Below are 137242 nucleotides of genomic sequence, written 5' to 3'. Positions count from 1 at the left end.
TAGATAGCAACATCTACAGTACGCACCTCTTCACACACATCGTGTATGAGTAGGAAGCTTCCTAGTTCCTTCGCTACTTCTATTGACGCATCTTTCTATCCTCAAGTTACTTAAATAAACCAATATATAGAAGATAGCAGATTAGCGTTTCTACTGTATATTACATAATTATTCAGAATACCATTTGTGCTACTCCCTCTTGTATTATTATATTATATGCAAGCATTTTAAAAGTGTATCCAAATACAAGGTATTTAATTTAGGGATAGAAGAATAGTTTGCACTAGATAAATAGTTGCATATAGTCGATTATTACTTGCCGTTTATCAACTAATTTCTATTAATCACACTGATGATAATGTTTGATCAGAAAATAAAGGGTGCATACGTCTTTTATATTATCTACTATTAATATATTTTAAAATCTCTAGGTATATTATTAAATAGGACCCAGGGAGTAACTAGTAGTAGTAGTAATAAATAATGAGTTTGTATACTTAGTGAGGAATAAACCACGTAGATACATCAGAAAGCTAAGGGGTTGGTATGTGTGCTTAAACAGTTTTAGAAAACAATAGAGAAAACCAAGCCATGGCTCTCGAAAAAAAAAAGAAAAAGGAAACAAAAGGAAAAGCAATCCGTGCGCGGCGATCAGGCGGCGTAGCCGTATAAGCACTCTCTTTCAAGCTTGACGCATTTTACTTTCGGTTCTGTTCACGTATCACGAACACAAGACACGCAAGTCACGCTAACGAAGCACGTACTCATCCACTTGTCATGGTCCTTAGCCATGTCACATTTTTTCTCGGTATAAAAAAGAAAAACAGAACATGGCTTATATCCTTAAGCTCATGTCTATGTCGATAAAGACAGTGGTCACGCCTCCTCGTTGCAGAAAATGATAAAAATGCAAAAACTAAATTTGGAAGAAAAATGCCCCCAAAAAAGCCACTTCATCAATATCTCCAACTGACATGGCCAAAGCAAGGAAACCAATGGGTAAAGGGCATAAAGTTGGCAGGTAATTAAGAGCTAGCACATCCTTGGAGTGGGAGGGATACCACAATTCGCTTGGAAAACATTTATGGCATTCCCAAAAATGCTCCTTCGCCCCTGAAAAAAACCACATCTTCGTTTGGCCTCTCCGCTCTCCTTTGAAGTCTGCAGATGCAAAAAGTTGGACCAGAGGCACTGTAGTCGGGGGCACGAATAGAGAGAGTGAGAGATGGCGAGCTCCAGCAGTGCGAGCGCCCATGGGGAAGCTGCTGCTGTTGACGGGGCGACAGGGACCCACTCCAATCTGAGGTCTTTTCTTGACAGTGTTACACCGGTCGTAAAGGCGCACACGGTCCCTATGGCATCCTACCTTCCACTGGTAAGCACATCTTGAACTAGCTTCTAAAATTTTGCTTTGCAAATCTATGTTTCTTCACATCTTGTGAGATCGATTGTGGTTTTGCTGGATTTCGGATTCCCTTTTCTCTCTACTTTCTGTGATTTGGTCCGGATATACTGCCTCTTTTGTTTGATCTTGGGACTGGCTTGTAAGGACTGTGGATAAAATTAGATTTTTGTGCTTATGGACTTGTAAGGACCAAAACTATTCCCCATGGCAAGACTATGTGATCTTATTTATGCTATATATGCTGGTTTTTGTTTATTTACATCGTGGGCTTGCTAGTGTCGCTTGTGATTTGTATCTAAAGTTTAGGTTCAAAAATTTTAGGCGCGAAGTATATTTGCGGGGCGGTTACTATACATTATGTCGTTACGGGGTATCATGTTGTGGACCGTTTGCAAACGGTTAGTTGCGCAATCATTCGAATTAACGGTTATGATTAGAGCCATAGCTTGTGTAAATCCTAAAATTTTTCTTCCAAATTTAGCGCTTTTGTTTTCTTTTTCTAGCTAAAATTTTCCCCTTTCTCACAAAAAAACTCATACCAAAATTAACACTTAGTTAGACCATACTGCACGTAGATCTCAACATAAAAGACCACATACCTCACAATCTCTTTTGTTCAATAGGGGAACAAAAGTGACAATAAGTAATAATCAGAATCTCTTCTAGATTATCTATACAGGACAATTTAATGTTTCCAACCACCACTTCCTACCTACCCCACAACCCCACCAAAAAAAGAACCACCCACCCAACAAATAAAAAAAACATGTTTCTTGCTTACATAATTAATAGAAACTTCCAAAATAGAGATCGACTACAATTGATTCACCCATCCCCAACCCACACACATTCTCAAACTATCATGGGTGTTAGCGAGGATATTTGCTTACTTTTGTGTTCACATAGCCTCATGTACAACGACTCACTAGAGCTACCAAATCCAACGATTTTCCTTTTTTATGAAGGTCAAAATGCACTTGGGATATGATGCATCTTTTTTAATCTAAAGACATGATAGCTAAACTAATCAAACTCTCTTATTTTTAATTGCAGCCAAACGGCTGTTATGAAAAGATTGCAGATGGAGTCAAATGTTTCTACCTTGGAGATCTTTGGAATAGGTTCTATGAGTGGAGCGCCTGTGGTGTTGGTACTTCAGTGTGCATCGCTCCGGGTGAGACAGTGGTCCAATACTTCGTGCCATATCTTTCGGCAATTCAATTGTACACCAACATGACAAATGTTCCTACTTCACAAAGGTACACACGGGTATACATGTACTAGTATCTACATAAAAGTTTTGTACATAATTGGAAAAAATGAAAGCTTATGGTACTAGTGTTGCTTACATTTATCATTGATGGCATAATGGTTGTAGCATGTTATATGATGGAAGATTCAATCAGGATAACCATTATGGTGCAATAAATTGGATGGACACTCATGGATATCAAGCACCATCACACATGTCCGCTATTGGAGTTGAAAGCAAGGGGGAGTTGTTCTTCAAGTATTTTGAACCTGACTCCCCTTATGAAAGGATACCTTTTGTAGACAAGGTATGCAGCCCCATTATTATCTTCAAATCTGACTTCTAGCATTCATGTTCTCCAAAATTTACACACTTTATGACATGCACCCCACCTAAATACCTTGTCTGGCGTCCATTCATAAGTTGAGCCAGGTTCTAAATACTTGAAAGATGCCCTCTTGCAGTGTATGTAGCTCTAATAACTTTATATCTAGCGACTTCTATGTCCTCCACATGTTTCAAACTTTTATACATGCACAAATCCCCTACAGATATCAGATGGAAAGAGAAATTTGTTAGCATACACAATTTATTGAAATTAAGATGTTCCTATTTCTCTACCGCAAGATTTATTTTCCAAATAAGGAAGATATGGCGTTTCTAGCTTTGATCTGGTGGAGTACACAGAAATTAAAGGACTATGGGAAAACAATAGATCAGATCTAGATGTGCTTGGACCAGTGGTGAAGGCTCCAAGGGAGGAGTCACTTGGTGGGGGTTCGATCCCACGTCCCGCACCTAGCCTCCTATGAAGGCCACACCAAACGGCGCTTTCCAAAAAAAATATTGATTCTAGAGGCGGAAGACTCACCATAGCAAGTGAAGAAGACGATAGTAATCGTGGAAGACGATAGTAATCGTGGGAGACGATGACGAGCGACACCATCATCTATCTCTTAGATAGCGCCATAGGTGTAGCAGATGATGGTTGGTTGATCAATCCTGCCTGTATTGGGGAAATTTTGGGTAGATAACATGTGGGGTAGGCTGGATGCGGCGGAAGAGTGGGTAGGGTTAAGGTGGAGACGATGGAAGGGGAGGGTCGTATATATAGAGAACAACACAAGGATGAGCCCGTTTGATCTTGATCCTACGGTCACTAGATACACCATTCTTAGAAGGAAAAGTCACGAGATTGATGGGGGTGTTTGGTACAGATGGGCCGGCCCATATACTACGTCTGCTTGGGTTGTAAAGGGTGAGGAAATAGTTACTGTTGAGTGAATGCTACAGTAGCAGTCAAAAAACAAACATGCTTGTTGTTTGTTTATGCAAAGCCACGTGCAGAACTCTAAATCATTAGATGGAGTTAGGATTAAATGTGAATTTTCTAGTGGTCCATAAAATCATCTATTTTTTATGGTCTTCTTATTTGCATTTCTTCTCTTATGTTTAGGTGTATGATCTGTGCTATGATTGTCCTTCCCTATCATCTTTGAGCAGTGCAGAGCTCTCACCATCAAGTTGGATGTCGGTTTTTTGGTAAGTTTACATAATCATTTACTTTTCATCTTGAAATTGAAATATTTATACATATTTGGCATTCACAAATTAAATAATGACCATGATTTTACTTCTTTTCTATTATCCTCTAGGTATCCAACAAGTCATGTCCCTGCGAAGAATCAAAAAGATCTAAATACTTGCTTTTTGACCTACCATAGCCTTTCAACATGCAAAGGTATGCAACACTTATAAAAAGGTAGTAATAAGAAATATTTATTTACTCTCTTTCTATAATTTTTTTATAAAAAGTCAATGGTTGATTATGTGTTTGTATGTTTATAATCACAAGCATTCTTTATTGCCAATCTATTAAAACCTAAAGTTCCTCCAACATGTGTTTTTTGTTTCTATTACCTTTTCTCTAAATCAACATATACACTATCTATACATCTTCATTTCAACAATAATATATCATATAGCAGTAAAACTTTTGTTTCTCAGTGTTATATGGAAGATGAAATGTGTAATATTTTTGTTTTAATAAATATCTTTTTGGATGAAAAAGCATGACATTGTCACACATTCTTGTAGATCTTGTTGCTTTAGATTGTGTGCAAACCTTCAATCATATGGCACTTTCCCCATTTGGCCTTGCAACATACAAGTTAGATGCTGAAGTGTGGGCTACTCCAAACTCTGGTGACCAAGAACGTATTTCCTCTCTCTTCGATGTGGCACAGTCATGGCTAAAGGAGCACAACATCCACCACCACGACTTCAACTACTTTTCCCATAGATACTCCTTCAAATGAATAACATGAACATGACTGATCAACAAGTTCATAGTCATTGATGACTAAGTGTGTCATGTGTTGTTTTTAACATCTCTCTCCATGCCATTGTAGTAGTTGTTCCTATTTTTCTTTTATTAATACTTACTTGTGATGCTTTTAGTGTGTATCGTTGGAGATTAATCACTAGGATATCATACTTGATACATTCTTATGTAACTCTTCAAAATTCTAGATGAGTTTACTGTTATCTAGTTGTGTTTATGCATCTAGGTACTATGCGACAATGCGTTACTTTCGTTCAGTATTAATTTGTATCAAAATATTATGTCAATTTAGTTTAAATTGAGCAATGACTTCAAATATTTGTCAAGCAACACATTGCCAGGCATAATAACACTCGAGGAACCAAAATACATTACAAACTTGAGTTAAAATTGGATCCCTACTACACTTATTTATAAACAATGATGTCCATGTTCACATATTGATGTTATGTTACTACTCCTATGTGAGTATCATTTGTAAATTTAGATAATTAGAAAGAACACTATATCTATAACACAATCAATACAAACAAAAATATCTAATATATGACCAGTATTTTATTTTTTCTATAAGCTATAATTATACTCAAATTTGGGATGAACTCAAAATGACTTTATTTATGGTGCATTCAATAGCATCCTAATATGGTTAACTACAAACAAAAAACATCTAGATGAATTTATAAAAAAAAATTTCCATGGGAAACTATTCTCTTTTCTCATGTAATCTATTATTCCTTTTCTCTATGACACAAAATATGGACTCCAAATGTATGGACAACAATCAAATGAACCATGGATCTAAATACATCACTTAAAGAAATACAAAAATTTTCTTTACTATATTAGCAACATTTATTTCCAATAGTCTGGACCTTCACTTTGTGGTGGACCCTATGGTACACAATATGGTACATATTTTCATGCATAGAGCACGTTGAGCGCATTTTTATTTGATAAAAATGGTATAACTATTGATAAATTAGATAGCTAATTATATTAACTATTGAATTGTAATCACCACAAAGTTGGCATGACTTTGTATCATTTGTTGTGACCCAACTATGAAAAATTCCTAAAGATATGGCCAACAATCAATTAGTTCAAATTGGCATATGTTTGTATTGCTCTATTTATGTTGCTGTTGTAGTCAACAACAAGTTTAGAACACCAAAATATTTTTTTCTAAAAATCATGTGAAACTATCCTTTTGACTAGCGTAACAATAAATTTAGAATGCATAAATGATTTGCCTATAAATCATGCAAAAACTGCTCTTTTTGACTAATGTGAGTTATCATTCCTCGGCAGTAATAAAAACTTTCCAAACATCTAAAGTAAAACTTTAAATACATACCAATAAAAGGCCAAGCAAATAGGACCTTACTAGATTATCATTGACATCAGTTTTTGAATATTTGAAATAACTTATAATATTTTATGATGTTGTATTCTTTTAGATGAAGAATATTAATCATAGGCTTCCAATTATAAAGCACATTCATATTTCAGTTTTGAATGGGATCCAACACAAGCTTTTGTGTTCTTGCAGAAAAACTGATAATATCCTTCCAATTGTACATACTCCGAACATCTTAGTGGTAGGCAACATCCACATCAACGGTGAAACGCCTATAATAACTTCGTGAATTTTAAAATCGATCAACTCAGTCCTTTAGAGGTGCTTATAAAGTATGAGATTTGTGTATGTATGTTCTTAAAAATAAGTGTGCATACGTCATGAGTGTATGTATTGTACCGTGTAATTCGAAAAAAAAGAGCAGATGCCAAACTCAGTCCAAGATAAACATAAGTGAATATACAAACTATAGGAGTACAGTACATCTCATCACATGATCACATCAGTAGTCCTCCGAGGCAAGAGGCATCCGAGGAGGTGCAGCTGCTGGCGCCGCCTCAGGCTCCTGCTCAACCATGACAGACTCGTACAACGCGCCGGCCAGCCCGGCGCCGATCAGTGGCCCGACCCAGTAGACCCAGTGGTGGCGCCAGCTCCAGCCGACGAGCGCGGGCCCGAACGCCCGCGCCGGGTTCATCGCGGCGCCGTCGAACGGGCCGCCGGCGAGGATGTTCGCGCCCAGGACGAAGCCGATGGCGAGGGGCGCGATCGCGATCGTCGTCGTCGCGCCGCTCCGGCCCCGGTGGTCCACCGCGGTGGCGTACACGGCGTACATGAGCCCGAACGTCATGACGGCCTCCAGCAGGAGCGCGTGCCGCTCGTGGATGCCGCGGACGAGCCCGACGCCCACGGGACGCTGCAGGAGAGGACAACAAAGGCATGCCAACACGTACACGCACGCAAAGAGTGAGACGTGGCGGGCATGATATCGCGTGCGTACGCGGCGGCCATATAGCAAACACGCAGGATGAAGAAAAAAGACAACGGATAGTGTGACTGTGACCTCAAGATTTGACGTGATGCTCTGGTGTTTCGGCGTTTTGGCAGCAACCGCTTTAAAATATTTTATGACATACCCATTGATTTGAGGATGTTTCCGTGTTTCGGAGTATTTTACCAGATTTGAAGGACATTTTAATCAATTGTAAAACAGTAGTAGTGTTTGACATGGGGCAGGCACATCACATGGCCAAAAGCGAATTACCGTGCCTCCGGAGACGAGCGTGAGCAGCAACGACGCGACGACGGCGCCGAGCAGCTGCGCGAGCCAGTAGACCGCGGCACGCCCGAAGGAGATGCGTCGGCCCACGAGCAGGCCGAACGTGACCGCCGGGTTGACGTGCCCACCCGACGCGTTGCTCGCCACCGCCACCGCGGCTACCAGCGCCAGCGCGTGCGCGATGGCCACCGCGAGCAAGCCGCCCGGCGTCGCCGTGTCCTTGTACAGCTTCCCTGCAAATCAGACGAACGAAAAAAAAACGTCAAGCACCACACACTTCAGAAACAGCACAGAATGCATGCGCTGCCGCGGCGTGCGTGCGTGCATGTAAGTGTCCTAAAAGTTGCTTGTTTGCATGTGTGATGAGGGTCGCGTACAGAGGCCGTAGACGGAGCCTTCAGCGGCGAACACGAACATGGCCGTGGCGACGAACTCCGCCACCGCCGCGCGGGTGGCGTCCGGCAGGAGCGGCCTCGTCCCGGCGGTGTCGGAACGGCGCGGCGGGTGGCGACCTGGCAGCATGGTCGATGCTTGACGAGACGATACTGCCTGCCTTTTTTCCGGAAGCTCTGAATCTGATTTCTGCAGTGTTCGAATGTCACTCTGCTTTCCGGTGCCGGAAATGTTAGCTGGGGTGCTCTTTGCAGTGCGAGTCTGCGAGACGCAGCTCCGGAGGGGACAGGTGGACAGGGGCAAGGGACACGTGGGGGGAGAGAGAGAGATCCACGTCTGGCCGTTTGGGCGATCCACGGTGTTGAGTGCTGACTGCTGACAAGCTCCCAGATCAGCGAGCGACTCGTTCTCCTGGGCCCAGAAAGAGCTACACAGGCCCACATGAAATCAGGTCCAAGTCCAAACAACCCTGTCGAAAGGGGAAAATCAACACCGCCTATTGCAATCCTAAATCGGCATTGATTAACTACAGCAATATCACTGCCGGTTGGCCCTAAGAACCGGCAGTGTTTAACACGAACCGACAGTGAAGGTTGCTACCGCTGCCGGATTTTTAGAACCGCAGCCTGCTTGGTACTGCCGATTCAAATTTCGGCAATGAATGAGGGGTTTGAACCAGTAGTGATGCCTTGATCTAAGGTAGTGATTATGCTCACAGCAAACATCACCGAACAAACACGGCACATACAACATATTTATGGTCCTCTAATATAGTAGTAGTCTTGCAACTCATGATACAGACAGACAGATCGTTTTTGAGGGAGTACTATTTACAGTTGACAGTTGCATGCGATCAGTGCGGGAGCACCCCACCGATGCTTCAAGGCATAGAGTCTTCCTCATCAGGGGACTTGGTGGAAATCCGTGGATCATGTCGGTACTTGTACCTATTGGCCCAGTAGAGGTAATTGAGCCAGCCAAGAAATGACACGGCCGTGACAACCCAGTAGAACAGATCAAGGTGGCTGCTGTTGAGGTCCTTCCCCTCCAGCCACCCAGGGGCGCTGCTGCTGTGGGTGACCCTGTTCACCAGCCTCACCAGCAGCGTGCCCAGCAGCGAGGCCATCCCGGCCTGGCACCAGAAGAACGCCACGCCGATGGACTTCATGCCGTCGGGCGCCTCGGCGGTGAAGAACTCGAGCAGCCCCGCGAAGGCGGTGGTGTCCTCCACGCCGATCAGGAAGAACTGCGGCGCCAGCCAGAAGAGGGAGATGTGGCCGCCGGCCGCCGCCACCGTGTCCTTCCTCTTCCTCTCGACGACCGCCGCGACGGCCGGGGCGACGGACGCGGCCAGGAAGCCCACGGCGACGCGCTGCAGCTGCGTGATGCCTCCCGTGTAGCCCGTGCGCCGCCGCAGCAGCGGCACGAGGAGCCGGTCGTAGGCCACCAGCATCAGCGTCTGGAAGATGGAGGGGATGATGAAGAGCATCGCGGGGTACACGTGCACCTTCCCCAGCTTCGTGTTCGTCGTCGCGCCCTGCTGGACGGTGAACGCGATTAGCAGAGAGCTCGATACGTGGGCCACCGTTGCGCTGAAGACGAGGGGCAGCATGCGTAGAACGATCTTGGTCTCCTCTACTTTTGCCGCGCTGCAGACCGACCAAGGTCCATCTCCTTCTCCTTCTCCTCCTCCGGTGTTGGTCTCCACACAGGCTTTGTCCAGAAATCTGGTACACCACGCATGGAATAAAACTTTAGCTGCGCATGCATGCGTAGACCATGTGGACCATAGAAAAACTGAACTCTCTGCAGTATTATGCAGGCTTTCATTTCAATATATCATCAAAGAATTCAGATCGATAGCTATTTTACTAAACTCTGCAATATTAAGGATAGCTGGTGTACGTAGTTTTCTTGTTGAAATAAGTTGAAACTTCCAACTAAGAAAAGAACTTACTTTAGGCTGTTATTAGTAGTAGGAGTATGACATGGCACTTGTTGAGAATCCGCTCCATAGCTATTTTGCTGTGTTTCCTCCATCTTCTTCTCAGGAATCTGAAGCTTCCTGTTTTTGAACGCCACAACAAAAACCTGGGAGGAAGTAGACAGTATCGATGATGAGTCTGAATGTCTGACATATATTTGCAAACCAGTTACTACACGGTCTTGAATCAAACGAGAGATAGCATGTCCAATCCAAGTATCCAACCAACCTGCAGGACTCTGGTTAGGGCGCTGCCTTGAGGCACACGGTTGCGGTACAAAGGGAGGCCAGCGGCAGAAACTAGCAACGCAACGAGGATCAAGAGGGCGCTCAAGCCAAACCCAATGTCCCATCCTCTGGTGTCCTCGAGCCACACGACGAGGATCAGGCCGGCGACGGACCCGATGGACAGGCAGAAGGTGAACCAGTTGAAGAAGCTCGACTGCTGCCGAGCCTCCGAGGGGTTGTCGCCGTCGAACTGATCGGAGCCCAGGGCAGGTATGCAGGCGCGCATGACGCCTTCGCCGAGAGCGATGGTGTACAGGGATGTGTACAGCATCGCGGACCTCCAGCCGTCGACCTGCCTGCAGCTGCTGCTTCCGCTTGTTGCGTCTGCTGCTGCTTCGGAGGGGTTGCAGGGTGCCGGATGGAGCCAAGGGAAGTGGGATTGCAGAGTGAGCAATCCGTAGCCCTTCGTTCAGAAATGCATTCATGGATCGATGTTTAGTTAGTTAACATCAGAACAGGAATAACGTAGTCATTATTAATCTCCAAAACTGGAAACAATTGGCGAGAAAGGACGCCTAATCACTAGTGGTACATGTAGTAGTAAAAATAAAAGTGGATGGTGGAAAATACCAAAATCACTAGTGGCACAGAGAGTAGCATAGTTCTGGCACAAGTGATATAGGAGTCCGAGAGGAAACCTCCCAATAGAGCAAATCCGCACATGGCACCAATAAAGTTGGTTAACGTGGTTGAAGCATCAGACACTCCCATATGCATTACTTCACGGAGATACGTTGTCATATTTTGAAGGTTCGGCACGTGCACCAAAAAATTCACTACAATGAGAACTGTAGAAAAAAGAAAACAAAACGTAGGCACGACCATGAATATGTATTACATTATTATCTAATAATACGCTGAGAATAATCGATCAGACAGACGCACACACAAAAACCAATCAAACTAGATCGACTCCATTTAATTTGACGCCGGAGGCGCATGCAGGCAAAAAGAAAGAAAAACTTACAATAAAGATACCATGCAGCTCGGACTCCACCATGAACCTTTGTGTTGATGGGTTTCCCCTTCCAGTCCACTAAGCCCTCACACGCCATGGCAGTCGCTAGGTTAGCTCGCTATACTGTGTACACTCACGGCTTGTGTTCTGCTAGTGCGGGCTCACGCTCTATCGTCCGGCCAAAACACGTACAGGATTTATATAGAAGATGCAAAACCAAAATAAATATGGGATGGGCCTCACATGTCGGCGTAAACGAAACGCAGCAATGCTTTGGCAGCAGAACGTACGGCGGAAGTGCACAAGATACTAAATCAATGGTTCTGCTTATCTGCTAAATTTATCAATCATTTATTAATGTTTTCGTCTCACGTGGCCATTCAACAGCACGCACCACTACTCCTGCTCTCCACTGTTCCCACCTCCTCCATAACCATAATCGCAGCCCATAGATCCACTACATAAAAAAGAACAAATGCTCTCAGCCACCGTGTTTGGTGCTCCCTCATCCGTCGTCATCGCTCGTCTGTGTGACAGCGTTGACAGGAGGGAGTGAGGGGACACGATGGGGAGTAGGTTGTTGCCTTGTTGGGCTATCGAGTGTTGCTTGCGTACTTCCGTATTGGGCTTGGGCTTTGGGCCATATCCTTTTGTCCACGAAATCCAGCAACCGCCGAGGCTCTAGGCTAGTCTTAATGGTAAGTTTTATAGTGTTGTTCGTAAAACTATCATGTTATATAAAATAAAATAAAATTTGGACGAAATACCTAGTTTCAATGGTGAGTTTTATTTTATAATTTTAGAAAACATTTAATTTCATGATTTATAGATAGTTGGTATCTGTGCCAAAAGAGTTTTATCTAAGTAAAACTCATTTTTTCCCTCTCTTTATAAATACATTGTCATATCATAAAAAATGTATATATGATACTCTATTTAATGTAAATAAAACTCATTTAAAACTCTTATTGAGAGTGGCCTTAGAGCCTTCTTCTTCGTCGAATCGTCGCGCTGGAGGATAGGTCGGGAGGAAGAAGCTTGGAGTCCTCGCTTGCAGTAGGTGGGGCAGCTGCCTCACACCCTACCTTTTTTGCTTAGGCTGATATCTGTCAGTCATTCAGCAGTATTTTTCTCTCATAATAAATCAGTCAATAGTACTTTTTGTTATGACTTATGAGCCAAACGGAGAAAGAGTTTAAAAATGCTTACGGTAGTACCCATGCATGCTTATCATTGTTCAGAACCAGCCCAATAAAACTTGGCTATAAGCCAAAACAAGTCATACAATAACTAGTCTTCTCTTTTAGTCTAAATAGTATTCTATATTTATACTGGGACCACTTGCTAGTATCATATAGTATCTCTCATAGTCTGCAAAAGTGAAAGAAGAGCATTGGTTTCAATGATGAGCTCGGCGATGGAAGGAGCGCCAAGCTGCACACACTGTCTCCTCCATCATATGCATGGTGCTAACGTGGTGGTCGTTTACCTGGTTATGATACCTGGCCTTATGCTAGCGACTCTGGCCTATCCCCAATGTTAGCCATAATAACCCCATTTTCAATCCAAAACCTAGTCTTAAGATCCACTATGCACGGACGAAGAGAAAGAGTATAGCTGATCTTCGTCCAAGAGAAAGTTTAAGTAAGAACACTTGCATGATTTAGATCAAATTCCTCATTGTCCCTAATAACGTACTCTACTTATTTGAAATCTCGTACGTGCAATCCTATAACACTGTTGTGACGAGATAGTACTATAATCAAGTTATTTTATACAAAACAGATGGTTTTGGGAGGGAATTTGGTCCCCCGCATAGCAAATAATAGATATAATAATCATATCAAAGTGTAGTACACACTGTATTCCTTTGAGTCTGTCCCCGCCATCAGTTGACATCCCATTGAGATTGAGCACCTCTGCCTTCGACAGCCTGCGCGTGGAGCACTGCCGCCATGACAGAAATGGACACAGCTTGCACGCGTGGACATGAAACGTGAGTGGAGCAGCAGCTCGGAATTGGGAGCACCGAATGAGGTAGCCAGATAGGGGCGAAGACGACGTATCGTCATTCCGCATATATTGGCCAACTTGGTGGCAGTGCCGCGGGGCCGCCCGTCGTCGTGAATAGCTGCCGCCGATACACTCGACAGCTGATCAGAGGCAAGCATGGCATAATATGAAATCCAAAGTCCAAACAGCATCGGGTGTGGGTAGGCTAGGGCCTAGCCCATACGAGATTTAGATGGGTGATAAGCCACTGTTGACTGATTCGGAGAAAATAACATTATTGAATAATTGATAGATTCAGTAGATAAGCTCAAGTAAACAGGTTAACTAGTGCCTACAATACCTTATTGTAATCCAGTTCATGGCTAATATATAAAGCTCTGGCTTTTCCAAGAAAAAAATACAGGATCTAGATGAAAATTAATTAATTAAGTGGAGCTTTGTATTAAGACTCATACTATTTTCTAAAAGAGGCGCACAGGAGCAGTTCTCATAAATCCTTCAACTTTCAAAACCGTTCAAGTTAACTCCATGCTCCGGTTAGAAGTGACTTCCAAGATGGTTTTGTTATTTTTAATTAAAAAAAGAAGTGACTTCCAAGATGATTTTGTCATTTTTAATTAAAAAATCCTAGTATATACTACTTAATAAGGTTTTTAGACAACAAAAGATATCTCTAAACTTCTAAATGTTCAAGAAAAATCCTATAGATAGATTGCGACAAAAGAATCTAAATAAAATATATAGTCATGCTAAAATCATATCTAGAAGCTTCTAGAAATTAGAGTTATCTCTAAGAAAATACCCAAGAAAATCTGAAAAAATAATAAAACAATCAATATCCAAACGCATTTTGGACACCCCCACAAAACAAAAATGTGAGACAGAACCAACATGAATCCAAATACATTAATGTTGAATGCATTCATTGTAGTTGCATCTCATTTTTTGTTTTTATTGTGGGAAGATTTCAAAACATAGTTAGACACTGATTTGAATGCCTTTCAAATTTTTTCTAATTTTTATGGATATTCTATTATTTTTTAGATTCTAAAACTAATTTCTTCAAGATTTTAGTTATATTTTTCATGAGATGTAGAGATTTGATTTGGATCTATCATGTCCTAATCTGTTTCTAGATTTTTTTTTTCCACAGAATTTTAAGCATAGAGCTTTTTTGTGGTTTAGAAAAGTTATCAGACATCTTTTTTAAGATTTTTTTTAAAAATGACAAAACAACCTTAAAACCACTTGTAACTACAATTAAAAAAAAGTTTAAACAATTTTAAGAATAGAAGGAATCAGTTTGTCTAGTTTTAGAGTTTGAGGAGAAAATTTAGAGTACCCATTGCACTCAAGTTTAGAGCATCTCAAGTAACAACTTAATTATAGGAGGTAGGATTGGACTTTTGGTTTTGGAGATGCACCGAGGGCTTCTTTGGTCCACACACTAGCGGCTAACAGGCAACTCGGAGCATGTCAAATAGTTCAAAGAAAAAGCAATTGGTATATATCAATTAGTCTTTGAAGTAACTACAAAAAAATTAAAAGCATTTTTATTGGCTCCTCCAACCATTTTCAAGAACTCACTATTTATTCTTTCTCACATCCTTCCAACTATAGATTAGCCAATCAATACTTGCGTATATATTTCTACACGATTGGGTAGATTTTTACAAGTGCAGAAAGATTGGGAGTTGAAATAGGGAGTTTTCAGATAACAGTTTTTTTTCAATCTTGCCAAAAAATAATAATTCGGAGTGGGTTTTTGGAAAGACAAAAATCTGAAACCGAGCTCAAACAGGCCCATAAGCGTAGTGAAACAAGAATCGCTTTAACCATAATATGAGCAAGAGCAAACGACAACACGGTGGCTATACATACCTTGGAATGCCACGAGCATAAATGTTGAATCTTCATCCTTTAATTAGTAGAGAATTTCACACAAACGCATTTTGTAGAAGTACATCGTTAAATGAATCATGAGAAAACAGAGTAGATATAAATATTATTCCCGTGTTCTATAAACTCACTGCTGCCAGACGTTACTAGCCTAATAGAGAGGCAATTTACAAAACCTCCAGGCTCGAGCCGGAGTATCCTGTGCTCATGAAAAACTAAACGAAAAGGTTGGAGAAACTCACATCAAGCTAAAATTGCAACACTATCAACGAAGATGTTTAGCATTATTTCATCACCATAACTCAAGACGATGATGAGGGACCTTGTTCTATGTCTAGATCGTCAACCATCTTCTGTATAGATTCGATATCACCTGTTGCTGAGAGGGTGTGAATCCGCAGGCTGTCTGCATCCTCACTGCTCACAAGTCACAAGAAAACAGAAAACAATGAAATGGACATGACCAAAAAAAATGTTGAGGTACAAAGAAAACAAGGATTCCACATATCTTAAAAATATAGACATACTCTGTAACTCCAAAGATTTCTTTGACTACAAGTGAGCTGTCCCGTGAACAGAACTCCGGAAGCTGGATAGAGATTCACAAACAATTTACATTAAGATCTGATTACTCATGGTAAATTTTATGCAGGCTAATAATCAGTATCAAACCATATAATAAAACGACCAATCAGAATAAGATGGTTCATCTAACCAAGCACTCTTTAATGACTTCCACATAAAGTGAACCATCAAACCTTTTCTATTTTTGGTTACAGCCCAAGCAGTTCATTTCAAAGTACAGGATCAAGATCTGGGCTTAAGGCCAACAGATTTAGAATCACGAAATCCGTAATAAAATGGAGAATCAACAACTTACTTCTGATAAGTATAGGATTTTTCCAAACAGTGCTTGTACAGCAAGCTTCCGCTTAAAACCTTGTTCTGTAAAACCAGATAAGTCCATAACTACTGGCCCTGCAATATTTTAAATACAAGAATATCTGGAGTAAATGTGACATACAGACACAATAAATTCAAAGATCCAGTAAATTCAAAATAATAGGAAATAAATAAAATTACAATTTAGAGGCCACCACTCGTCTCACATCACAATTAGTGTATGGTACATCCCATAACAGAGAGTGGGTTTGAAGGGGACCAGTTGGCAGAGGATAGGAAATAATTACAGGGTTTGAAGGGGACCAGTTTGCAGAGGATAGAAAATAACTACGAATTTGTAGAAATAACATGCATCCAGAGGTGTTTTATGGTCACCCCAACAACTATGCACTTTTGATTGATTCTTTGGACACACTTTGCAGGACTTAAAATCAGAACATTGCATCTGATAACGACAGAGCATAACAACGTTATCAATTTTCCATCAGTGCATAACAAAGAACGTTAGTTGATAATAATATGGAGAACAGCTATGCACATATTCTAAAAACAAAATGAGGGTCCAATCTAAAAATTTGTTGATTAAGTGGAATGGAAGATGAAAAATGGTTGGTATTACTAAGTTTCACAAAGAAAGATCAGCATAAAGGCCCACAAACTTCATTTGAAGGGGAGCAACAAAAAGAAATAGTTGATTTGCACAAGAAAGCAGCCAGAGCTGAGATTCTGGAAATATCTTGTGCTCACTCTAATATTTGAATAAGCAGCACTAGTTATACCTTTTTCCCGGACAATTCGTCTTGAAATCTCATTCAAAATTTCAGCAACTTCCGCATCTTCCAGCATTGATGCCTTCCTAAGATGTATGAGATCCACGACCACATCAGGATTGAACTGTTTTTCATTCAGTGTGTAACGGATGTACTTCCTTACTACATCATCCATGTCAAATCCTGTCTGGGCACACATAAAGTATTTATGAGTCTGTTGTTATTTGCGATGGAAAGAATTTCCAGTAGCAAGACAACCATTAAATAATTCGTCCTTAGCAATACATATAGACATGTCAGTGTAATGAAATACCAGTTTGCAAACAACATTATTGTTCTGGCCTATGCAGAATAATGTCTAATAGGTTTCGACACCAGTTAACAATAGCATCAACTCACTAACTCTACTGATAGCTAGTAACATTTTGATTTGAGCAGAACCAACACTGAAATAAGCAAGTATATCCAACCTACCATTAGTTCAATATCATTTCCCTAAACAAGTTTTTCAAATAAAAAAAATAAAATCAATGGATGAATAGGCAACACACCTTTTGCATTAGGTCCTGAAGAGCAGGATAATCTATTGCCTCCCTGCCTTTCTGAAACAGTTCATCTAGTGACTTCAATAAGAATATATTCTTACCCACCTGCAGAGGAATACTTCTTTACTATTAAGTGCCAACAAAACTTAGACACCAAATAGTTCTAGATTGCAATCCATTTGCAAGAAAATGGCATGCAAAGGAAAAACAATGGGCAAACTTAGGATAACATCAAGCTTGCATCCATTTTCGAAAAACATCAGGCTTGCAATAAAAAAAGGGCAAGCTCAAATTTTCTTTAGCACCTCTACATGTTTAAAAAGGTATCTAGTTGATGATCTATGTAGTAGTAAATTTATAAAATGTTGTAAAACTGAAATTGCAGGCTATTTTTAGTTTAGTTTAAGAAAGGCTGTAAAATGGTTTGTTTAACATGATTCCAATATGCTATACAGTAATATACGCAGATAGATAAATTCGCAAACACAAATTAGCTGCTGAAGGAAGGGATGTAATTTATCATTTCCCATCACCCTGACAAAGCAAACCCCTCTAAACAGCAAATCCAGTGGAGCTAGACCCTGCAAATCTATGTTCCAAAATATATCTAGTAATTCGCAGGGCTAATACAGTTATGACGGAAAACAAATGTATTCAAATACCGCGGAACGCGAATATGCGATGAGATTCCGCTCACAGAACCACTGCAAATTTTTCATGATGCCAACACCTACCCTTCGCTTCTTCTTAGTGCGCGGGGAGGTGAACCTGCGCACGGTGCGGACGACCGCGAGCACAAAGGAAACCCCGACGTAGGCGAGCGGAACCGCGAGAAGCCACGGAACAGGGCTAGAGCCGACGCGGGGCCCAGGGATGGCCTGTGTGACGGTGCCGGTGAACTCCACGAGGTCCAGCGCCTTGTCCTGGATCCACGGCATCTCCTCCTCGACCTCCTCCACCTCTTCCTCCACTTCCCGCTTCGGGACCGCGCTGGGATTCGCGGGCTGATGCGAGGCGGCGGCAACAGGGGCCCGGCTGCCGGCGCGCTTGGCGCAGACGACGAGAAGCGGCACCGGTCGCCGGGGCGCTGTACGGGCGGGGGTGGTTAGGCTGAACGGGCAGCGATGGAGGCGAACGCCGCCGCTGGCCATCGAGGCGGCGAGCGGATGGAAGAAAGAGGTGGTCGCCATGGAGGTGGCGCTGGGATTAGGGCTTATCGTGGTACGCGGTTCAGGTGGAAGAAGTTCACCGGCACCGGAAAGGTTCGGAGGAAGAGGACGACTGAACGAGCAGGGAATATGGGCCGAGCGGCCCAGTAAGGAACAGCTGCTCTGTTTTTTTTTTCCCTTTTAGTCTTAGAACTCTTTTTCCTTTTTGTCGAACGGTCTGCCGTGTAAGGCTCGATATGGAGCCAGAAAGCCGGCTCGGCTGGCTCGGCTCCTTATTAAGCTCACGTCAGGTAAAAAAAGTATATAAACTATAATATTTATAATTATTGAAAGCTTAATAACAATAATAATAATAATAATAATAATAATAATAATAATATAAAAATAATATATCCAACAATATAAGTTGAATAAAATATTCTTATGAGCTAACGTATTAACCATTTGTAAAGTATAATATATAAAATAATACAAAACTGATATAAGTTATGATGACTTTTTTCTAAAACTGCAGCTCGTTTAGCTTGCGAGCTGGCTCAAGTTGGCTCGTCATAGCTAACAAGTTAAAATCTTAGGACGAGCTGAGCCAAGCCAGCCACAAGCCGAATGAGCTAACGAGCTTCGAATTTTTCGTCGAGCCTTACTGTCGTGCTATGCCACTAGCTATATCCTTTCATTTTCATCGAAAAAACCCTTCCATTTTGAAAGAAAAAAAAGAAGACATTAGCACCTCCAATAGTCTTTAAAATTAACTATTTAAATTATTACTATGAGGATTCCCCGCGCGTTGCTGCTAATATGAAAGAGGAATTAATATGATATAATATATGTATAGATTTACTAGCATAATCGTGAAGATTATATCTATAGTTGATGGTGTGTCTCGCTGACATGAATATCATAATTCTTGTACTATTGTACTTTAATTATAAATTACAGTGGACTGCTGATATAGACAGCTTGCATGTCAAGAGAAATTACTAGTGACAAATAATAGTGGACTGCTGAGTATTTACCACCTTGGAACTACTTTTTGGTAATTATGAGTATTTACCACTTGAACCAAGAATAATCCACCACAATAATCTAGGAATTCAAAAACTCTAATTAATTATTATAGTTCATAATCTAGATTATGATAATCCTATGTATATTTCATATTCATATTTATAATAATACAGCGATGATCAAACTTTCCCTGTATGGCTATGAATCAAATTACAAGTTCGTCGGTTCTCGAATGATACTTGAAATGACGTGTACATTCTCAAAGTGAATACCGAGAGGCATTTCTACCACACAAAATATGGGTATTTCTGCCAATAATATGATGCCTCTGTGCTCTCTGGAATCAGTCTACTACTGGCGAACTTATAGTTGAATGAGGTGAACCTGCAGACTGGATGAATATCACTCCGTATCAGTCAATACCAAGCAATCTCAAACCTTAGGCTTGGATTCTCTGGACCATGATGGAGCTCTGACTTTCAGGTTGGACTTATCTGCCTCCTCATCATTCTCCTCTTCCTCCAGAATCTCCTTAGAGAACGCCTCTGGATTTGCTTTGATGCAGTCCTGCAATGCGATGAAGGGTTTCACGCAATCTGATCCCTGGAAAGGCACAAGCAGCAAAATTTGGTGCTAGTTAATTCATCTATACAAGAAAAAGACATGGATCAAAAAGTTAATGGTGGTGCATGGTCCAATAATAAGTTGTGCATGATCCTGAATTTTCTGAAGGATCCAAAGTTTTGTGAGACAACGTGGCGACATGTAAACAGCCAGAAATTTTTAAGGGAAAAAAAACTAAGCTCAGTCAAATTAGCACTTCAATATTTTAAAAGTTTTCCAGATATGAAGAACAAGCATACGCATGAAATTTATTGATGTAAAAGTACATAGATATCCACAAGACAACAAGTGCTTTTCACCAATAGAATTACCTTACAATGGCTTACATTAGCATTGTTGTCTTGTCTAAGTTAATTGGCAATGGTACCAGTAGTTTTATATCTACTGAATCATAAGAAAGTCCAGCAACACATTTCCATTGTATGGCCATCTAGCAACACCTCGAATTTTCTTAAGCTCGATCAGGTCATCTAGCAACACCTTTCCAGTTTATGGCCAACAAATTTCATATTGGGTCAGCTCCAGGCTCCACCAAACAACTCAAGAAACTGGAGACTCTTTTTTACCCAGAATGGAAAGAAACCAGCTCAACCAAACAACTCAGGCCTTGTTTGGATGTTGTCGGATTCACCTCAATCCACATGTGTTGGAGTGGATTGAGGTGGAATTTAGTTCAAGTTCCACTCCAATCCACCCCCACACATGTGGATTGATACGAATCCGACTACATCCAAACAAGGCCTCAGGTGTATTGTAACCCACGGCCACAGCTTACCACATCCAAATATGAATTTCTCAGAACTGGAGCCCTGCCATACAGGGCCACATATGCTATGATCCTGAGTTAAGTTCGGTAAATAACATCATGCCACAACTATTAATATGCATAAACATGTAACATAACTTGCATTAGGCACATTTAAGTAAAGAAAAGAAATGCAACCTTCTCTTCTTCTGTGCTCCTGAGAAAGCAGGAAAATGCATCGACGAATTGACCTCCACAAGGACCATTTTTCAAATCAGCAACACACGGACAGTCCAGAGCTTTCTGTACCTTCACATCGATTGACTGTACAAGCAAAATGTTATTTGACTGACCAGTGCCATTCGGAGTACCAAGATTGAGTGAAGCAAATAGGTGACTGATGTATAAGCATCTATCTATAAGAAAATGAAAGGGTTTTACCTCCTCAGTGCCATCCTCATCAAATGACATTGCCTCTGCACATTTTATAAAATGCAAAATTAGAACAGTGTAAACACACGACTAAGAAAGCGCCCAAATAAAGAAACTTATGTTACAGGCTGCATGGAGAACTTGAGTTTGCAGCAAAAATTTTGAGCTAACCTACTGTTTTGCCCCTGAACTGACCCTAGGACCCTTGAGCCAATAGATTAGCCCCTGAACTACATGCAGTTGCTAACTTTACTTAGAAAGCAGCATTGATTGGCTTCAGATGTGTGTCAAACCTCTTGAGCCTTGGTGATGGTGATGGGCAAAGTATAGAGCCTTGGTGAATGGTGAATGGTGATTGGTCATGCTAGTCATTCTGGACAGACATTGATCTACTACCAGACTAACCTAAGGTTCGCTTTCTCCTCATAAGTATGGACCATGCCCCTGCTTATTTAACATAGAACATCACTGAGGCGAAATTAACCGTAAATACTATCGCAATTTCAGCAACACACTAACAGCCTAAGACATCGAGTTCTGCGTCATCTTGTCAGATGAGCGATCTCATCAGCCTACTTTCGCATCTGAGTCTTATTTATGGTCACTAGCTAGTAGCTACAAACAAAATCTTCAAATCCGAATGTAACCAGCTCAAGAGTTGTTTCACCCTTCAACCAATGCTCCACCGAATCCAAGCAAACGGGAAGACCCAGCGCAACTGCAACTCAACTAGTTCGGAGTAAAGTGGAGTAAAGTGGAGGAAACCACACTTCGGAGCTTCGCATGTAAACATACCTGCGGCAAGCGCCTCAAGGGAGGAGGGAGGCGGGGCAGGAGACGGCGGCGACGGCTCCACGGCGGCTGGAGAAGGCTCCTCCGCCGGAGGAGTGGCCTGGCTCTCGACCTGGCCCATGGAGAGAGGCAGAGCGGGAGCGGGAGAAGGCGGCGGCCACCCTCGTCGTCTCTTCCGGTAATGGTAGGCAGAGGTGAGAACGACAGGGCGGCGGAGTTCGGCTGCAATTGCAACGCTGGTCTACTCGAGGCAGCGACCATCATCATCGCAAGGAAACTTCGACCCGAGTTCGACAAGCGCCGGCGCGTCCCACTCCCAGCCGTCCGATCGCGGGAGAGGCGGCGAGTCGCGCGACGAGAAAGGCCAGGACCTTCACTGGGCCACGGAACTCTGTAGGCCGGACGGCAATGCCCGAGGTGGGCAGGTTTCTGTTAATGGGCCCCCAAATTCCCCCAAGGCTTCTCTCTCTCCGTCTTCCCCCAAATTCCTCGCTCGCCGCTTTTCGCCATTTTGGGGTGAGGGTGTGTTGCAGCCTTGCAGGCCGCCGCGATGGTGGGAGGCGGCAAGCCGCTGGGGGACAGCGTGTTCGCGGGCCACGCGGCCGCCGGTGCGGCGGCGATAAGCGCCTCCGCCGTCGCCGTGCACCCGCTCGACACGGTCAAGACACTCCTCCAGGCGAGCGCACTCACACACATCTCCTCCTTGTGTTGCTGTACTGTTTGTTGCTTTCTCAAGGTCTGATTTTGGGATCTGCGCGGTGTTTTCTTGCCTCTGCAGCTGGGGGCGGCGGGGCAGAAGGAGAAGATGGGGCTCCGGCAGGTGGTGGACCGGCTCTTGGCCGCTTCTGGCCCTGCAGGTTTGGTCGGTTGCTGAGTTGATAGATGATAGGTTATCTTTGATATTTGGAGTTGGGACTGAGTATTACCATTGTAGTATTTGTGCTTCACCCTGATTTGCATTGCTACTGAGACGTGTGAACTGTTGGAGTTGGCAGAGCTGACTAGTTTTAGTTGCCATGTCAGAATTGTCTGATGATTTAATTGTTGATTGTTGAGCCTACCTGACAGACCTACTAATTCTAAATAAAGAATTTGCAAATTTAGTTATGCTGTTCTTTTTGTGAAACTACAAATCCACATTTGTTGCCATGCTGTGCTAGGTCAGAATTATCTGATGATTTGATTGTTGATTGTTGAGCCTAACTGACAGACCTACCAATTCTAAATAAAGAATTTGCAAATTTAGTTATGCTGTGTTTTTTGTGAAACTACTAATCCGCAATTGTTATAACATCTGGAATCCTGATATTTATTAGGTCAGCACCGTAGTTGTCCTTAAGTTTACAGATGTACAATTCTCCAAGTTTCTTTAGATGCCTGTTCCATTAAAAACTTTCTTAAGTGAAAAATGTAGTAGTAGGAAAGCCATATGAATCCTGAGTTTTGTATAAAATTTTCTAGTTCATGTCTAATGGTTTTGGATCTAGTTATGTGTTACTTCATATATGAAATTACCATATTCTAAATCATTGTATGTCTTTTAGGTTTTTACAGTGGCATCGGATGGTCCATAATGGGTAAACTTCCTGGGTTGGGAGCACGTTTTGGGACCTATGAACTTTTAACAGCCTTCTATAAAGGTAAAGACATGTTTTCCCACAATTACATTGTTTAGGGCTGCTTGCCCTATGTCATTTTTAACCCCCATTGCATGTCTAATTCTTACCTCTGAAGTTGTGTCGTGTTGTCTTTTATTTTGCTTCATTACTACAAAAGGCACTTCATTTTGAATGGCATTCATTTCCTGATAGTTGAATTTACATTCTGATGGTTTAATGTGCCTTTGGTAACATAAGTTTGTTCTTGGATGTTATATAAATTCTAGTATTATTGGCGACACTTAACCAATTTAGTTTTCCTCCGTCCTACTCATGGAGAAATATATGGTAAATGACAGTTGTCTTGACTCTTGTACATGTCTTGGCAGACGGAAGGGAGGACAATTATGTCTATTATTCTGAGGCTATGTTGGCTGGCATAGCTGCTGGTGCTGGAGAGGCTGTTTTCTGCACACCATTTGAACTTTTCAAACTTCGAAACCAAGTTAGTTCAGTGATTCCTTCAAAAGTTATGGGCCCTGCAAATGTTGCTCAAGAATCATTTCCACTGCTTTCCAAACTGTTGCCTGGCTATGTTCCTGATCTAAGGGTGTGGAACAACACAGTGAGCCTTTTATCTGATCTTTCTCCCAAGCATCCTGACATGTTGGGTGCTCTGAAACAGCACCCATGGATGCTTACTGGCTGTGGGAAACCCCCATTACCATCTGATGTGCATCTACCTTCTAGAGTGATATTGCTTGAAGGATGGGGTGCTCTTTGGAGAGGTCTCAGATCAGGGATAGCTCGAGATTGTGTATATGGTGGTATTTTCTTTTCTACTTGGCAATTCCTGCACTCAGCGATGCTCACCTGGAAGGCAGTTAATATGAGCCCTGAACCTAGGTATGGAATGATGCTAGCGAAATTAATTTGAAGTAATGATAGGGACAGCGCGGTAACATTTTAGTTTCCCTAATCTTTTGCCACTTTTCAGGAATCTAGAAGAAGCGGGTCCTGTACCCCCTTTTGCCTCTAGTGTTGCTGCAGGCTTCGCAGGAGTCGTAGCGGCTGCCGCTTCACATACATTTGATACTGCCAAAAGTCGTTCAGAATGTACTGTGGTGCCTAAGGTTTGGGCCTGTCTGTACTTTAACTAGTTTTTTTTTTCTTTTTGATATTCTTTTTTTGTCTTCAAACTTGAAATTCCTTCTTTTTTTGGCTATATGTGATACACCCTGTTCCTGTTCTCCCTTTTTGGCAGTATATCGCAATGGAGAGGAAGTTTCTTAAGTGGAAACCACCAGGAACATGGATAGAGAGGAAGACAGGAATATCCCCTGCTGATAGGAATGTATTGTTCCGTGGCATTGGCCTACGAATGGCCCGTAGTGGAATTGCATCGTTTGTGTTAGTCGGGTCATACTATCTCGCTGTGAATCACCTCTTGTAGTTGATCAAGAGCGATCATATGTTTTTTTTTCTTTTTTTGTATTCTAAAATTAGAACTGAAATTTTATGACTGTTTATGCATGCACTGATTGGTTGGAAGGTGGTAACTTTTTGGCCACACTGATTATTTGGAAATCATGTTCATCTAATATAAACTGCTCCGGTGAAACTGATTGTTCCAGGGTATGTTTTAAGGTGGCAATGTAAATGTTTATGACTAAAAAAATTGAAGGTTGCCACTTTCGACCAGAGGCTGGTTCCAGTTCCATATGAAATGCTGAAAATCCGTTGTTGACAAAATGCAAGCATCAGGAATCAGGATCGAAAATGATCAATGAACCCTTTGACATAGCATTTCCCATGTCAGAAGAAGAATCGCCTGTACAAAGCTCTTCAGATTATCTTCAGGCCTTGCTTAATTTTGTTGACATGTAATTTTGTTTGAAAATATTTTGTACACTTCATTTGTTACCATGTTCGACTTTGACATGGTGGATCTTGGTCCTTCCTTTCTCTCCAGAGCCAATTTCTTGCCAGAAGCAACCATTCTGCTGCATATACACTTAATGGTGCGTGTCTTCTTTGTTCCAAAGTGGATCTAGTGGAGGAAGGTCATAGTCTTCAGGTGTTAGCGCCAATGCAAAATCTGGTAATGGGGGTGGTGCTCCAATGACCCTGCGAATTTCCCAAAATAGTTACACATCAGTTCATGAGGTTCACGATTCCAGTATGTTTGTTATGAGGAATTCTTTTCTGAAGGTTCTTACTTTTCTTGAGTATACAGGTCCTGGTTGATTCGGACCTTGCTGGAAGCATCTCTTGGGATCTTGTCAAACAGATATTTTGCTGTTCCAAATGGATTGGGACTCCTGCAAAGTTACAGGTATGGAATTCAGTCTCCCTGACTATTGTTACAACTCACAGCTACAGAACTTCCTCAAGAAGATTATTAAGCACCAATAATATGTGGTGAATAGTTAAGTATGAGGGAAAAATCTTGCCTCGATGTTGGAGGAGTTGCATGGAAGGCTTCCGAAACCCTTTTGCTTTCTTTCAGAAATTCCTCTGAAGCTTGGAGTGCAGCTATTGCCATTCCATGGGATTTCTCGGTATTTCCCTCGTCAAGAATCAAACCATGGAAATAGTATGCTGCAGCCTGAGTTAAACATGTAAAATAGATGTCATACAGTAGAAATGCTTCAAAGATTACACATTAGAGATATGTAATCTGAAGAAAATTTAGCCTGTTTGATTTATACAAGATTTTGCAGCTTAAAAAGAATGACAGTAGTAGCATAGATTATACACCTTCGCTTCCACATATTTCCACTTTACAAACAGCCGGTGCTTTTTCCCCCATCCATCAGAGACAGGAAGCTCTGGAATGCTCTCTTGAACTTGTTGCCAATATTTGACCATCTCACAGGCCAAGCGCCGTTTTACTGCTAAAGTGGCCTTTGGACTATCAATAGCCAAACCGAGCTGCATGTCAACCCCCTACAGGAAGAAGAATACCAATGTTCAGAATAAAAGTGAAATGTCTAACATCAAATGTAGTGGCTAGAAAAAACAGAGGTAATAGGACTAATGTAACAGATATGACAAAGTGTTGATAGAATGCTGATAATAGGTTTCTTATCTTTTCAAAGCAAAATTGCAACTCAAGTAGTACAAAATTGTGCTGTTCAAAATTGAAACCTACCTGTGTTGCTTCAGCAGTATAGGTTTGTTCAAAAGTATTGTTCAAAAATGAGTTACATGCAAGCACAGTGTCTTCTGTATTCTCTTAGGAAAAAAATCATCAAATCAAATGAACTGTCGATTTAAATTGTGGCACCATTCCAGAAGTTTCAAAAATTAGGTAATTCAATTTGCAGAGTTGAGAAGACACTACCTGACCCAAGGCTTGCAGGCATAGAGCTTTGAGATTTCCTTCAGCCAGGTCTACTGGAAGTTGTCTCCTGTAATTCACATGTCAAAGTGGAATGTTTCAGTAGATGTCTTCAAATTTAAGTTGAAGCCTAACAATGCTAGGAAGTTTCTCAAGAGTACAGAACCTTAGTTCCAGCGGCATCTTCGGAAGTACATGCCGAATTGCGCAGTCTAGGTACCCAGCTGCCTTCAAGAAGACATCAACAGTGGCCCGTCTACTCTCTGTACCACATTGGAAATATGTCGCCTTATCAGCACATGAGCGCTATAGAGTATACACAGAAGTACTTCAATGCACGACAAATCATTAGCGTATTTCAATGGCCTCATATAAATGCAGGAAATTTGGAACAGCAGTCTCCAAGACAACACTACTTTGGATTTACAGTTAACAGTTGCAGTACCTTCAGAAACTCTTGGGGCGTAGCCATCGCCGTATGACCTGGGGAGAAGCAGGGTGTTGGCCTGCAGCAAGCAGACCATGGCCATCAAATGCAGCACGGACAGCACCTCGTACCAGGCATCTGAAATGGCCGTCTCCTGAGATTGAAAATAACAGAGAGAGCTGAAATTTACCTAGCTGATTTGGAGCAACAAAACAGCAGCACGAAATTCAGGGCTGGACATACATACCTCGGCACTATCCTCTTGGTTACTCCAGGTGAACTGCACTTTGTGCCTCAAGATGCTACCTGCACGTTTTTGCAGACCGGGTGAATCAGAATTCAGAACAACAAGATTGTGAACAAAAACAAGAACAACCAAACCACCACATTATTATTGCAGCTGTTCCTCACCATCTTTTACTAGTCCTAGAAGAACTGGCAAGTAGTCTTCAAGGGTCTGTAGAAGATTGGCTGTACTGGACCCTGCACAGACAGAAGCAAGCCGGCAAGGCCAGGTCAGCAGTGAAGCAAACCTTCAGCTTGCAGACAAAACTAGGTACCAAACTACCAATCCACACCGTGCCGTGCCGCCGTCCTCCGCCTGGGCTTGAGCGCCGCCGCCGACTCTTGCATTGCCATCTCGACGACCCGCGACCTGAGAGCCGACAGCCGGTCCACGACGCTCCTGGCCACGCCGCAGCCGGCGAGCGCGTGGGCGAAGTCGACGGTCCTCGGCGCCCGGAGGCCCGGCAGGAAGACGACCACGTCGCCGACGCTCCCCAGCCGTCTCCGGGGCGGCCCGGCGTCCTTCTGGCTCGACGCCCCGCACCCCATGCCTGTCCAGTGGCCTGCCTATTAGTTATCTGCAAGCATGATGAATTCACCACGACATCAGGAACACAACAAAAAAAAAACACTATACGACGACGAAGAAGGAAGAAATTCACGGCAGAACCAGAAGATTTTGGAATTCTCTTTCGGTAAAATGGATGGATTTTGAGTGAGCAATGTTCCGGCAAAAAGATAGCACGAGAGAGAGAGAGAGAGATTGTATGTAACTTGTACGCAAGCACGACCAATCAGAGAGGACGCCAATCGAACAAGAACCGAAAGAAATCAATAAAAGGCCTCTCACCTTTGCGCCCGCCCGCTGCCTTTCCGGCGGCCTTTCCGGGATTCTTGAGACCACAAGCCACCCCGCCCGCGCCCGGAATCGAAGCCTCCACCACCAACAGCAGAGACCGTCCGCCACTATCCCTGCTCCCCCGTCTCTGCAGTAGTCTGCACGCGGACGCGCACGACACAAAGCACGACGAACGAACAACACAAGTGAGCGGTAGCGAAACGGAGCGTCAAGCAACTACTGGTCTTATCCTTCAAAACGTTGGCAGTGGGGGACCAATAATCAACATCGAAAACCGTAGCGCAACTTGGCGTAATGTACGGCCAACCGGCATACTTTTCGCCCAGGAAAAGGCGTTATTTTTAGGTGGATCGGGGGCAAGTTGTGCCGCCGTCGGAAAAACTAAAGAAAATGCCTGGTGCTATTGCTACTAGCAGGTAGCAGCAGCAGCAGCAGCAGTAGGCGAGCAAGAGCAATGCATCACCGGCGGGGGATATGCCTCCACTCCACCGCCATATATTGAAATGTTAAAGGACATTGAATTGAAAAAAAGGGGGGAAAAAAAGGCTGATTCAAAGATCGTGGAATCGAGCTTAAAAATCCGGGGGAAAACGAGGAGCCACCTAATCCCCTCGACGACGTCGTACGGTGAGAACGTCACGCCGCCCCGCCCGCTATCTGCTGCTCCTTTTCTTGCTGCCCGAGCGCATTCAGATTTTTTTTTCTTCTAAAGAAACTCGCATTCAGATTCAGGCACATACTACGGTTCTAGCTAGAACGCGAGGAGGGAGATAAAGCGACAACTGGGGTTGGGGAGAGGAGGAGGAACTCAACTGTTCGAGTGTGGATGCGGATTCGGCGAAGAGGGCTAGTATGCAGCTTCTTCTTCTTCTTCTTCCTCCTGGTCCTGGTGATGAGCTGGACTTGCGCGGCCGGAGGAGGAAGCCTGGAGAGGGAGAGGAGAAGAAGAGGCCTACAAGGCTACAGGGTTGAGATGACCTGTGTCTATTTAAAGGGACAGAGTTCAGCGGCGATGCAGCAAGCAGCGCAATGAAGCGCGCGCACAGCTGGTCAGCGGCACGGAAACCCGCGCGGAAAAGATCTCGCGCGGAGTCATGGCTGCGGCGTACCGTCCTACTACGCGTACTTGAGCCTGCGGCCTGCCTGCGAGACGTACGAAACCTGTGATCTCCCTCGCTCCCGGCCTGCACGAGGAACCGGCTCTATCACGTGAACTACTTCCGGGGCCGTTCCGTGTCCTTGCCCTCAAATAATGTAGCGAGACACCTGTATGGCTGGCTGTGTCGATTTTGATCGGAAATTCGGAGTAGAATAACCAGATGTCGGCCACCCGACTGCTCGATCGATCTCTGCTGCGAATATTATTGTTCTGATTGTAGTACATGTTGAAACTCGCGCGCCAAGCTAAGGGACGCGAGAGAGAAAAGTCTTGACCGGAGTGTAAGGAAGGCAGGCAGGCGGGCATTTCTTCTACGTCTTCTTTGGACCTTCGTTGCGTTGGCTCTGAGAATTATTGCGGATCGGAGCAGCTAAATTCGCTCTGAAAATCCCCTTTAATTTGCGTTGGGGACGGAGGGAGGATTCGTTATGCGTTTGTTTGTTTGTTTGGAATCGAGAGGTGGTGACGTGCTCTAACCTGTGTGGTTTTTCCAAGTTTGATTTGAACGAACATAGATAACGACAGCATATAGGGAGGAGGGAGCTAAGCAAGTGCTGTAGTATATGTAGTTTAGTATACATGTTGCAGGCCTACCGGACGTCACGACACAACTAACTCCAGCAGCTGGATCACGGCATGACATAAACACACACACACTTGTTTAACCCCTCCGGATCAGATTAAATAACCGGGGCTAGCTGCCACCCTAGCTAGTTAGGTCCAGATCGCTACGCCTTTGGAGCGTTTCACGGTCTTACTAAATATCAAAGCATAATAAGAGCCCTGATCGATGGATCGAGCTACTGATCGATCAAGCCGTACCACTTCGTCACGCACAGCTGATTACACTAATTAACAGCGAGTGGGCTCTTACTTATCCCCTTCAGCCCTGAGCTAGCTAATATGCACGCTGCCACAGACGATTCTGCAGGCCAGACGGTATGCATGGTCTCAGCAAATCTGCACACATGCGGATGCGGTGCTGATGTGCTCTCGATCCTGTGCGTATCTGCGGGCATATGCTGCTGCGTCTGCGTTTACTATACACTTAAGGCATTGTTTGAAGTTGTTGGATTCACTTCAATCCATGTGTGTTGGTGTGGATTGGGGTAGAATTTAGTTCAAATTTCACTCCAATTCACCTCCGAGTACATCCAAACAAGACCTAAGTTTGTGTCCAAGCAAGGCCTTGTTTACTTCCTTCCCAAAACCCAATATTTTTCAAGATTACTCGTCACATCGAATCTTTAGACGCATGCATGCAATATTAAATATAGACAAAATTTAAAACTAATTGCATAGTTTATCTATAATTTGGAAGATGAATCTTTTGAGCCTAGTTTAGTCTATGATTAAACAGTATTTATCAAATACAAACGAAAATGTTGTATTGTTTCGAAAAAATTTTGTTGAGGAACTAAACACGGCCCAATATGTGTCTCATAGATAGATGTTTTTTTTTTTGTTGCAATGCGCAAGGAGCATTATTATTAGGAATCTGAACATGGCTGGGCACCCACCCTTCTGCCGCTCATAAGTCGCTATAATTGTCGTCGGCAATTGACATCAACATGCACGTGTGTCATTTTCGTGCCGAAAGGGGAAAGGCGCCGGTGCCGCTTGAGTGCTCAGGCAACCTTCCCCCGCCCCGTTTCTGGATAAGCATCGCCTGCTGCTGCCTGCACCCTTAGCTTGAAAACAAAGTTTAGGCTACGGGATATCTAGACTGATAGATAGACTCTCGAGAGTAAGCACAAGCACGTACTGCAGAGGGGAGCAACGCTGTGCGCACATTTCTCACAAGGTGTTGACACGTACGTGAGCTTGCTGTGCATCAATCATATCATGTCACCTTGAACTGTCTTTCTAGCTAAGCGCATGCACGTATACGTACCAAAAATGGTTAAGGCCCGGGAAAGCTGGATCTGCTCTGTGGATTAATTACGCTGAAGTTTTTGCTGAGATTATTGACATGACAGGCCAGTGTGAGCAGTGCTAGCAACATACTTTTGTAGGATTAAGTACGTAACAATGTCTCCTACAAAAGCACTTACAGGGCCTTGTTTAGTTCCCAAAAAATTTTACAAAATTTTTTAGATTCTTCGTCACATCGAATCTTTAGACACATGCATGAAGTATTAAATATAGACAAAAATAAAAACTAATTACACAGTTTGGTCGAAATTGACGAGACGAATCTTTTGAGCCCATGATTGGACAATATTTGTCAAATACAAACGAAAAAGCTAAGTGTCGATTTTGCAAAATATTTTGGAACTAATCAAGGCCCAGGACCAACAGATCGGCCGACCTCATGTTGCTTGCCAAAAACCCACGCTAAAAGCGCCCAAAAAAAAAGAAAAAAGAGGAGAGAGATCCGCGCGTGCTGCAAGTGCTCATTTTCATGGCTTTTTCGCTGGAAGTTGGACGGATGATCGACAAAGCCGCCGTCTCCTCTCCATCCAAAAAAGCGAACAAAAGATTGCGGATGGCATCGCTCCTTTCCTCTTCGCTTCATCAGCTCATACTTTTTGCTCGTCGATCGGGCGTCAGCACGGCACCATGCATAGCTTCCAAAAAGCACACAGCGCGGGCCTAGAATTTCCACTGCCCCAATAATTGCGACCCAACAGTGCGTCCGTCAGGTAGGAACAGCTGCATAATTGCACGCATCGCCGTCGGCGAGAGCCTTTGCCTGCCTGCTCTGCTTACGAACTGCAGTCGATCGACAGGTGGCGTGACCCCAGGATCGATCGAGAGTTTCCATTTTCCGCCGGTGCCCGGTGGTGTGCGTGCGCTTTCATGTGAGAAGATGGTGCATAAACAATGCGGAGCCGTGTGGTTGTGGCCGGACAAGTGTCGCCGACGGAACGGCCGCCGGCAGGGCCGGGGCCGGGGGCCGTATGTTGACTTGCAAGCTACACCCACGACGGTCCCAAGTGGCGAGCGGTGATATGGCCACCGCACCGGCCGGGGAAATATCTCGGCGCAGATGTGGATGCCAGGACGTCCACGTACGCCAGCTGCCAGCTGCTTGCAGCACTAGTAGCTAGTACAGTAGGGGTAGTAGCTGCTAGTCAAAGAGTAACGTGATCGTCGTGGTCATTGGTAGGTCGGTCTGCTTAATTCGGGGTCTTTTCTCAGGCGTGCCTCTAGCCTACACCTGACGATCAGCTCTCGTTTTCAGCAGTAAACCGAGTTTGAGAACTCCTAAACCAACTGGAGTACCTCATCGATCGATCGGTCTTCGTGGCAGCAGCTCAGCTAGCCTCCCCGGCCGCCCTGAGGAACAGTGAAGGCTGAAGAGACGACGACGAGCCGAGACTTGCTGTGATGTTGGGCATATGGCAAACGGATCTTTTCTCGGCAAACCTCACTCTATGGCCGATGCCTGGCGTCGTACGTCGAGTGCCACAAGTTTGTCCAAGGACCCATGGAATTTCACTTCCGCAATGCCGCGCCCAGGTATCACTATCACGTACATACGCACGGAACCTCGCGAACGCGAAGATTCTAGAAATTTCAGTGAGAACAACAGCGTAAGGTCAAATAAGCAGCGGTCAAAGAGCTTCCAAGACGGCCGCCGCCGGAGGAACCACAGCGCGCCGCGTAGCAGTGCTACCTCCCTACGCCAGCAGCCAGCAGTCAAAACCCCAAACCGAGCTTTCGGTCGGATGGAGGACCATCTCCATCCTGAGGCAGAGTGCCAGCAGAGAGCTGATGAGAACCACGCCAAATCTGTAAAAATATCAGCAAAAAGCCATGGTTTGTTCGCTAGCCGAGGTTGTTGTTGGTCCCGACGCAGACGCGGCACTACGTGTGAGAGCGGCGCGGCTCGCCGTCGTTCCCTCGGCGGCAGGGCAGCGCCGTGGCTGGCCAGCGGGTCGTTACCGCCCAAAAGCAGGGCCGTAGCTGTCGTGGCGCCGGCCGGGGTACTGCCGGCGCGCCGCGGGCCACGTAGCCGCGCGGCGGCCCTGGGCCGGGGGCGCCGCGCCGTGGCATGGCGCATTCATTGCCGCGCGCGTGCGGGCCAGTGCCGCGCCGTGGCGGGACGCCGGCCGTCCGCGCGCTCGCTCGTGCGCCCTAGGGCGGCTGACATGCCATGGACCGCTCCGTGCCTCCGTCCTCTTCCTCTATCGGCTGTACGTGCCGCCTGTGGCCGCGACGTGCGACAAGGGCTGGCCGCTGGCGTGCGCGTGCCCAAGGCGCGTGCACTGGCCGAACAGATGCTTGATGGGGTTTGGCGCGCCGCCGTGGACCTCGTGTCTGGCCCTGGCGGTGCGGCGTTGGTAGTACGATCTTTTTTTTTCCGCGAGTAGGAGTACATCAGTACGACACTTCGCCACCGCCGCGTGGCTAGGGTTTTGAGAAAGACTCTGGCCAGGAATCCAGGTCCAGGATGCAATGCACGAGCGGGCTTGCCGGCTGTGCATATCCCATCACCACGCTGGCCGCCTCGCCTGGGCGGCTGGACGGATGTGAAAGCTTGGACAACGAGGTGACGCCGGCGGCTGGCCTCAGCCTCAAGGAGATGGCAGCGTCCTTGGGGCGTCTTCGTCCTGCGCAGGGGGTACCACGGACACATCACACATGACATGAGAGTTACGGCTTGGCTGCATGCTGTTGGAAAATTACTAGCGGTCTACGACATTTTCATGTTACAAATCGATATTTGACAGTGTGACGTAATTTTTATAGTCATATACATGGTAGGCAAGCTAGGTTTTTTTTTGTTTCTATTTTTGTATCCTCTCGATGGAGTAGACAAACTAGGTGAGAACCGTATATTTAAATTTGCATGCACTTGAGGCACAAGCTCGTCTTTCATTACCCGGGTACATGCAAGGCCCCAAGGTGCAAGGGCACTTCGAAAAGTAAAAAAACAAAGGTAAGAATTAAAAATGAGCGTTCGGACCGCCTCGCACGGCATGGCCTGCCGGTCCGAGATAGGCAAGGCACGGCGTACCGCCAGGCCATGCTCCGCTAGGCTTCGTGCCTAGCCGATGGCCTAGGCACGACACTATGGGCCATTGTCCATGCTTGGTCGATCTATGAGCACGACCAATCTAGCAGGTCGGGCCACCCTAAGGCCCGCACCGTCGCGGCTTCCATGGCCATGGCCTTGCCGGCGTCGAGGGACGAGGCCAACATGTTGCGTCCATAGTGCTCCAACGATGGGGCAGCAGGGAAGAAAGGTTTGGAGCGGCAACGATTCACTCTGCTAGTGGATCGTAATCTAATCTATACCCACACCAGACCAAGACTTGGCAAGCAGCTTTTGTCAGCCACACTAAATCAATCTAAATATTGTGGGAACCAAATTGCTATAGTCTATGATCTCATGTCTAATAAAACAAACCTAATCCATTTGCCAACCCGTGGATTCGATCCATTTTATATATCAATTTCCAAACCATAGGTACTCGCTGCTGGGGCCACTGCCATCATGGCCACTCGTCCATAGGTGCGCATGCTTGGACGCTGATCGTACCTCATCCTCGTGGATATGCTCGGGCTGCGGCTCGCAGCTTGCCATCACATGGCTGCTAGGGTCGGTGCTCGCAGCTCGTCTCACGCCTCCTCCAAGCTCGTCCTCGCCGATAGGTTGCCCTCTAAGCTCGAAGTGCCGCAGTTGTGTGTGTGCGAAGCGGCCGTTGGGACCATGTGGTGAAGAGCTAGGCTAGGCTCCCATGGATTGGGCACCTAATGAAACCTAAAAACTTGTTACTCCCACCAAACCAGCCCAATCCATCAGCCCCGTAGCCCACACACGATCCAGCCCAAGATGCACATGAAAACCACTGCTCCCAACCTTGAGTCGTCAGACGCACAATCCAAATTGTTTAAACCATTCTAGCCCAATCCATTATAGGGTGAGCGGCGATGGAGCCGGCAAAGAGGAAGCGGCATTAGAGGCGTGTGTCGCGATCTGTGGCTGCGAGAAGGAGACGAAAAGGGTGTGCAGGAGGTGATGGCGGCGGCATCCACAAGATGAGGAGAAGGGCAATAGCTGCGAGGGGTGGGGAGTAGAAGAGCGTGGCTCCACAGGGAAAAAAAGTTGCGACTCGCGACTGCACGAGGAGCGAGGAGGAGAAAGGGCGCAAGCGCGGTTGGGTGGCGCGGATGGAGGGGAACAAGCAAACAAACAAAACAGGAATTAGGAACTAGGGTTTTATCTTTGTGTATACATATAACGGGTCTTTACCGGGCCTTATGTTGTTGGGAGGGGGGGCATGCCTAGGGTGCGGCCCAAGCATGGCTCGAAGAGTCGGGTTCTACCGATCTGGACCCACACAACATCAGGTCATGCCGTGCTTCGGTCGGACCAAAAAAAAACCGTGCTTCGGGCTGTGCCACAGGGCTGGTGCTGCATGCACAACTTCAAGGAGAACGTGTGAATAGACGTGGTTGGAAGAGAAAACGTTTTTGAAAATCTATTAGTTTGTATTTGCTAGGTTGTCCAACTAATAAGATTTTGGGTAAGTTTGGTTCATTTATTAAGCTTCAGATAGCAAGTAAAAAAATCTCACCAGCACAAAAAATGGGAACGTTTGCCAAAGACTCAAACACATAAACACATTTGATTTTCCTTGCACGGCAAGGTGAGATAAGATTTGGCTGGAATCCAAACATACCGTTGTACCCTTAATCGTTAGGTGAACATGGGGTCAAATCATTTTTCCCCTTGGAAAAAAAAAAGATGAGATAGCGCAACAGTGTGGATGTAGAAACTTCGAAATAAATTGGAGAAAAAACTTACCGATTTTGATACGTTGGATTTAAAGGGCATGGATACAAAACTAAATGTAGTTTGACAAATATTGAACTCGACCCTCCACAACAGCACATTACTGTTCCATACTGAACTAGTATGGCGCATATGAAAAGTCGTTTCTTGGGCTCTTCCTCGTGTATCACCGTCAGTCGGCGTCTGTCAGCTGTGAGCCAACCTTTTGTTACCCTGTCCATCGTTGTCGCTGGCCCCTGGGGCACAAAACCCGATACCCGAACCCCGAACCCGAAATACCTAGACCTGGACCCGCTGTACCCGAACCCGTTGTACCTGAACTCTAGTTCGGATAGTGAATGTTAAAACCTGAATTTATTTTGGGTAAATCGGATAACATATCCCGGTACCCGAAGTACCTGGAGGCCTGGATTATTTTGTTCTTGTGTGAAGCAAGCACTGTTGTGATGGCAAGTAGCAAACTTGATCTTTGCTCTTGTATCTTGTCAGTAGTAAGTAGTCAGTATCTCAGTACTTATCGTGGTTTGCACCTCGGTTAAAAACTTGATTGCGTCATAGTTTGAACTTGTTCCTTTATCTCTTACAGAATGAGTTATCATCTATTCTGTGCAAAATTCTATGATGTTATCACTTCTGCTATGATTTTATATGTTTTGGGTATACCCGAACCCGAACCCGAATTTGTGGGTACCCGAACCTACGGGTAGTAGTTTTTTGGGGCTGTTTTTGGGTAACAATTCTCATTACCCGAACTTTTGAAAACCCGAACTATCCGACCCGAACTTTGCGGGTTACCCGTACGCCCAGGGCTAGTTGTCGCCCGTGATGTACAGCCCCGTGGATTCTTGGTTCTTGAGGAGAAGCAATACAGCCACCGAGAAGAACCCAGGACTCAAAGAGTTAGAGGTCGGTAGCAATTCGGAAGGACGCTCTCGTTTCAGTTTCATGGATCCAGTGTTGTGTGCCCCACGGATCCAACCGATAGACGCGGGGACGAAGACCCCGGCCTCTTGGGCCGTGCGAACGGGAGGTTTGGGCATCCTAGTTGTTCAAAGTAGCTAAGCAGGCCCAATTTGACCAAACCTGTTGGGCTTCCAGCAAAGCCTTATATGGTATCCGCGGCTCGACCAGACGTGTGTTAGTGTGAGTGTGTGACCCATCGATTGGAGGGAGATTTAGTGCTACTAACATTGTTCAAGTAGTAATAAGTTTAAAAAAAACATTGTTCAAGTAAGTCACGCCATGCCTTTCCCATGCACATCTCGACCACCCAACAAAGCTCCAAGAGCTCACAAAGGGTTACAAGCCATCGTAGGACTAGGGATCAATTTTGCACTGTGGTACACAGGCGGATGCCTCCATAATGTTCGCTCGCGAAGTGCGAACTAGCTTCATCCCTCCTGGGAATAAGGAGGGGGATGGATCGAGCTCGTGCACCTTGAGAAGACGAAGGTTCACGCCGAGCGCATGGAGGATCTCTCCAGAAGTCGATATTTTTTGTTTGATATTAGACGTACCTTGGTTGACTTGGTATATTAGCTGGAGGATAAACCCAATACATCTACTAGTGTGTAACTAATCTAACGAATCCTAACGGAATGGATAGAAGAGTACTGAAGAAGAAAGTGTGTTGATAAACAAGGGGGAATTCAGAGTTTAGGAGAGATTGGGAAGTTTCAGAAATCAGTTCTATTCATTCAAACCTGAACTACACAGCGTTGCATTACACGGCCACCGGTCCAATCTTGGCACGCAGGCCCAACACGCTCGTGCTCTAAACACGCTACACAGCTCATAACGGCCCAAAGTGAATATCCATTCCAGCCCATCAGCCACTCATAAAGTCGCCACTCGTCTTCTCTGTTGCCGGATCCTTTCTTCTGCTTGTACTCAACATAGTGTTGTGAACGAAAACCCATGTGATGGGCAAGAAAATGTTAACCCAAAATTTGTTGTAAGAGATGACTTCCATAGCGCTGCATATAGCGAAAAGAAAAAGGAGGGTCAGTAAAAAAATAAAGGAGACAATATAACTTGGTTAGATAAGTTACTTAAGGTAAAGAGCAAGCCAATGCTAGCAAAAGAGACACGAAAGGTTCCTTGGTATTGCAATATGAACACTTTTATGTGGTGTTTGTCACTGCGATCTAGAGCAGAGTAATTAGTGAATACTCCTTCTGTAACTATAAAGGAAATCGTTTAGGACAACGACACGATATCTAAAGTCTAACTTTAACTCTGTGATTTTAGAAAAATATCTACCAAACAGTAGTATATGTATATTTTTATAAAAATATTTTTTAACACAAATTTATTTATATGGTTTTCACATTTCCAAATTCAACAACTTAGAAGTTATTCATGATTTATATTTCCAATGTTTGATTCAAATCTTATGCAAAACAACTTTCTTTATGGATATGGAGAAAGTATTTCTTTATGTTGTTGCTCATCTCCATGTAGAGATGTGGGACATAATGCCAGAAGCAAAGGATATGTATTTTTTTTTTTTTCAAAAGTGCACGCACACACCTGTTCGCCTGGCTGATTTTCGGCTGGTGTTGATTTTTTTGCGATAAAAACAATCCATCGCTGAAAAGTAGTGCCAATAAATTTAAGTGAATAAGATTTAGACTCTGTTTGGTTTGGGATAATTTTTTTATCACCCATCACATCGAATATTTAGACACATACATAAAGTACTAAATATAGACTATTTACAAAATAAAAAACACAGCTAAAGGATAATTTGTGAGATGAATCTTTTAAACCTAATTAATCTATTATTGAATACTAAATTTCAAATCAAACAAAATGCTACAATTACATATTAAATTTTATTACCCTCAACCAAACATGTCCTTATATAGTACAGTGTTTTACAGAAGTACACCATTTTTTGAGTCCTGAAGTACAGTGTTAGAGAAGGACTGTACCGTACGTGTTGTCAAGTTCAGAGCCGACGTCGCGCCAGTGTTTAGGCTTCCAAATTTTTTTTCAAAATATAAACTATATCATTTTCGTTTGTATTTGACAAATATTGTCTAATTATAAACTAATTAAGCTGAAAAATTCGTCTTACAAATTATAGATAAATTATAAAATTAGTTATTATTTTTTATCTATATTTAATATTTTATGTATGTGTCGTAAGATTTAATGTGACGAGAAATTTAAAACATTTTGCAAAAATTTTTTTGAACAAAACAGTGCCTTACTGTGTTTTTTCCCGTACTGCCTGTGCCATGTAACGATATCGACGGCAGCGGCTGAGCAGCCGTCCTGCAAATATGGCCGTGCACCGCGTACTCGTACTGGACAGGAGGCTAGGCGACGGGGGGCGATCTATGTGATGCGACTTAGCATCGCAGAGGCAGAGCTGGGTGTCGAACAATCAAAAAAGTTGAGATACCCGAATCCGAAAGGCTACAACGTGAGCTGACATGTGCCACGATTGAGGACTGGAGCAAGGACTAGTACTTTCTGCTGAGACACACGCATGTGATCTCGTTCCCAGCTGCCTTGAGATCTCGCTGAGTCAATCACACGACTTTAAAGTTTAATTAGTTTTATAGCAAACAATACTCCTATACACACTTGTATCTTTGATTGGATAATCTATTAAAAAAATTTATATTCTACGAGTAATTTAGGCTTTGTTTGGTTCGTAAAAAATTTTAAGTTTGGTTAGCGTAGCACGTTCGTTTATATTTGACAATTGTTGTTTAATTATAGATTAATTAGATTTAAAAAAAATTATTTCAAAAATTATAGACAAACTATATAATTAGTTATTTTTTTATTTATATTTAATACTCTATGTATATATCAAAAATTCGATACTACAGAAAATTTTGAAAAATTTTAGAACTAAACAAGGCCTTAGAACTTGCATTTTTCACAATGGGAAGGGCGAGCACCCTGCACCCCTCAGGCCTTCCGCACTGTTGGCTGATTATATATCCAGAGGACCAAATATTTTTGCAGGAAGGAAGTGATCGCCGTTAATTTTTCGACCTCGTGCAATCTTTCCCACTAGCAACGCAAAATGCAACATTTGCACACTACATTAGCAAACCAAATGAGCAGAACGCAATGCACGTTCTTAATTTGCTCGTCCAAGACCCGCAAGCCGGCTCATGGCTTTCCAGCGGTCTGTTCCCCCGAAGGGCGGTCCGCTATAGCTGCGGCACGGGTCCTTGCCGTCTTCGTAACCCAACATTCAGCACCCCCGACCGGCCGGCCGACCGAACCCCAAGCAAGCAGAGCTGCCAAATTCCCAGCCTGCCCATATGACGAAGAGATACGACACTGCATGCATGTCACACCGGGCATGTGACCCGTGACGGGCCGTGCTGTGACCCATGCATGTCTCGGTCTGTCTGCAAGGCGTCCACCACCTCGCTCCGTTGATCGGGGCGGATGGATCCATTCGACCATTCATTCCCCTTCGCCTCCGCGCCACTCTAGAGCGGTAAAACACTTCGGCGGAGTGGGTGCTCGTGAGCGCAAAACGCATGCAACGCTGTTAAAACCCTAAGCCCCTGGGTCCAGATCGACGGGGGAAAAGGTCCGCCGAGACAAGTTTATATACTCCAGTCCCACCGCCCTCTTTGCAATTTGCCGGCGTCACAGTTTGCAGACCCGCACAAACCAACGCTGCGGGTCTTTCACCACCAAGCAAAAAGATTGTCCAGGCCTCCAGGGGCAGGCAGGGCGCGCAGAGCAAGCTCTAGCTCCTCTGGCTGCGCACCGTTTGTTCTCGGCACCGTCTCCTGCCCTTTGCGGCGCCCTCCGCGGCGTCGTCCGGCCGGTCCGGGAACCAGGATGGCTGCGGTGGTGGTGGCCGTCGAGGCCGCGGCGGTGCCGAGCGGCGCCTGCAGGAGCAAGTCGTCGTCGTCGTACCTGGTGAGGAGCCTCTACTGGAGGCTGCGCGCGGGCCTCCGGAGGCTGCAGTCGGAGCGGGCGGCGGCGGGCAGGTGGCGCAGGGGCACCGCCGGCGGCAGGTTCAGCTTCCACTACGACGCCCTCAGCTACGCGCTCAACTTCGACGACGGCCGCGCCTCCGCCGACTTCCTACGGTGACCGACTCACCGACGACCAACCCAATCTATGTACCGGCGATTGCGTGCTTCAGTTCAGTTGTATTTCTAGGAGTACTAGCTACGTACGTACTACTCCCGCGACCGGTCTACTAGCGATGCAGGAGTGGCGCTGTAGTGTGTCGATCGATGTGTTCGAGGTGCGCGGCAGTGTTACATGATGCTTGCATCGATCTGTTGTTGTGTTCTTGTAGATTCTGCTGCGCCGCCGTGCTGTAGAGCATGCGGTTATGCCTCGTCTCGTCGTCTCTGGTGGTCTTGTGTGTCACTGGACTGTTTCATGGCAAGAGAACCAGCTAGCTAGAGAAACACGTTGAGCTCCATGTTGTGATTTACCCATTTCCCGGCTGCCGATTGCACCGAGCAAGTGGAGAGGATTTTAGTACATGTGTAATCGTACGTTAATCGAGAGCAGCAAGCAAGTACAGTACTGCTGCATCGGCGGTCTTGACTCGTGAACAGTGCAAGTACTCCTATGGTCTGTCACTTTGTCTGATGACCGAAAGTCCACGTTTGCCGGCGAAATGTTTCAGAGTGCAGATAGCATAGCAGCCAGCAGCCAGAAGGGCGTAGCGAATTCGCCCATCTTCGGATGAGCTCATGCGTTCGCACCGGAGTCAAAGGTGACGACCGCGACGCGAATCGCTTGATCCCTTCGGGGTGCGGGCAAAGGTGACTGCCGCCTCTGGTGTGAATCTCAAAAAGGAGTAAAAAGTGAAAAGGCCCTCCTCCTCTCACTGTCCCTGTCCCCCATTCCTCTGTAATTTTTTTACTCCTTTCATTTCCATCTTTTGTTTCTTTCTCCTTTGGCAACATATTCTCGCCGGAAAGTGAAAGGGAGAAGAAGAAAAGCTCTGTTATTCCAGGATAAACAAGTTTCACTTCTGTTACTGCTCGATGAACGCAACAATGTATGAAAACTTTGGCGTCGTTTTCTTCCAAAAGTCTCGCTCGCGTCTGAAAAGTCTGCAGAGCATGCAGACAACTCGACAAGGTAACATGATGCACGATAGTGTTTCTTTAAGATAACCTTCCGATTTCAGTGAACCGTCCTGTTCAATCACTGGCGTCGGTATTTTGCTCGCTGGGCGCTGCATGCACGAAAGAGGAACAGATTACTGTACTTAAGAGCATCTCCAAAAATTATGTATTTTTAGTTTATATATATATATTATACACACACAATATATAGAATAACATATAGTAATGATATGTATATAATAGATTTATTTTTAAGAAAATTCCACGACAATACGGGGAGTATACTCCTAGTTGAATTGAATGTTGAATCCTAGTCCGTCCTACTCTCCTAGGACAGGAAACGCAGCATTTGGGGTGTCTTCATGGATTCTTAAATAGCTAATTTAGAAAAAAATCTATTAGTTATTAAGGAAAAAAGTCAAATAGATAGCGACTCTAAAATAGCTAGTTGATCTTCGTCAAAGCTCATATAACACTCCACTAAAGTGTTCATTTTTATTATCTTCTATGTTTTTTCTAGTTAGCTATTTATAAATTATCATCACGAACATTCTCGGGGTCTTCTATAATCTATACAATCGCCTGTGCTTTTTGTGAGACAAGCAAGATAGTCTCTAGCACACTTCTGGCATAGAGACGGACAGAAAGGACCAAAAACATTAAAAAGTTCAAAAACAATTGGAGATGCGGGGGATCGAACCCCGTGCCTCTCGCATGCAAAGCGAGCGCTCTACCATTTGAGCTACATCCCCGTGATGCTAATTTTTATTTACAAGTTTTAATCCAGATATATCTGAGTCAATAACTCCAATGGGCCAGCATCTGGCTGATGCTCGATATCATCCTTAGGCCCAATAGAGAGTATTGTCTGTCGACTCACTCACACATGGGCTGGATGATCCCTTCCGACTTCTATTTCCTTCTCTCGGGGAAAAAAGTCATTCCTTTTTTTTTTTTGGAACTCCGACTTTTCTTGTGTTGCAACTTCTTACTCCAACTATATTTGATATTCGGATCACATCATTTTGAAAACCACACGACAATTTCCTAAAACATCTTAGCAATTGCATACATTGTTCATCAGTAGTTCTTAAACAATCTATCAACAGCTTTCAAAAACCATTAATAGTTTTTAAACCTAGCTCAACAGATTGAAACATGCAACAATTACTTTCTAGTACTGTTCAGTTACTAAAAAAATGTTTACTAGATAATCTAGTGAATATTCACTTCTCCTGAACTTAGGCCATTTTAGTATTATATCATAAGGCATACTTCTCTAATTTTGACAAAATAATAGAAAAATGGACAAGTCACAACATCATATTAGTTTTATCAAACCGACTATGCATTGTGGATGTTGATATATTTCTGTGAAATTAGAAAAAGTTAGAGTATACTGACTTGGGACAAAACTTAAATTACATACATAAATTACTCCTTTTTCTACCATATTGGTCTAGACAAATAAGAGTGTGTTTGTTTCGCTTTATCGTGGTGGTGGCAATGAGAAGAATCCCGGCAAACGACTTGTGGTGACCATGAGTCTACCAACTGCCCAGTGAGAAGAAAAAAATCAATGAATAAATCACACCGTGGAATTCCCGTATCGTGGTCAGAAAGACATGGCCATGGTTCCAAACAGGTCCAAGAATTTGAGCAGAAAATGGATAGTAAGTTGGTGGGGGGGGGGGGGGGGGCTGAGCCAAAACATTCTGTTACTTATAAGAGTTGCTACCTTTGCTAGGCCATATAGTGTATAGGAGATGACTCGGTATTCAACAACAACTAATCAAAACTTCTTTTCTAAGTTTGTTTTAGTGCAATGGCTTCGGTCACGAGCTGTGTTGCGCTGTATTGACGACCGAGAAAGGAGACTTTGGTGGACTGATGGAAGCTCCCAGAGTCAAAAGGCCATGCAGTTTCTTAATATCTGTATTGGTCAATAACTAAAACGTTTTGGTTAGGCACAAATTCTTAATAATCGGATTAAAGACTAATGAGAGGTTGTAATCTGGAATGTTCTAAAAAAAAAGAGCACAAAAAACTATTGTCACTTTGGTTCAATGTAAACACTGACTTCATGATCAAGCAACAGTGATGCAAATCTGAATCCAAGGAAATAACCAACCACAAAAACAAAAGCAAATCAAAATAAATAAATAAATAAATAAAATAAAATAAAAATCCACACATTCTCCCACGATACTAGCTAACTGACCTCGGAACCAACTCAGCAGATTCCTTCAAAATGGAGCGGAGGATTCCCGCGATCAACATCGCTATACCACCGACCCTGTGATCCATCTTTTTCCTCGTCCTACTCCCATTTCCGCGCAGGAAGCCCGGAGGGCGCCACAAGTGTCGCCATGCGAGTGCACCGCGACCGCGAGTGCCATGAACGCGCCAGCCGGCCAGAACAAAATTAAAATTAAACGGGACACGGCTTAGGATTAATTGGGAGTTTTCTGATCGCCATTATTGTCAGCTTGGTTCACACGTACGTGTGTTGGTCATCAGTCTAGTCGGTGCAAGGATTCGTGGCTTTTATGGATTTGGGCCTTGTTTAGTTTTCGGTCAAAAAAAAAATCCATTCCATCCATATTAAATGTTTGGACATATACATGAAATATTAAATATAAATTTAAAAAATAAATAATTGTATAGTTTGTATATATTTTGCGAGATAAAATTTTAAAAAATTTAATTAGTTTATGATTATACACTAATTGCTATAATTACAAATATGCTACAGTATCTAAAATATTTATTTTCACGAATTAAACAAGGCCTTGCATTAGAGTGAGCATCGTCGTCGTACATGACACCTCGACGGACTGATTGATTGGCATTGTTTTTGTTTATCGAGTCCTTTTCTTTGTACTCCAAAGTGTGGGGAAGGGCCTTTGATTTCTTGTTGGAAACTTGCTGTCTTGCTGGTCTTTATCAGTATCCTCGCCCATACTATCCAATGGAGGAAAAAAAAGGAGATAAAAGCAGAGAGAAAACTGTTGCATCTTGCGATTGTGATGCTCTCCAAGGTATCTTCATACATGTGTACTAGCTTTATGGAGTATCTCACTCTGAAAATGGCCTCAAACAATAAAATGAATTAATTAACCCTTTTCCCATTACCATTTATTAGTTGGTTGCTGCCGTTTTTGAGTAAACTGATCAGAATTTGCACTTAACATAACAAATGAATTATGGACAAATAGGTACTCCCTCCGTCTCATTTATTCTCATTTCCTTAGAAGTCAAAATTTTTAAATTTAATCAAGTATTATCAGATTATATATTGCATATATTTTATAACAAATTTATTTAAAGTTATAAACCTAATCAAACTTAGAAAAGTTTCGTCTGCACAAAATCCTAGGTGACTTTCTTGCTTGGATAGAGAGAGTATGTTCACAACTTTTAATACAATTTAACATAACAAAACATAACATGACCCCACACACAAAACAAACATATATAAAACAAAACAACATCGCATGTGATGATTTTCAGTTGCCTTGTGATGGAACAGGTCCACTATGATTCAAATTCTTTACTTGATATGAGCGCCCATATTTTCCTATATTTTTTTAAGATTTATCGGTGACATTTTTCTAGTGGTAAATGAAGCATTTGTCGACAGCAAGAAGTCTAGGGTGGCTCGAGTTCCGGAGATGGTTACATGGGCGGATACACCGGGTATTCCTGGTATTCCCAGGAATACCCAACTTTTTTATGCACTAAGAGCATCTTCAAGAGACTAGCTAAATTTATATTATTTAGCCATTGTGTAAAATAAAAAACTCTCTCAAAGCATAGAGTTCCACAACAGCCTTTGTATAGGATAGCTAGTGAGGACGACATGCTATATATGACAAGCGAAAGTTTAGGAATAGCAAACTTGCTATTTTAGCAAACCAGATAGCACATCTGTTGGAGTTTAACTTTTGCTTTAAAAATATAAAAATAGCCTAGACAACATAAATAGCATATCTGTTGGAGTTGCTCTAAGTATATATAGGTATATTTATATATATGTATATCAAATATATTAGCATTTCTATATTTAGAAAATAAAATTTCTCTCTCATTCTTTTTAATCTATCCTTGTATTCATTTTTCCACACAGATTCTATGTTAGCTCGATTACTGAAATTATTTTTTTTTGTTGTTTCTGCAAATGAGAACCTAATTATTTATCTTCAAACCACATACATATTGACTCATGCCACTAAATATTAGTACAAATCATATCTTGTTTCTAAACTCTTTTCCAAGATAAATCGAAATATGCACATAGCAGCATGTATAATAAAAGTAGTTTTTCATGTGAGTGAACGAGGCATGATTGAGAGACAATTCCATAATCCTCATTCCTAAATCTCTAACCTTACCCGACCAGGCATGACGTGGTGGCGGCACTACTAGTTCCCAGTGTCCTAAGCTCCTGGCAGCGCGGGACATGTAGCGCGGGCACGGCCTCTATCTCTATGCTATGCCTACATGGCGACTGACGAGGGCCCACATCAGTTAGGTTAGAGGCAACAGCTAAGTGACGACTCACCAAACAGTAGCAAAGAATACCCAAGACTCAAATCCTGGCTCCGCCACTGGATGGTTATATATGGATAAAATGTGTTTTGTGGAGTGAATGTGTGTATATATAAGTCTGCTTATGGATTGTATCCACGCACGCATGCTTAGATCGATGATCCGTCCTCCACAAAAGATCCCACGGGTTACCGGTGTAAGAAGCTAACACCAGAAAGATCAAAGAATTAGCTGATTGCCGGCCTGTTCGGTTGTGCAGCAAGCCTTAGCACTGTTCAGGCCTTAAAGAAATATGCACTGGAAAACAAAACAAAACACTGGTGAGAGAGATCGCTTGAAGCTTATCAACCAAATATGTCAGTGATTCAGTAATATTTTTCTTTAACAACAAATTAGCTAACAGTACTTTCTACTATAGCTTATCAGTCAACATCCTTTCGGCTTGATCTGTTTTTTTTAGGCCATCAAGCCGCTGCATGCTTGCAGTTAAGCGCTTTTGATTGGGAAGGAAACACAACCTAACACAAAGCCATTTCTTAAACAAAAAAGCTTTTATGCGCTCGTAATGCGTGCACGCCTTTTAAGTTGCTGCATGATGTGTGCAGTTGCCGCCGGTCCTGATCATCTCTGCCACATGGTGGAGGCCATGTCCTTTGATTGCGGTCATGTCATAATCTAACATATGCACTGTTCCATTGCTTTTCTGATTGTAAAAATTTGCGATCTGAGAAACCCAATTGCCCTTTGACTACTTCGCATACTGTCCCTTTTTCCTTCTTATTACCCCGCCCCGTGAAGCAAAAGACAAAGAACACTGACGATGTTCAAAAGCTGGAGGCTAAAAAAATGCAGTGGGTTTTCGCGGGATTGCTCTAGAGCTTACTACTTGAGCAGCTCGCTGATTAGGAAACGAACAGTAAGAGAGCTCTTCAATGTTTGAAACGGTAACGAAGAAAATCGACCTTGTTTCATAAAAGAAAAATCGATTTTGTGTGTCTCATTGTCAACTCCACATGACCACAAGCAAGTTTAATACGTCGAGCTCCACCACATAGCGGGATTACTACTTTACTAGTGGGGCCTGGCTCGGATCGATCGGAGACTCGGAGTTTATTTACGCACACTTCGCAAAAAAAAAAAAAAGCACTCGCACTGTCCATGTACAAGCTGAATGCAATTCGCGTGTGCAGCCATATTATCCTCGGATGAGTCATGGTAACGGTGAAAGCTTATCCATTCCTTTAACCCAAATGGAAGACGCTAAAAAGGTCGGTCTGCCGTCTGCGTACCATCCATACGTACATTGCCACACTTGTCAAACTTTGGTATATACTCTCTTCCTAAAAACTTCAATTCTTAGTTGTCTTATAAGTCAATTTTCTTAAATTTTGATCAAATTTCTAAAAGAACTCTAAGATTATAATACCAAGTTAGTACCATTAGATTTATCATAGATATTGATGTTCTTTTTTATAAAATTGGTTAAATATAAATAGTTTGACTGACACGGATTCTAAGAGTCGAAGTTTTTAAGAACAAGGAGAGTAATCAAATAGGATATCGTGGTAAATTACTTCTCTGTCATCAACATGACCAGCATTTCAAGTCCATCAACACGGCTCACTTAATTATTATACTAAAAAGTAGACGCCAATCAGCTTGACCCATAGTGTGGCTAAGCTCTTTTCAAAAATTCTCTCCAACAAGCTGGTAGATCATCTTACTTATCTAGTGCCGCGAAGCCAGAGTGTCTTGGCAAAGAAGAGAAACATCTAGTGCCGCGAAGCCAAACTATATATAACAGTCAAGGATTCTATGGAAACTGAGGTGTGTTTTCTTTTCTGATACTGCTATTGAAATTTAGCACCCACTATCTTCCAGCTAAACGGATGATCGCTGTCTCTAATGACGTTCTGTGCTCATCTAAGACGCGCTAGCTGCACATGCATATAGACCAATCTGTCAGCATACACGCAAATCCTTTCAGCTCCGACACTAATAAAGTACAGTAGTATACTAACACTATGACACTCTGTGCATATATCCACGTTTTCCTATATCCAGATCCTTATCCATTCATTCAGGTATTCAACGGTAGCAAAAGATACTTACATTCGACAGGCGCTCGAGTCCACATACCACCATTTCGCGCCCTTTTCCCGGCGCCACGACCTTTCGCCGCAAGAGCTTTAGCTTGAGGTTGAATGCAGAGCCAAATCGAAGATATCCATTTTGACCTTCTGAAACCCCAACCACCACGAATTCCGATCGGTCTCGACAGGACAATCCCGAAAAGCGAAATAAACAATCCAAACCAGACGACCTAGCTGGCGTACACGCGGGATCGCATCACCGCTGACAACGCAAGCTGAAAAAAAAAAGCCTCTCAACTTGTCAAGAAGTCTCGAGCACGCACGAGGAGCTTTGAATCAGCATCGGCTAGATCCAGCGCATGGAGCTGCCTGTGACTGAGCTCACGATTTTATGATAGAAAATGACAGGGCGGCAGCCACAACAGCCAGGGCCAGCGAGCGAGCGAGCGGCCGAGCTGTGCCTGTGCCTGTGCCTGTGCCTGGCCCGGCTCGATCGCCACCGCCCACCGGCGACGGCGACCAGACCAACCCACGATGGGATCGGTGCTGGCTGTCAATCCGGCGATCGGCGGGTGGATTTTCGCGCGCGGACATGACTCGGCGCCGAGTCGGACGCGACGCTGACTCAGAGCCGCGCGCGGTGGGCGCCGAGAAAAAAGCAGGGCGCCAAAGGGGAAAAAAGCGAAGAAACCACCACTGCACGGCACGACCCCCGCGGCCGCCTCTAAGTCTAGTGCTGTGTTGCAAGTGACCGAACGTGTGACGGTGTCTTCCATACACGCGTTGGCGGAAGAACCTTCTTCGTGGTCATCCAGAACGTAGTGGGGCATGCCAATTGCCAACTCCCCCCGGCCCCTGCCCTGAGGATCCTTCTACCTGTTTCCACGTCATTCCCGGCGTCAAATGAGCTCCTGCAACGTACTTATGTGCAAATTTTATGGGTACCATGGTGCAGTGTGGTGTGTGGATTGCCTTTTCTTTACCTTGAATAATTAACTTTTGTCCGAAAAATATTAAGGCCTGATTTTTCCTTTTGGCAGTTCTGAACCATGCCATTGAGTTTTTTTAGGTAAAATCATGCCATAGATATTTCGGGGTCCCAAACTTCATGCATGCACATGCACGTAACGGGTTGGGTGGATATATGAATACATACCACGGCCTGCATGCGTGGATGCCACTCAGGGCACATGAACACATAGCAGCAGAGGGACCCTTGCACATGCAGGAGGACGGCATTAGGTAGGGGTCCAACTGCACCTTGGGAATTCTTCTTTTATCCTCGACTCCTCTTGGGGGGATGATGACTGTTCCATTCAAAAGAGGTCGAGTATTGGATAGGCACCCAGCTTTTGATCGTTGTGAACGGCAAAAAAAAAAAAAAAAAAAAAGAGCATTGACAGGTTCACGGCTTATAAAAGACACCCTCCTCTTCCCATTTGGAGCACGGAGCTCGAGCATCAACAACAACCCACACCACGCACATCAACACAACAAGCCACACCCACCCACCGCTCACCAGCTAGCAACCACCTCGATCGCGCAGAGGCCGGCCGGAAGCTCAGCCGCGAATTCTGTAAGCAACCAACAAGGCGAAGTCTTGGGGTTCCTCGCCGCCTCGGTCAAGATTCAAGAAGAGATGGAGAAGGCAGGACACGAGCATGTGATCGGCATCCCGGTGAACAACAGGGCCTTCGGCATTGAGGAGCCGGATTTCCCCAGCAATGGCGCCGCCAAGAACGCAGCCGCCGCGGGCGGACGGGCTGCAAAGTTCGGCGGCCGGACCGGGGACAGGGTCGCCCAAGGCCTGAAAGAACATGGTACGTTCTTCTCCAACCAAATCACGGATGAATTCCTCTTTCTCCTGTCCGTCCATGAATTCATCTCTCGATCTGTATCTGAGGCTGAACGTGCTGTTGCTCGATGGTGTTTGCAGTGACTCTGGGGCCAAAGCTGTACGAGACCGTGAAGGGCAAGCTGTCGCTGGGAGCAAGGATCCTGCAGGCCGGCGGCGTGGAGAAGGTGTTCCGGCGGTGGTTCTCCGCCGACAAGGGCGAGAAGCTCCTCAGGGCCTCGCAGTGCTACCTGTCGACCACGGCCGGGCCGATCGCGGGGATGCTCTTCGTGTCCACGGAGCGGATCGCGTTCCGGAGCGACCGCTCGCTGGCGCTGACCTCTCCCCAGGGCGGCGGCACGGTGGTGCGGGTGCCGTACAAGGTGGCCATCCCGCTGGCGAGGGTCAAGACGGCCAAGCCGAGCGAGAACAAGGACCGGCCGGAGCAGAAGTACGTGCAGGTCGTGACCGACGACGGCTTCGAGTTCTGGTTCATGGGATTCGTCAGGTACCAGGTGTCCCTGCAGGAGCTGGAGAAGGCCATCGCGCAGTCGCAGTCGCAGTCGCAATGACCTGACGCGAACGAACGTCTCCGCCGGCTCCCGTTCGGCCGGCCGGGCGTTGTGCTTGTGCTCTACTGCTTCATCTGTGTGCATATGTAGTAGGGTTCAGTTTCCTTGATGGATTGCTTGGCGGCGTTTTTGGCATTGAAGCAAGTCCGGTATACCGAATATAGGAGAAAATTTATTATAGATTACGTAATTGGTGATGTTGAGTAAATCTGTGCTGGTCCACGGTAAAAGTGGCTCATATGAGGTTTACATATGGAATGAAAAACACGAAGTGTTTGTGCAACACCTAGATTGTGAACTGAATTATGATCCCATCTTTTCATTTGTGGCAATCGTGCTGGTTCTACTTGTTTCGTTTAATTTGCTGTTTGGCATATCTCAACCCTGGCCACTATTTAAACCTACTATACTAAGATGAAACAGTCATGCCTTGGAGAACTATTACGAGTGAAGTTCTAATAGACAAAAGTTATTATGCGACCGTTGCGCTCCAGCGTGACGACGCGACTCCGCTCGGGCTTGTCTCCCTCTTCCTCCCGTGCTCTTCCTACCGCCTGTGACTCCACTCCGACCGCACCGGCACCTATGCCGGAGATGAAGAAGAAGACAATGACAACTAGGGTTTTGACGGTGGCGGTTTCAACACCCTTTCTCTTAGACTCACCCTCTCTTTTTCCCTAACTTTGGCGGGAGGAGGTGGTTAGCATTCCGGGGGCGTAGGAGGCGGCCGGGCTAGGGTGAGGCACGGGCAACCATGGCCGCGGCAGCGGCAGAAGGAGGGAGGGGAATTAAGGAGGAGATCACCGCTGGCAGTAGAATTCTGTCGGAGCTCCACAGAGGGCAGTGGGCGAGGCGAACAACCAGTGACGAAGACGCCAAGTTAGCGGAGGGCGGGATCAAAGAGCAGGGGCGTATGGTAGGCAAGGCACACAAGGGCGAGGCGGCGAGGTCGTAGGCGATGGTTGGAGGCTGGGATGAGCGCGGGTGGCATCGCACATTCCCCCAAACGCGCGATGTGTCGCGCGTTAACTTCTTAATAACTCCTAAGTGCCTTTTCAAGATTACCATAGAGATACAACAGATGAACGAAAAACTTCAATATTAGCTTAGTGATTTCCTTTATTTGTTTGTCTTCGCTTCCCCCAAATGCAATCATCGGCATCCAAATGTTGCACAAAAGCTTAGAAAGTCATCCTTTCCATGCACATGCTAAAACAGTGAAACATGAAAAGCACGCAAATCACAGTTTGAAATTATTGCCTAATTATATTCTATCAATAAAATTCCACCGGTCAGAAACTAAAATCTGAATATTTCACCAGTGACAGTGAGAAGCGAAAATCTGAATAGCAGTCAACTCAGTATGTGGGATGCCAAATTGAATATTTCCTTCTATTCTTCACTTTCTTGCAAGGATAGAATCAATTAACATCTGAAAAGTTTATAAAATCATCGAGGGTGTATATGTATGTACTATTTTATCATATATATACCACCCATTTTTCATCCGAGCAAATTTATTTGAGTATTTAGCAGCCTAGCTCTAATTTATTTTTCTCCCTCCGAATTTATGAAATCATACTTCTCATTGATGCACATGTATCCAATTCAATCCATATCTGCTAGAATGAATTAGAATTTAACTTAAGCTAATGTCCACTCCAGTCCACTTCGACATATGTGGATTTCGATGTAGATTAATATGCATCCAAGCAAGGCCTTAACATATTAGGCTAGGAAAACTAACATGATGTTTAACAATATTTTGGAGAACTGAAAGTATGGGGGAAAACTTCATATACTAGTAAAGAGATAGACAGTATATTCATTCATCGATAGAGGATCAAATAATTTGCAGGCTGCAGGCGGCGCCCTGTCCCATATAAACCACGGCGATCTTGCAGGTGTAACTTGCAACACTGAACAATAATCTATGATCAAGTTTCATGAGAGAGATTGCAAGAATATTTTTGGCAGATGATTAGATTTGCAATCTATGATTCGACGAGAAGCATAACTGGTGGTGCTTTGTTTTCCTTTTGCTGTACTACTTTTAAGCGTTCTGTCGATCGCTAGTAGAAAGTGAACCTGAAAACCCAATCAATAACGCATCGACAACGCGATGCCAGGCCTTAACAGCGAAGCACCAGCGATGTTAATTGGCCTGTGGGCATAAAGAAATGCGATGATCGATGCCACTTTGCAATATAAGCCTTTGTTCGTTGTGGGTTCATTTCCGTTTCGTTTTCATCCTATATTAGAATTGGTTGGTGCGTGCCAGTGTTCTACTTTTGGAACCTGAAATTAGTTGCTTGTTGTATCATTTGGTGTAAACGTACTTTTATGTTTCAGGTCGTTAATCCTCAGAATTTTTTTGCATTATATTTTCGAACCAAATAATTGAGAGTCACATTTCAGGTTAGTTTTTCAAGGAATCGAGCTACACTTTATAGCTGGTATGGTCGTGCCAATTTCTTAGTTGTGCTGTGCGTACACTGAAAAATCGAAGCAGTTGAGTTACATTTACAGAGATGTCGGGTTACTGCTAGGTCAATCACCTTAATGCTATGATTGTATAGCTAATCACTTTTTTTTAGCTTGGATGTGTATATATTTTATGATGAGATGTCATTCTTAATATAAAGAATTTATCTCCTCTTTTTGTCACTGCGTTCCACTGCCACTGTTTTCTCCATCCCGTCGCCCAATGGCAGATGTAGAACAAGATTGAGGAGGCTGATATCTTCTTCTTCTTCTTCCTCTATTTCTCTTTATTTTTTCTTCTTTTGTCCACCTCTTCTTCTCCCTCACCCTCCTATATTTTCATTGATGCACCAAATGCCTGGAGCCCCCCCTTTAGATCCGCTCCTGCCATCGCCGACATGTCATCAACGTCGGGAGAACAATTCTCTTAAGCCTATATCTCCTCGTGTGATTGCTCGCTAGACGTCTTCTTTCCATTTACACCGGTGTTAGTTGATCGCTATCAACGATCTGCTTCGTCTATAACAACATCACTGTAATGCTGACACTACTCGTAACACTGATAATGGAACAACCACCCTTTTTTTTAAAAAAAAAGAAAAGAAAATTAAGAACCGTAGTGTCATTCCTCCCTTCTTGGAAGGACGGCATGGTCGGCCACGGCCACTCAACCTGAAAACGATTTGGCTCCAGCCGTTTGAGTCGGCCACATCCCCGGTCTCTGCATCGACACGTATAGCACGGCGGGGATACGCCGATGGCGACGCTGAAACGAGAGGAGCTCCCCAGATCCGCTTCTGATACTCATTTCAGAGGCGGGTACCTGGACACATCTGACAACGCAGCAACGCACTGTGCACGGAGCCACGGCCCACACGGGGGAACACGCGCGCGCCGCGCGCCATCCGCCCATCCCCCCGCGGCGTCCAGGAACGGCAAAGCTGCCGGCCTCCCCTCGCAACGGCCCTTCCGGCTGCCGGGTTCATTGCGGTGCGGTGTACAAGGACGGACGGCGCGCGGCAGCTGCAGCTGCAGCCATGCCCCCATGCGCATGCCAACAGTGCCCCCGGACGGTTACGTGATTACAGTACGTCGGTAGGTGAGGCGGTCGCGGTTCGTCCGACTCGGCGCTGCGTGGGTGGTGACCAGGACCAGGACGGGCGGGCCGCCGGTGGAGCAGGCGCGCGTGCTGACTTCGATGGGGAGGGGAAGCTGTTTGTTGGTTGGCTGCCTTGCCGGGATCCTGTTCTTCCTCTCGAAAGCTGGCCGTGTTTACACGTTCGGTCGGTTGGGGCTGGCCCCTACCTCCTCCGTCTCCGTCCACATCACAGCCGGGGTCGGTCCTCCTGCCTGCCTGCCGATCGCCTTGCGGACGCGATCTTGGAACAGTGTTTGTGGCCCTCCATCCCCTGTGGCCCTGTCCCCTGTACGTGTAGTATGTTTAGACAACACTATCACTCTCAATAGGCAGGGGCAGCGCATGCATGTTGCCTTACCCGTAATATCGTCCCGGTGCAATGCCTGGACGATCGATCCCTGGCTGCTCTAAACTAAACACCAGTGGTCCCGTGAACTCAAAGAAAGCGGAGGCCAGTCGGCCGCTCGGCGCATCGGGCCCATTGCTCTTGCTCCCCTCGACACCACGCCAACCCTTTTTTCCTCGCCCGGGTGCGAGCGAGAATGTGCGGGCACATGGGGCGCTTCTCGGAAAAGCGGCCGGCAGCGACGGCGAGCCCCACACCGGCTGGGCTCCGGATCCCATAGAGAAATCCAGAATCATTTGCCTTTGGCGCCATGAATATGCCGCACCTGGCCTCCACATGCGCCCTTCTCTCCATTCCTAACATACTACGTCGAGCAGTTTTTAGGTACTCGCTGCAACCAGTAGCCGGCCAGTAGGCGGAACGGAAGGGAAGAAGGGGGTCTACGCCTGCTTTAGGCGAACATGGACTGCGCCTTTCTGAGCCGCTGGTGACTCGGCCGGCCCGGCTGCTGACTCCGCAAATCCACTGCCTTTGCCCAAAGCCGTGCGGCCCAAAGGATGTTCCACCACCCGCGGCGAGCCTATAAATGCCGCCCTCGGCAGCTGCACTCCGGTACCAATCCGCGATTCCTTACACGCTAAGGCATAGAGGCACGCACGCGCACAATCGGCGCCAGCCAACGAGATCGATCAGCCAAGCTAAGCTCTCTGCCTGCTCCTCCTCCTCCGCTAAGCTCTCGGCAGCCATGAGGAAGTCGTCGAGCTGCAGCGGCCATGTCATCGGGGTCCCGGTCACCTCCAAGGCGTACGGGATAGAGGAGGTGTCGTCCAGGGATCCGTCGTCCTTCAGGAAGGGCGACGCCGCCGGCGATCACCTTGCTGTCTCGTTGACGCACCCCAGCCCTTATGCGTCTTTCGGCTACAAGCACAGTAAGTCTATACCTTGATCCTGATCTCGTACCACTAACTTCAGAACATGCATGTGTTCTACCGCTAGAAAGACACTTATTAGCTTGAAAGTTTACTGACGTTCGTGCTGTTTATGTGCTTCTGCAGGCAGCAAGGGTCAGGTGATCCACTGGGTGAGCAAGCTGGGCAGAAGGGCGCAAGGGTTCAGGGAGCACGTGACCCTGGGGCCGAAGCTGTCGGAGACGGTGAAGGGGAAGCTGAGCCTGGGCGCGCGGATCCTGCAGGCCGGCGGCGTCGAGCGCGTGTTCCGGCAGGCCTTCTCCGCCGAGAAAGGCGAGCGGCTGGTGAAGGCGCTGCAGTGCTACATCTACACCACGGGCGGGCCCATCGCCGGGATGCTCTTCGTCTCCACCAAGAAGGTGGCCTTCCGCAGCGACCGACCCATCACCGTCACCTCCCCCAAGGGCGGCACGACGGCGCGGGTCACCTACAAGGTGGTGGTCCCGCTCCGGAGGATCGACAAGGTGCGGCCCAGCGAGAACGTCGACCGGCCGGAGGAGAAGTACATCCACGTCGCCACCGTCGACGGCTTCGAGTTCTGGTTCATGGGATTCGTCAGCTACCAGCGGTCCTGCAAGTACATGCAGCAGGCCGTCTCGGAGCTGCAGCTGCAATGATCGACCGCACCGCCGTCCGTCGGGGCCGGCGACCTACAGGTTGATGAGGAGGTCCGGACGTGCCGGTTGCGAGGCTGCCCGGTCGGCACGATGTGAAGAGAGGATGTTATGGGCTTGCTTCGCCAGCTTTTGTCGCGAAGTAGCCGTAGCTAGGATTGCCCTGTCTAATTCCGGATCGGTGCAATTGTTCCTTCCGCGTACGATGTTGGACCAACACCTGTGTTGTTCCAAAGTGGTTGCTTTGTACTAGTAAATGGATCAAGAAATTAATCATTTGTGCATGATCTTGTCCAATGGAGTACTAGTTCAGTATGTTTCTCATGGTTTATTTCTTTCTCTCTACTAGTAGGAAGTAAGCGTCAGAACATACATAATGCAAAATGCAAAATATAATTTGACTCCCCCAAATTTAGAATATTGTGATAATAGCATTATTATTCTTGATACTTTTCAGATTATTTCCAAATTCTAACAGATTTTGCGGTCTACATTTTCATGTTTAGTAGAAAATAAAAGGCGGAGAAATAAAATAACTTCTTATGAGGGAAAGTGAATATAATCCTTGTCAGACCAATTGGCAAGAGCACTAGAGTTATTTGGGTTTGGGAGCCTGAGTAGGAAAAGGTCGAATTTACCTCTCTCTACTATCGCAATCCTTCGATTTTCCTCCATGTATTCCAAAACTAGATCCCCCCTCATCTTCTAAAACTGTTTGGTTTTGCAGCTTGGGTGTTTTTATGGTGGTTTTACTGATGTGACGTCACGTGAGGAGGGTAAATTGGACTAAGTTATCCAAAATTTAAAATAATGCAATTAAACCCTCATATTTAGAAAATTATCCAAATATTTTTACATGACAAAATAATGCAATTGAAAAACCTAAAAGTGGTTACATGACAATATTGTGGGTTACGATGTTTGTACTAAAATTGCGTGACACCTATGTTCATACTAAATACTGGTATTAAGTAGGATGTGGTTACATGACACTCACATCGTCATTAAAATCTCACTTGGTTATTGTAGACCAGTCATGTAGACAACAAGAAAATGCATGTGTGCGGCAGGGGACCAAGGCTCAATAAGGTCCTCTAATGACGCTCCACTGGTGTTTCTACGTAGTCCTTATGATCAACATCAGCTAACTAAAATTGATAACAAGAGCTTCTAGAAAATACACACAAAAAATTGAGTCCATAAGGATTCAAAGAATTGCAAGCTAGGCACCATAAGGTTTTAGAAAAAAAGAACTAAAAATAGTTTCATAATTTTCAAGTAAAACAATTTCTGAATTTTTTAAGACCAAACTAAATTTTAGAAATTTCAATTGCAATATTTATTTATTTATTTATTGATTTTTTGGATATTTTTTTTAAAAAAATCTACTTACATTTACCTCTCTAAACTTTCAAGTCCGACGAACTTACTCCATCTAATATGGTGCCACATGAACAAAAACCAATAAAAAAGGTAAAATGGTCCCTTTTGCCCTGAATACGAGTCTTTTTTATTGGTAAATTGGCTCGCCAAATCAGATGGGTTGGTTGTTTGAGCAGCTCCAGTGTGTAGCGAGATCAAACCGTGGGGAGAGAGAAGCATCGACATGGTTCGATTTCAAGGTTTCAACACTGCAGCAACCGAACCAAGCACATCGATTTCTCAAATCGGTCGTTGGTTTTGGTTAGAACAGAGGGAATAAAGAAAGCAGCAAGCTAGTATGCGAATGTTGAAATCCATCTCAATCTCAAAATTGCATCCGACACTGGAGCTGCCCCCTTACCCGGCCGGGTATCGAGTGGGTCCAGTCCAACCAAGCTGGGCAGCTTGTTTGGTGGGCTGGTTCTGAATCCAAAGCCTCATATGGATAGGTTGTTTATCCGGCCCAACTAGTTGCTCAACGAAAAGGTCCAATTGGACTTCTTCCAGAAAGAAACAAGAGAGCTGGCGGCGGCGTGCCACGGCCGGCCGGCTAGAAGCAGAGTGCCGCTGATTTTTTTTCATCGGAAAACGCATGCAATAGCGCTTCTAAAGCGGCCAAACGGTCCCCCGTCCCCGGTCGGTGATGTTGATGCAAACAAAGCTGATCCCAGCAAAGCTTACATCCAGATGATACAATTGCAAGCGCGTGTATCAGGGAAGCTCGCCAAATCAGTTTTTTCTCAGTTTGCTTCAAAAAAAAAAAAAAACCTTGAACATCTGGGTCTTCGCACAAGAGCTGCAACGCGTGTTTTTTGGGGGTGCATGTGACTACTCGTGTACCGGCGCATCTTGGTATCAACACTTGGACGCTCCACACTCCACAAATGCTGCGTCGTTTACAGAAATCCACACAGATGAATGAATACGACAGTGCAAGGAATACGCATTCTACTCGCTCTCGGAAACGCCAGCTGCCAAGTTTCCAAGGACCAGTAGTTCAGTATACTGTATACTATACGTTTCACATTTCTGCAGTTTCCCAGTCGCGGATAGCGGGATACAGATCGCTACCGTACTTGACTAGCTGACCAGTACGTGCACGGACGACAAGAAAGTGACTTCACGTCACGTACAAATCTAGGAGGAAGCAAAGCTGGCGACTGCACTCCAGATACTCCAGAGCAGTATAAATACTGACGCATGGTACTCGTGCAGTCATCATCAGCTGATTATTCGAACTCAGAGTCACAGAGTCACTTGACACTACTCTCCTCGTCGTACATACGCAAGCCAACGCAAAACTGCCCACAGCTTCAGCCATGGGCATCCCGCGCGCCGCGCGCCTCCTCGTGCTCGTCTCCGTCCTAGCCGCCATCTCCCTCTCGTGCGGCGCCGCGGCGGCAGCACTGCCGCCGGTGTACGACACGGACGGCCACGAGCTGAGCGCCGACGCCGACTACTACGTCCTCCCGGTGCCCCACGGGAGCGGGAGCGGCGGCGGGCTCACCATGGCGCCGAACGGCCTCCGGTGCCCGCTCTTCGTCGCGCAGGAGGCCGACCCGCTCCGCAAGGGCTTCCCCGTGCGCTTCACGCCGCTGCCGCAGCAGGGTGACCGCACCGTGCGCGTCGCCTCCGACGTCGGCGTCCACTTCGCCGCCGTGACGACGTGCGTGCAGACCACCGAGTGGCACGTCTCCGGCGACGGCGACGCGCTAGCCACAGCCCCAGCCCCAGCCCCGGTACTGTCGTCGGGCCGCCGGCTCGTCCTCACCGGCCCGGTCCGGTCCCCTAGCCCGAACGGGCGGGAGAAGGTGTTCCGCGTCGAGAAGCACGGCCGCGGCGGGTACAAGCTGGTGTGGTGCGGCGGGGCCGCCAGCGGCAGCACGTCGTCGTCGTGCCAGGACCTGGGCGTGTTCAGGGACGACGGGGACCGCCGCGCGTGGCTCGGCACCACCGAGACAGACCGGGCTCATGCCGTCAAGTTCGAGAAGGCAGCGACCGTACATGCTTGAATCGTGATGCGGTGCTTTGTGTAGCGTGCGTACATATGCATGCCGAATAATTATGGATTTGTTCCGTTATTGGCGACGAACTTGCTGTGAGTACTATTTCTATGTGATCAGTCCAGGGCCCAGATATTAGATAAAGGGTAATAAAGCAAAATTACGAGAGTCTGAATTTGTCCCGAACCTGAAACGGCTCAATACAAATGTGCATAGACAATGTTCGTGCTTTCTGAAATCATCTCCAGGTGCATCTCAAGATTTTTTTTTTTAATTAAAGTTTTCTAAGCGTATTTCCTTCTTAAGTGTTGCAAGATAGAGTATCATCTTAAGTTCCATCAATTCCACTCTTCATTTTAATACATAAATCTGCGATTCTCTTAACAAGATAGATACAAGACATCAGACATCACATAGGCGTAAGCGCAATGTGTTGTCATTCCCTGGTTACAAACTGAGGCCTGTACCCTCGAACTTGCTCTTGGTAATAGCGTCGATGCGCCGCGCTGACTCCGGCGACAGATAGTTCGCCCAGTCCCCGACCCCGCCGCGCCGGAAGAACGAGCTGTTCTCCACCGCGCCAACCACAAACTCCGTCCTGCCGCTCTTGGTCACCTCCAGCCCGCCCATGTGCTCGAACGAGCATAGCTTCACGATGGCGTCCACCACGCCATTCTCCTCCTCATCAACGTCGAACGGGAGGCCGATGAACGCGGCGAGCCTCCGGACATGCGCCGGCGGATCCTTCCACAGCTCCTCGTACCTGAAGAAGAGCACCTGCCCGGGGCGCGCCAAGTGAGCGCGCCAGTAGCCGAGCACGTGGTCCCAGTAGGGCCCGAACGCCGACAAGCCGTCGCAGAACAGGTCGGCGGCGATCTCCACCGAGAGAGGCTCCAGCCATTCCTTGACCCTGAGCTTGTTCACGAAGTGCCAGAGCGAGACCATGGTGTCCTTGGGGTCGCGGCACATGTACACGACCTTGCATCCCGACGCAACGGCGGCCGCCGGCAGCGCCACCCACGGGACGTGCGTGGCGAAGAGCCTTGGATCCGGGAGCTCGTCGACGTCGTCTGGAAGAATCTCCTTGCCGGTGTAGACTTGGTACTCCAGGAACTTGATGCACTCGTGGGGGCCGAAGGAGCTGAAAGGGTGGACGTCGGCGGCGTCCGCGGGATGCTCTCTGCGGTGCACGGTGGAGAACAGGAGAGACTTGATCCACGTCGTGCCGGACTTGGGCAGGGTGGCGACGACGATGTCCGAAGGCCGCGCGGTGAAGCACGCGTCCGCGGCCATGGCGCCGGCTATGCACATCTGGCTGCCGTGCCATCCTTGGTGGTGACGGTAGAGTTGGAGGTGGGACAATCCGTCTGATTTCGGCAGGGAGATGACCGAGGTGGCGCAACGCCGGTAGATTTCTTGGCTGGTTTCTGTTTCCTCACGGGTTTCTGGCTCGGTTTGTGAGGGAAAGCTTCGCATGGAGGAGGAAGACATGGCGTTGCGCCGTTGCAGTAGGGATTTACGATGGATTGGAAATATGAACTCATACCATTAGCATCTCTCTCTCTCTCTCTCTCGTCGATGTAGAATATTTGTGGGCAAATACCAGTACCAATGGAACAAAGTCTACCTTACTCTGGCGGACTGGCAACGTGATGCACATGATTGCGAAATGTTAGCTCGTATGTCAGTCTCATATAAACCCACTTGGTGTGTTATATATTGCAACAGTAAGCTCATTAGAGGCCCCTCTTGTTTTGTTTAGAACAGAGGATATCAAGTATCGTATACGGTTGACAGAGTTGGTTTAGCGAATGCCTCATGTAGAGCTAGTTGGGACAAGGAAAAAAAAATCCTCTTCTTTCTAAAAAAAACAAATTGGAGAGGTTGCTTTCTGTTATTTCTGTTGGGAAACGAAATCCTTATTACTTTCCAATTAAAAAAGGTTATACTTGCTAAATTGCTTAGTTTAACTGGTAAAGCAAATGGCCAAATCCTTTGGAATACGACCGGCGCTGATGATGTAATCACCTGCCTGAATGGAAGAGAACTGCAATTTAAATATTGCAATAATTTATATTGAAAAGATGATACTCAATTTAATGGCTAATTCAAATTAGTATGTAGAATTCGTATACTTATGACTGTTGAAACCTTAAATTCAAGTCTCTTGACTCTTTTCACGCTTTCTCACAAACAGATTATGAAATATATTGCATTATTTGTTAAAGTTTGGATCATTTCGGCAGTTCAGCTGCCCTAAGACAGAGACGAGAGCATACACTGAACTGATTTCGTTGAGCCTTGCAGCCAGAAATAATTTTAGGACATTAAAAAATGGTACTCATTCTGGTCATAAAACATGTCGTTTACGGCAAGATCTGGTCAAGCCTCAAAACTACGAACATTACATAGCCTTGTAATGTTGTTTGATATTTTTCTGAACTCATATGGGTCCCATGGCCACATGGGGCTATGGGAAAATGTCCTTAGTGGAAAGTGGTAACACCGCACATGAAAAAACATCACTACCCAGGTTCAGCTGCATTTGAATTTCCAGCAACTAAAGCCTCATGTCTGCAGGTCCAGGACCCAGGATGCCTTTCGCTGGGTCTATGGGAAGCACATCCGCATGCAAGCGCCTCTCATCTTCCACTGATGCCTGCTGTGGCTGGAGCCATTCTTGCTGTTCAGTCAAAGTGTTAGACCAACAACATTTCCAATGAAACAGAAAATAAAAACCTACAACTAGCTACTAAGCACCGAAGAAACAGACCTCTTCATGAGCATTATCAGGATCATGCAAGTCGGGAGATACAATCGGTGGTATTGCATCTGGATCAGGCTTCTGGAATACAAATGTTGAATACAAGCCTGCACAAACCAGCTGAAACATTGAGTAAACTGGACCTTACAATCCAATGCAGCAAAAGGAAGAACTCTGCACCACCTAAAATGTCGTAGGAACGAGCAACAAGCTTCCCACGAGCATCCAAAAAACTTGCACTGTAACCACCAAGCATTGGAGCAAATTGTGTTCTGGGTCAGTCAGAACCAAGAGTCAAATACGGTTTCAGACATCCAACATTGTTTGGTAGTAACCATGTTGCATTTATTGGGACAGCAGGCGATGAATGGAATAAATTGAAGAGCAAATGAATTACCACAAAAAAACACACTCTACAGAGAACCAACAGGAAAATCATTGCATGAAAATAACATACTACCTGTTATCATCATAAAACTCGGTTAAATTCTGAATCTCCACATATTCAAGTCCAGCTTCCCTTGCTAATCTGTTTCAACACAACCTAGCATTGTGAAAACTCTCATCACTCAACTTGCTTGAATTTACAGAGGTTCTAGGTTTATAATGATAGCTGGGCTATACGACAAAATGTTGAAAATAAATGAGAAGGATAACCTCAAAAGGCTGGGAAAGTGAACTAGGCAGTGATTTTCAAACACTGCATCACTCGCAAATTTGAGTTGGTACTTCTTTCCAAAAACGGGAAACCTGCACCATATATCACATGATACCAGCTCAGGAAGTCAGTGTAACAAAAGTTTCCAGGTATGTTTAGTATATACAATTTGAGCTCATACTTTTCTTCCTCGACTTCAAAGGTAATTGTATAGTTCTCTGAGCGAATGCTATTTGGAACAGCCTTCAGACCCTTATTATGTGAAGCCTCAACATTCTTTTGATACTTTGTCCTACAGAATAAGAAAAAAACTTAGAAAGATAATAAAGAGCAAAGTTTGGTCAAGCACATTGCACGCTAAATTTGTACTGGAGAAATTAAAGTTTATTTGCAGTGAAGCATAAATGCTAGCCTATATAATTTGCTTGGTTGGCGGATGACCACCAAAGCTTAGAAGAAAATTTCTTTTGGAAGGAAAAAAAGAAAAGAAAAGACATTAGGACATAAGAACAAAATTCATGTGGTATTGTGGTGGGTATACCATATTGTAGATGAATCTGGAGTCAAGCCAAAAAAGTAGCCTCCAGGTTTGAGAAGTGATGATACATTGTTCAGAAGCTTCTTGGCCCGTTCTTCACTCTCAAAGCATAACTATCTTTCAAAAAGTACAATGTAAAGATTAGCAAAGCTCACAAGTATATCATATTCCACAGTTCCAGAGAACAACCAACTCGCCTGCAAGTGCTGCATACAGCAAACCATATCTGCTTGGATGCCCTTTTCCTGCACTTGAGCTTCAAAACCATCCTGCCGTGCAATTGTAACACAAACTAATTGTCAGCTCTAAAGTGTTTGTGCCAGTGCCTTAGTGCATTTGTTTGTGTTGGAAGGCATAGAGGGAGAGTCACATCAGTAGGATCCAACTCGATGAATTCAGCGGTGAAAGGTTTCCTCTTGTTGTCCCATAGCTCACGGGCATCATTGACACCGGACGCAGAGGCATCTGTTATAGCAAATGGTATGATGATCAAATTAACTTGTTGACAGTGTAACCAAGAGACCATGGAGGGCTGGTGCTAGTGAGAGGCAGCCTACCGATGCCTATGTAGTGGCCAACCTGGCAATCACACCACTTGTCTGTATCCACTCCACCGTCGCAATACAGGTCACATACCTTAGGCATTTTGCAACCAATAAAATAACTTTCAGGATTCTGCTGCGATAATTTGGAATAAACTGAAGATCATGAAATTGAGGAGCATATAGCAGACCGTGGCATAAGGAAAGGCAAAAATTCTGATGAGAGCACTCTTGGCGAATTCATATAGGCGAAGATGTGGAGATTGTGGTGGCACCACTACGTTCATCTCTGCAATTACATGTAAGCCACCGGCGGAGCCAAGGCCCGGCCACCCTGGGCAGCTGGCCGAGCTCCCACGGGAACAACAGAGGCGGAGGAGGGGAGAGGGAGGTGCGTACGCAGGGTCGCCGGCCGGTGCGCGGAGGACGCAGGCGAGGGCGCGAGGCGACTGGCGAGAGAAGGTGCAGGGAGCCGCCGACGCCGCCGCCGAGCCTGGGACTGCCCCTCCGTCGCTGGACGCCGCCGCCGAGCCGGGGACTGCCCCTCCGTCGCTGGACGCCGCCGAGGGGAAGCCGCCGACGCGCGGAAGATCCGATCCTGGGACCGAGCCTGAGCGCTAGTGGGGGAAGGAGCAGAAGATCTGCGCTAAGGGACCGAGCCTGAGCGGCGCTGCGAGGAAGATGAGCGTCGGCGCTAAGCTGCAAGGAGGGTTTGATGGGCCACTAAATAAAAAGCCCATACAATTTTTCCCTTTTCTTTTTTATTTCTTTTTTTGAGCAACTTCTATTTTTTTCTAACATCTTTTGACAAATTAGCACCTATGTAATATATATATATATATATATATATATATATATATATATATATATATATATATATGCTAGGGATCATACTAATATTCTTAGGGCCCAATCACATAACATTGTGACATAATGATTTCTTTAAAAATATTTTTTAAAATACAAACCCTATTAAAGGAAATTATGAAAAATTTCCCTCACATATTTCCTATAAAAAGGAAAGAGAATAGATAGACAAAAACTATGTATTCATTTGCTCTTTCTCAATTGTTCTTCACTCTCTTATTTATTTATTCGATTTAAGATCAAAATTGTAATGTTTACTACATCACAAAACTCTTGAGGGATTAGAAACGCTTGAGCATGCTTAAACTTAGTAAGCAGGTCATTGCTCTCTTAGAACTTAACATCTCTTATAATCTTGCATTATGTTTTTTTGTTAGTATTAGTATGACATTACGTCTAGGCTTCATAAAATTTTTGGCTCCGCCACTTTGTAAGCAGATTATCAGCGTCAAGGTCGAGACAGAACAGGGCGGATTCATGGGTGTGTAATTTTCGCAAAAAAGTTAAAAGTTACTAGGGATCGAATAGTCAAATAGCTTGAGGTAGTTTGGGGAACTCAGTTTTGCACATCAAACAGGGAAGATAAAGGTTGGGGATACGTGTTGGGCACTCTTCGTTGGCGAAGTCCTTGACACGCAGCGGCAGTGGCGGAGGTAGGAATATTTTGTAGGTGTGGCGGTTTATAATGGTAAATCATGTATAATATAACTATTAAATATGTGAGGACATTAGGAAAGGAATTATTAGAACATTATCAAAATATTTATATTACTTTGTGATCAGCAAATAAAATAGACATAGGAGACGCTGCCTCCGCCCCTGGCAGCAGCGGTGGCAGGAGCCCAAGGCCTTGTTTAGTTCTAAAAAATTTTGCAAAATCGACACTGTAGCACTTTCGTTTGTATTTAACAAAAATTGTCCAATCATGGACTAACTAGGTTTAAAAGATTCGTCTCGTCAATTTCGACCAAACTGTGCAATTAGTTTTTATTTTTATCTATATTTAATATTCCATACATAGCTCTAAAGATTCGATGTGACGGGGAATCTAAAAAATTTTGTAAATTTTTTTGGAACTAAACAAGGCCAACTAGAACCCGTTTTTCGGAATGGGATGCTCGATCTGGGCTGAAACGCTGTTAGCGGTGCGAGGCAGTCATCGTCGGCGTACGGATGAGAGGGATGCCACAAGGAGAACGGGAAGGAGGCAAAGTGGAGAACTGTTGGGCAAATATGAGAAATTTCAATATTTAACCAAGTTCGCACGCTCCTCAATATTTGCGATCTAATTCCTAAGCTTTTCAATATTTAACTCTGTGCACGCAAATTTTTTTAATCTTAGGGATTACTGAGAGCATCCTCAACAATGCCACTTCGCTAGCTCATAGAAATCCATGACAACATTTTTTACGTGGAAGAGAGAAAGTTAAAAAAAGAGAAAAGACTATCTCTTATCTTAATTCTCAACACCAATCTTGGTCTTGTTTAGATCTGATTTTTTTTTTGATTTTGACACTGTAACACTTTTGTTTTTATTTGACAAACATTGTCTAATCATAGAGTAATTAGGCTTAAAAGATTCATCTCGCGATTTACAACCAAACTATACAATTAGTTTTTGTTTTCATCTATATTTAATGCTCCATATATGTGTCGTAAGATTCGATGTGACGGAGAATCTTGAGAAGTTTTTAGTTTTTGAGGTAACTAAACAAGGCCTAAGAACAAGTATAATAATGGGCTTATAGCTAAGACATGAGAGAGATGATAGCTTGACTCTCATGTAAGCATTAAGCTAGGCACAAATGCATAGGTAGTGGTGGATGCTCCCAGCTTAATGCTTGCATGAGAGTCAAACTATCATCTCTCTCATGTCTTAGCTATAAGCTTATTATTATACTTGTTCTTAGTAGTACTCCCTCCATACCTCAAAAAGCTGACGTCCTGGTCAACCACTCAAAGCCTGACGTTGTGAACCAAAATAGACGCGATTGCCCCTGAAGTAACCGTTTCTGGACTTCGTCACTTCTGCTGCCGCCACATTGCAGCCACGCAAGCCCTCTCGGCCCACGCCCGCATTGATTGCCCTCCACATGCGCACGTCTTTCTTCTCCGCATGTGCATGACGTCGTCTTCTCCCTTGGCGCGTGGATCCTTCATCTCCCTCTGCAGGCTCGGACGCCATAGTCTAGGGCTTAGGTTTGTTGCCATTCCTCGCCACCACAAATGGCTCGCTCGCCTGCATTGCGCTCGCTTCTGGTTATATTAATGAAGCCCCCAGAGCTCATTAAAGCCATATTGTGTAACGACGTTTCAATTAAATAATATATATATTGTTGCCTTAAAAAATAATATATAAGAGGTAATTTATCATATGGATTAAATTTGCCGAGCTTCAATTTTAGAGAAGTAGACAACCGGAGGGGGGAAAAAGCCTGTAAAGGGTCCTGATTGATGCACAATACAATCAAATGGTCAGGATAGAAATCGAGCACTAGGATTACTGTAGTTGATCACTCAACAAAAAATTGAACTCAACGCAAAAATCATATTGCAAAAGAATTTGTTTTCAGGGGAGTACAAGGGATCCGAAACTAACCATCTAAACTCAGCGACATCTTTGCCGTTCTTAGGCCCCGGGAAATGTGAAATTACGTGTTGTTAAAGTGTGAATTTTACCCGTGAATATCATCATGAGGATCTTTTGAAAAGCCCTAGCACAAGTTGCCCCTATAGCTCAGTGGTAGAGCGTCAGTCTTGTAAACTGAAGGTCTGTAGTTCGATCCTGCATGGGGGCAGTTCTTTTTTAAAAAAATGTTCTTAAGATGCTTCCTTTTCTTTTCTTTTTATTTTATTGTCGTCATATTCATATTATTTATATAATATAAATATGCTGATTTAAAAGGTTTGTCCTTTGATCATGCACGGGGTTATTTTTTACTTCTGTTCTCAAGAAGCTTCCTTTTCTTTTCCTTTTTTATTGCCATATAATAACTCTAGCCATTTCTTTATATCTTTTCATATTGATATGAATTATGAATAGAGATTTTGGTGATTTTTTCTCCAAATTAGTTTCTTTAACTAGGTCTTTAAATATTCTTATTTTCTATTTCTAGTTTTCCGGTCGCTAGGAATAGAAGCTGGCTCTCCAAAGTACGACCAAAATATAGAGAATTTGTTGAGTGTGAAAAGATATAAAGAACAATTTTTAATGGAACGATTCTCCTTTTTTTTTGAAATAATGGGTTCAAGAAAGACGGCTGGAAATGATCTAAGGCACTATAGCAATGGCATCAAACTCATGTTCCTTGACATTGTCTCCATCAATCATTACCTAAAATACAAGACTTATTTTAAGTTTAAATAGCATTGCAGGCAAAAGGTTATATACCTATTTTTTATCTTCTCCAACAACAAGAACAAAAAAACTTCTAAAAATAGATCTTGAGGAGAAAAGATACTCATATTTAAGTCATAATTTAGTGATACTCAAAATTAGTCTTTCATATAAGGCCTTGTTTAGTTCCTAAAGGGAAAAAATTTGTGACACTGTAGCACTTTCGTTTGTTTGTGGTAATTATTGTCCAAACATGGACTAACTAAGATTAAAAGATTTGTCTCGTCAATTCCGACCAAACCGTGCAATTAGTTTTTATTTTCGTCTATATTTAATACTCCGTGCATGTGTCTAAAGATTCGATGTGACACGAAATCTTGAAAAATTTTGAGGTTTTGGATGGAAGTAAACAAGGCCTAAGTACTCTGCTAGAGATCCATTTTATGTTTGGGTCTTCTGATAAGTCTCCTGCTGAAGACAACCTCAGAGAGAAGGAGAAAAGAGGAAAACGAGAGGCATTATGTGTCGTCGCTCGGAAAAATCTGTTCGCTTGAGTTTATGAGCTCATTCAGTAATGTTCTTTTCTTCCAATAAATCAATCGACAATACTTCCTGACATGGCTTATCAGCCAAACGAACAAGGAGATGATCCTAGTTTTCGTTAATCACCAATATAAACTGCGCAAACTAAAGTACTCCTTTGTCCCGAAAATCTTAAATTTATAGAGTTGTCTTAAGTCAAATTTTCTAACTTAGAAAAAACGCTAAGTTTTATAGTATTAAATTAGAATATATTTTTACAAAATATTTATTTTATGTTATAGATATCGATGCACTTTGCTATAAAGTTAATCAAATTAAAAAAAATTAACTCGAGGAAACCATCTATATGAAACTTCAGATGCATGAAAAAATGGGCAGTTGCCTACTCTAGTCTCTAAGAGCATCTCTAGAAGTTTGGTATAATTTATTTGTTAAACTAATTAATTTAGTAAGTTAACAAAAGAAATAGCAACTTGTACTTTTTGTTCTTCTCCAACAGTCTCTTCTAATAACTTTCTAAAAGTTATAGTAAAGCCTATATTTAATGTCTTTTTGTTTATTATGTTGTTCATAAAAATAGAAAAGAAAATTGCATCTTTGTCGGCACCACACTGAAGCAAGCACTAGCTCTGTATGGTCAACAAGACGTGCTTAGCTTCCATGCTTTTCCGACCAATAATGCAAGTGATGAGCATATATAAAGATAGCAAGCTATGCCCATGTGCAGGAAGCATACCATGCTTTCGAACCAAAGATTAGTAACACCCGCAGAGGCACACACGAAGCGATAGCATTGACGTATAGGGCGGCGGCAATAGAGGCCGGTATATACCAACGATGGTCGAACTAGAGGACTGTACGAGACATGGCGTGGAAACAGGTCAGGAGAAGAGATAGGGAATTCGCTCAACTTTGAAAATTTTAAGGAGAATATTTGACAACTTTCTATTTTTTATGGAGATATTTTACCCAATTGCTGTAGGAAGCTTTTTTCTCTTTTTATTAAAATATTAACATGAAGAGTTGTTTTATCAAATTTCTGGAGATGCTCTCAACTTCAACTAGCACTGCATATCCTTCTGCGCATAAACAGGCAGTAGTACTATCGTTGTTACGAGAAATGCATATCCTTGTGTATAATACAGGTACTATTGTTTTACATTGTGCTACAAATATAAAGGAAGAGAAAAAAACACATTGCTGCATATACAGTGGAAAAGAAAAAAAATGCATTGTTGCATATACTGAGGAAGAAAAAAGGACAGCAAATAAAACGCATTGCTGCATATAGAGATGGACAAAACGACAGCAAAACCACATTGCTGCATATACAGAGGAGGCAAAACAAGAGAAAAAGCACATCGCTGCATATATACAGAGGAAGAACAAAAACAACAAAAAAGGAAAATAATAGAAAAAAGGGGGAGAAAAAACAAAAAAAAAAACACATTGCTGCACATATACAGAGGAAGATAAAAAACAGGGAAAAACCCAGCAAAAGCAACAAAAAAAAAGTGACCAAAATACAAAAAGGAAAAGAAAACAGAAAAAAAGGAGATAGAACAAAAAAAACATTGCTGCACATACACAGATGAAGAACAAAAACAGGGAAAAAAACATTGCTGCACATACACAGATGAAGAACAAAAACAGGAATAGAAAATACCAGCAAAAACTAATAAGCTTGCGGTGAGCGTGGATCGAACACGCGACCTTCAGATCTTCAGTCTGACGCTCTCCCAACTGAGCTATCCCCGCAACCGTTACAGTGAGACCAGAAGTTTTGTTTTGTAAGTTGGACACGTAGACAAACAACTATGCCATTGCCACACCCAAGCAAGTCTAGCCCAGATGTTTTCACCCCCCGAACCGAACGGTCCAGTACGCACCACTGACATGTCGCGGTGGACCAGCGCCAACAGACACGGGAAGGAATATCCATTGGCTCATGAAGCTCGCTAGCTGGCCGCCACCAACCTCCTCCTCCACGATGGGCCAGCCTGCCTGAGCCTGAGGTCCGTGCAGTTGTGGTGCAGCACCGGCCTCTCGTCAGTGCTCTCAGCATTGCCATGGCCCATGGCCATTGCCACGCCGATATATCATTCATCTCGTTGAATCTAGAAGAGCGGCGTCCGCCGAGAAAATGGCGCCAATATTTCTTGCAATTGTACACCGAGTACAGTGTTTTTTTCCCCTCGCCACAACGTGAAGTAGTTGTGCTTATGCACCGGTATTGCTGTCTGCGAATTTGGAACAAAGTGTGTACCGTTGATACTACTTGATACCGTAAAAGACTCTGCGAGCATGGTCTGTACAAAGGCCGGACGCCTTTTGAGTGATGACTGATGAGTGATCTACAGCTTGACACGAATCATGGCCCCGAAACAGCCTGAACCTTTCAGATGCAAAGTGCAGACACCGGGCAGGGCATCAAGCTGCAGCTTTTGCCATAGTGAAGACCAGCAATTCACGTATAGCATGGCCTATCCTGTTCCCCTGGCAATGTGCCATGCGCATTGCAGGAAACGAGAGTTGGCAGCAAGCTGCCATGAGCGGCCATGAGATGGTTCATCAGCAGGAAACGTGGGAGTGCTTCATCATTGTTTTCACTTTCACGGTTGCAGGAGATGTCAATCTCACCAGCCATGATATGCTGGATTTCCGAATACTTTAAAAGGCAAAAAGGTTTGTATTCCAATCAGCAGGGCAATATCATGCAGAAGAATTCAGATCACACCTGGCCTGGACATTGTGTGTGTTAGAATTCAGATCAGTTGACAATTCGGCATGCATACATAACCACACCACAGAAACCACCGCAGAGTCGCAGACACGCTGCGGCGAGGACGCACAAGCTCCATTCCATCACAAAACACAAACCTGATGGAATGCTACTATCTACAACCGCTACCCCGATCCGATCTCGCGTTCTTGATCCTTCCTCCGCCTCACATCGCAAAATCACAGGAAAAAAACACGCGAAATGCACCTCCGGAAAGCGGAGATGCACGAAAGAAACGAGACGCAAAAGCGCGGCATGCCACGCGTCGACGCATGCGATTACGCGGCAACAATGCCGCGGCGGCGGCGGCGGGAGTCACCGGGACTCCTCCTCTGACGGCCTCGTGGCGCCGGAGAGCACGGAGAGCAGGTTGAGGTGGTGGTGGCCCTGCGCCGCCACCGACGCGTACGCCTGCGCCGCCGCTTCCTGCGCGGGCGACAGGCCCCACGACGCCGCCACGGGCCGCGCCTGCAGGGTCGGGGTCACCCAGAACGGCGCCGGCGCCGGCGCCGGCTCGTGCTCCTCGCGCGGGCGCTTGCCGAGGAGCGTGAGTGAGGCGCCGGCGCCGGCGGAGGTGGACGGGGCGGAGGAGCAGGAGAAGACGGCGGGGGTGGTGCCGGACCCCGTGGCCGCGAGGATGGAAGGCTCGGCCTGGTGGAGCAGCCACTCGATGGTCTGCCCGTCCGACTTGAGCCCGAGCTCGCGGGTGAGCTGGAACACGCGCGCCGCGCACACGATCGGCATCCGCACGCGCCGCCCGCGCCCGTTCACCTTGCTGTGCCGGTCCTTGCACGCGCCGCCGGGGCTCTTTGCCTTCTTCGGCGCGGGCGCCGCGGCGTCGGCGGCGGCCGCCGACAGAGACATCGGCGGCGGGGCCGGTGACGGCGCGGGCATGGGCCGGTAGACTTGGAAGGTGGCGGCGCCGTCGCGAGAGGCCATGGGCTGGCTGTGTCTCGTACGAGTTTGTTGGTGGTGTGGTGGACAGGGCTTGTGGGTGGGGAAGGGAGGAGCTGATGATGGGGATAGCCGGATAGGGATAGGGCCGCGCCAGACCCTGGCCCCCGGGTGGAACCATTTATAAAGCGGCCTGATTTTTGTTGTAAATTTTATTCATTTTTCTACTAGCTACCATTATATGCTGTGCTTTTTTTTTTCTTGTCTCTATGCATGCTATTAAATTTTATTTATTTTTATCTATATTTAATAATGTATGCATGCACGCAAGATTAATTGTGACGGAAAATTTATTTTTTTTTAACTTTTTTTGAAACTAAACAAGACCTTAGAGCATCTCCAAGAGTTTGCTAAATGGAGTTGCCATTCTAAAAACTTGGCAAAAGAGGCAAAAAAAAAAAACCAACTCCAACAATGTGCTAAAAGGACACTTGCCATCCTTTTGTTCCGCGCGAACAAGTATTCGCGGCGCGGAGGCCGTCGCCAACGCCGCGCGCGCCCCTCGATTCCACTTCGCGCGCCCTCGTGAAATTTCCCGGACCGTTCCCGCGCCGTCGCCGAGCATATATGCGAGGGAATTTTCGTTTCGTTCTTCACCTCCCCGACTCGAACTGAAGCGCCTCCGCGTTCGTCTCGGCCGCGACCAGGATCTCCTCCGGCTGGGCAAGATCCTCGCGACCAGGTGCGCAGCTGCGTTGCGAGGAGGTCTCCTCCGCCGGCCGCCGTGATCAGATATGTTTGATGTCCATGCCCTATCCATCTCCATCCCTTGCCAATCTGTCAATCTCCGCCATGCCGCAATCAGAGTTCCGCACGTGTACATCTTTGTGATCCATCGTAGTGTCGTTGATCCATGCCGGAGCGATCTTCTCGTCTACGGAAGCCGACGAGATGAACAGCCTTGGCGTATACGTACTGTGGTCGGCGACGATCACGTACGAAGTATTCGCGGCGAGAGGAAGACTGCGGCGGCGCCCAGGCCGCGATGCGTCGTCGCGTGGAAGGGGGTGCGGGGGATCGACGGTAGTTGGGTTTAGGTACAAGTGGGCCCTAGATTTTGTAATTTGGCAACTCAAAATAGCAAACTATTGGAGATGACATAAAATTTCATTTGCCATCTATTTTAGCAACTTGCCAAAACTCAAGATTTGTCAAGCCAAATTTTGCCAATTGTTGGAGATGCTCTTAGGGTGTGTTTAGATCCAAAATTTTTTAAGATTAGGATATTATAGCACTTTCATTTATATTTGGCAATTAGTGTGCAATCATGGACTAACTAAGCTTAAAAGATTCATTTTACGATTTTACAGATAAACTGTATAATTAGTTATTTTTTATCTATATTTAATATTTTATATATGTGTCCAAAAATTTAATATGACGAGAAATCTTATAAACTTTTGAATCTTGAAGGGATTTAAACAGGCCGTTAATATTAGCGAGGAAGCTAAATGGGGTAACCACTCGGTTCTTGTATAGTTTTATTTTTTTCAAAATAAACACTATAACATTTTCGGACTAACTAGACTTAAAAAATTCACCTCACAAATTATAGATAAACTATGTAATTAGTTATTTTTAATATATATTTAATTGTCAATGCATGTGCCGTCGATACGACGGGAAATCTGAAAAATTTTGTAAAATTTTTCAGATTCTGTCTCATCAAATCTTACGGTGAAGCATTAAATATATACGAAAAATAACTAATTGTATATTTTATCTATAGTTTGAGAAACGAAAGTAGTTAATTTATAATTAAATAATATTTATCAAATAAAAACAAAATTTTTACTGTTCAATTTTTCAATTTTTTATGGTTGGCTGGTTTGTGAAAATTTTGGGTTTTTGCTATTGAAGCACTTTCGTTTTTATTTTAGAAACATTGTCCAATCATGGAGTAACTAGGCTCAAAAAATTCATCTCACAAATTACAGGTAAACTGTGTATTTAGTTTTTATTTTCGTCTATATTTAATGCTCCATGCATGCGAATATGACGTGAAATCTTGAAAATTTTTTGGAACAAAGACTTTCACGTTGGCGTCTGCCTCAGACTAGAGTCTACAAAAAAAGGCAACGCAGGGACAGGCATGCAGCAGTGCTGTAGCAGCAGTGCAGCTCTGTGCACTGTACACTCAGGGGCCAGGGGGGCAGGGCACATGGGACGCTGGGTCCGCTCCGCTCTGGTGGACTACCCCGCAGGCTTTTCCCATTGGCATTTCGCAAGCCTCCAGCCGCGTAGACGTAGCAGCACACGATCTCATTCATCGTACTAGACTACTACTAGTGTGTCATCAACCATGTCATTACAAGTCTGATTATTACATTAGAAGACCGCGAGAAATCAGTAAACAAGGGGACCTAGAGACCAACTTTTCAGGTCTCAATTTAAACAAGCTGTTTTCTTTTCTTATATGCTCAGCCCTACCATATGGGGAGAGAATATGCACCAACATCAACGATTCGCGCGTTCCGAATCGGTTGAAGATGCTCTCAAAAAGGGCGAACCTCATACTACGCAGAAGGCACCGTCACAGGTCATTTTCAAACAATAAAGGGCCAAGGGTACGCGTGCTGCGAGGTGCGAGGTACTGCCGGCGATAATCCAAAGAAGGGATAGAGCCCGGAGCCACCCCCGACCCCGACTGATGAATCTGAATCAGAAACTCGGTCCAGAGCCCGTCGCTTGTACGAGTACTGTACTACTGTAGGCCAGGTGCGTGTGGAGCCGGCCCCGGGCGGGACCGGGGAAGGGATCACCGGGACTCCGGGAAGATCTGACTGCTCGCCGCGGCCTCATGACGCAACAACGCAACACGCCTCCGAGTCGACGGCAACAGCCTGGACCACCTGCTGTGGTTCTGCGGCTCTGCAGCCGCTGCGCTCGTCCTCCCTCTCGTCGTGCCCGCGCGGAACACCGCTTGTGTAGGGTGCACGCCACATTCCGGTCAGTCAGGGAATTGACTCCGCGTTTTTACTCCGGTGACCTACCAGGATGTACGAGCTGGATTGAAATGATTGAGGCCCTGTTTAGATTTATTTTTTTTTATTTTTGATACCGTAGTATTTTTGTTTTTATTTGACAAACATTGTCCAATCATAAACTAACTAGATTTAAAAGATTTGTTTCGCGATTTACAGTCAAACTGTACAATTAGTTTTTGTTTCATTTATATTTAATACTTCATACATATGGCGTAAGATTCGATGTGATGAGAAATCTTGAAAAGTTTTTGGTTGAAGTTCCATTAGGCCAGTCTCAATGCATGTTTCATGAGAGTGTCATGCACATTAAATAGGGTGCTACATAAGCAAAATTACTGACTTGGTAGGATCATTAAATGAAGGAGTTTCATCAGGTGAGAGAGGAGTTTTATCCCCATGAAACTCTTGTGGTTCGATTACCTAGTTTATAGTCTTGGTAACTGTGCCATGAAACTATACATTGAGACTGACCTTTTAATCCACTGCTGCAAAACCAACTACATACAAACAAAAGCCTTAGGGATTATTTGGTTATAGGCTTAGAGCTAGGACTCTACAAAAATCCAATGCTAGGAAATGTTGTGTAGCCCACAGAGTCTTTTTCAACTCTCTAAACTAAACAACCACTTACATCCACACATCCTGCTTTGAGCTATCAATTTTTTTAAATAATTGGCAATAGTCATGAGCCAAGTTATCACCTAATTACTTAGCTAAATCATATTTTTTTCGTTGTAATGCACGGGCTCCAACGCCTCTACCGCTATCGACATAGCTATCATGTGTTGTTGATTTGGGGAGAGCAATGCTGGCTCTGCAGCACCAAGAGATGACCAGGCTTTGTTTAGTTCCAAAATATTTTGCAAAATGTGAATAGTACCAATTTCGTTTGTATTTGATAAATATTGTCTAATCATAGACTAACTAGGCTCAAAAGATTCGTCTTGTCAATTTCGACCAAACTGTGTAATTAGTTTTTATTTTCGTCTATATTTAATATTTCATGCATACGTCTAAAGATTCGATGTGACGGGGAATCTGAAAAATTTTACAAATTTTTTTGGGAAGTAAACAAGGCCAGGTCAAATAAACAAGTGTTCAATGCAAAACAAGTAAAATTTCTCATAGTGCTTGACCAGTGCCAAGGATTTTGATTGAGTATTTGGTTCCACGTGGAGGATTTATCTAAGTTCAGCTGCCCGCAAGTTGATGCTTAGTTGTTGTGTTCATCCTCAGCTGCTTTGTGTAATTACGGAGGTTTCTTGACTGCTGACCTAAATGATGGTACACAGTACTTACTTAGCTCTAAGACCCTTGGGCTGCCATGTGAATGTGTTCTCTGAGCTTGTTGTTGATCAATCTATGTTTATAATTAATTAGTTGAGCACACCAAGGATGGTGCGTGAGAAAACTATGATGACTATCTCTAACAACGGAAGGCAAACACAAAATGCGTAATGAATAGGAGTTTTGCCAATCACAAACAACCTCCAACAGAAAACCTAGTCAAGAGATCTAATTTGCATGCGAGCCGATCCGAGAGGCAAATATGCGTAGCGAGAGGGAGGGAACGCAAAACTTTTGTGTCCATCGTGGTGGGCCCAAAGGAGGTGTCGGGGTGGGCCGCAGCCGGCTCGAAGAGTATACAACATGTAGAGGAGTGGACCCGGCAAGGCGGGCTCGTGACTGGCGTGACCGAGGCGGCTAGGAGGACGTCGGTGGCGAGACAAGCCCGCGATGGGCGCTACCGGCGTGGCCAGGCGGAACTGCGGTGGGGCTGGGCCATCGTGCCAGGCGGTCCGCCACGGTGCCAGGCACAACGGGCAGCGAAAGAGTTCGGCGGCGAGGGAGGCGACCTCCCCTTTGCCTGCGTTGTTGGAGACCGAAGGTTTTGGGTCTGTGACCCGTATCCTGTGCACGACCCAAATGGAGGAATGTGTCGCTGTTTTGGTTATCTACTGTTGATGATAGCCTGAATGAGCAAACGCTGATTTGGAAGTTAAAAGCGGATAACTACCCATTACAACACATGGACACTTTTGTTTGAAAAAAAACAAATTACATAGCTCGTCTGAAAACTACGACATAAATTTATTAAGCCTAATTAATCTATCATTAGCACATATATGAAATATTAAATATAGACTAAAAAGTTTACACCCTATCTCATTAAATATTTGAACACATGTATGGAATATAAAATATAGACTAAAAAATAAGTAATTATACAGATTACGACTTCTTTGTGAGATGAATCTTATAAGTCTATTTAGTCTACGATTTGATAATAAAGTGTCATAGTAATACATGTGTTAATGACGGCTTAATTGGGCTCAATAAATTCATCTCACAGTTTACGATGAATTCTGTAAGTTATTTTTTATTAGTATCTGAACACCCTATGCCGATATCCTTATGTGACACTTGATATGACATCCCAAAACTTTACACTCTAGAATTAAACAAGAATTATTTTTTTATCTTTAATCGAATTTTGTAAAAAAGAATATAAATATCTGACATAAAATCAATATATTATAAAATATATTTTATGATGTACTCCCTCCATCCCAAATTGTAGGTCATTCCAAGAATTTTGGAGAGTCAAAGCAATTTCACGTTTGACCAAAATTATAGAGAAAAATACTAAGATTTGTAACGTAAAGTGAGTATAGTATGAAAATATAATTAAGAAAGAATCTAATGCTACTTAGTTAGTACCATAATAATAATTATTTTATAATATAAATTTGGTCAAACTTAGAAAAGTTTGACTCTCCAAGATTCTTGGAATGACTTACAATTTGGGATGGAGGGAGTATCTAATTATACTAATTTGGTTTTGTGTCATAAATCTTTACCCTCCTCCCTATAAATTTTATCAAATTTAAAATAATTTGACTCAAGACAATCTTATGAATTAATTCGGTTAGAGAAACTAACTCAAAGACGGCTCTAAGAACACCTCCATCAGATTTCTTATATTATTACATCTCCTGTAAGTTGCTTTAAATGAGTACCTTAAAATCAATTTAAGATATAGGAAAGCACTGTTGCATCATATTATCAAAAACTTGTCTCCTGTATTTTTTAAGGACAAGGGGAGGCAGAGTTGTCTCCTTTATTTGGGAGATAATGCTTCTTTTTAAAAGATCTTTTAAAATTATAAATATAGAAGATCTGCTGCAACTCTTCCATCTCTTAAAATACTAGGACCTTGTTTACTTCCACCTAAAAATCCAATTTTTTTCAAGATTCTTCGTCACATCAAATATTTAGACACATGCGTAGAGAATTAAATATAGACGAAAATAAAAACTAATTGCACAGTTTGATCAGAATTTACGAGACAAATCTTTTGAGCCTAGTTAGTCCATAGTTGGACAATAATTACCACAAACAAATGAAAGTGCTACAGTTTCGTGAAATTTTTTTGTCCAAAAACTAAACATGGCCCGTACTTTTTTTACAGGAGATTGAAGATGATATACTATGATAATAGGAGGTTGAATAGGATATCTTATGCTCTAAGGCCTTGTTTAGTTTGATGATGAAAATTTTTTGGGTGTCACATCAAATATGTCGGAAGGATGTCGGAAAGAATTTTTAGAAACTATAATAAAAAAACAAATTACATAGCTGGTCAGGAAACTGCAAGACAAATCTATTAAGTATAATTAATCTATTATTAGCACATGTGGGTTACTGTAGCACTTAAGGCTAATCATAGAGTAACTAGGCTTAAAAAATTCGTCTCGTGATTTTCAACCAAACTGTGTAATTAGTTTATTTTTAATCTACATTTAATGTTCTATACATGTGTTCAAAGATTCGATGGGATGGATGAAAATTTTTTAGGTCAGTAACTAAACAGGGCCTAAGAATTGAGAGTAGTGTCACGTTGGGGGCATGCTGCATTGGTGCCCACAAGGAAGCAGAGTGGTTGCAGATCCATCTATGGCATACCGTGACATCACCAAGGCTCCTGTGATTCTTCTGCTGGAGAGCACAGGAAGCATGAAAATATCAGCAGTGAAATGGGCGGAGCATTGGTTCCAGGGCAGCTTCGTACTACCACTTTCCAGAAAAATATATATATAATTCTAGTACGAATTTAGTTCAAATGTCCAAAGTGTATATATATATATATATATATATATATATATATATTGGATAATTCCTTTTTTTATATATATAGGATATTTAACTTACATGCTAGAATTGCATTCTTTTCCAAACGGGGGAATAAAATTCTAGCCAGTAAGTTGTCAATTGTCATTTACAATCCGAAAAATCTAGCACTCTTGCTTGCTTCTGTAGCCTGTACAAAGAAGTTTTAAAAAAAACGCAAGGCAAATAGACCTCATATATGTACAGGTACAGCCAACGGGCATGCAGATTTACATTTCACGTGTTGCGGGTACAAGGGAATACTACGGACTACTAAAAGATTACCCTTCCAAGAAATAAAAGGTTGCGATTTGCGCAGATTTTAGTCAGATGTCCGTGGCTCGTCGCTTTCATCAAGCAGTGGCCTGAGATTGGATCTATCGGCGACAGTAAGGCCATCCTCACTCTCTTCATTGAACCGATCGACGCTGGGGACAAATATACCTGCAAAGACAGGATCATCTCAACTTCAGTTGAATTATCATAAAATGCGAATCTATACAACAGGTACTAGTACTGGCTACTTTGTGGACGATGATGTCAAACCGACGGAGGCTTCAGGTGGGGGAATTTTAATTGATTCATGAAAATTACATAGTATACTTGGTAGAATAGGAATGTTCAAACCATACATTGTTGATCGTAAGTAGGGAGCATGCAATTTTTTTTAAGTGATGGTACGTAGCAAGTGGTTATAACATCAAAATACTCCTAAAGTGGGATAATGCTTCGTGAAGGCTTTTCATCAGCATGGGAAAGTTAAAAAGAGAACCTACAATATGTGACACTGTAGCCTATTATACTATGAAACTTACCAATGAACCAGAACACAGCTGCAGCGAAAAGGATGGATGTCAATGTAAGAGCTGTGGCTCTCCAGTTATTGATTTTGTCCTGCATCAAGGTTCAAAAGTATCTTTCAGGGACAAAACAAAACAAAAGCATATTAAGGAAGAACATCCATGCAAGTTTTAAGTGTGTTCCGTTGAGACCATAAATCCTATCATGTTTCGCATAGATTCTGATACACCAAAATTTCAACAGGTAATTGTACTACACAGGCCAATCTCATATTCATGATGGACCTATATTTAATCATGTTGAATGAAAATGGCAAGTTGCGGATAATCAGTTTACTAACTAGAATGCACCATCAACAATAACAACGAAGAAGCACCTGAAGAAGCCCAACAAGAGGTGAAGAAGGCACATCGCCAAATATATGGATTGAAACAGTGGAGACAGCCATTGCCAATGGCCGCAAATGTGGCTTCACGGTGTGAAGGCATACAAAATTTACAGGTGCCTGCAAGTCAAAAAAAAAAACATATGCAGAAGTTAACTAGGCGCATACATTTAAATACAATGAAAAAATGCTTATATGTTCAACAGAGTGAAAAGTAAATTAATGCAGAAGCCAGGGTTTTTTTTGTGCAAACATAAAGCAATTGTTTGCTTGTTGCACCCAATACACGTGCAGAAATTACCATTGCAGGTAAAATACTGATATTAAGATCTAGGATGAGTGTATGAAAATGTTGCACAGAACAAAGCAATTACCTGAGTTGCGAAAACTGAAAGCTCCCCAACTACAAAGGAGGGTATGAACCCATAAAGGCTCTTGAAACAAAAAGCACCAAAGCAGAATATTGCCCCTACAAATGTCGCGCCAGAAAGAAGCTGCAAGAAAAGTCTCATGAATCCATGGAAATAAACATAACACATTTTTGGGGGTCAATGATTGAAACTTGAAAGCGGTACACAAAATGACTTAGTTAAGCTCTATTGCCCAAAACTAATTATTCATACACATTTTTTTTGGCGCACGCAGGGGTGGGGGGACATTTGAACTGATTATTGCATGTCATAAGTCATATACAAAAATGGTAAAAGCATGAACATTTAAATGCACAGACATTTGAGGTCGACAGTCTACTGAACTCATGAAAAAGCAACTTCAAAGCATAAATAAAGGCTGTGGAGAATGTCAGCCTGCAGCCTACTTCATAAGCTAAAAACAAAACAAAGATGCATTTTGAATGGACAAATGTCAAAGACAAAACTGTCATTAATGAACACATTGTAATATATAGTATTTTATTACCTTGAAAGCATTAGGAATAGTAGACCCTATCTTGTCAAGGATGAAACCTCCTGCTAGTGTTCCAACAATTCCACACACTATAGTAATTCCACCAAACATAAGATCTGCACTCCCCTGATGTTCAAAATTCAATGTGAAAAGTTACCCAGTGAACAAAGAATGTACTGATTCGTGATGAAAGAACATATATGCTAAGACATTGCCGAATGTGAGTTAAAGACACAGCATTTACCATATTGTAGATCTCTTGACCTGCCTTTGGACCCCAGTAGGAATAAGCACCAATGACAAAGTTGTAGGAGATATAACCTGAAATAACGTAGTTATAAAGTAAACTCCATAACCATAAGCAGAGGTACCAAAACAATGGAACGTTTAAGACAATGAGAGGACAATCTAACCTAAGACAACGATGACAAAAACCTTGTCTTGTAGTAGTTCTTTCATATCTTTGCTGAAGCGACCAATTTCAGTCATGAGACCATGGCAAAAACTGGACCTGGAGGATCAAAATAGAAGTATTGAGCCTTTATATATCATTAAAAGGTCCAGAAAAGACCTTTATACATATAATAACAGCAGTAAACCAGCAAGTTGGTAACTCATAATCACTTTAAATAGCTAAGATAATTATTTTTATACACAACTGAGACAAATCATCATATTAAATAATACTCCTCCATTCCAAATTATAAGGCGTTTTGGCTTTTCTAAATACATTGCTTTAACCATACATCTAGACAAAATGTAGTCTATGTATCTAAAAAAGCCAAAACGTCCTATAACTTTGCAATATATATGAAACAACCCAATATTTCATCAATTGCAGAAAAATAAGATTTCTAGAGGTTCTTACAAGGAGAACTTTTGTTGAACTTGAACCTTTCCTGAAAGATCCTCAATTCCACCAGGCAAAACATGTTTTGTCCCATTATTATCTGGAAAGAAGAAATCAAATAGACAGGCAAAAATAAGGGAGAATTACTGAATTAGCTACCCAAGGGCAGGCAGCTTCTACTTATCATGAACCATGTTGCATAACAAAACTAGCAAACAGGCTCTAGGCGTATTGAAAACGTCACCAAGGAAACATATATATAACTTGGTTGATATTTCTTCCCTAGAAATACAGTTACCATTTTGAATTTTAAATATAATAATGGAAATTAAAAATAAGACAACGTCCTTTGTAAATTTTTTATGTTATGAAAACATTTGAGATGCATATGAATGCCAACCTAGTTCAACTCATCATAGAATTACTTCTCTGCAACTCTGAATTGTTTATTTAACAAAGATGGATGGAAGCACGAGAAGATGAGAGAATCCAAAGAAACTTCAGCAATCAGCATAAAGAACAAAGGGCTCTGATGGAGACTACTGTTTCTATATCAAAAAACTAAATTGCATTCAACAACCGTTAGTTGTCCAGAAGTAGGGTAAAGGCACATACTTATCTGATCTTGAACCTCAGGGTTAAGCATCTGGCCATATTCTTTTCTTGTGTTGTGAGCAAATCCTGGTAAAGAAAACCGCAGCCCCCAAAGAGGCACAAAAGGTGAAGAAAATTGTGTATCACAGAATAGTAAATACCAAGCTGTAATTTTTAGTGCACACTGGTATTGTTTGCTTATGAAATAAGAAACACGCAGAAGAGAAAGCAATACCTTTGAGGTTTAGTGGCTTTATTACAAAACCAAGAATAACAAAAGGAACCATCAATATTGACTCTCCCCAGAAAGCAGCACGCCAGTTCAGATATTTTCCAACCTGATGAGGACATATTTTTTAGCCTGTTCATGCAAATTAGTATAGTTTTGCAAAAATAAGCTCAATAATAAGGCATGAGTTCCATTCTTTTAATGATCGTAAAGAAAATATAATTTATAGTATCTTTGACTCCCAAAATCAATATCCATTTCCACTACCAGAAACAAAGAAGCCATGGAAAGGAAAAGAAATAGAAATTTTATGGGGTATGTAGTGGGCAGAGACACCAGAGATAAGATTGCAAGGATCAGGTGCTTCATAAAATAATTCTGAAAACACTTGTTACTCAAACTAAATAACAAGAAAAACAGAGTTTGTGATAAGACTTACCAGTCCACCATAAACATAGCCTAATGCTATCCCAGTTGGTATACACATGTAGAACATACCAAGCCATGCTGTTTTCTGGTAACAATAAGCAGAAGTTATTGGCTGATAAAAGACATGACGAACTATAAATAACAGTAACCATTAGCAAAAAATTGTAGCATATAGCTTGATGAAAGAATCGTTTGAGTTAAGCTTATTGATAGCTTGGTGTTATGGTGCAAATGTCATGCCCCGTAGATCCATATATATCCTATGGCCCAAACCCAACTTTGGACAAGCCTATCCATAGGTACCAGGCCCCCTGGACATTTGTCCTTGTTTCATACAAAAAGGCAAACCTAGAATTACACAATTTCACTATCCAGTGTGGGATTAAACTCCCTGCAGCTAGACACACAGGCAACTATTTATTTTGGACATGTGTTCAATAAAGGTGAGTTTCAAGGTGCAGTCACTTTCAGGCTTTGGGACAGAATTCGGAAGACCTGGACGCCTGGTAAGTGCAGGTTCTGTATGTGGTTGGTGGCACACAGAAGATACTGGACCACAGATATCCCTCATCCTGAAAGGTGCCCATTATGTGATTATTTTAACTGACAAAATGCTAAACCTGCTAATCACTTGCGTTTTTGCCCAGCAAGTGTGGCTTTATCTCCTGCAAAAGGTTGGTTTATAATACTTGTCTCCACAGCCAGATGCCACCTCCTTTGAATTGGTGGGCTTCTGTCAACGATGGAGTTGATGGCCAGGTCCGTAAAGGCTTATATCCGATCATCATCCTAGGAACATTGGTACTCCAGACCCACCACAACCAGTGTGTTTTCAACGCTGTTTCCCCCTTTCTGACTGGTGTTGTGTCTGTAGCTTTGAGTTAGGTTATGGAGTTTGGCCAGGGCTTGCTGTGTCTTATCTCCTCATCCCCACCATTGTGGAATCTAATCATCGATCAGGGTCGTTTTTTCATGTTTTATTTTCTGATAGGGGTATGTAATCTCCCTCTTATTTGGAACTGCACGGCCTTTAATCGCCCTCTTATTCTTGTTGATATAGTGATAAGCAGCTCTCCTAAGTGCTAAAAATAAATTGGAGGCAATAGTGCAACAACAGAACCTGAGCTATTGGTGCGTTGTCATCAATGAACGGAGCAGCGAGACTTATAAATGAAGCTTCACCAACACCCACAAACCTGAGTATCAAAATTTTTAATAAACGACCATGTGATTAGAAGAGTGACAATGAATCTTTCTCAACAGATACTTGATATAGCAATGATGCACTTACATGCGGCATATAGTAATTGACCAGAAATCAAATGATACCCCACAACCAGCTGTTGCGATAGTCCACACTAACAAGCCAACACCAATAAGCCTGAAAGGATTATATCTGCAGAGAAGGGAAATGACTGGTCACATGGGAAAAACTAATAGCACTCCAAAAGGTTGGCGATAGGGGGATGGTGGTGGGGTGTGTGTGTGTGTGGTGGGGGGGGGGGGGGGGGGGCATGAAACACATTACAGCATTTGACCTCCATTGCAATACATACTTGTTACTAGTTTACTATATTTTCTAATCTGTACTCACTCCCTTCCAAAATATAGGTCGTTTGGTTTTGACCAAGTTCATAGAAAAACACACCAGCATCAAATTAGTTTCATTAAACCCACCACTATATGTGCCTTGATAATGCATTTATTTGGTATTGTAGATTTCTTTTGTAAGCTTTGTCAAAGTTAGAGAAATTTGAGTTAGGAAAAAAAAACTAAAATGACCTACATTTTTGGGGCAGGAGTGGTATGTATTTAAATGTTCTTATTGGTAATAACTGCTGATTCAAGCAATGTGCTTGATTTTTCATAATATAACTATATCAAGCAGCTCTAGAGCTCCACTGGTAAGTGTGTTTCATCATCCAGTTTCAATTGTCACTTTAGAGAACTTATTACTATTGAGGCCTCTAAAAAGAGCTAAGAATAAAATTACAGCAGAGATAACACAGTGATAAAACCACACCACAGTTTCTCTTTGGTCATTTACTTTTTGTTGACCAATGACTTCGGAGTAAATTGCATTGTTAATTAAAACATATTCCCTCTGTCACAAAAAGAGTGTCATTCTAGCTTTGTCCCAAGTCAAACACTAACTTAAGTTTGGCTACTTTATAGAGAAGATTATTAACATTTATTTGTGGCACCATATAGATATACTATGAAAATATATTTCACAAGGAATCAAATGATACATACTTTGTATCATAAATTTCTTTAATAACTTGGTCAAACTTAAAATGGTTTGACTGAGGACAAAGTTAGAATGACATTTCTTTTTAGGACGGAGGGAAGCACCAAAACACTAGGTACTTGATTGTGGATGGGAGCTGGCGGGCCATCCACTTGTTCGTGGTGTTTGGTTCAAGGACAGATGGAAAGGGCTATCAGTTCCAACTTATAGGGGTATTATTCCTCACTGATGGTGAATGGAGTGATCTCTCTTTTTTTTCCTAGATGAGTCCATCCTACATGTCTAATATTGATCACTAGTGATAATTAACACTCCCCCTGTTCCAAATTTTAAGTCGTTTTAGCTTTTTTAGATGCATAGTAAAAACTATGTATCTAGATATAACCTATATCTAGGTGCATAGCAAAAGCTATGTATCAAGAAAAGCCAAAATGACTTATAATTTGGAAAGAAGGGATATGTTGTATTACTGATTAGTATTTATTACTGTGAGATCATATTGATAGGTACTCCTTCCAGTCACAAACAAGTCATGTTTGAGGTTGGCTGAAGTTAATCCTTCACAAACAAGTTATGTTTGGAAAAGATGGCTTCAAAAGGCCCCAAAGCGACACTTATATGTGACTAGAGGGAGTATTAGTGCATTGAATAGTGGACAATTGGTGTGTCTATTAGAAATATTTATGATAGTCTTAATTAATAATTATCACAGCAAGAAAAAATAACAAGTATCTGTAAACTTTGTAAATTGTAATGTTAACGACTCCCACCGTCCTAATATATAAGGTGTAACTACTTTTTATTCGAGTCCCATAATAGGAGTGCTCTCTCTAGACGCGACTAGTGTTGAGAGAGAGAGTTAAATATGTTCCTTGGTCTTTGAACCAGAGGTGGTTATATATACTAGGACGGAGGGAGTATTATCATACCATCCACCCTGACTTGAATGTTCATATATTTCTAAAAAGTTGGATGGCCATATCCAACCCAACCTTGGCCTCAAACCAAACACGGCGAATTCTGGTGTACGGTTTATGAGTTAAAAGAACTAGGCATAGACTAGATTCCTAAACATATTGACAACTGCACATGCACATTGCAGTACATAGCTAAATGTAGAGAGCCAGAGATGTTACATTTATTTAATCTAAATTGTAATCATGAAATTTTCTGCCACCATGTGAACCATATAGAATGGTCACCAGTTGTTATCTTCAAACTTGAGGGGGATACTACGTACTGAAATTATCCATTGCCATTAAGTACATCATAGACCCAAATTTCAATTCTATACACACAAATCCATCAAATACAAAAAAAGAAAGAAACTGCAGATGAAAGAGAGAGAAATGGTGACAGGTTTAGCTTTGAGTTTGAGTAGCTAATAAAATTTAGAGTTTTAGTTCTTATTGATTCATTTAAGTAGTAGCAGTGTGGTGTGCATGTAATGCTAAGCTGCAGACTGAATTTAGCAGTCAGGAATGTTATTATCTTTAAATAGAATAATAAAGAGAGAGTTAACCTTTTTACAAGGGATGCAAATATCAGCGAAGACAACAACAGTCCAACCATAAATGCTGAGGACAACGAACCATCTTCAAGATTATTGAGATCGAAGTCCCCTCTGTAGAGGCAGGCATGGTAAGACAGATACTAAGTAAACGAAAAGAGGTTGTGCTAACATATTGCATCTTAAGGCAGTAGACAGGTGGTGACTTGAGCAATATAAAAAATGACAGGTTAGGAGGGAATTGTGTCAGCAGAAGACAATTGCATAAATGACTTTCTGGTGATCCTGGCACTCATTTTATTTCATACTAAATAACCAAGTATATTAAAATCCTTATATCGTACAAAATCCTACAGTTTGAGAAAAGAATCCTTGTAGAACTTACTGAATTCCTGAGCCTGAGGTGCATGTGCCACCAGAACAACTTTTGCGGGTACCATTGACCCCATTACTTGCTATTGCTCCTCGATCAACATAGTTCAGCATGTTGATAATGCAGAACATAACAAGTAATCTGCATGTGTAGAATAATACTCAACTCAGTACAAATATAATTTGAAGATACATATATGCTGAAGTAAACGATGCTAATACAATCAACATAAAGAACTTTTACTAAAGACTACATAACAGTTTATTGTGGGCTTGTGGCAACAAGTCATGTCAACCACCTTTCCCCTAAATTGAGATAAAATGAGCTTCAAACTTGAATAAAATTCAGCGGCATCCTGAGCATACGATTTACTAATTACTAAAAGATCAACTGAGAGGCATTGAACATACAGCAGAACCACATTTTCATATCAGATGCTCATATGACCAGAGGACAGTTGGACAACCAAAATTCTCCAGCTTCCATCTCGATAAATTGGGATCCAAAGCTCGCCCTGCCTCAGCAGAATATACAGGCCATAGAAGGTACAGCTACAGTTGATCAAACCTACCTCGCTGAAAAAGGTCCCTTCCGATTTCAATGCACAATAAAGTAAATTTAATCTATCTGCTCTAAAAAAAATAACCTATCTGGCTATCTCGCTGAAAAGGGTTGCCAGCTGTTGCCTAATAAAACAAAGTGCATGGAGCCAACACTGAATTGAAAACGCATATCCATACCACGAAAGCGAGGAAACGAGAAACGTAGAAATTCGAAAACTCCAAGTCACGAATGGAACAACCAGAGCGACAAGCAAGTTCCGAATTAACTAATGAAACATGGTTACACGCCGCACCCAATGATTTGTTGCTCCAATTTGAACTACTAAACTGCTATCTCCGCTGTCCTGCTCAGATCCCACCGCCACAACTTGGACATCGCCAGAAGCTCAAAAGCTAGAAACATAATCCCGAGCAGTTGCCAAGCAACCCAACAGCTCGCATGTGAGCTATACCACAACACGTCGAATTGGAGCTCCGGAGATCCCAAGTTTCTCAGCCCAAGCAAACTAAATCCCAGTACGACCAATTGGAGCTCCAGAGAAGCAAAATTCCTCAGAATAAGCAAGCAACCAAATCGCCCAAACCCGAGGTCAACACCGCCCCCAAAGCTCCTCGAACCGGATGCAACGAAAACAGATCAAGCCTACCACAGCCGAGTCTACGACGATGGTACTGAATCGAGCTCTGCTACGGGTTGGGTTGGGTTACCTCTTGGGTGTGAACCAGGAAGGCTTGTCCCCGGCTCCGTCACCGTCCCGGTCGCTGGTGCTCGCGTCCAGGCCCGTCTCGACGTCCCGCACTACGGTGACCGCCATAGCCTGCACACCTGCTGCTCCTGCTGCCGCCGCCGCCTCCTCCTGCTTAGACTCCTCTGGCCCCGTCGCAGGCTCCTGCTTGGCCTCCGCCGCCGCAACGGGAGGAGGGAGGGAATCGGAGGCGGAGTCGACGGGGGAGCCCGCGACTAGCACCACAACCCTGCTGGCGTCGGCGTCGTCGCTCGCGTCCTGGACTGCTGCGGCGACGGGTGATCCGCCCATAAAAAAATTATGGGCTGGATTTTGACTTGGGGTTATCGGTTACCGCACGGGATTCGTCTCGTGCACGGCCAGGATCCCAGCGAAATATCTCATGGGTCCAAAACGGAACGGATAATGCGTTGCGTCGGGCGGGCGGGTTTGCTTTGTTTTTGGTTTGCTTCGTTTTTATAGCGGACGGATCAGCGGCGGGCGGCTGAGCTGAATATTCGGTGCATATGTTGGTATGGGGAAGAAGAGGCCGCCGCTGTGGTTTCGGCCGGGTGGGGAAGGCGACGACGCGGCCGTGGGGTTGGGGAAGGCTACGGGAGCACGAATGCTGGGGTGTTTGGCTGCCGGCTGGTAGGAGATTCCTTCCTCTCTCCCTCCCGAGCTTGGCTTCGACAGTTCGTTCGTTCGTTCGCACGCTGCCCTCCGGCCTCCGGCGGCGTGGTGATGGCAACGAGGGAGACAGGCGCTAGTGGACGGGCGGGGCACGCGGCGCGTGGACCAGGCTCATGGACCGCCCGCTCATCTGGCCTCCGGTAGCTACTACTTGGACTCTTTTTAATGCGCGATTAGAGGTGGTAGCTGAAGTAGTTGCAAACAACGGCCGATCTGTGATTCTACGAGAATGCACGTTCAGAACTTAAGAATTACTACATTGCACAGTAAAATAAATTGGGAATCCTTTGGAACGTATCAGAATTTTATTATACAAATTTCGCCAAAAAAATGATTTTATTTTAAAGACCATATGGATTTCATTATATGTAAAAAAAAATGGGACAGGCTGTGACACCGTTGCATCGCGATCGAGTAGTAATAGCAGTGTTCCGCACCTGGTGCAATGATTGTGAATTGGACTGTCATCTTCTGTGTTAACTGAGGCCTTGTTTAGTTACCAAAAAATTTCAAAATTCCCCGTCACATCGAATCTTGCGGCACATGCATGGAGCATTAAATATACATGAAAACAAAAACTATTTGCACAGTTCATCTGTAAACCACGAGATGAATCTTTTGAGCCTAGTTACTCTATAATTGGACAATATTTGTCAAATAAAAACGAAAGTGCTACAGTACCATTTTTTGCAAGTTTTTGCGAACTGAACAAGGCCTGACTTTTACTGCCCGCCTTGAGCTTGTGTTTTGGAAGCATTTAGCGCGGCGTGTGGGCCAGGCCGCCTGCTTCACAAAAGGTCCAGGAGGTCCCACGCTGCTTGCGGTAACATTTTGCTTTTCCTTTCTTTTCTGGGCATTTTTATTTATTTATTACCTGCGACCTTGGACCAACGACAGGGGAGATTAGCTGTTCGGCGAGGTTGTTTTAGCTCCAACCTTACCTGAGGCCATGCGACCATGGCCCCCCTATCCTACAATTATTCCCAATCAATCATCCCTCAAGGCATCAGTCGGGATCTTCCTCATGTCTCGTGCTGTCAACAGTAGCAGACCGTCCCTTTCTCCCCTTGTCTTCCAAATTCCAATAATTCGTTCAAGCTATTGCTCCGCCAACCCACCAACGTTCTCAAGTGTTTTCTTTTTAAAAGAAACCCACTGTACACAACAGCCACTGTACCACCATCGCACGAAACGAAAGGGCATTTCGGAACGAGACACGCAAGGACAAAGGTTGGAACGGTGAGGCTTATTTTCTGAATCTATTAATTATTTAGTACTCCCTCCATCCCAAATTGTAAGTCATTCCAAGAATCTTGGAGAGTCAAAGCATTTTCACGTTTGACCAAAATTATAAAGAGAAATACTAAGATTTGTAACGTAAAGTGAGTATACTGTGAAAATATAATTAAGAAAGAATCTAATAATATTTAGTTGGTATCATAATAATAATTATTTTATCATATAAATTTGGTCAAACTTAGAAAAGTTTGACTCTCCAAGATTCTTGGAATGACTTACAATTTGGGATGGAGGGAGTAGTATTTTTCGGCACATATGACATAGTATTTTTAATCAGCGCAAGATTTAAGATCCATGTACAAGATTTGTCTCTCCAGAGGCCGCTTGGTTCGCAGTTGGCAGGCACAAAAAACGTACCCGATATGACACCTCTTGTTCAGTTCCGGAGCAATTCGAAGCTGTTACGTCGTTGAACAGTTCCGCTCCGTCCCGTTCGGCCACGTCCCTCTCTGCACCGTCAATTGTTCAGTTTAAAGTTTGAAAGGCGTGCCAAGCTTTAATGCGGACATGTCTAAAGGCGTCTAAAGATTTTTCCCAGAGCGGCTGCGGTGAGACCGTGAGAGGGGTCGCGTTGCTTTAGCTCACAAATGATCACTGCACGAAGCATACGTGCTTTGGACACGAAAAAGTGTTGCTGCTGCTCCTCGATCTACAAATACATGCGCCTAGCTAGCTCTATCCGTCACGGAGTGGGCGACGTAAAATTGTAGCAGGTGAGGTCCAGGACCAGGAGTCACGCCTAAGTTATCTATATATAGGCTACCTGTTAGGCTGTTTACCGGCCCGTTTGTTCTGTCTTCCACTCCACTTCACCATGGCGTGTGCTTTGTTGTTAACCTAACTCGTTCAGGATTTGAGATGGTCCAGTATCTTTGATTCAAGGACCAGGAGACACCGAAGTGCACTAGTGCACTACACCCATATCGTTTCGTCCATCGAAAGAAAAAGGAAATACACGAACCCATCCATGCGTGCGTGATGAATCGTTCCAATTTTATGGGATGTCTCCGAAGAGACGTGCGTGATGAATCGAATCATCGCTTTCGTGTGCATGCATACACATATGCATCCACTACAAAAAAAAAAAGGTTTACATACGAGACCGTTGGCAACACGATCAGTCTCTACAATTTTATTTTATAGAGAAAATAATAAACTTTCATAAAAAAAGCAAAACTATTTTTACTTTAATCACATGAAAAGACCACCATAGAATATAATTAAGTACAATAGAATAGAAGTATTACTCGTGTAAGCCCCTTTCTACCACTTCCCCACACCATCCTTTGTGACAAATACTGGATGCAAGAATTAATTTTCAAATCTTGTCCTAAATATTTGACTCCTAAATGATTTTAAATGATGATAGAGTTTTAGTTATCATCGAACACTACAACTTTCTTGTAGGGTGTCTCTCCATCTGAGCTCTTTAGAAAAATTAAAAAAAAAACCTAAGAACCTAAAATATAATTTGAGACCCTAAATGGATTTAAATGAAAATAATTATCAATTGTAAAATTGTAGGTATCTTCAATTCTACAACTTTGATATGAATTTTGTCTTCCGACTTCATTTGAAAAGTATCGACTACATTGTTAACCATCTCTAGAAATCCTAAAAACTAATTTCCAAAAGTGTCATCTATTTTCAAAGGTTGTTGACAAAAAATGTTTCTAGAGATAGCTGGTGTTGTCAACGACCTCTGAAAATAGATGATACTTTTAGAAATTGATTTCTAGAGACGACTGGAATTTAAAATATTTGTAGAGATGATTTTTTTATAGAGATGCATTTGCCTAAAATATAGAGCGCCTTTGAACTGTTGTCTCGTTTTTTCTCACATCACCTCTTTTACATGGAAGGGCTTCATATTAATTATTGATATATTAAGGGTAACATTATGGGGGCTTTATATGCATCTAGAGGATCTAGTCTAGTCATCATCGCCACACATGGCGGCCATCACTAAGAGCAAAAGACGCTTTAGGTAGATTATGAGCTTTCGACGTTGTTTTGCTTTCCTTCGTGGCGGAAGCTTGACCGACTGGTGTAGGTTCAAAAAAAAAAAAGGAAACTTGACTGATGCAGACCTGAGTGTTGCAGGGGCAGGCCAGGCTTATTGGGCCTTCTCTAGTCTCTAGGATATAAGGAATTCCAGGATATAAACATGTTTGTTTCATGTTGGCCCATGATATTTTTTTTTTTGACGATTCGCCCATGATAATTTAATATGTCGCTAACTGATGCTGCCGGCCCATTTTTATGTAGTACTGCCAGATAGGATCATCAGATCTTGCTAAAAAAAAAGATAGGATCATCAGATAAGCATATCAACCCTATAATAAATGGTCAAATGGGTATCATGGCCTGATACTGCGCAAACCTGGTCGGTAAAGAGCAAGACCATGTTTGGGCCTTGTTTAGTTCCTAGAAAATTTTGTAAAATTTTCCAGATTCTCGAATCTTACGACACATGTATGGAGCATTAAATATAGTTAACCTAGGCGTGTCTAGCCTGATGAGCCTGATGAGCTATGTATTCATCTTATTCGAACAAAAGAATCTGGAAAAAAATCACCAGAAATTACAAAGCTCATAGATCTCACGAATTAATCACAAGTCCAAATTCATACAACCACAACATCAATCACAAAACATTAGAACTCGTCACGGGGAAGCCATGGATCCTACAACAGGTGCCTAGCCTTTGGTTAATCATCTCTCACTTAGTTTATACTCACTTTGACCCTTCTCGCTTATACTCATGTTCTTTCGGCCCTTGGTTAATCATCTCTCACAGTTTAGAGTCGCAAAAATTTCTGGTGTAGCACCACTCATGTTATGAGCTTGTGGCTTGGCCAACCAAGCTTTAAGCCCAGTGGCGGAGCCAGGAATTTTATAGAGCCTGGGCGAGATATATATAACCAATGACAAAACCACCATCTATTATGCTATACATCCATTTAAAATAATAAGATGTTTTAGCTTTTATAAATATATAGTATTTGTTATGCACTTAGATACACACGATGTATAAATATATAGTAAAAGCAATGTATTAAAAATATAAAATATTTCATAATTTGAAACAAATTAAAGAGAGTAGATGGCAACATGCATTAAAACGGATTAGTAGGGGCCAATATCTTAATATTTGAAATAGGAGCGGTAGATGGCAACATTGGCTCATGCACTCGAATGGATTAGTAGGGGCCAAGAACAAATAAGACCAATTAGCGTGGTAGCAGCTATTGATTGTGCATGGCCGTATCCTGGCTAAAATCCCCTCGCACGCTCATGCTCATGATAAAAATAAAATCAGATTTATGCTTGGCTACTTTGATCGTGCTAAAATAAAATCATACATGTTATCCTCTAGCTACATCGCTTCACATGCTTATACTAGTTGATTAATGTGCAACCAGCTCATGCTCATACTCTTGTGCTATAATCTCTTTGCATGCTCATACAACTAATGTATCAGCAGCAAACAGCAGGAGGAGCCCGGCCACCTGCCCAGGGTGGCCGGGCCTTGGCTCCGCCAGTGTTTAAGCCTATGTGTGTCGTGGTTTAGTACGCGCAGTGTGTAACTAGCTTTCTATTCTGTTTGTAACCTCTCAACTCAACGTATACAGACAGTAGCCACATATTTAAGTCAAGTCAATCTTCAGCCAATTCTTAATATAGGATTATATTTTATTGCGACTAGTATATTTATTATGAGCATTAGGATTTCAAAAATAAGGTTGAATCATGAACATGATAACTAGCTCGATCTATATGACCATACAACATGATGTCATACTGTTTGCTAGTTATACAGACGATGCAGCGCGCCTTTAATTTGGAGAAGCGGAAGTGTAGACCACAGGGACCTGCGGCTGGTCCTTGACGACCAACGTCAACACCTCCGGGCGCGAGGAATGCCCCACGACGTCGAAGTCGAACTTGGCCCGAACGATTTCACTGAAATCTGCACACGGCACACAGCGAACGTGTCAGCGCGCAAAGACGTGCGGTGATGAACCGCCAGATGAGTTGGTTCTGCATCCTCAATACTGACAATACTACCACGCACCTAGATCGGCCGTGAGGAGTCCCTCGCCGTCGTACTTTGGTCCTGCGAGGACGGCGCCGGACGGCGAGACGATGACGCTGCCCCCGCGGCAGAGGACGTCGTCCGGCTTGGGCTCCTCGTCGAACCCGGTGAAGGCGTACTCGGGCGGGGGCGGGTAGTCCTTCCTGCGGCAGAACTGGTTGGCGGACAGGAGGAAGCACCCGCCCTCGTGCGCGACGTGCCTCACGGACGCCTGCCACAGGTCGGAGTCGTCGGCGGTGGGCACGCAGTAGATCTCCAGACCTTTGCCGTAGAGCGCGGCCCGGGCCAGCGGCATCTTGCTCTCCCAGCACACGAGCGCGCCGACGCGGCCGATCGGGGTGTCGTAGAGCGAGAGCGTGGAGCCGTCCCCGCAACCCCAGAGGACGCGCTCCAGCGCCGTGGGCACCAGCTTCCGGTGCCGCCCCAGCAGCTCCCCCGCCGGGCTGAAGAAGAGCACCGTGTTGTACAGCGTGCGCCCGTGCCCGTGCCGCTCCACCGCGCCCATCACCAGGTACACATTGTACTCGGCGGCGAACGAGGCCAGACGGTTCGTCTCGGGACCTGCGTCGATCGGTCGTTGCGCCGCCGCCATGTGCAGCGTTGGGGTGTCACGGATTCTCGCGTTCGGATGTACTGCTACTACGTACACAAGTTGCCGGTGTTTCGGGATCAGAGCTTACCGGGGACGTCGATGGCGGAGGCGTAGTACTTGCAGAAGAGGTCCTTCCCCTTTCGCCCCTTCGCCTGCGGGGGGCCGCCGATGGTGACTCCGAAGTCGCTGCCACGGGGGAACCCGCCGACGAAGACTTCCGGGAACACCACCAGCTGCGCGCCCTGCTCGGCGGCGTCGGCTATGAGTTTCTTCGCTTTCTCTGAAGAGAAACACAGGTTCGGTAGAGTAATCAGTCAGGTTCTCTGTTCAGAGGTCAAATCCTCTTTCTACGTCCAAACGAAGGAGGAATTAGGCCAAGGAACCTTATTACTGGCACATACGCGCACGCTAAAGTTTCTGCGCACGTACCAATCGTGGCAGGGGTGTCGAAGAAGACGCTGGAGGCCTGCACGACGGTGGCTCTCACGGTGGGGAAAGCAGCCGGCTCGTCGCCGGCGTTCATGTCCACCTCCACGAACCCCTCCTCCATCACCTGACCTGCGCGCCGACAGTGGCCAAAGAGCCGAGAGAGGATCGGAGGAGGCTTGGTGATGAGATGAGAACCAAGGAGTGTCGAGTGTGACAAGGCTGGTATGCGTGCGGGGCCGTAGACTTTTTCTTAAGCAATCTCCTGCATCATCTGTACTCCCTGCTCAGCACGGATCAAAATCGAGGTGGCCGCCTCATCATTCATCATAAAATAAAGAGAAAAAATGAATGAAATGAAATAAAGAAAGGGAGCGAGGAGAACGTGGACGTGCCAGCGTACTAGCGGAGGCAAATCAGTGGTGTGTGCATAAGCTCCCATAATGTTTTTTTTTGAAACTAGCTCCCATAATGTATTCATAAGCTCCGATAATGTTAGAACTTGGAATCTCTCCTTTCACTAACCTGACTAAAAAAGAACGTACTCATGAATTCATGATGTCATCAGTTGTGGAGGGTCTATTTGGTTTATAGCCTAAGGGCCTCTTTAGATCTAAAGTTTTTTCGGATTTGGACACTATAACACTTTCGTTTGTATTTGACAAATATTGTCTAATAATGACCTACTAAGCACAAAAAAATTTGTCTTGCAAATTACAGATAAATTATACAATTAATTATTTTTATCTATATTTAATGCTTTAAATATGTAAAAAAATTCAATGTAACATAAAATCTTATAAACTTTTAGAATTTTGTAAACACCTAAACGAGGTTTTAAACTGGCTGGTAGCAATCCTAGACGTTCAAATTTGGTTGCCAGGCCCAGACATTGACAAAAGATATGTCACTCCGCTTGGATCGTGAAATTTTTTTGAATTCGACTACTGTAACACTTTTATTTATATTTAGCAATTATTATTTAACTGACATTGACAGAACATATGTCGCTCTGCTTTGATCGTGAATTTTTTTGATTCAACTATCGTAACACTTTTATTTATATTTAGCAATTATTATTTAACTATAAACTAATTAGATTAAAACTTTATCTCACAAATTACAAATAAACTATATAATTAATTATGAGTAAAGTCCATCACCGGTCCCTAAATTTGTTTGGGTGTGTCATCCCGGTCCTTAAACTCACAAAACGATTGTTTAGGTACCTAAACTTGTTCAGCTGTGTCAACCTAGTCCCTAAACTTAGAAATCTCCCATATAGGTTCTCAAACTTGTTCAGTCGTGTCATCCCGGTCCCTAAACTTGTTTTTAAGTCATCCAGATCAAAGCAGGGCGAATCTAAAAACTCTATATAGGAAAATAATTCATAACTTTTTCATATAAACTCAAATGAAGATAAACTTTATATCAAATTTGTAGTAAGCAATGCGATCTACAACTTTGTAGTTGAAAAATTTTTAAATTGAAATCTTTTGGTGTCCCAAAATATTTTTTGAAAGTTTTTAGATCTAGAAATTTAAAATTTAAAATTAAATTTTGTGATATTAAACGACTTTAAATAAAAAACATTTCAACTATAAAGTTGTAGAACACATTAAGGGCTACAACTTTGATATAAAGTTTGTCTTCATTCGAGTACATATGAAAAAGTTATGAATTATTTTTAATATAAAGTTTTTAGATCACTTTGTTTTGACCTAGATGAGACTTAAAATCAAGTTTAGGGACCTGTATGAACAAATATGAGGACTTAAACGGGTGATTTCTAAGTTTAGGGACCGAGATGACACAACTAAACAAGTTTAGGGACTGAGATGATACAGACGAACAAGTTCGAGGATCTAAATGGTCGATTTACGAGTTTAGGGACCAGAATGACACATTAATACAAGTTTAGGGACCGATGGTGAACTTTACTCATTAGAGTAATTATTTATTTATATTTAATATTTTATACATGTATCCAAAAATTCGATGTGATAGACATCTTAAAAATATCTGCGAACTAAACGAGACCTTAAACTCGAAGCGGAGTTGCCCAGGGGCCAGGACTCCAGTAGCCTACATCACGTCACCATCAAATCATTAATACACCGTATATTGGCTTTGTGTTTTGGGTACTATAATACTTTTATTTTTATTTGATATTATTATCTAAATATAAACTAACTAAATTTAAAAAATTTATCTTGCAAATTATAAATATAATTTTTATTTATATTTAATATTTCATATATGTATTGTAAGATTTGATATGAGGAAGAATTTTTTTTAAAAAAAATAGGTTTTGAGGTCAACTAAACAAAGCCATAGTACAACACCGGTCATCACCCAATTATTTGGAGGAAGGACAGCACAACACGGCGCTCAATCCGTGGTGCAGAGACGCTAGGAAAACCGATAGGTCTCCATAAATTAATATGATCTACTTAGATCCACTCAGATTTTATTAACGCCAAAAAGAAAAGAAGATCCACTCAGATTACAGCTATGACGTAAAGCGATCTGAGCACAGCTGGCTAATTTTTCAGTAGAACATTTTTTATCTAATTTTAAATTCCCGATTTGACACGAGTGTTCATGTTTTTTAAATTTATTTTATAATTTATGGCATTATTTTTCACCTGTGGCTTGGTGACTTCTTCAAGCTTATACAATTTTTGTTAGATCGTGGTTGATGGGAGCTTTTGGGATCCTCAATTGTGGGGCTGGATTGATGCCTTTGAGTGTTATTTGTCTAATATAAAAAAATGCTTTTACCTGTTTGGGTAGGATGATGTCAATGGTGGTTAATTTTCGGTAAACTTCTGTGAGTATTTTTGCCTTATAAAAGAATAAAGTTAGTATTAAGTAGGTTGTAAGATGTTACAATCTGGATAAATATACAATATAAGTTACTCCCAATCTTTTCATACTTTTTCAATCTCGAGATTTTTTTTACACTTGAGAAAATCGATCAATACACATAGAAAAAATACATCATGGGAGTGACTTCCAATTCCCGTTGGCAACTTCTCTTAGTTTTTTTTACTTCTTGTACTAAAGAAAGAAGCCCCCCTTCCCCACGCACTCTTCGAGCATGTTCGCGGATCTGAAAATTATAGCTGAAAACAGTTATGATTGAAAGTATTGTTCGTTAATTTGTTGTAAAAGAAAAATACTGTTGGCTGACAGAAAAAATATGGCTTATAAAACAAGCGAACAGTTGTTGTTGCCCCTTCTATGGACTAAGAGAGTATGATCATTTAGAAGTTGATCACCTAGGAACGTTGTCGCCCTCCCCTTTGCCCTAGCCTCTTCCTAGCATACCCTTGCCACGACTGGAGGCCTCTAGCCCGGAGCCGCTCTAGCCATGGCTCGGCTGCAGCTGCCTTACCTATTCCTATCTAGTGGTGGCTGCCATGGCCGGTTGCAGGCTAACTATGGCCGGCTAGTGCGTGACTGAGGGTGGCCGGTGGTGGCGGCGGGCAAGATCTATGCATGAACAAAATCGAGCTGCCGCTAAGAAATCTTCGTGTGAGAATGATTTTTATTTTTTCTTCGAAGCAATGCATTAGAGTATCTTTAAGAGTTTTTCATATTTTATTTCCTAAAATGTAGTATTTGACAACTCCTAAATTAGGATGAGAAAGAAAAAAAGAAGTCATCTCTAATAATTTTCTATATTTTTATTCTAAAAGTTTTTTCTCGATACTTTTTCTTATGACTTGGTTGCATATTTTATATCAGGAACTCTTGATTTGTTTCTAGATCTTTATCTTTTGTATTTTTTCTCATCTGGAACCTTGTCTTTCTTCCTTTTTACTAGACGGGACACGAAACTCCAAATGCGCCCTCCTAGACCGCACGCATATATGCGCACTTGGGATAAATGTTTGCAAGGTTGGAAAGATAGAGAGGGAAGATGTCAAACTATAGGTGAATTTTTTTTCTTATTTTGTCAAAAAAAATAAGAATGGGAAAGCCGAATTGTTAGAGATGCTCTAGTTTGGAGAAAACCAACATATATGCTCTCTAATTTTTTTAGCATCTTTAAATAATTCATTACCCTACTGTTTTACTTAGGTTCCCGATCTCGTGCGAGTGGAGTAGATCCGTTGCGGTTAGTGCTGGAGGAGCTGAAAGGAGATTTGAATCATTATTATAAGCTAAAAAAAGAGTCCCCTTTCACAATGGTTATTGTAGTGGCCTTAGACTGACTTTCATCAAAGATTAAAGATATTCAAATCAAGTATGAGATATGAGTTTGAAATTATTGTGGTACTTTAATTTGGGTAAGTACCCGTGTGTTTGGTTGGGGGTTGGAGCGAGCTGGGTTGGGTTGGATCCGTCTCTACGCCTGTTTGGATGGAATCTGAGGTGGGTTGGGTTGGCTCCCGAAGGAATATTCGCGTGAGATGCGGGTTGGCTCTGTCCGCTGAAATTTGGCGGACGGAGCGAACCTCCGTTTCTCCGTCGCGAGCGCCGTGACAGAACCACGCAGGCAGGACCCTAGGCGGAGCTCACCCGCGGCCAGGGCTCGCGCGCGCAGTGGCCCGTGCGGCGGAGCTCGCTCCCGCGGCGGCGGCTCGCGCCCGCGGCGGAGCTCGCCCGCAGCGGCGGGTCGCGCCCGCGGCGGAGCTCGCCCGCGGTCGGGGCTCGCGCGCGTAGCGAAGGTGGCCCGTGCGGCGGAGCTCGCCCGCAGCGGCGGGTCACGGAGGTGGGTTCGATCCGTTTTTCCTAACGCTGTTATCTTGTCATCCAACCCGTTTTTCCTAATTTCTTCAACCAAACAAGAGATATGTTCGATCCGTCTCCAAAATCATAGTTGTAACCAAACAAAAAATGGGTTGGCTCCGTCCCCAAAATGAGGGTTGGATCCAACCCAACCCAACCATCTCGCAACCAAACACACGGTACATGAATCGAGGCCAAAGCTTACTGAGCTTGAAAAATGTACGATATAAGATAAAGCATGAGTAAACGTGCCAAAAATATATTCATGAACGTATGAACGGCCATCTTATCTCATACCGCTGCTACTGCTAGGGTCTCGCGCCTGGATGTCTCCAAAGCCATCTGGTTTCGTCACCTGCCACCGCAGCTCCAATCAACCCGTACTCCAAATCGCGCCTTGTTTATGGCTTGTTTAGATCAAAAACTTTTTAGATTTTGACACTGTAGTACTTTTGTTTTTATTTGACAAACATTGTCCAATTATGAAGTAACTAGGCTTAAAAATTCGTCTCGCGATTTACAGACAAACTGTGTAATTAGTTTTTATTTTTATCTATATTTAATGCTCCATGCATATGCCGCAAGATTCGATGTGATGGGGAATCTTGTAAAGTTTTGGGTTTTTGGGTGTATCTAAACAAGGCCTTAGTTGCCAAAAAAATTTACAAAATTTTTCAGATTCACTATCACATCAAATCTTTAGACGCATGCATGGAGTATTAAATATAGACGAAAATAAAAACTAATTGCACAGTTTAGTCGAAATTGACGAGACAAATCTTTTAAGTCTAGTTAGTTCATAATTAGACGATATTTATTAAATATAAACGAAAGTGATACTATTTCTATTTTGCAATCCCACGTTCCCACTCCCACCGGTCCGCCGCTCCGGCGCTCCCGTTCCGTCGAGATCTATCTCCTGGTCCTGTAATCCCACATTCCCACTCCCACCGGTCCGCCGCTCTATCACCATGCCGCCTCCCGCCACCACGTACACCAAGTACGAGACGCGCCGCCGAGACCCGGACCCGCGCGCGGCCGCGCTCCTCGTTATCGACGTGCAGGGCCACTTCGCGTCGCTGGCGGCCCCGATCATGCCGGCCATCGCGTCCACCGTCGCGCTATGCCGCGCCGCGGGCATGCCCGTGGTGTACACCCGCCACGTGGACTCCGTCCCGCGACGGCCCCCGCTCGGCGAGTGGTGGCCCGGCGACCGCATCGACGCCGGCACGCCCGCGGCCGAGCTGCTCCCGGGTGCCGGCCGCGTCGAGGGGGCCGACCTCGTGGTGGAGAAGAGCACGTACAGCGCCTTCGCGGGCACGGGGCTGGAGGAGGCGCTGCGGCGGGTGGGCGCCGAGGAGGTGATCGTGGCGGGCGTCATGACCAACCTGTGCTGCGAGACCACCGCGCGGGACGCCTTCGTGAGGGGGTTCCGCGTGTTCTTCTCCGCCGACGCCACGGCCACGGCCACCCAGGAGCTGCAGGAAGCCACGCTCGCCAACATGGCGTACGGGTTCGCCTACATCGTCGACTGCAAGCGGCTCGAGGCGGCGCTGGGGAAGGCGGCCAAGTGAGGTGCGTGCGTGCGACGTTGAGATCCTGATGTTCTCTGCACCTTGTATTGTACTCCTACCTGTACGGTTGTACCAATGCCTGTTGAACTGTGCTGCTGAGTTCGCTTAAATACATGCATATGTGAAAAAATAATAGTCAGAACCGATTATGCTATGTGTCTACTGCCTGCTTGTTCAAATCTCATTTTGCAATGGAACTTTTATTCAGATCTCTGATGCAGTGCTGTTGTTTGTCACATGAAGTAACGGGACTTTCAACATCTCTAGTTCTAGATGGAGGATAATATCTGCGCAACCTTGTATGTGTCCACTCGGCACACTGTTTTTTTTTTTTAATTTTTTGACTAATGCTGCGATGCTGATGTTGATGCTTGTGAGAAAAAAATATATTATTTCATGGCTGACTGATTTGGCTGATAAATTCAAGCAAAAGAAAGTCTTTGCCGAGTGTCAAAAAAACACTCGACAAAACAAGCTTTTTGCCGAGTGTTAAAAAAACACTCGGCAAAAACCTTCTTTACCGAGTATTGTTTTTGCCGAGAGTTTTTTTTCCACTTAGCAAAGAGCTTCTTCGTCGAGTGCAAAAAAACACTCGGCAAACCACTAGACACTCGGCAAAGAGCCGGATTCCGGTAGTGACTACTACCACTACCTAGACCAGAGAAGGAAATGGTGCCACAACATTTTTTTTGGTAGATCAGGAATTCTGAACGTTTTCTAGTTGCTCGTGGGAAAGCTCCCCCATCCTCCATCGCAAGCACTTGTTAGAGTTGGCGCTCCTATTCCGAGTTCTAAGTTCTAACTCTCTTCGATGGCCATCATCCTCAAATTGCAATATTGTCCGGTGACCTTGCTATCTACGCCGTCGTCACTTAGCACGACTGCAATACCGAACTACTCTAGTCCCAAATTTGAAACCCAAACTCTTATGGATATTTTTGTTTGATGTTTCATCTTTTATCTCATATGAAATAGTGAGTCATATGTTTATTTATGAATTTAGTGAGATAGCTCCATATTGCATGATTTATACTAAGGCCTTGTTTAGTTCATCCAAAAACCAAAAACTTTTCAAAAATTTTCGTCACATTGAATCTTGTGGCACTACATGAAACATTAAATATGACTAAAACAAAAACTAATTGTACAATTTATATGTAAACCACGAGATAAATCTTTTGAGTCTAGTTAGTCCATGATTGGACAAAAATTATCAAATAAAAATAAAAATAAAAATGCTATAATACCTAAACCCCCCAAAAAAATGGGAACTGAACAAGACCTAATTATATGCTCGTCAAGTATGAGCTTTCGGTGGATCCATCCACACTATAAGGCCTTGTTGAGTTTAAAAAAATTTAGATTCTCCATCATATCAAATTTCGCGGCATATGCATAGAGCATTAAATATAGATATTAAAAAATAACTATTTGTATAGTTTGCCTGTAATTTGCGAGACGAATCTTTTGAGTCTAGTTAATACATGATTGAACAATAAATACCAAATACAAACGAAAGTGCTACAATTCTAAAAAAAACTTTATCAACAGAATAAGGCCTAAGATAACAAAATTGTAAGGAGTGAGGATGACTCCGACCAAACCCTAATTCCATGAGAATTTAACTGGAGTCATGCTAAAAAAAAATAAGGCTCGATTGATCCATACAGCAATCGCTCTCGGAACTCGGAACCTATTGGTCACATGATAGAACCCTAGAGATAAAAAAGTTCACATAAATAATTACTCTGACATGTTGCAAAAAAAGAAAAAAAAACAAGAAGGTCCTGTACTGTGGCACGACTCTGCGGTTAGCGAATTCATTTCTTAACTGCCCCCCACTACGGCACTAAAAATGAAACATTTACTGCCAACCCCCTCACCTCCACTTTATTCCCCGTCCTCCTCTGTTTTTAAACCGCCCTTCCCTCCCCGTCTCACCACGGCTCTGCCCTCCCTCTGCCCCCAAACGCGCAGTTGTGCAGGGAACGCTGCCACGGCCCCCCACCACCACACGCCGCGCCTGCGCACAGTGACGACCATGGCTATGGCGACTATGGCCACGGCATTGCTCATGCTCGCGCTGGCAACGGCGTCGGCGTCGGCAGCGGTCAGCGGCGCGCCGTCGAGGAGCAGGAGCCCGAGGCCGGAGGCCGACCTGGTGACCGGGCTGCCCGGGCAGCCGGCCGTCGGGTTCAGCCATTACGCCGGCTACGTCGACGTCGCCGGCGAAGGCGGTGGCGGCAAGGCGCTCTTCTACTGGTTCTTCGAGGCGGAGCGGGAGCCGGACAAGAAGCCGCTCTTGCTCTGGCTCAACGGAGGTACGAACGAACGGTTCCTGAGCCACTCGGGTTGTTTCATTATTCTCGTATATAGTAGCTCTGTAGGTCCCGTGACTGCTGTCCATTTCTGATTTTTCGCATTCCAGGCCATTCCATAGCGGCATTCGAAACCAATGCTTCTTTTGTTTGCGGATTTGCCTACATTTGTCGCATGCTCTTCTGCCTCCACTTGCAAGTTGCAAGTTTGCAACATCTAATAGGATAGCAGTTGCCGAAATACTATGGCGGTAGATGGAACGAATCGTAGTGAAAATGGTAGCGCTGCATCGATATTGTGCATGCCTGCATTTCCTCTCTGTTCTTTCCACCCACAAAAGAAAAAAAAAACTCGTCGGCAAGTCGGAAAGCAGTGCACAGGGCCGTGGCCCGTGTGGTCACAGTGCTGCAACTGAAGAAGGATGCTTTCCGGCAGCAAAAGCTCCCCAAAGCAAAGCACCAGAATCCAGAGGAAGGGAGGATGAGAGGAGGCGAGAGCATGCGTTCAGATCTTACAGCAGTTGAGCAGAGGGTAGCCCTTCTTCCCTCCCCGGCGCAGGAAAAAGACGCTGCGAAAGGGCAAAAGAAGGCTCGAGGCCGACGTACAGCCAGGCGGGGGGCAGATCTTGTGCCCTGGTCCCGGAAGAGAAAGCCCGCTCCGCTCCGGCCGGCCGGCGACAGGGACAAAGCTGGAGTGGAGGGACATACACAGTAGCGAGTGCGATGCAGTTTCTCGCCCTGCACTGCACATCACTGCAGTGCAGCAACGGTGACACTGTTAACCATCAGGCAACCAGATATATTGTTCTCTCGCTTTCGCTTCTCCTTTTACCATTCCTTCACATGGCTCTAGAGAGGCCAATGGCAATGGGGCACCACCAGCACCAGCGCCACCACCAGAGGAGGACGATACCGATACAGTAAAGATAAAGGGAGATTATGAGCCGTAATCCTAGATTATATTATAAGTTAGAGCTGATACAATGCACATGGATGAGTACATAGTACTATGCGAGCATGTGTTCGTTTGAAACCGAACTAGAGAATCCAAGTGTTAGGCCTTGTTCAGTTCCGAAAACCTGTAGCACTTTCGTTTTTATTTGACAAACATTATCCAATCATGGAGTAACTAGGTCTAAAAGATTTATTTACAGGTAAACTGTGTAATTAGTTTTTATTTTCATCTATATTTAATACTTCATGCATATGTGATGGGAAATTTTGAAAAGATTTTGGTTTTTGGGCGAACTAAACAAGGCGTTACTGTCAGAGAGGAGCAAGCACGTACTATTTTGTCATGACGCTTATCAGCATCATTCAGTCAGAGTTGCTTGTATCTTCAGACTTCAGTGATTTTTTTTTCTTATTTGAAAAAGATACTATAGAATGTGAAGAGCATTGTTATTAGTAAAAACGGGAGAAAAGGTAGAAGGAATTACTTGTTTAATTACATGGAAGTACGAGTCTTTGACGCTTTGACCGCGAGGGAAGGGCAGGGAGGCCTTTCTGCCGTCTCATCACCCTGCTCTCCACTCTGTCCTTAGTCCTTACCTTTGCATTTGCTTTCTCTTCTCTCCAGCAAGCCCTTGGTTATTTTTTGCTACTGCTACTCGATATAGACAGTACTTAGAAAGCCTACGCATACAGCATACTAGTAGGAGTAGCCTGTTAACAATTCCCATAGGCCATCTGAGAACTGCAGTAGCGGCCAATGCAGAACGGATAAGGCTGCCGAGTGGCAAAACACTCGATCTAGGCGTACTGTAGCAGTGCGTGTGGTCGAAAAATTCCTGTGCCTGCTGACGACCGATTCGAAATGGATGCCATCCCTCTACGCGACTTGTCTCTACACGTAGAGCTAGCCACGAGTTTAGCGTAGACTGTAGAGGGATGGCTCCATGTCTGCCGACTGACGGACTGAAGATACTCATGGAGCCATCTCTCTACGCGACTTGCCATTGCATTGCAGGACCTGGGTGCTCGTCTGTGGCCTACGGAGCCGCCCAGGAGCTGGGTCCATTCCTGGTGAGGAGCTACGGCACGAACCTCACGCGCAACGCCTACGCATGGAACAAAGGCAAGCCAAACACTTCTCAACCAAACCAGAGACATTACTCTTCAGTTCTGCTAGTACTTAATACTCTCTGAAACTCTGAATTTTTACTTGTCCATGAACTGAAATCTTGTGTGATTGGCAATGGGCTTCCACTTTGCAGCCGTGAACCTGCTGTTCCTGGAAGCGCCGGTGGGCGTGGGGTTCTCGTACACGAACCGGACGTCGGACCTGCGGCGGCTGGGCGACCGCGTCACGGCGCAGGACTCGTACAGCTTCCTCCTCGGCTGGCTCGACAAGTTCCCCGAGTTCAAGGGCCGCGACTTCTACATCGCCGGAGAGAGCTATGCCGGTAATGAACTAATAAGCCTCTGTTTTCTTAAAGCTGCTGCATCGTGATCTGCGAATGATGAACGGGCGGGCCGCTGCATCTGCCGTGTTGTGTTACGCTTTTGTAGGGCATTACGTCCCACAGCTGGCGGAGCTCATCTACGACGGGAACAAAGCGGCGAGTAGGGACAGAGCCATCAGCATCAAAGGCTTCATGGTAAGCACTGGATGCCTCACAACATCAGTGTGTGTAATAAAGGAAGTTGCCATCATATATGCCGGTAGGATTGCTTACTTGCTTGGTTCCAGGCAACCAGCTTTGACGCAGCAAATCAGGCATTAGCTGGTGTTCTAGAAAGATATAAAGCCAACAAGCAAAGGAAAAGAGAGTGAAATGAGTCAGTGCTGCGCCGTTAGTAAAAGTAGATCATGATACTAAAGATGAGTGAGGGTCTGAGGGACATAAGCGTGCATGAGGATATACCCCGCCCTGCGAGCTTTACCGCTTTACTTAGGTTTTTTTTTAACATCCAATAACCAACACGGTAAAAGGCGCGGTTTGTAGCAAACCCCCTTTTACCTGGGTCGTGGCATGCAGTAACAGTTGCACGCATGACGGCGGATTGCATCGTACGCTGCTCTGAGAAAGAAAAGCAAAAACCATTTCTGCAACTGCCAAGAAGGTTTTTCCCCACTTGCATTGCAGATCGGGAACGCGGTGCTGAACGACGCGACGGACCAGCTGGGCATGGTGGAGTACGCCTGGAGCCACGCCATCATCTCCGACGAGCTCTACTCGGCGGTGCGGCGGGAGTGCGACTCCTTCAAGGAGGAGGCCGACGGCGGGCGGCCCGGCAAGGGCTGCTCCCCGGCGCTCCGCGCCTTCCTGGGCGCCTACGACGACATCGACATCTACAGCATCTACACGCCGACGTGCCTGCTGCCGAACAACGTCTCCTCTGCCGGGCGGCCCGCGGCGAGGCTCGTCGCCGCGCCGCGCCTCCTCTCCAAGCATGTACGTATATACGCACGCACGCGGGGGCGCTACTCTGTCTCTCAGTCTCTCTGTCGTCGTTTGTGGATGCCGCTGGCACGCGATGACTGACTGACACTCGCATTGCATGCAGGAGGAGTGGCACAGGCTGATGAAGCGTGTGCCGGCAGGGTACGACCCGTGCACGGAGGCCTACGTGACCAACTACTTCAACCGCGGCGACGTGCAGCGCGCGCTGCACGCCAACCGGACGCGCCTGCCCTACCCGTACTCGCCCTGCAGGTCAGCACTTCGCAGTTACTGTTTCTCTTCTCTCCGCATATGCTACCCTTTGCAGCGCGTGTGCACGTGCCGCTCGTCGTCGTCGTTGTCGTCCCCAATTACTCTTGCATCTGCCACCACCAGCCCACCACCGGCCCGTTCGTCAGATCTGGGCAACTTGCGTGCGCATTGACTCCTCTGCGCTGGGCTCACCGTATTTTCCTCTGCTGCGTGCAAATTCTGCACGGTTTCAGCGTCCGCTCTGACGGGACGTAACTGCGGTGGAAGATGGTTGTTTTACATGTCCCGTGTTTGCAGTGAGGTCATAAGGAAATGGAACGACTCGCCGGCCACCGTGCTGCCCATCCTCAAGAAGCTCATGGCCGCCGGGCTGCGCGTCTGGGTGTACAGGTACTAGCTCCTCCACTCGTGAGCAATTGCCATCCAGCCTTCTTGTTGTCCCTGATCGATGATGCTGCTGAGCTGACACCTGCGATCGCGATCGGCATTGCACGTTGCATGCAGTGGCGACACGGACGGGCGGGTGCCGGTGACGTCGACGCGGTACAGCATCAACACGATGGGGCTGCGGCGGCGGCAGAGGGCGGCCGCTTCGGCAGGCGGTGTGGGCGGCGCGGCGGAGTGGGGCGGGTGGCGGGCGTGGTACTACCGGCAGCAGGTGGCCGGGTGGGCGGTGGAGTACGAGGAGGGGCTGACGCTCGTCACGGTGCGCGGCGCGGGCCACCAGGTGCCGCTCTTCGCGCCGGACCGCTCGCTCGCCATGCTCTACCATTTCCTCCGGGGTCAGGCCCTGCCGGCCGCACGCTCCTCCGGCTAAAGCTGCTAGCTCACCGATGATCCCCTAGTGGTAGATCGCGTTCTAGTTGCATTGGCTAGCAGCGACTGGCCACGTGTAGTGTAGGTAATGCAATGGCGTTGTGTGTGTGTGTGTGTGTGTGTGTGTGTCGATGTACCACTGCAGATCTGTACCGACAAAACGGGAAAAATCGATCGACCCAATGGAGAAACTGATGCACTGTTTGTTCCTCTCCCTCGTATGTGCAACAAGCCGCACAAGACCCACCCTGTTGCCACCTCTTCCTCCTCTCGTGCCGCTGTTGGGGCTTACAGCTATCGATTTCTGAGGACTGCAGTCACAGAAGACAACCAGACCACGCCCTAACGACTCACAAGCCAAGAATTGAAGTTGTAACAACTAAAATCCAGATCACAGCATCGAAGTACCACTTTCCAAAACTCAAATCATATGGCAGGATAAAGATAAAACATAAGCCTGAACAATCAGATAGTATGCTCTAACTGTTATAAAACATAAGCAGAAATGCATTCCCATATCTCGGGAGCAGGACTGATTGATTTCAGATGAACTAGTCTTTAACAATGCATCTATTATCACCACAGATGGGGGCTTATACCTGATAAGCATTCGTTAGCAGCAACAGATCAATCAAAAGACCAAAAGAAATAGTGTAGCTAGTGGATAATCCTAGCAGCCAGAAAATTAAGGCCTTGTTTAGTTCCCCAAAAATTTTACAAAATTTTTCAGATTCCCCATCACATCGAATCTTTAGACGTATGTATGAAGTATTAAATATAGACGAAAATAAAAACTAATTGTACAGTTTGGTCGAATTTGACGAGATGAATCTTTTGAGCCTAGTTAGTCCATAATTGGATAATATTTGTCAAATACAAACAAAAATGCTACATTGTCGATTCCCTAAAAATTTTTGGAACTAAACAAGGCCTAAGTTACTCACCTCATGTAAGATTTAAACCTTAAATCCAATAAGACAGCTACTGGAACACAAAAAGGGCAAATCACTGCCAACAGGATCAGATACAACAAAAGAGAGACAGGGCAGAGCTCGATGACCTTATTTTTAGCTTTGTTGATTGATTCTTTATAAAAATGAAAATTTGATGATTCTAGAAATAATGTATTTCTTAACAGTTATCACACAGAGAGAACTACTAAGCATCAGTTACCCTTATTTTCTTATACTGGCGTCGTGATGCATTCTTGAGATACTTGTTTTGTGCATTACAGTTGTTGAAAAAGGAAGGTCTCCTTGGAAAATTTAGCAGATCTGCTCCAGACATGACGCAACAAACCAAAGGTTCCCTACTACGTCAAGCATGTCAGAAAAGCTAAAGCTAAAATACAATAGAAAAACACGAACAGTCGTTAGCATTTTTCTCCAATTCACAAAGTTCAGCGAAAGCTTTTAGCCTATTATATGGCTTTATGCAGTGAATTCATGCTGTTTTTGAGCTTTAAGTCCCTCTAAAGGTATGGAAAGATGTGATACAACAAAATTATCAATATGGTATTTTCCCCTACAGATTGAGCCATTTTATAGATCACTCACCAATTAGCAAAAATACTTACATAGCTTTATTGCACATTTACATGCATCTCTGTTGGAAAAGCATAGCTTCTCAGTTGCCTATGTAAGACAGGTGGGTGTGAATACAAGAATTTCAAATATGAGGGGCAGAAGCCTTCTGCTTATTATGCTAGTACAACATCACCGCCATTATCTAGACCTTGCAAGGGCAGCTGCTGCTGTTGCCTCAATCTCATTTCGAAGTCCTCCAAATATTCTCTGCTGTTGATCTCTGTCAACCTGTAAAAGCACAAGCCAAAACAGAAGGCACCAGTAAAATACGAGCCTCAATGGTTGATTGTGACTTGTGATTCGACATGGCAGGCAGAGCACTAATCTGAAATCTACGTACATCAGCATGCACACATTTCCAGTTACCTGCTAATCGTTCGATCCTTGGCAAATCCAAGCTCATTGTCCACACATAAGTCAGGATCGTCGCTTTTCTGTGAGCGTGAATATCTTGGTGAAACCTTCTGTGCTTCAGCAACAGTCACGATATTCTCAAACAGTCCTACTGGTCCAGCCTCGGCTGTACATAACAGCCTTGCTTTGTTCTCGTACATAACCTAAAAAATCATTCAGTATTTCAAGATAACAAAATGTAGGCTGTAGTATGCAAAATCTATTGGCAGAGAGCTTTAGAATTCAGATTGAAGGAAAATACATTTCTGTTGTTTACACTCAGGTATCTAATTTTTAAGTACGAGGGACTACTGCATGTAATCAGATCTAATCTATGATAGAACCTCCTTAAGCTAACCACACTGAATGTTGAATTTTTAATGTGTCTTGAGTTCAAATACACAACAAATGGTTGTCTGCACATATTGAGGCTGAGACAAACTTAAACGTAATAAAGTGAGAGAAAACAAGGACCATACATCAATCAGTGTGACGAACCGATAAGCTGCCGTTCTGTTACTAGACCCAAACTTTGGAACACCGTCAAGTGCCAGGGTGTGAAATTTTTCTGTAAGGCAACAATTAGTTATCAGTTAACAGGTTATATATCAAGTCCAAAATAATCAGGCAGCAATATACTTACTAAAGAGTCCAAAGTAATCTGCTGCACCTAAAGGTCTATCACAAAGATCTTCAAAAGGAAAATATGCACAACCATTTGCTCCCAGGGAAACCTGCAAAATCATTATCATTATTAAGTAATAAAAAATAATGTTTTTAGTGGGCTGTTTTTGAATACTTTTACCATACCTGTAATTTCCTTCCCATGATTACTTCAACAGTTTGTGGGCTGGGTTCCTCATCTCCAATTAAAGACTGGAGCTTCTGTTTCAGAAGCGTACTGTAATGTTTTCCGACAAAATAGAAGCCTTGTTCAGCCTGCTCAGACATCAGTTCAAAGATGTCAGACAAGGGAAGGGGGAAGAAACCAAGGACTACTAGTTTGCAGAAGATGGTAACATACAGAACCCAGTTGACGATAGTCCACCGCAGATCCAATGGGATGCACGATGCACCTTTCCTGAAATGGTCCACAAAAGTAAAGACCAACATACTAGCTTAATGGACCATGCAGAGAAATTGATAAATGTAAAACAACTCGTACTTTCAAGGTGTCAATAAATGGCAAGAAAAGATCCCGTTGTAAGCCACCTTCATAAAGCTTATCTGGAGGACGGTTAGAAGTCGAAACAAGAATCTGAGCACAAAACATGCAAATAAATCCATGTCAAAGGTTGATGCATTGTATAGATAACCTGAGTATTTTAGTCCCATAAGAAAATGGAAGAAAATAGTAGCCACATACAACGCCTTTGCTGAACAATTGTCTGAACAGCCGGTTCAGAATCATAGCATCAGCAACATCAGTTACCTGTGCAGTATAGTTGGGCTTATTACAAACATATATATATATATTAGGACATTGGCGGAATATTTAACCTCAGAAAAGTATACCATAAACTCATCAAGACATAATATGATGGCCTCATCTGAAATCTCAGCTGCTACGACATCAAGGGGATCTGAAACACCTTTATGCATCTGCATATAGACAAGTGTCATGACAACAATTATCATATTTTCCTGAAGCTTGGAACAGGGTACTTCTGAAGGCAGTTTGCACAAATAAACAAATTACCTGAAGACGACTATGTACATTCAACATGAAATCATGAAAGTGAATACGTTTTTTTCTCCAATTAGATGGCCTGCCAAGACAACAATATTCAGTTCTCTAAAGTGAAGAATGCATGTAAGTACCAATGTTTTGTCTAAATATTATTGTAAAGCCATGAGATATGTATGAAACTCCATTATTTCAAGATTATTTGGAACAAATTATCTTTCTGAATGTATAAAATGACAAGAAAGACATGCCAGCATTTCATTCTTTCCATCTAGTTTTTCCATCAACAAGAAAAATATGACAGGATTTCTGTTGGTCACAGGTACTACAGGTTCCAACTAAAATTTGAGAACTGTGAAGGCATCAAACACAAATTTTGGTTATTTCATCTTTCATCTAAGCAATTTATCCTGAGAGTCCATACATTGGCATAGCCCTGCATCGCATGAATTTTGTTATATGTTCTACAGACAGTGCTGGGATGTAATCAGCGAAGATTTATAAACTGCTGACCAATCCCAAAATCGAGATGCCACCCAAATTTCCACTAATGACCCAGTTATTACCTGAGTGACTAAGATTTATAGTACTATAATCACATTGAATGATTTCAAGCCAATTTATTAGCCTAGTTTTGCTCTTAGATTCTGGAAAAAAAAAACTTTTAACCAACAGGCTGCAGAAGGTTATTCCTGGTACAGGTCATGGACTCATGGTAACCAATCTAGCTTCATTGACCCAGACCAATTCATATTTCAAGAAATATAGGCAAGTGAATTTCTTAATTAAGAAGTGTAGTTAATTCTAAATGAGCAAGGATCAATGGTTTTATCGCCACATGAAGTGCGTAAGAATGCAATTCACAGTGAACTAATTATGATTTCAAGTCTACTTCTTATGTTAATATAAATTGAGGTCTAGCTTATATGTCAACAAAACAAACATGCTTGATACAAACGAATTTTTGGCTGACACATTATCGAATCGACATGACCTAAGCGGATGAACATCAAAGTTTAGCATTGAGAATTCTCAAATATAGGGTAGTTGTTGTATCTCTGTGTATGTAGCACCCAGTGACAAGGAATTGCAGATAAAGCTACAATAGTCATTCTGCTAAATTCCTAAATTCCTCTTAGATATAAAAAAAAATGTCAATGTCCCAAGTTTTCAGAGTACAAGTCAACTTTCTAGAAAAATTGAATATTGGGTGAGAGTATAAGAGTAACCAGTTAAAATTAGATTAATGAAAAAGGAGGCCATTTTCCTTCTGATAGCCAGCTACCATCTTCTGATTACATACCACTGATCTTCAAAAATTTTGACAACAATGGATGCTAATATTAATACTAATACATTCGTTATCTTCATAATGTGTTCGGTTAACTCTTGATTGCGCAGGATCTAAAAAGAATGACAAAGAAAAAATATTGACCCTTGGAATGTGAATAGTTGCCACGACAGTTGTGATACAGAATCACTTATATAGACTGATGCACCAGTAGAGCATTAATGTATTCACAACTACTTCATGATGGACTAGGAATACTGAGGAAGAGGTTACAAATTGACAATTTAGAACATAGTTATCACAAAGTGGTGTGACAGAGATCTTATCCTAGAAGGCTAGAACTGATAGACTTACAGTTGTTCATAGAACAAGTCCATAAGCATCGTCTTCCCTGTACCAACACCACCATAGAGGTAAAGGCCCTTAACTGGAGCATAGGTAGAAGGCTGAGTAATGAGGCGGGACCATAGCCATCGACTCCTTCAATATCAAATAATAAGGTTATTTTTTTTCCAAAAGAAAAAAGACTAAGGTCAAGATAATACACTATATACAAAATATGTCACCTTAGTGCACGGAAACTGCTCTTACCGTCCTGATTTCTCAGATGACTTATATCTATCCAGCTGACAGTCTTCTTCATTCTCAATCAACTCCTCATAGAGCCTTTGTAATTGATGAATTGTATCAACCTGTTTGAACCAGTAAAAAGATGGGAAAACTTTTTACCACAGCATTGATCAGAAACTATCCAAGAAATGAACTTTGGTCAAAGACCAGAACAACACCTGAAAGCTATCGCCATCTACTAGGTCTCCTGATGCTATTCTCCTCTCATATTCCACCATCGGACCACCTCTTCCAATATCTACAGCAAAGTTCAAGAAAGCAAATAGGATGATTCAAGTGGCCCCAAAAATAGGAGATAGAAATCACCAACGTAAAAGAGAAATGAGAAGAGAACCTTTAATTGAATCAGCCGCTACAGTGGAAAACATGGACCTCATCAACTCCATGCCAGGGCTTGCAAATCTGCTAATTTCACCATTACGACGTAACATGCTCAGTGAACGGGATGTCAAACCACACATGATTAAAGCATTCTGCTGCCCGAACAATCTGGTTGCTTGTGAGTGCCTCTCTGCATGGTGCTGGGCGAAACGGCGGAGCTGGCGAAGTGACCGAACAACTGATCTCATCTTCTTCCACTATGTATCTTATTTCTCCACTTTCTAGGCAGACACCAAAGGAAGTTATGAGCCTACAAATGCATCAGACCAAGGAACCATTAAAGAATGATACAGGGTACATATCCTAAGAGTAGCATATTACTGGCCATGTGACGAAAGAAGCATCAATCATGTTGCATAAACAAGGGAACGGCAAAAGTAAGCAAACAAGTTAATTAAATGAGGGTGGGAGCATGAGACATGGAATCTACCATCATAAAAGGTAATCAAGAAAATGACATGGGAAGGGCGCTCATTAGTGAAAAGAACTGCAGCTGCTAGTACAGTACACTACTCTGCAATTAATAATTAGTTAAATATATAAATACCAATAGAAAAACACTTAAAGTTTCCCGAGAAAAACTAGGAATCCATATGAAATTGACCAGTATCACTACAGCTCCATCGATCGACTACAAGTTTCATGGACAGATGAAATATATATTTATATATAAGCCCTTCAAAGTAGGAAAGCAAGTGACCGAGATGGGTAAATTCTTGCACGACGGGCTAAAGGTAACGCCAGCTCCAGGATGATGGGAGTACTGTTACGGATCCAGGATGATGGGAGTACTGTTACGGATCGAGGAAGATGGGTAAATTCTCCTACGAGTGCGTCTCAAAGATTGAAACTTGCTACGGATCGAGGAAGATGAAACAGTATCAGCACCAGTACAACTACAACCAGCAGCAGGTAACAAGAAATATACTATATTGGGAAATCCAAGCTCCAAATTTTGCGGAATTATTACAGAGCAAATCAAGAACGATCCAGACAGCAATCCTGAAGTAACGATTCAAGTTTGAACAAGAAGACCAACCGCCCGATTCACCTGAGCGAGGAACTCTAGCCCACGAACGGCGGTTGGGCTGGCCCCGCCCGAGCACGCCTTCCGAAGAGGGATGCCGGCCTCACCGCGTGCAGGCCGCGACAATCCGCCGCAGCACAACAAGAGACGCCCCGGCGCTGCAACGCGGCCACCGGACGCGGCGATTGGCAACTGCCTCCGACGGTGGCGCCGCCGGCGAGTAGTCAAGCGTGAGGAGACAGAGAGCGACGGGGCCTCCAGACAACTCTGTACTAGAACTACCTTTCCTAATCAAATCAATAATAGAGAACGGAAAGAAAGTCGAGAAGAATCGAATCAGAATTGTATTGTATGTATAACAAAGAAGAAGCCCGGACAATGAACAGAGACTGGGAGGAAGACGGAATATACGCACGCACCACAAATCAGGAGAGGAATCGAACAACTCGGGCCAGCCAAGAAACCGAAACCGCGCCGGCCGCCGCTGCTTCTGACCACTTCGTCGCGGCCAGTCTCCCTGGCTCGACAGCGACGATGCCCCCCTTCTCCTGCGACGTCACGAAACAGACCAGTCTGAAAAATGCGGCAGGAGGCTCCGGGCGTCGGGCCGGTCGCCGGTGCCGAGGGGATGGGAAGTTTGGGAACAGGTGGATGGGAGAGTGGAGCGTGAGCTGGAATTAAGGTGGGTGCTGTTGCTGCGCTTGGATAGGCGATTAATTAACAGTTCCGTGCACGGCTTTGAGTTGGAGCCTGGACAACGCAACGTGCATTTTTTTTTCTATATATATATATATATATCGCGCCATTATATGTTGCTGCAGGCTGATGCATGCTTAGGTCAGATGGCGTTTGGTTAACAATGGGAAAATTAGAAGTGGGACAGAAAAAAATGAGTAGTGGGAAACAGAAATATATATAGGAGCCCTATATCATGTGGTGGGTTTGGATTCACATATTACAGTTGAACATCACCATTCATTTTTAGGAAAGGAAAACAGGAGGGGCCCTAATGGTTAATATATATATTATTATTAAATATAAAGAATGAAAATAAAAGTTTACAAGATCAGGAGACAAAGAAAATAAAGAAGAAAACATGGAAATAGAATAATGGAAGGGGAAATATTTCTTATTCACACGATGGATAACCATGGTGAACTCATGCTCGAAGGTGCTTATGCAATGCCAAAGAGAAGGTGGTATTCCATTAAAAATATGATTGTTTCTTGTCATCTATATAAGGACAATGACCTCCACAAAGAAAGGAAGAAGATGTGACTTGAAGGCTCCGAAGATATCATATAACTCTTGTGTGCCATCAAAATGTAGAAGGGAGCTCTAAAAGGCTTTGGCATTTCTTTGCCGCTACCGCCATTTACCCTTCTTGAATGCGGATGACATTGTTATTTGTGGAAACACATGGCTTAGGAGCAGTATGACAACCACCATGCGAATAGGAGCACTTGTTGCGGGGATGTCAATGAATTGTTGCACCATGGCACAATCTTTATTTGACGCACATGTGTCACTACCTACAAGCAACCCACACATGCGGACACCAACAAAATTAGAAGCGATGGGCGGGGTGGCCGGTGGAAAGGTCACATCAAGCATGACGGTGGGATGTTGGAGTTAGGGTTTTGGATTTCACGAGAGCTCTCCATGGTAGGCATGCTTAGAAAGAGGGGCTTGGTCGGGTGGTGGCGCGTTGAGAGCCGCGAACGAGACAGCGGGGGCACTACCGAGAGGGTGGTGCTGGCGGCGATGATGACGAAGTGGCAAGCTTTTCTCTTCCGATTGGATTTAGGAGAGGGCGGGGGTGGAGCGGCGGTAGAGGTCGGAAGCGAGGGCGTGGGCCAGCGCAATTTGACAACGAAGAAGAGCATGAGACCCGTCTTGAAGAAGATGAACAATAGGGGAGAGAGAGAGAGAGAGAGAGAGAGAGAGAGAGAGAATTGTGCGTCGCGTGTAGTAGAACACGTGCTAACAAAGGTTCTTCAAGCAAAGGGTGTAGCAAGAAGGATATGATGCTAAGTTTTTGCTTTTAGTTACAATAATGGGTCCAATGGAAATACCTTAACCCAACCCAAATAAGACCCCCATGTGCTCCACTCATCTAAAGTTCGGTTGCTAAAATTTAGATTAAAATTTCTAAATAGATGGTCTAAAGTTACTTCTAAACTTTAGTTAACATCCTAAAGAGCATATTAGACCATTAAACAATAAAAGTGAGCTAAAATAGTCTAAACTTTTGGATGCTCTGACTCAAAGATAACTTTGCACTCACAACTCTTCTCCTTCCTCAAAGAATCTGTCCATAACTCTTGTCTTCAACATCCTTGCACCCAAACTCTCATTGCTACCGTTCACCCATAATGTGTCGCGCCCACTTGCCCACCCCACGTTGCTTCACCCATTCTATGGAGTCGCGCTCATCCCATGGAGTTGTCTGCCCAAGGAGCGGTGGATGCGGCTTTGCGACGACACCCAATGGTTGGAGTTATGACAATAGTGGACGACCGAGCTATGGACACCTACGTATGCCTAGTTCAAGTGGCAATATTAATTGCACGAACGAGCTCTTGCGGCAACGGTGTCACCACTAGGAGCTCAATGATTGCCAGGGGTTGGGTTTCTCGATGGCGATAGCGATAACACACAAACTAAAATTTAGCTCTTTAATATTAAGTATAGATATTTTAGGGAAAGGCTAGTATGAGGTTGTATCTCATGAAAAGTTTCCTATATGTCTATCTATGTTTAATCCTCGTATTTTTTCATATTTTATATCAAAGACCACAGTAAAAAGTTATATATCTTGAATTCCTATAGGATTGTAAGTTCTATACAACTATTAATCCTATGTTTTTCATACTCTTATGTTTTTGAGCTTGGGTTCCAAAGAGGCTTCGCCGTGACAACTAGGTGGAGGGGTAGATTGAAAAATTAGCGGCTGGTATAGAAGTTTAGTGGGAACATCGTGCCCTATCTTGGGTTCGCGACGACTTCGTATTAATTGATGACATGCACTAACCTTCGTGCCCCTATCTCTCGTGTCTATGTGTTCTACTTTCATCCACTATGTTTATCATGATATATGGAGAGGGGAAGGTCCTAACCGCTAGCAACATATTTTATAACGGAAACATATTGAATTTCTAGTCTTCGTGCTACGCTTTCACGTACAAAATGATAATCAACCTCTATATGTTCGTTACGTGCATGAAACACATGATTTACACAAAAGATACTTAGCTCTAATGTTATCACACCATAACTTAGAAACTCTTGGTGCTTGAATCCCCAATTCATCATATAACAAAGTTTGAACTCACATGATCTCTGTTGTTGTGTTGGCCAAAGCTTTATATTCGGCTTTAGTACTTGACCCCAACACTGTCATCTAATTTCGAGCACACCATGATATTAGCCCCAAAAGTATAACAAACCCACCAGTAGATCCCTGTCCAAACCACATCTGAAAACCCACTAACAAGTAAAGAGGAAGATTTATTGATTGTTAATCCAACATTTGTTGTATGCTTTAAATATTTCAATATTCTCTTCACCGTTGCCCAATGGTTTGTCGTTGGAGCATGCAAGAACCGACAAATCGTCGTGTCAAAGTCAAGTATTGTAAGACACCAACTATACTTTTATATTGTGTAGCATCATTTGTTTCAAGAGGTGATTCTTTATAAGCCGAAAGTTTCTTACTTGTTGAAAGGGGCATATTGCCGGCTCGAGGGTTGTCATCCCATCTCAACTCAACACATATCATTAACATACTTCTCTTGTGTAAGCACAATTCCATCACGTATCTTGCTTACCTCATACCAAGAAAATAGTGAATATCCCTAGATCTTTTAGAGCAAATTCTTTGTTTAGATCTTACAAGAGTTATTCTGTTACTTTCGATGTTAAATAGGTGACTATGATAGCATCAATATATACAAGAACAAAAATCATAACACCCCCCCCCCCCTATTATAGAAAGAACAATGATGCATCAGCTTTGGATGACCTAAAACCAAGATCATACAACTTTCTACTTAATCTAGAATTCCACGCTCTAGGCGCATGCTTCAGCCCATACAAAGTTTTATCTAGCTTGCAAACAAAATTAGGTGTAGACTAAAATCCATAACAAGGCTTACAAGAAAGCATTTTGAACATCTAACTGGCACAATGTCCATCCTCGATCTAGAGATAGCAATAGACAACACGGTTCTAATGTAGTTGATTTGACAGTTGGACTAAATATGTCTTCATAATATATATACCATATCTTGTTTAAAGCCTTTAATAACCAAATTAAGCCTTGTATCTATCGAGACTGTCACCAGACATTCTTTCGACTTTATAAACCTATTTGCAGTTGCAACATACTCCCTCCGTCCTGAAATAGAGTGCATTGTGACTTTCAAAATTTATATTAAAAAAATACAACACATTCTATATAATGGCTATGTTTAGATTTGGCAAAAAATTGTTAAAAAGAAAGCTATGATTTAAGGAGAAGCTCTATAATTGAAATAATATGAGTATATGCGTCATTTGAGCGTTTCCTAAAGTTGTCCTAGAATTTTTAGAACTGTTACATGACCGAGGGAATATGATATTTCTTCCTTTATGAGGTGGAACTAAATACTATGTTTTATAGTAATAGTAATAGTAAACTCCATATCCTGCCTAAAATACGCGCTTTCACAGCAACCTGATTCCTGTTTCTACATCGTCCCTCCAATCCCCACCAGCCATGTCTTTTGTGCTCCGCCTCATGTGACCGTTTGGGACGAGCGTCGCCGGTCCACAGTTCCTGCGCTCGGCACTAGTTTTTCACAAGAGCCATGTACTCCAAATCCATAGCTTTTTTCCCAAACTTTATCATTTGTGGTTCTCCTGACGAATCTTCATCATGCAAAGCTTTTTCTAAATTCTGTGGTTCTCCAAGACGAATCTTTATCATGCAAAAAAACTTTTTTCTAGATTTTGTGGTTCTCCATACGAATCTCTATCATGCAAAGCTTTTTCTAAATTCTGTGGTTCTCCAGACGAAGTAAAGCACGGTGCCATCGTTTTGTATATACCTCTCCTTTGGAATACCGCTTCGGAGTCGAGTACGTGGTTGAGGAGGGTGGTGACGACGAACTCATTTCTGCAACAATCCTCGTTCCTCGACGCAGGTGCTTTGGGAGCGGTGCGCCAAGGGCCAAAAGGCCGGCCCTGCGGAAATGGGACCATGTGAAGCGAATCCCTTGGTTCTGGCACAAGAAAACGACAGCCAGCCTAGCTTGTGGCGTCAGCATGGCAACAATGGCGCAGAAGAACATGTGAGGTCGCAGGCAAGCCGCCGCGGCGCATTCGTTCGGACGACGACGCACCCTGTCGTGAAGACAGGCAAGGGGGGAACATGACACCGTCACATGTACCAAGGACAAGGAGGAGTCCGTGGATCCTTCTGAGAAGCAGGCGTGCGCGACTCGTGGTGTTTTCCATCATTCCATGTGCATGTGCGTGCCCTCGCCATCCTACTCGTCTTTATTTGGACGAAGGTGTGAACGGAATCTATATATGGAATCTCCGTTGAGTAAGGCCTGGTTTGTTTAAAAAAATTTCAAGATTCTCCGTCACATCAAATCTTACAGCACATGCATAGAGTATTAAATTTAGACAAGAACAAAAACTAATTACACAGTTTGCCTATAAATCGCGGGATGAATCTTTTGACCCTAATTAGTCTATGATTGGACAATATTTGACACAAACAAACGAAAGAGCTACAATATCCAAAATCCAAAATTTTGCAAAAAGTTTCAGATTTCTTGTCACATCGAATCTTGCGGTACATACATGAAGCATTAAATATAAATATAAATAATAATTAGTTACACAGTTTACCTGTATTTTATGAGATGAATCTTTTGAGCCTAGTTAGTCCATGATTAGATAATATTTATCAAATACAAACGAAAGTGCTACTATTTATATTTTGTAAATTTTTTTGGAAGTAAACAAGCCCCAAATCTAGCGACAAAACTGGAAAATCCAACGGAGAAAATGATAAACTGTTTGTCCCTCGAATGTGCAACGAACAGCACGGCCCCTCTGTAGCCACCACTTTCCACTTGTGCTGCGGCTTACAGCGTATAGGTTTTGATTTCTGAGCACTGCAGTCACAGAAAAACAAACAAACAAATAGACCACGCCCTCAACGAGTGACAAGCTAGCAATTGAAGTAGTAACATCTGAAGGCCGCATCAGTTATTTGCGATTGCGACAAGGGTGGCTACAATTACTGGGCAGCGTAATCAACCCCAAATAAGTGCTTTCAACCTTAAAGTGTTCCATCTGAAACAACACAAAGCTGCGATCCAGATCACAGCATCGAAGTACCACGTTCCTAAACTCAAATCAAATCATAGCTGGATAAAACATAATCCTGAACAATCAGATTGTTTACTCCAAACTGTTATAACAGCCAAGTAAAAAGCATAACTTGGCGTAACATGCGCTCCTATCAGTGGTCGGGGCTCATTGATTATGCTACGCTGAGTCGTCAAAATTGTTTGGCACCATAAAATCTCCAGTGCTGGAACCAGAATCAAGCCTGCATCATTTGGCATGTATCTTTGTCGAGTTGAACATACAGTTGGGTGGTCAGATATATCCTGCAATAACATTATTGAGTTGATTATTTACACATGTTCCTGTTCAACTATTCTACCTACCAAACATGATGTAGTCTGTTCCTTGCAAAGCTTAAAGCAAAGAGGACGGCTCAGACCGATGATATATGCACAACTAGTTTTAGATAATAGTTTCTTTTCTAAAAAAACATGTCAAGATGATAATTGTAGTAAAAACAAGTCAGGCAAGAGAAGCCGCTTCCAACAACTAATGAGTAAAACACACCAACGGCCCTTAAACTTGTCTCGTGGTGTCACCTAGTCACCGATCTCTCAAAATACAGACGGTCTAAGAAGCCATAAAATGAGCCAAGGTCTAAGAAGCCATAAAATGAGCCAAAGGGTGATCTTCAGGTCCTAGGACTGGACAAATCACATGCGTACTTGGGCATTCGGAACAAATTATTGTATCCAATCTAAGCCCTATTAGCGAGGCAAATATTGTCACCAGCACCTCTTTTGTTCATTCAGTACTATGCAATTCTACATATTATTAGTGCTACATTTTTAGAAGCCCCTACCAAATCTGTACCGATACAAACTTTGTAGAACTCAATGGAGAAGATACACTCTGAGTTTGCTGCATTTTCAGTTTATGGAAATATTGGATTATTTTAACCATTTGGGTCTACATAGCAGGACGATGCTCATCTTAATGTGTTGTACCGGTATAAGGACAATGCGGAAATTAAATAACAGATGTTTAAAACGATGACTAGTACTTGGTAATGGCACATATGATTTAACCGATCTATCTTCAAAGTAAACAATGCCAGGTCCCTTCTAGTTTCGGAAACAGAAATGAGTATTCAGTTCCGCCAATCCAACAGAAGAAATAAAAATGCAAGCCGCACTCAATTCTCAATAGAAAACTCTATTTGAAATCAGCCTCTCACTAGACGAAGCTCTAAGTGCTATGAAAAATACAAGTGGGAGAAAAACCTCTTATTCAGACATTGCACAATACTCATGAACTGTTCAACTAACTCAAGACATTAACATCATATAACACTAAGCCATAACACAGCTACAAAAACGGCACTCTAAATTAGCCCCGACACGAAATACAAACACAATGCTGCAAGGCTGTGGTTTTTTGTCCTTTAAACAGTGCTGGTTTCAGACGAACAAGTCTTTAACAATACATTTATCACCAAAGATGAGGGCTCATAACAGATCACATTCATTAGCAGCAACAGATCAATTAAAGTAGCAAAACAACAGTGTCCCGGCAGCCACAAAATTAAGTTATTCACCTAATGTAAGAATTAAAGCGTAAACCCACTATAAGATAGCTACAGAACACAAAAAGGATTGCACCTTGTGACTGCCCATGACGCTGAGGGTGGCTCTTTCATTCCCTTATTCACCCCATCTCCTCGTCCACCGAGCTTCAGCGAATCACTGCAGACACAAGAGAGACAGGGCAGAGCTCCATGACCTTATTTTTGGCTCTGTTGATTCTTTATAAAACAAAAGTGTTCCATCTCAAACAGTTCTACTGGTCCAGCCTCCGCTGTACATAACAGCCTTACTTTGTTCTCGTATGTAACCTAAAAAAACATTCATTATTCGAATATAAGAAAATGTAGGCTGTAGTATGAAAAAAATCTACTGGCGGAGAATTTTAGAATTCAGATTGGGGGAAAAATATATTTCCGTTGTTTCATTCAAGTCTATATTTTTTAAGTATGAGAGACTACTGCATGTGATCAGATGTATTCTATGATAAAACCTCCTTAAGGCAGACACACTGAATGTTGAAGTTTTAGGTGTCATAAAGTTCAAATGCAGAACAAATGGTTGTCAGCACATATTGAGGCTGAGACAAATAAAGCTGCTGTGTTGTTACTACAGCCAAACTTTGGAACACCATCACAAAGTGTTGTGATGGAGATCTTATCCTAGAAGGCTAGAACTGATAGACTTACAACTGTTCATAGAACAGGTCCATAAGCATCAACTTCCCTGTATCGACACCACCATATAGGTAAAACCCCTTAACTGAATCATAGGTACAAGGCTGAGTAATGAGCCGGGACCATAGCCATCGGCTCCTTCAATATCAAAGACTAAGGTTAAGATTAAGATAATGCACTATATACAAATTACAAAATATGTCATCTCTGTGCACTGTAACTGCTCTTACCGTCCTGATTTCTCAGATGACTTATATCTATCCAGCCAGCAGTCTTCTTCATTCTCAATCAACTCCTCATAGAGCCTTTGTAATTGTTGAATTGTATCAGCCTGTATGAACCAGTAAAAAGGTGGGAAAACTGTTTACACAGCATTGATGGAAGCTATCCAGGAAACAACCTTTGCTGAAAGATCAGAACAACACCTGAAAACTATCGCATCTACTAGGTCTCTTCCTGACGCTATTCTCCTCTCATATTCCACCATCGGACCACCTCTTCCAATATAGTATCAGTACTACCCACTAGCAAACACATTCACATCACCTCCACAATCTGAATCAACTAATTCTTCATCGTCAGCAAGCTGCGAGGCCAGGATATCAATTATGGCAGCAATGCCTCCCAACTCAGGACCCAGGTCCTCCCCGGCGACGAACTCGCGCACCACGTTGTCCACCTCGATCATGCTGCACCCGGGCGTCTTCCTCGTGCTCCGGCTCCGTATCTCCTTCCTCGTACTGGCCACGTTGCCCCACCGGCCCGCAGCGGCGTACACATTGGCCAGCATGACGAGGTTGCCCACGTCCTCTGGCTCCAGCTCGACAAGCCGCTCGGCCGCCACCACGGCTGTGTCGACGTCGCTGTGGCTGCGGCACGCGCTGAGCAGTGACCCCCATATCTTGCCATCCGGGGGGATCGGCATGCCTCCTATGGTGTCAAGAGCGCGCTGGATTCGCCCTGACCGGCCGAGGAGGTCAACAACGCAGCCATAGTGCTCGACGCTGGGTTCCACACCATATTCTTCCTTCATTCGATCAAAGTAGCGCAGGCCTTCGTCCAGGAGCCCAGCGTGGGAGCAGGCTGACAAGAGCCCCACGAATGTGATGCCATTTGGCATCACCCTTCCTTCTCTATCCATCACCTCAAACAGCTTCACAGCCTCACGTGCTCTCCCGTGTGCCGCGAGGCCACCAATTGCTGTGCTCCATGAGATGACATCCTTCTCGGACATGCCATGGAAAAGCTGCAGCGCTTCCTCGATGCACCCGCACTTCGCGTACATCTCCATCAGCGCATTGCAAATGTATATCTTTCCCAGCATGCCGTGCTTGTTGCAGTAAGCATATATCCACCGGCCAAGCTCCAGGGCACCGAGTTGGGCGCAGGCCGGCAGCACCGCAACGATGCTCACGTCGTCTGGTTCAAATCCTTCCATCTGCATCTGCCTGAACACCTCGACTGCACCTGCGAAGTCCCCAACCGCGGTGTATCCGGACACCAAGGCAGTCCAGGAAACCACCGTCTTGTCCGGCATCGAATGGAACAATTCCCGTGCCTTCCTCATCTGCCCCATTCTCGCGTGCGCAGAGATGAGCGTGTTCCAGGAGACCGCGTCCTTCTCCCGCATTCCATCGAACACCTTGCGCGCGAGCGACAAATCCCCGCAGCGCGTATACATCTCGATCAGGGAGTTCTGTACGATGGCGTGTGACTCGCACCCAGACCTCGCCACGTGCGCGTGCACCTGCCTGCCGAGCTGAGAAGCCGCGAGGCCGCCGCAGGCCTTGAGGAGGAACGGGTACGTGAACCGGTCGCCGACGGAGAAGCCACCGCTCGAAGAAGGGTCCGGGAGGCACCTGAGCATGCGGACGTAGACCTCGACCGCGTCGCGGTGGAGGTGGTTCTGCGCGTAGGCCTTGATCATGGCGTTGTGGAGGTGGAGGTTCGGGGCGGGGACGTGGGCGAAAACCCGCGCGGCGTGCGCGGCGCGGCCGTGACCGTTGCAGACGTGCACGATCTGGGTGGCGACGTAGCTGCTCTGGGAGAGGCACAGCCGCACGGCGAGGCCGTGCGCTCGGAGGAGGTCCCGGAACGTGGCGCAGGCGCGGAGCCTCGCGATGGCCGCGTCCTCCAGCTGCCACAGCGACGGCGCCGCCATGGCATCAACAGAGAACAGCCGCGAGGTGTTCCACGAATCGGCCGGCGGGCCGCGGGTGCTGTGCTTTGCTGTTTGGTGAGCTTTTCCGTGGGATTTGATTTGCGTGTGACATTATTACATTATAAACAAGTGACTCTTTTGTACGTTTTTTTAAATTATTACAGAAATAAACGTAGTACATGAGTAGAACACAGTTCTTTGTGAAGTAAAAAAAAAACTAACAGCAGCGTACTGCACAGGACATTGGGACATCTTTTTGACACATCAAACGGCTAGTGAGCAGCGTACTGCGCAGGTGTTGGTTGAGAGATACTTCAGCGTTGAGTGAAAAAACGAAGTTGAGTGAAAAAAAGGGTGAGCATCTCCAAGGGACTTTGCAAATGAATTTTGTATTTGGTGTTGTTTGCAAAGTTTCAAACTCATTTGCAAAGTCTAAAAATAGTCCAACTCCAAGGAACTTTGCATTTAGATTTGGCAAACCCAAAGTGTGGACCCCATCCCCGAGTTTTTTTTTCACCGATCGCGCCCGCGTGTTTTTTTCCCTTCGCGCCATTTTGACGTATGTCGTGTGTGCCAGTCGCCGCCAGTTGCCGCCCAGCCCAGGTCGTTCGTGCCAGTCGCCGCCCAGCCAGGGCGGGCGCGCGTGGTAGGGAGGGCGGGCGCGCACGGCAGCTGGAGGGACGGCGGACACGCGCGGCAGCTGGAGGGCGGGCGCGCGCGGCAGGGAGGGCGGACGGGCGTAGAGAAATCGCGCGGGGTGGGGGGGGACAGAGTCCGACGTGGAAAGCCGAAATTGTAAATGCAAAGTGGTGGAAAGTTTTTGCATATATGCAAAGCCTCAACCTCTATTTGCAAAGTTAACCAAATTGCAAACCTTATTTGCAAAACCATTGGAGGGGTATTTTCTACTTTTTTTTGTAAATAGGGCAATGCAAAGTTTGTTTGCAAAGCCCTTGGAGATGCTCTTATCACAAGTCGAGTCAACCGTCTTTTTGTCTATACTTAATGTTAAAAAAGCGCATGACTCATATAAGTTAGCATACCGTGCGTCTAGTCAGGGAAGCTCTCATGTCCATTTCATTTTATTAAAAAAAAACAGTGAAACAAACGTGCATATTTCTTACCAAAGTAGCAATCCTAGAGCCATTCGAAGAGTATCTTCAAAACGCTCTTTATATTTTTCCTAAATGATAGGAATAAAAATTTTGATGAAAAACTATTCTCCCAAAGCTTCTCTAAATGGTATAAATATAAACATCTTCTATTCTAGATTTTTCGCTAGTCAAATATGAAGGACGAGAATGGCTCTTCAGAGTGCTCATGAGAGATGGAAAAACTATTGGAGAGTGAAAAAACATAGAAAGTGATTTTTATGTAATGACTCTTTAAATGATGATTTAGTGAGTGAAATTTAAAAAAGCTCTTGGAGATGCTCTAATAGTGATGTAGTTTTCACTTCCTTTAATAAGGCACTTACTAATGTGCTTTCAAAAAAAAAGTGCACGGTGATGTTATCATTGTATTATTGCCATTTAAGTATTTAACATTTCTGTTTGTCACGATTTTGAATGTGCTCTCACTCGCTTATAACTGTTGTTACACACTATAAAAAGCCCGTCTAACATTCTTGTTTGTTCCTTCGCCGACTACTTCAACCCCTTGCATACTGAGGCAAATGCAACAGTTCTTTCCTAACTCACAAGGAGAGTGTGTGAGGCACCACACAAGCGTGTCTGTTTGTCGATGCTAACTAGGTAGCATAATTAGTAAGTAACAGCACATGATCTTTTGCTAGGGAGGGCAAGGCCGAATGTATAACACTATCCCCTAATGTGCCATGTCTGTGGTGTGTCATTATAACTTTCACTATTTCTCTACTTTAAATACAAAGATGCACAAATCTTTTGTGTATTTCATTTAACACAAATCCTTCAATGGCATTCTATTGATTATGAACCAGGTGTAAATCCTTTTAAGGGATAATTTAGTAGGGCCTCTTATTCTTTTGAAAACGACTCTGGCTCTGTCTCCTTGAGAGAATGGGTTTCTTTGTTGAAGTTGATGTCTTTTAAAAAATAGTTTCACAGAACAATTTTTTTTGTCTTTTTCTAGGATAAATAGAAGATGTCAAATGTCCATAGTATCCTAACTATTTTATATGAAGCCGACTTTCATAAAATTTTATGCATTTTTTTGTCATGAAAAGAATATTAGAGGAACTCCGAAAGACGCTTTATATCCTTCTATATTAATTAATAGGGATATATATTTTTGTGAAAAAAAAAACTTCAACAAAATTTTTCAATTAAAATTTTAAATATTAACATCCTCTATCCTTGATTTCTAGCTAGTCAAAGATGATGAATGGTGATGTCTCTAGAATCGCAATATAAGAGAAGCTATTGGAAGGTAAAAAGATATTAAAAAAACAGAGTACATGCATGGTACTTGGGGGACATCTATCCGATCTGGGCCTGTTCTGGCCCATGAGGCTTGGGCGAACTCGGGGTCGAGTTAGTCCTAGTACCTCGAGGTTGGGACTTGGGAGTCTCTCGCCCCTTCATTCCGTCATCTAGGGAGGTAGGATGGCTGGTCGAGCTCGAGCTTAGTCCTGAGTGCCGCCTGATAGAGGCTTTGGAGTGGCTACAGCCGAGTTGCTCCGTCGATGAGGGTACCTCGGGCATTGGTACTCTTCGTGTCAATGTAGCACTGCAATCTGTACCGATAAAATGGGAAAATCCAATTGAGAAACGGATGCATGGTTCCATGAAACTGTTTGTCCCTCTTATGTACAACAAGAGGCACAAGACGTGCCATTGTGCGGCTTAGCGGATAGCTACCCAGATCTTGCTGCAGGCAATCACTCACTAGATGCCTGAAAAGAGAAAAACAGCCAGCCACGGCCGCCGCCTCTGTAGAAAAAGGGCAGCCGATCAGGCCCGATCGATTTCTGACCACGCCCTCAAGGCCTCAATGACGATGAGTGACAACCTAACGATTCTAGTAGTAAGATCTAAAGCCCGCAATTATTTGTGATAAGGGTGGCTAGAATTATCGGGCAATATAATCAACCGTAAATAAGTGGTTTTAACCCCAGAAAACAAGAGAATCCAGTGAAGAGTGTTCCATCTGAAACGATACAAAGTTCTTGGCCGGATAAAACATAAGTTGAACAATCAGATTGTGTGCTCCAAACTAAGCATAGCTCGGTGCGCTCTCCTATCAGTGTTCGGGGATCTCATTGATTATACTATATTGAGTCATGAAAATTGTTTTGACACCATAAAATCTCCAGTGCAGGGACCAGAATCAAGCCCCACATCATTCGGCATAAGTCTTTGGTCGAGGTGAACATATATAGTTGGGTGCTCAGATATATATCCTGCAACAACATCATGGAGTTGATGATTTGCACATGTTCTGTTCAACTATTACACCTGCTAAACATGTATATGTTCCTTACACAGCTAAAACCAAAGATGATAGCTCAGACTCATTATATATGCACAACCAATAGTGTATAATAGTTTCATATGTTTTTAATGATGTCATGATAATAATTGTAGCAAAACAAGTTAACCAAGAGAAACTGCTTCCAATTATTAATTGATTTCATGTTTTTAAAAAGACAATTGATGTGGATACATTGAGGTGGTAAAGGAAAGGTGGCTTAACGTGCAGGCCGTGGGCTAACATGCCATGTCCTACAGAGTAATGGACAAATCACATGGGAACAAATTATTGTATCCAATCTAAGCCCTATTAGCGAAGCAAATATTGTCATCAGTCCTCATTGTTTGTTCAATCATATATATTTCTACATATCATTGGTGCTAGATATTAGAAGCTCCTAATAAGCCTGTAATGAAACAAACTTTGTAGGCCTCTCTGCATTTTCAGTTTATGGAAATATTGGATAGTTTTAACCACTTGGTCTACATAGCAGAGATATATTCCCATGCTCATTTTCATGTGTGGTACCGGTATAAGGACAATGCAGAAATTAAATAAGAGAAGCAGTTAAAAGTATGATTATTATTGGGTAATGGTACATATGATTTATAATGTATCTATCTTCAAAGTAAATAATGCCTGAGTCCCTTCTAGTTTCCGACACAGAAAATTCAGTGTTCAGTTCCTCCAACAGCAGAAATAAAATGCAAGATGCACTCACTTCTCGATAGAAAACCCTATATGAACTCAACTTCTCACTAGAGAAAGCTATCAATTGCTATAAAAGAAACAAGTGGGAGAACACCTCTTATACAGAGATTCCACAATATGATGAATTGGTCAACTAACTCAAAATGTTAACATCTTATAATGCTAAAAGTCATGACATGGCTAAAAATACCAGACAACATGCAGTGATAATTATAAATTCGAATTTTGTGGATACAGAAACGGCACCCTGAATTGGCCCCAGGACGAAATACAACATAATGTTGCAAGGGGGCAAGGATGTGAGCTTTTATCCTTTAAACAGGACTGACTGATTTCAGATGAACAAATATTTAACAATGCAGGCTCATACCAGATAGCATTCGTTATCAGCAACAGATCAACTAAAGTAGCAAAACAACAGTGTTGCTAGTGGATTAGCCCAGCAGCCAGAAAATTAAGTTATTCACCTCATGTACGAATTAAACCTTAAATCGAATAAGACAGCTACAGGAACACAAAAAGGATTGCACCTTGTGACTGCCCAATCACGCTGAGGATGGCTCATCTGTCCCTTTATTCACCCCAGTTCCGGGGTTTGGCGAATCGCTGCCAACAGCATCAGACACAAGAGAGACAGGACGGTGCTCGATGACCTCGTCGATGAGCCCCCAATCATGTGCCTCCTCCGGGTCCATGAACATGTCCCTCTCCATACACTGCTCGATGCGGTCGATGGCCTGGCCCGTGTGCTTGGCGTAGATCTTGTTGAGCCGGTCGCGCACCTTGAGGATCTCCTTGGCGTGGATGGCGATGTCGGAGGCCTGCCCCGACGCGCCACCGGAGGGCTGGTGGATCATGACCCGCGCGTTCGGCAGCGCCCGCCTCTCCCCGCTCGCCCCCGCGGCGAGGAGCAGCGACGCCATGGAGGCGGCCTGGCCGATGCAGAGCGTGGTGACGGGAGAGCGGATGTACTGCATGGTGTCGTAGATGGCGAGGCCCGCCGTGACGACGCCCCCCGGGGAGTTGATGTAGAGGTGGACGGGCTTGGCGGGGTTCTCGGACTCGAGGAAGAGCAGCTGGGCGACGACGAGGGACGCCGTGTCGTCGGTGATGGGGCCGTGGATGCAGACGATGCGCTCCTTGAGCAGGCGCGAGAAGATGTCGTAGGCGCGCTCCCCGCGGGAGGTGTGCTCGATCACCATGGGCACCAGGCCGTACTCGCGGCGCGGGGTGTAGCCCGACGCCGCCAGCGGCGGGGCGTGCGGGGAGGAGGAGGAGGAGGAGAAGGAGGAGAAGGCCCGCGGGGCGACGGCGGCGAGGCGGCGCAGCATGGCGGCGGCGGCGCTAGGGTTTAGGGGATTAGATTTGGGCGCTAGCGCGGCAGCGATGAGACGAGGTTGGGGGGAGGTAGGGGGTAGAGTCAGACAAGTGGGGCCAGGAGGACGCATGGTGGGGTAGGGAGGTGGGTTCGAAAGGAATCCATTGGTGGCGCCGTGGCTGTGGGGGAGGCTTGTAGGTGACACTGAGACGGCGGCGGATGAAGAGGAGATTGCGGTATTATTCCGTATGGGCTCTTCTGGGCTTAAAGTTCTTCGTGGACAGGGCTTAGGCCTATATCAGAAAATTGGGCCGTCGGGTAAGGAGCGAGGATCAGAAGATAAGATTGGCCCTCACCCCAAAAAAAAATGTGGAAGCGAACTCCCTTTTTTTTTTTCTATAGCACTCCGTGCATTTTTTTTAATACTAGTGAAACAGAAAACATGTGATCTTTAATACATAGTGAAAATCATATATATAAAAAATTCATAATAATTTATTATAATTTAAAATAAAGAGAGTATTAGTCATGTGTTATTTTTTATTGTTGGTGTGTCTGTATTTGTATCAGTAATGATCAACACGCTGTCTCATTTCTGGTGATCAAATTTAGACAAATTCGTGGAGGGGAAAAAGCTTCCCATTGGCATGTAGGAGTATACAGGTTTAGATTTGTACACTTTCGTCTAATATCAAGGCTTCATGCCACCACCGCCCCACAAAGAGCAAAATCGCCTTTGTTCCATCGTCGCTGCCTAGGGTCCTTCTCTTTCTTTCTCTATCGTAACTTGCGAGTCTAGTGGTGGTAAGAAGGAAAGAGAACTCAGATCTCTTTTATACCATTTTAGATCTTGTTTGCTTAGGGTTTAATTAGCTCAAATAAATTAACTGCTAGACAAAATAAAATGATTTTTGTCAGGATCTTATTACATGCAACAAACTTTGATTATTGCCAAGACGAGTTCGTCATTGCAGTTATCGATTTCATCGGTATGCGGTCAATTTATGGATATTCTCTAGGATAGGGGTGCTTTTTGGCACTCTGGACAAAGGATAGTTACGCGGTCATCGATCTCATTGTCGATGGTTGTAGAGAGAAAATCGATGATTGAAGGTGATGAATCTACATCATATTTTGTACCTGATGACACAACTACCGATGTCTCTTTCATCAATTCATACGTGTTTTGGACTTGTTCAAGGAAAAAAAAAGTTTAGAGCCGGGAGAAACGTGACTGTATATTCCCTACTAATCCGGATAGTGAGGATTTGAACTCAACTGTCTTCGAGACTGACTCTATGAGCAAGTAATAATGTTCACACGTGCGTTTTTATGCACGGCCTTATCTGGCACAGGTCGCTCTTTTCTCCTTTTCGGAAACAGCCTTATCTGTCTGTCTAGATCCACCAGTCCTGATATATTTGCATAACAATATCTGCGCTCTGTTCAGTTAAAAAAAAACAATATCTGCACGCTGTTCAAAAGGTTTGTTTCGTTTAAGCACGTTTCATCTTTTTCGAAAGACTACATACACTGCACAGCTCAGGTAGTAGCACGGGCCACAGCAATCCCTACTTTTGTCAGAAACGGCTCTATATAATCAGGATTTTATTTGCATGGAGATGAATAAACGACGATGCTGCGCCCGCAACCAACGGTGGTCGGCACACAGTGGTGCCTGAGCAAGTGACCACATCCGAGCTCCGACCAAATAAACTGGCAATTTCCCGGGCGCACGCCGCACCTGGCACTGGCAAAGCGAAAGGCGCGCTCCTCCGGCACGAGCACGAGCCCAACTCGATGGGGCTGGCGGTGGTCCCGCGGGGCAATGGCGCGCGTGCATAGTGGCATTCTATTTTAGAGTTCACAGTTTCACACTTCGAGCTCGTTCAATTCATCCGGATTAGCGTGCATGTCCATCACGTAGCAAATAATTGACAAATTGTCCCGGATAAACGCAGAACAGAGACACACGATGGGTCATTGGTCTATCTTAGACCTTGTTTAGTTGTACTTTAATCCATCCTAATTTACACGTATTAGGATGAATTGGATGGGAAAAAAAGTTTGGATATATGCATTCACATGTGTGTGAAGGTAGATTAACGTGAAAAGAATTAATTTCCGCCATGATCCACACTAACACACATGAAATGGTCATAGAGGTGGTAGTGCCAATGATAAAAACACATGTATAATATTTAACCCAATAAAAATCATATACTAACTCCATCCTAAATTTTAAGATGTTTGACTTTTTTAACTCTAAGTTTGGTCATTCGTCTTATTCAAAAAAATTATACAAACATAGTAAAATTTAAGTCATTCTTAAAGAACTTTTATTAATAAATAAAGCCATAACAAAAGAAGTGATATTTTGCACAATTTGTTGAATAAGATAAATAGTCAAACATGGTGTAAAAAAAGTCAAACATCTTAAAGGGAGTAGCATCGATAAAATGTGTATTGTGTTAGAAAATAAACAGAGGGATCATATATATAATAAATTGGAACTAGTCTAACGTACTAATTAAATCCATCATAAAGGTTTTGATACTCGTGTAAAGTTTGTACTGGAGTATGGGTTCGTGTCTTAGTAATAATTATTTTTAAAATCACCAAATGTAGACATAACCCAAAGAAAGTGCACCACTGCAGACTGGTTTTTCAGTTGTTTGTTAAGGTTCGTTTGTTTTTGCACGACTGACGACGACTACCTTCTTCCGTGTCTACACGTAAAAAAAATGACTGCAGAAATTCTTTGAAAACGAACTACCAAAGTCATATTCGCACCAAACAGCTAGGAGTCCGTAACTCCGTATCACCCACATAGTCGGGTCATTTACAACTCTAGGCGTAATAATCTATCGTATGTGTGGCTTTGATCCTTTGTGCTGTTTCAATTAATACTGCACCAAACCTCGTGACGAATCTTCGAATCACCTGGGGACGACACGCAGACCATGCTAGTACACGACACCGCATTATTATTTTATTATATATATATTATTACTACTATGTACTTCCTCTGTCTACGAAAGAATCAATTCCTAGGATCCGTGTCAGTCAAATTTTTTAAAATTTGACTAACTTTATAGAAAAGAATAACATCTATAATATAAAATGCACATTATATAAAAATATATTCTATGATGAATCTAATGATACTAATTTGATACCATAAATCTTAGATTTTTTTAAAAAATTTGGTAAAAATTTAAAAAATTTGACTTAGGACAACTCTAGAAATTGGCTCTTTTGTGGACGGAGGGAGTATATACGAGTACACAGTATATATGCGAGCTCGTCAACGTACTAGCTCAAGCTCCCAC

The 137242-nt window shown here is 43.9% G+C and overlaps 20 protein-coding genes and 3 non-coding genes across 37 annotated transcripts in view; 8 read left to right on the top strand and 15 right to left on the bottom strand.

Moving 5' to 3' along the window:
- Positions 1–5146, top strand: part of LOC8082865 — a 5816-nt gene extending 670 nt beyond the window's left edge. Inside the window, exons 1-6 of the mRNA XM_002448169.2 lie at positions 1–1375; positions 2459–2664; positions 2784–2964; positions 4114–4199; positions 4313–4398; positions 4755–5146. The exon at positions 1–1375 is cut by the window's left edge and continues 670 nt beyond it. Of these exons, the coding sequence (XP_002448214.1) occupies positions 1226–1375; positions 2459–2664; positions 2784–2964; positions 4114–4199; positions 4313–4398; positions 4755–4975 (930 nt within the window). The 5' untranslated portion in view covers positions 1–1225 and the 3' untranslated portion in view covers positions 4976–5146. The remainder of the gene's footprint in view (positions 1376–2458; positions 2665–2783; positions 2965–4113; positions 4200–4312; positions 4399–4754) is intronic.
- Positions 6806–8236, bottom strand: LOC8082864 (probable aquaporin TIP3-2). The gene is made up of 3 exons (XM_002446779.2): positions 8018–8236; positions 7626–7873; positions 6806–7277 (listed from the first exon to the last, which is right to left on the bottom strand). The coding sequence occupies exons 1-3, from the start codon at positions 8160–8162 to the stop codon at positions 6864–6866; spliced, it is 807 nt and encodes a 268-aa protein (XP_002446824.1). The 5' UTR covers positions 8163–8236; the 3' UTR covers positions 6806–6863.
- On the bottom strand, positions 8719–11433 carry LOC8082863 (protein NRT1/ PTR FAMILY 4.5). The gene is made up of 5 exons (XM_002446778.2): positions 11273–11433; positions 10876–11093; positions 10247–10708; positions 9991–10124; positions 8719–9760 (listed from the first exon to the last, which is right to left on the bottom strand). Exons 1-5 carry the CDS (start codon positions 11358–11360, stop codon positions 8914–8916), a joined length of 1749 nt encoding a protein of 582 aa, XP_002446823.1. The 5' UTR covers positions 11361–11433; the 3' UTR covers positions 8719–8913.
- Positions 15178–18704, bottom strand: LOC8082862. The gene is made up of 6 exons (XM_002446777.2): positions 18128–18704; positions 17400–17498; positions 16858–17035; positions 16056–16153; positions 15703–15764; positions 15178–15592 (listed from the first exon to the last, which is right to left on the bottom strand). Exons 1-6 carry the CDS (start codon positions 18581–18583, stop codon positions 15478–15480), a joined length of 1008 nt encoding a protein of 335 aa, XP_002446822.1. The 5' UTR covers positions 18584–18704; the 3' UTR covers positions 15178–15477.
- LOC8056032 (mitochondrial intermembrane space import and assembly protein 40 homolog) lies at positions 19656–22483 on the bottom strand. Its single transcript, XM_002446776.2, has 4 exons — positions 22167–22483; positions 21381–21415; positions 21138–21263; positions 19656–20173 (listed from the first exon to the last, which is right to left on the bottom strand). Exons 1-4 carry the CDS (start codon positions 22282–22284, stop codon positions 20003–20005), a joined length of 450 nt encoding a protein of 149 aa, XP_002446821.1. The 5' UTR covers positions 22285–22483; the 3' UTR covers positions 19656–20002.
- LOC8056031 lies at positions 22588–25348 on the top strand. Its single transcript, XM_002448168.2, has 6 exons — positions 22588–22839; positions 22942–23020; positions 23708–23803; positions 24151–24667; positions 24759–24894; positions 25026–25348. Exons 1-6 carry the CDS (start codon positions 22714–22716, stop codon positions 25212–25214), a joined length of 1143 nt encoding a protein of 380 aa, XP_002448213.1. The 5' UTR covers positions 22588–22713; the 3' UTR covers positions 25215–25348.
- On the bottom strand, positions 25440–29869 carry LOC110436273. 3 transcript variants are annotated; one of them, XM_021462872.1, is made up of 12 exons: positions 29489–29869; positions 28667–28812; positions 28110–28394; positions 27943–28014; positions 27779–27837; positions 27550–27685; positions 27271–27367; positions 27108–27174; positions 26522–26710; positions 26215–26369; positions 25981–26082; positions 25440–25888 (listed from the first exon to the last, which is right to left on the bottom strand). In XM_021462872.1, exons 3-12 carry the CDS (start codon positions 28363–28365, stop codon positions 25777–25779), a joined length of 1245 nt encoding a protein of 414 aa, XP_021318547.1. In that variant the 5' UTR covers positions 28366–28394; positions 28667–28812; positions 29489–29869; the 3' UTR covers positions 25440–25776. The 3 variants fall into 3 exon arrangements, with proteins under 3 accessions (XP_021318547.1, XP_021318548.1, XP_021318549.1); XM_021462873.1 differs by lacking the exon at positions 28667–28812; XM_021462874.1 differs by lacking the exons at positions 28667–28812; positions 29489–29869 and adding an exon at positions 28487–28615.
- Positions 43345–43417, bottom strand: TRNAA-UGC. The gene has a single exon. It is a non-coding gene; the product is annotated as a tRNA-Ala (tRNA).
- On the top strand, positions 50740–52047 carry LOC8056029 (GEM-like protein 4). The gene is made up of 2 exons (XM_002448166.2): positions 50740–51129; positions 51246–52047. Exons 1-2 carry the CDS (start codon positions 50949–50951, stop codon positions 51713–51715), a joined length of 651 nt encoding a protein of 216 aa, XP_002448211.1. The 5' UTR covers positions 50740–50948; the 3' UTR covers positions 51716–52047.
- Positions 55875–57590, top strand: LOC8056028 (putative GEM-like protein 8). Its single transcript, XM_002448165.2, has 2 exons — positions 55875–56612; positions 56739–57590. The coding sequence occupies exons 1-2, from the start codon at positions 56270–56272 to the stop codon at positions 57266–57268; spliced, it is 873 nt and encodes a 290-aa protein (XP_002448210.2). The 5' UTR covers positions 55875–56269; the 3' UTR covers positions 57269–57590.
- LOC8082861 (alpha-amylase/subtilisin inhibitor) lies at positions 59910–60861 on the top strand. The gene has a single exon (XM_002448164.2). It carries the CDS (start codon positions 60007–60009, stop codon positions 60697–60699), a length of 693 nt encoding a protein of 230 aa, XP_002448209.1. The 5' UTR covers positions 59910–60006; the 3' UTR covers positions 60700–60861.
- Positions 61016–62430, bottom strand: LOC8082860 (flavonol 4'-sulfotransferase). Its single transcript, XM_002446775.2, has one exon. The coding sequence runs from the start codon at positions 62179–62181 to the stop codon at positions 61138–61140; it is 1044 nt and encodes a 347-aa protein (XP_002446820.1). The 5' UTR covers positions 62182–62430; the 3' UTR covers positions 61016–61137.
- Positions 62992–65888, bottom strand: LOC8082859 (mRNA cap guanine-N7 methyltransferase 2). 2 transcript variants are annotated; one of them, XM_021464088.1, is made up of 12 exons: positions 65592–65888; positions 65384–65481; positions 65208–65286; positions 65021–65115; positions 64848–64919; positions 64654–64763; positions 64294–64404; positions 64112–64204; positions 63915–63983; positions 63638–63726; positions 63464–63561; positions 62992–63373 (listed from the first exon to the last, which is right to left on the bottom strand). In XM_021464088.1, the coding sequence occupies exons 2-12, from the start codon at positions 65477–65479 to the stop codon at positions 63251–63253; spliced, it is 1035 nt and encodes a 344-aa protein (XP_021319763.1). In that variant the 5' UTR covers positions 65480–65481; positions 65592–65888; the 3' UTR covers positions 62992–63250. The 2 variants fall into 2 exon arrangements, with proteins under 2 accessions (XP_021319763.1, XP_002446819.1); XM_002446774.2 differs by having other exon boundaries at positions 65384–65888.
- TRNAT-UGU lies at positions 68786–68857 on the top strand. The gene has a single exon. It is a non-coding gene; the product is annotated as a tRNA-Thr (tRNA).
- TRNAF-GAA lies at positions 71625–71697 on the bottom strand. The gene has a single exon. It is a non-coding gene; the product is annotated as a tRNA-Phe (tRNA).
- Positions 72626–73760, bottom strand: LOC8082858 (transcription factor TCP7). Its single transcript, XM_002446773.2, has one exon. It carries the CDS (start codon positions 73658–73660, stop codon positions 73037–73039), a length of 624 nt encoding a protein of 207 aa, XP_002446818.2. The 5' UTR covers positions 73661–73760; the 3' UTR covers positions 72626–73036.
- Positions 80854–91178, bottom strand: LOC8082857 (probable sphingolipid transporter spinster homolog 2). The gene is made up of 16 exons (XM_021463263.1): positions 90432–91178; positions 89173–89301; positions 88800–88901; positions 86318–86422; positions 86147–86222; positions 85037–85111; positions 84604–84706; positions 84390–84455; positions 83793–83874; positions 83338–83435; positions 83169–83245; positions 82937–83050; positions 82393–82512; positions 82010–82138; positions 81648–81726; positions 80854–81276 (listed from the first exon to the last, which is right to left on the bottom strand). Exons 1-16 carry the CDS (start codon positions 90758–90760, stop codon positions 81155–81157), a joined length of 1806 nt encoding a protein of 601 aa, XP_021318938.1. The 5' UTR covers positions 90761–91178; the 3' UTR covers positions 80854–81154.
- On the bottom strand, positions 96090–97868 carry LOC8056027 (bifunctional nitrilase/nitrile hydratase NIT4). Its single transcript, XM_021462625.1, has 4 exons — positions 97561–97868; positions 97220–97411; positions 96519–97100; positions 96090–96413 (listed from the first exon to the last, which is right to left on the bottom strand). Exons 1-4 carry the CDS (start codon positions 97679–97681, stop codon positions 96280–96282), a joined length of 1029 nt encoding a protein of 342 aa, XP_021318300.1. The 5' UTR covers positions 97682–97868; the 3' UTR covers positions 96090–96279.
- Positions 103175–104082, top strand: LOC8056026 (nicotinamidase 2). The gene has a single exon (XM_002448163.2). It carries the CDS (start codon positions 103269–103271, stop codon positions 103869–103871), a length of 603 nt encoding a protein of 200 aa, XP_002448208.1. The 5' UTR covers positions 103175–103268; the 3' UTR covers positions 103872–104082.
- On the top strand, positions 105814–110878 carry LOC8082856 (serine carboxypeptidase-like 35). The gene is made up of 8 exons (XM_002448162.2): positions 105814–106192; positions 108159–108266; positions 108406–108594; positions 108701–108789; positions 109279–109587; positions 109700–109848; positions 110146–110238; positions 110353–110878. The coding sequence occupies exons 1-8, from the start codon at positions 105913–105915 to the stop codon at positions 110663–110665; spliced, it is 1530 nt and encodes a 509-aa protein (XP_002448207.1). The 5' UTR covers positions 105814–105912; the 3' UTR covers positions 110666–110878.
- On the bottom strand, positions 112155–118537 carry LOC110436392 (lactation elevated protein 1-like). 5 transcript variants are annotated; one of them, XM_021463431.1, is made up of 16 exons: positions 118079–118537; positions 117672–117946; positions 116586–116882; positions 116410–116489; positions 116213–116313; positions 115976–116101; positions 114343–114412; positions 114159–114245; positions 114010–114075; positions 113809–113901; positions 113668–113724; positions 113454–113582; positions 113287–113377; positions 113123–113211; positions 112617–112807; positions 112155–112478 (listed from the first exon to the last, which is right to left on the bottom strand). In XM_021463431.1, exons 3-16 carry the CDS (start codon positions 116818–116820, stop codon positions 112364–112366), a joined length of 1530 nt encoding a protein of 509 aa, XP_021319106.1. In that variant the 5' UTR covers positions 116821–116882; positions 117672–117946; positions 118079–118537; the 3' UTR covers positions 112155–112363. The 5 variants fall into 5 exon arrangements, with proteins under 5 accessions (XP_021319106.1, XP_021319105.1, XP_021319107.1 ...); XM_021463430.1 differs by having other exon boundaries at positions 117684–117946; XM_021463432.1 differs by having other exon boundaries at positions 117684–117941; positions 118079–118422.
- LOC8082854 (pentatricopeptide repeat-containing protein At2g20540) lies at positions 123893–128546 on the bottom strand. Of its 8 annotated transcripts, XM_002446769.2 has the most exons (5): positions 126693–128546; positions 126498–126598; positions 126280–126405; positions 125669–125752; positions 123893–124330 (listed from the first exon to the last, which is right to left on the bottom strand). In XM_002446769.2, exon 1 carries the CDS (start codon positions 128426–128428, stop codon positions 126785–126787), a length of 1644 nt encoding a protein of 547 aa, XP_002446814.2. In that variant the 5' UTR covers positions 128429–128546; the 3' UTR covers positions 123893–124330; positions 125669–125752; positions 126280–126405; positions 126498–126598; positions 126693–126784. The 8 variants fall into 8 exon arrangements, with proteins under 8 accessions (XP_002446814.2, XP_021318193.1, XP_002446813.1 ...); XM_021462518.1 differs by having other exon boundaries at positions 126498–128546; XM_002446768.2 differs by having other exon boundaries at positions 126280–126598.
- LOC110436091 (ATP-dependent Clp protease proteolytic subunit-like) lies at positions 131493–134088 on the bottom strand. Its single transcript, XM_021462243.1, has 2 exons — positions 133123–134088; positions 131493–131810 (listed from the first exon to the last, which is right to left on the bottom strand). The coding sequence occupies exon 1, from the start codon at positions 134038–134040 to the stop codon at positions 133138–133140; it is 903 nt and encodes a 300-aa protein (XP_021317918.1). The 5' UTR covers positions 134041–134088; the 3' UTR covers positions 131493–131810; positions 133123–133137.

This window comes from Sorghum bicolor, chromosome 6, assembly GCF_000003195.3.
Source record: "Sorghum bicolor cultivar BTx623 chromosome 6, Sorghum_bicolor_NCBIv3, whole genome shotgun sequence".
Lineage (NCBI taxonomy): Eukaryota > Viridiplantae > Streptophyta > Magnoliopsida > Poales > Poaceae > Sorghum > Sorghum bicolor.
The sequence above is the reverse complement of the archived record's forward strand: the minus strand, read 5'-3'. Positions and strand labels throughout refer to the sequence as shown.

Bases quoted from the DNA above. Each gene is read 5' to 3' on its own strand.
- LOC110436091 (XM_021462243.1), bottom strand. From the start codon at position 134,040: ATGCGTCCTCCTGGCCCCACTTGTCTGACTCTACCCCCTACCTCCCCC.
- LOC8082860 (XM_002446775.2), bottom strand. From the start codon at position 62,181: ATGTCTTCCTCCTCCATGCGAAGCTTTCCCTCACAAACCGAGCCAGAA.
- LOC8082864 (XM_002446779.2), bottom strand. From the start codon at position 8,162: ATGCTGCCAGGTCGCCACCCGCCGCGCCGTTCCGACACCGCCGGGACG. The intron at 7,874-8,017 runs GTACGCGACCCT...TCTGATTTGCAG, and splicing joins AGGCTCCGTCTACGGCCTCT to GGAAGCTGTACAAGGACACG. The intron at 7,278-7,625 runs GTAATTCGCTTT...CCTCTCCTGCAG, and splicing joins CGCTCGTCTCCGGAGGCACG to CGTCCCGTGGGCGTCGGGCT.
- LOC110436392 (XM_021463431.1), bottom strand. From the start codon at position 116,820: ATGAGATCAGTTGTTCGGTCACTTCGCCAGCTCCGCCGTTTCGCCCAG. The intron at 114,413-115,975 runs GTAAGTCTATCA...TTGTCTTGGCAG, and splicing joins GACTTGTTCTATGAACAACT to GCCATCTAATTGGAGAAAAA. The intron at 113,212-113,286 runs GTAAGTATATTG...GTTGCCTTACAG, and splicing joins AGATTACTTTGGACTCTTTA to AAAAATTTCACACCCTGGCA.
- LOC8082857 (XM_021463263.1), bottom strand. From the start codon at position 90,760: ATGGGCGGATCACCCGTCGCCGCAGCAGTCCAGGACGCGAGCGACGAC. The intron at 83,436-83,792 runs GTAAGAACCTCT...TTGATCCTCCAG, and splicing joins GTTCAACAAAAGTTCTCCTT to GTCCAGTTTTTGCCATGGTC. The intron at 81,277-81,647 runs GTAAGTTTCATA...CTGTCTTTGCAG, and splicing joins AGCTGTGTTCTGGTTCATTG to GTATATTTGTCCCCAGCGTC.
- LOC8082862 (XM_002446777.2), bottom strand. From the start codon at position 18,583: ATGGCGACCACCTCTTTCTTCCATCCGCTCGCCGCCTCGATGGCCAGC. The intron at 17,036-17,399 runs GTGTGTTGCCTA...ATGTGTGCCCAG, and splicing joins TTCAGGACCTAATGCAAAAG to ACAGGATTTGACATGGATGA. The intron at 16,154-16,857 runs GTATAACTAGTG...AAAATATTGCAG, and splicing joins ACGAATTGTCCGGGAAAAAG to GGCCAGTAGTTATGGACTTA.
- LOC110436273 (XM_021462872.1), bottom strand. From the start codon at position 28,365: ATGGGGTGCGGGGCGTCGAGCCAGAAGGACGCCGGGCCGCCCCGGAGA. The intron at 27,686-27,778 runs GTATGTATGTCC...TTTCAATCTCAG, and splicing joins ACCAAGAGGATAGTGCCGAG to GAGACGGCCATTTCAGATGC. The intron at 27,368-27,549 runs GTACTGCAACTG...AATGTGGTACAG, and splicing joins CGCCCCAAGAGTTTCTGAAG to AGAGTAGACGGGCCACTGTT.
- LOC8082856 (XM_002448162.2), top strand. From the start codon at position 105,913: ATGGCTATGGCGACTATGGCCACGGCATTGCTCATGCTCGCGCTGGCA. The intron at 108,790-109,278 runs GTAAGCACTGGA...CTTGCATTGCAG, and splicing joins TCAGCATCAAAGGCTTCATG to ATCGGGAACGCGGTGCTGAA. The intron at 109,849-110,145 runs GTCAGCACTTCG...CCGTGTTTGCAG, and splicing joins TACCCGTACTCGCCCTGCAG to TGAGGTCATAAGGAAATGGA.
- LOC8082858 (XM_002446773.2), bottom strand. From the start codon at position 73,660: ATGGCCTCTCGCGACGGCGCCGCCACCTTCCAAGTCTACCGGCCCATG.
- LOC8056027 (XM_021462625.1), bottom strand. From the start codon at position 97,681: ATGGAGGAGGGGTTCGTGGAGGTGGACATGAACGCCGGCGACGAGCCG. The intron at 97,101-97,219 runs GTAAGCTCTGAT...CGATCGACGCAG, and splicing joins CTCCGCCATCGACGTCCCCG to GTCCCGAGACGAACCGTCTG. The intron at 96,414-96,518 runs GTGCGTGGTAGT...TGCCGTGTGCAG, and splicing joins ACTCCTCACGGCCGATCTAG to ATTTCAGTGAAATCGTTCGG.
- LOC8056032 (XM_002446776.2), bottom strand. From the start codon at position 22,284: ATGGGCCAGGTCGAGAGCCAGGCCACTCCTCCGGCGGAGGAGCCTTCT. The intron at 21,416-22,166 runs GTATGTTTACAT...TAAAATGTGCAG, and splicing joins CCTTGAGGCGCTTGCCGCAG to AGGCAATGTCATTTGATGAG. The intron at 21,264-21,380 runs GTAAAACCCTTT...TTGCTTGTACAG, and splicing joins ATGAGGATGGCACTGAGGAG to TCAATCGATGTGAAGGTACA.
- LOC8056031 (XM_002448168.2), top strand. From the start codon at position 22,714: ATGGTGGGAGGCGGCAAGCCGCTGGGGGACAGCGTGTTCGCGGGCCAC. The intron at 23,804-24,150 runs GTAAAGACATGT...ATGTCTTGGCAG, and splicing joins TTTAACAGCCTTCTATAAAG to ACGGAAGGGAGGACAATTAT. The intron at 24,895-25,025 runs GTTTGGGCCTGT...CCTTTTTGGCAG, and splicing joins AATGTACTGTGGTGCCTAAG to TATATCGCAATGGAGAGGAA.
- LOC8056026 (XM_002448163.2), top strand. From the start codon at position 103,269: ATGCCGCCTCCCGCCACCACGTACACCAAGTACGAGACGCGCCGCCGA.
- LOC8082863 (XM_002446778.2), bottom strand. From the start codon at position 11,360: ATGGCGTGTGAGGGCTTAGTGGACTGGAAGGGGAAACCCATCAACACA. The intron at 10,709-10,875 runs GTATTTTCCACC...TTCTGAACGAAG, and splicing joins CTGTGCCACTAGTGATTTTG to GGCTACGGATTGCTCACTCT. The intron at 10,125-10,246 runs GTTGGTTGGATA...ACTTCCTCCCAG, and splicing joins CCCTAACCAGAGTCCTGCAG to GTTTTTGTTGTGGCGTTCAA.
- LOC8082861 (XM_002448164.2), top strand. From the start codon at position 60,007: ATGGGCATCCCGCGCGCCGCGCGCCTCCTCGTGCTCGTCTCCGTCCTA.
- LOC8056028 (XM_002448165.2), top strand. From the start codon at position 56,270: ATGCCGCCCTCGGCAGCTGCACTCCGGTACCAATCCGCGATTCCTTAC. The intron at 56,613-56,738 runs GTAAGTCTATAC...GTGCTTCTGCAG, and splicing joins GTCTTTCGGCTACAAGCACA to GCAGCAAGGGTCAGGTGATC.
- LOC8056029 (XM_002448166.2), top strand. From the start codon at position 50,949: ATGGAGAAGGCAGGACACGAGCATGTGATCGGCATCCCGGTGAACAAC. The intron at 51,130-51,245 runs GTACGTTCTTCT...TGGTGTTTGCAG, and splicing joins CCAAGGCCTGAAAGAACATG to TGACTCTGGGGCCAAAGCTG.
- LOC8082859 (XM_002446774.2), bottom strand. From the start codon at position 65,479: ATGAACGTAGTGGTGCCACCACAATCTCCACATCTTCGCCTATATGAA. The intron at 65,287-65,383 runs GTCTGCTATATG...AAAATGCCTAAG, and splicing joins TTGCCTTTCCTTATGCCACG to GTATGTGACCTGTATTGCGA. The intron at 63,984-64,111 runs GTTATCCTTCTC...GTGTTGAAACAG, and splicing joins CACTTTCCCAGCCTTTTGAG to ATTAGCAAGGGAAGCTGGAC.
- LOC8082854 (XM_021462515.1), bottom strand. From the start codon at position 128,428: ATGGCGGCGCCGTCGCTGTGGCAGCTGGAGGACGCGGCCATCGCGAGG.